The sequence below is a fragment of the Vigna angularis genome, chromosome 5 (assembly GCF_016808095.1).
Source record: "Vigna angularis cultivar LongXiaoDou No.4 chromosome 5, ASM1680809v1, whole genome shotgun sequence".
NCBI lineage: Eukaryota > Viridiplantae > Streptophyta > Magnoliopsida > Fabales > Fabaceae > Vigna > Vigna angularis.
The window spans coordinates 5,661,284-5,805,462 of NC_068974.1; the positions used below are offsets into that span (position 1 = coordinate 5,661,284).

At 34.8% G+C, this 144,179-nt stretch overlaps 9 protein-coding genes and 1 long non-coding RNA gene across 18 annotated transcripts in view; 3 read left to right on the forward strand and 7 right to left on the reverse strand.

Annotated features, from left to right (window-relative positions):
• The window catches only part of LOC108339123 (uncharacterized), a 3,368-nt gene extending 778 nt beyond the window's left edge, over positions 1-2,590 (reverse strand). The window contains exon 1 of the mRNA XM_017576269.2: positions 2,442-2,590. Within this exon, the coding sequence (XP_017431758.2) occupies positions 2,442-2,590 (149 nt within the window). The remainder of the gene's footprint in view (positions 1-2,441) is intronic.
• Positions 2,591-12,115: 9,525 nt separating this feature from the next.
• On the reverse strand, positions 12,116-18,713 carry LOC108318681 (receptor-like protein kinase). The gene is made up of 2 exons (XM_017556305.2): positions 15,450-18,713; positions 12,116-14,995 (listed from the first exon to the last, which is right to left on the reverse strand). The coding sequence occupies exons 1-2, from the start codon at positions 18,397-18,399 to the stop codon at positions 14,640-14,642; spliced, it is 3,306 nt and encodes a 1,101-aa protein (XP_017411794.2). The 5' UTR covers positions 18,400-18,713; the 3' UTR covers positions 12,116-14,639.
• Positions 18,714-32,810: 14,097 nt separating this feature from the next.
• On the reverse strand, positions 32,811-34,335 carry LOC128196754 (uncharacterized). The gene is made up of 5 exons (XM_052878301.1): positions 33,993-34,335; positions 33,611-33,924; positions 33,310-33,530; positions 33,066-33,227; positions 32,811-32,988 (listed from the first exon to the last, which is right to left on the reverse strand). Exons 1-5 carry the CDS (start codon positions 34,072-34,074, stop codon positions 32,880-32,882), a joined length of 888 nt encoding a protein of 295 aa, XP_052734261.1. The 5' UTR covers positions 34,075-34,335; the 3' UTR covers positions 32,811-32,879.
• A 5,413-nt stretch (positions 34,336-39,748) lies between these two features.
• Positions 39,749-52,597, reverse strand: LOC128196823 (uncharacterized). Of its 2 annotated transcripts, none has more exons than XM_052878604.1 (7): positions 52,092-52,597; positions 51,921-51,986; positions 48,396-48,444; positions 41,253-45,061; positions 40,696-40,974; positions 40,500-40,597; positions 39,749-40,414 (listed from the first exon to the last, which is right to left on the reverse strand). In XM_052878604.1, the coding sequence occupies exon 4, from the start codon at positions 44,827-44,829 to the stop codon at positions 43,219-43,221; it is 1,611 nt and encodes a 536-aa protein (XP_052734564.1). In that variant the 5' UTR covers positions 44,830-45,061; positions 48,396-48,444; positions 51,921-51,986; positions 52,092-52,597; the 3' UTR covers positions 39,749-40,414; positions 40,500-40,597; positions 40,696-40,974; positions 41,253-43,218. The 2 variants fall into 2 exon arrangements, with proteins under 2 accessions (XP_052734564.1, XP_052734563.1); XM_052878603.1 differs by having other exon boundaries at positions 40,696-41,180.
• A 6,787-nt stretch (positions 52,598-59,384) lies between these two features.
• On the reverse strand, positions 59,385-62,835 carry LOC108339607 (uncharacterized). Its single transcript, XM_052878368.1, is given in 8 exon segments — positions 59,385-59,565; positions 59,568-60,112; positions 60,495-60,569; positions 61,000-61,209; positions 61,408-61,578; positions 61,979-62,149; positions 62,280-62,348; positions 62,671-62,835. Coding segments are annotated over 8 exon segments (1,440 nt in total). The 5' UTR covers positions 62,756-62,835; the 3' UTR covers positions 59,385-59,451.
• A 9,773-nt stretch (positions 62,836-72,608) lies between these two features.
• Positions 72,609-76,527, forward strand: LOC108340543 (uncharacterized). 2 transcript variants are annotated; one of them, XM_017578002.2, is made up of 7 exons: positions 72,609-72,758; positions 73,688-74,055; positions 74,317-74,544; positions 74,693-75,047; positions 75,131-75,258; positions 75,420-75,555; positions 76,084-76,527. In XM_017578002.2, exons 2-7 carry the CDS (start codon positions 73,712-73,714, stop codon positions 76,321-76,323), a joined length of 1,431 nt encoding a protein of 476 aa, XP_017433491.1. In that variant the 5' UTR covers positions 72,609-72,758; positions 73,688-73,711; the 3' UTR covers positions 76,324-76,527. The 2 variants fall into 2 exon arrangements, with proteins under 2 accessions (XP_017433491.1, XP_017433492.1); XM_017578003.2 differs by having other exon boundaries at positions 72,684-72,849.
• An 871-nt stretch (positions 76,528-77,398) lies between these two features.
• LOC108339885 (cytochrome P450 72A15) lies at positions 77,399-80,606 on the reverse strand. Its single transcript, XM_017577107.1, has 5 exons — positions 80,130-80,606; positions 79,829-80,046; positions 79,414-79,658; positions 78,778-79,165; positions 77,399-77,962 (listed from the first exon to the last, which is right to left on the reverse strand). The coding sequence occupies exons 1-5, from the start codon at positions 80,404-80,406 to the stop codon at positions 77,537-77,539; spliced, it is 1,554 nt and encodes a 517-aa protein (XP_017432596.1). The 5' UTR covers positions 80,407-80,606; the 3' UTR covers positions 77,399-77,536.
• Positions 80,607-80,815: 209 nt separating this feature from the next.
• On the forward strand, positions 80,816-85,334 carry LOC128196813 (uncharacterized). Its single transcript, XR_008249207.1, has 2 exons — positions 80,816-80,939; positions 85,071-85,334. It is a non-coding gene; the product is annotated as an uncharacterized LOC128196813 (long non-coding RNA).
• Positions 85,335-108,638: 23,304 nt separating this feature from the next.
• Positions 108,639-116,967, reverse strand: LOC108340637 (cytochrome P450 72A397). Its single transcript, XM_017578134.2, has 5 exons — positions 116,538-116,967; positions 116,149-116,366; positions 112,103-112,347; positions 110,366-110,753; positions 108,639-109,197 (listed from the first exon to the last, which is right to left on the reverse strand). The coding sequence occupies exons 1-5, from the start codon at positions 116,815-116,817 to the stop codon at positions 108,772-108,774; spliced, it is 1,557 nt and encodes a 518-aa protein (XP_017433623.1). The 5' UTR covers positions 116,818-116,967; the 3' UTR covers positions 108,639-108,771.
• On the forward strand, positions 112,766-127,238 carry LOC108340638 (uncharacterized). Of its 7 annotated transcripts, none has more exons than XR_008248977.1 (3): positions 112,856-113,754; positions 114,388-114,473; positions 115,006-116,180. XR_008248977.1 is itself a non-coding variant. In XM_017578135.2 (3 exons), exons 1-3 carry the CDS (start codon positions 113,618-113,620, stop codon positions 119,528-119,530), a joined length of 303 nt encoding a protein of 100 aa, XP_017433624.1. In that variant the 5' UTR covers positions 112,891-113,617; the 3' UTR covers positions 119,531-119,720. The 7 variants fall into 7 exon arrangements, 2 of the variants coding, with proteins under 2 accessions (XP_017433624.1, XP_017433625.1); XR_008248976.1 differs by lacking the exon at positions 115,006-116,180 and adding an exon at positions 126,955-127,238 and having other exon boundaries at positions 112,857-113,754; XR_008248975.1 differs by lacking the exon at positions 115,006-116,180 and adding an exon at positions 119,443-119,745 and having other exon boundaries at positions 112,857-113,754.
• The last annotated feature ends 16,941 nt before the right edge of the window (positions 127,239-144,179 follow it).

Sequence of the window (144,179 nt, forward strand, 5' to 3'; positions counted from 1 at the left end):
CTGTTCACACAGAGAATTATTGTCATTATGATTCATAATATGAGTTTGTAGGATAAATCCACAACTCTTAGGTCGTCATAAGGACGAACCGCTCTGATACCATTAATGTAACATCTCAATATCTCACACTTGATATTACATAAATAATATGGAAACTGTAACATTTCTACAGTCATTCATTTGGAAATATAAAATATTTCACATTAATTACATATTTTAAACTCAGATTTCAACTTAAAGATAACCCGAGTTTTTCTTTACTATCCTTCCTCCTCCATCTTCACTTGTACTGGATTAGACGACACTCCCTCATCTACTCCCGTATAACGAATTATACGATCATCGTACATACCCAAACACAAACAAGTAGGGTGAGCTAATATGCAACAATTCATTTATAAAACATGCATAATTGCTTTGATACTAACATCATATAATAATTATGTCACACACCCTCATACCATCATACCACAATTCTTATTAGACACTCGTCTCACAATACCCAATAAACACCACAATACCTAATAGACACTCATCCGGATGATACGTTGATGAGCGGTCACAGGAGGTTATGCACTTGTGATGACTTCTACTTTTTCTTACAAATATACTTCCAAACTACTCCATACCATTCACAAGGTAAATCCTCAACACTATGTCCAAAACCGGCACATAGACCAGGACCTCCTGCTCATCTCACCACATAATTCATCCCTCTCTACTTGAGACTGGATGATTATTAGAGTATCAGGATAACCTCCAACTACAGGACCCTCAACATCAACATATACACAATTACCACATCATTACAGAATCTCTCCACGAGACTCATACAATGCTCACATCTCTCCCCATAATACTCATATCATGTTCAGACGCATAAATTCAAATCTATTATAATAAATTACAATCATCACAATTAAAATTCATAATTTTGTATCTACCACAATAACATGAATTCATTCCAACGAGATATATTGCACAATAGTTTAACAGTACATAATCTGTTCAATAAGATTTAAGTTAAAAGCTTGTCGAGTAGACTTCCAGGAAAGAGAGGTGCGTCACAATGGACAACTTAAGTACCAAGTCTTTCCTTAGCCAAAGTGTTCCTCAACTAGTTTTTAACAAATTTCTTATTCACAGATTCAAAATAACAACATAGTTTTATATAACAATATTAATACAAAAATTTAAGCATGAATAAACATACACAATAATTCAATACATAAATAGTCAAACAATAATTAACATAAGGCATAAAAAGATTAGCTCCCCTGATGAATCATTATTTTCTTCACTTCACTTAGTTTATTGTACTAGAATTAATCAGGGAATTACACTTAAAAGTCCAGTATTTTCCCATTTTTACTATTTGTGCTTAATTTGATCGGAAATTCTTATTTTGATTAATTTGAATTGTCTAAAACTAATTATTTACATTACTGAGTGTAGGAAAAATTCTGAATATATTTTAGGACATTTGGAACAATATTTATTTATACACTGTATTAATTGGAAGAAGCTACGATATTTGGTTCATGAAGCTGAGTTTTGGTTTTGTTGCTGGAAGCAATTGGCAAATAAAATGACGGAGGAAGCACATTTTCATTCCTTTCTTCTACAAGTATCACGGCATAATGGCTCAAAGGCCCCTTTATCTTTTGTCTTTTGCATTCAATAAAATTTGCCAATGGAAATCATGGTGAAGAATACGGTTTTGACAAGCATTTGGCTAGGCAACACATGGGGGCCGCCACTAAGAGAAAGGAATATTGTTCTCAAGAAAAGTATGACACATGAATGGAAGGGGGCCACATTAGAAATGAATTCACGGCTTTGAAGGAAGAAGTTACATGGCCCATGCAAGCATTTAGCAAACTATACTGTTAGAATAAAAGTGGGAGCCACCACTTATGGAAAGGCCATCTACAAATTAATTTAATTTAGCAAAGGACAAAAGAAGGAGCCATCACATGAAAATCTGAATTTGTTGAAGAGTTACGGCTCTTTCATTCCTTTTAGCATTTCCAAGAGACAACATAGGAAAAGAGAAGGGGACCACATGGAAGCAAATTCACGGTTTTGAAAGGTTGAGAGCAAGCTTGAATATTATTGAAAAAGAAGCACATAAAAAATTGCAAAGGAGATAACACGTGGCCCACATGCAAAGAAGCTTTTGGATTTTCGGTAAATGAAGTGTTGTAACACATTTCTAGCTCACGGTTTTGTTGGAAAAAAATGCCCATCACTCATTTCACAATTGCCTTTGAAACAATACACATCCACACGGGTTTGACTTCAAGCAAACGGTCCAGCAAGAAGATCTCTCTTGGTTTGCAATCCAGCACTTTGGAATAAAAGAGGGTGTCTCGGCCTTGCTGGAAGAAGCTTCACGGTCCAGTTTGGAGCAGCCACCACATTGAAACAAAGAAGCTCACGGTTTTCTGCATCCATTTGGCTGGAAGATGTTGAGCAAACCAGTAGCTTGGGAGAGAAGGAGGCTGACTTTGAGAAGAATTGAAGGGAGCTCACAGTTGCCCATCACGTTCCTGCTGCAGCAACAAGATCCACAAGCAAGCTCATCCATTTCCATCCAGCTCATCACGGTCCAGCCACCACCTAAAATAGGAAGCATCATGGGGGAGCAGCTCACGTTCAAGGGAAAAGTTTCTATGGAGTGGAAGAGCTTGAAAAGAAAAATGGAGAAGGGAGCCCACGGCTGCAAACCATTTCCGTGAAGATATGCAGAAGCAAGAGGTATCACAGTTGGAGAGAAAGAGTCACAGAGAGCAACATAGAGTTGCGTTTCAGCAGCTACAAATCAAGGGTGGTGTGTAACGTGATTCAGGAAGATAAAAATTGGAGGGCCCCACCTCTTTCCTTGGCACATCTAGGAGTGAAGGAAGTCACGGGAGGAGACTATGCTACGGGAATTGTTCAGATTTTTTTGCTATAAAACCAGAAGCAGCAGAGAATGAAGAGAGTAGAATTTAGCAGATTTTAGGAGTAGATTTTAGTGTGAGATTAGGAGTAGTTTAGGAGAAGCACGGCCTTGGAAGAGGCTTCTGCCTCTTCCTTTTCCAGTTCTATTTTTCAAACAGTGCATGAATTTTATTTCTGAAGCGTGTAGTTCATTTCACAGTTTGCTCATTTCATTTTCATTTTAATTCAAGTGTTGAATTTTAATTTAAGAGTTGAATCTTTGATAAATTTTATTTTCAGTCAAGTGCTTTTATTTTTACTATCTCTTTTATTTTACCATTTATTGTTTTATGCATCGTTAAATTTTACCGTTTCTGAATATTTACCGCTTTCCGTTTTTACCGTCTTTTACTGTTTTGATTTTACTATCTTTAAAATTTACTTCAGTGTTGTTAAATTTTGTTTTGTTTAAATTCAATTTTTTTTAATTTATTTTATTTTTCCGTGTCAAAAACATCCACAACCCCCCACTTCGTGTTAAAAATCTGAGACTGAACCGACACAAATTGGTCCTTGAGAGACGACCTAGGAGTCACTTCCTAGTTATACTGCATAATTTCGTGCAATCAAATTTGACGGGTCGCGACACCTTCAGCAAATTTTGGCGCCGCTGCCGGGGACCAAAAGAGGTTTGGTTTTAGATTTTTGTTGTGTAAATTTTTGTTTTGTTAATATGTGTGTTTTGTGTGTTTTGTCTTGTATATTTTTGTAGGCGACAACGACACCTTCAGCAAATTTTGGCGGCGTTGTCACTTCCGTTCAGGTTTTTATTTTAGATTTTTACTGTGTTAATATATGTTTAGTCTTTTATATTTTTATTGTGTTGTGTTTTGTATTATGTCTCTTAATTAAAAAAATTAATTAAAAAAAAAGTTCAATGTTTTGTCTTGTGTGTGCCTGTAGCATGTATAAATGTGTTGTGTTTTGTTTATCTCGTAATTTTTAGTATTTTATTTTTATTTTTACTTTTATTTTTTGATGTCTACCAATTTTAATTATGCGAATATTGTTTATTCTTCTTGCGCCTATAATTATGATTCTCCCTCTGCGTGGTACTCTGATTATAATTCTGCTAAATTCTATGATAAGAATTATATGGATCATCCTCAATTTCCTAAAAGCGCTCCTCGTGAGCCGGTCCCACCTACAAAGGATGATATTCATTGCGTTCTTAGCACTGGACTGATATATCTGCTCCCTAAGTTTCATGGTTTTGCCGGAGAATGCCCACATAGACATTTGGAGGAGTTCCACAACATGTGCTCTTGAATGAAGCCTCCACATGTCCCTCTTGATCACATTTTCTTGAGGGCATTTCCGCACTCATTACACGGAGCAGCTAAGGATTGGCAAGACTCTCTTCCTCTAGGATCCGTTACCAATTGGGGATATCTTGAGCATCAGTTTCTGAACAAATTCTCCCCTAAGCAGTATGGATACATCAACGATCCTGAGTGGAATGGTTTGGTGCAAAAACTCCATTCCTCTTATCTTTATTTATAGGTAAACAATTTACTATTCATTAATTTTTTAATATTATTTATTATTTTAATATTATTTTAAAAATAATATTCTTATCATCAACTTGATCAAATCTGATCCCAACTCCTTCCATGCTACGTAGGAATTCTTATCCTTTCAATTTTTTTTTACTATTCACTTTTTACTATTCACTATTCACTTTTCTTACAAAAAAATCCTAAATAAGTTATCAAAAATTTTAACCTCTCCTTCTAAAATTACTATAATTTTATATCCAAAAATTTAATTTTTTTCTATCCATTAAAATGCTAAAATTTACTATTATAAATATTTTTCACGAGTCTTACATTGAACGCATTGGTTTTATATGATAACATTTTGTTCGTTATTACTAGTTTGGAAGATGGAATATCTACATCAATCATTGTCTTATTTTTTGGTGTGATACCACTTTTTCCTAAATAAAAATTCTTACAAAAGAAAAATAAAAATTCTTACAAAAGCAAAATGATAGGAATTAGCTTAAACATGAAGCCATGACCTTTATATTTTAATTTATATACCTTTTTTTTCTCATTTATTAATCACATTTATTAAAGAAGATCTATTAAAGATGTCAAAATGAATTCTAATATATGAAACAATTTGGTTCATTATAAGTTTGAATCGGATTAGATTGAAAAAAATAATATTTTTTAAATATGAGTCAAATTGAATCCAACTCACTAAACATAAAGATTAAACAAGTTTGAGTTCAAGTAAGGTTGAAGGTGAGTTAACCCATGTTAGAGCGGTGCAGCAGAATGGTTAACACCTTCAACAAATCAAAATGAGGGTGAATTGGTTTCTTATCGTAAATTGTTCTTATCATCGCAACTTGCAGATAAGAATTTCGAAAATACACCTTTTTGTATGTTTCATATTTTAGAATGAGATTCTCAATCTAATTTATAGAAATCTCAAGATACCTCAAAAAATATGTTGACAACTAATTAACGTGTGATAATCAATTATTCAATTATGGTAATTGATTATGAATTTAACGAATGCACAATGGTAAAAAAACTTACTTAAAAATTATTATAATTACTCGTGATAATCAATTATGGCAAGTCATAATTGATTATTGATAATCAATTATCTTGAGTATAAAATGAGATTTTCTGATTTAAAATAAATTTTTAAGCAACCTAAGGCAAACAATATATAAAATCAAAGGTAAACCACATTCTATACATAAATTTACTAAATTACAAAAGCTTTAATATAAAAACAAGTTTTCATGAAACTTCGTGTAATAAGAGCACTTGAGACTTGACTTTGGGACATCGTCAAAATTTCTGCTCTTCAGTTTTATGTTAATAATCTCCCCCTCTTTGCTCTTCAGTTTTATGTTAACAATATCCCCCTCTTTGATGATGATAAAAAATATTTTAATTTAAAAGCTTTTTGTAGCCTGTACTGATATGTAACTCATACATAACTTAAAAAAGAGGGATTAGTAGACAAGAGATAAATATAATAAAGTCTTTAAACATATTTCTTCCCTTTTTTATCATTATTAAAAAGTGCTATGTATGATTAAAAAATTTCTCCTCCTAAATTTAAGAACTCCCCTTGATATAAGTAAAAAGAAAGACAAATTCTTTATATGTATCAAGTAATACACTTTCACTATATACGCCTGCTTTTTCTTGAAGAACTTCTTTTGGCCTCTTTCTTCACAATCTTTGGGTTTGGACAATCTGCCTTCATATGCCCCTTTTCCCCGCAATCATAACAACGATAATTTGGCAAAGATTCCTTGATTTCCTTCTTTTTACTTTTAAATTTTCTTCTCCCCTTGGACTTCATGAACTTTTTAAATTTCTTAACAAAGAGACTCATATCTTCTTCATAGTCTTCTTGTTCATTAAGATCATGACTAATCTTAGATTTAAATGCGAGCATCTTTTTTTTTCCCTTTCTCTCCATCCTCATTCAGTCTTTTGAGATTCAGTTCATGTTCTCTCAGTTTACCAAATAATGCAGTCATTGACATGATATTAAGATTTTGTGACTCACTGATTGCAATCACCTTTGGTTTCCAAGTCTTGTCCAAAGATTTAAGGATTTTTATATTTAATTCATCATTATCAAAGGACTTACTTAACCCAATGAGATGATTCACTATGTGAGTGAAGTGTTTCTGGACATCTATAATTGTTTCTCCCTGCTTCATTCAGAACATCTCATACTCTTGGACTAAAGTATTTCTTCTAACTCTTCTAACATCATCAATTCCTTCATGGGTGACTCTTAGCATCTTCCACATTTCTTGAGCAGTCTTACAAGTAGAGATCCTATAAAATTCATCAACAGTTAAAGTAGATGATATTATGTTACGAGCCCTTACATCCTGTTGTGATCTTCTTCTATCATCAGCATTTCATTGTTTTCGCGGCTTGGATTCCTACAAATTGTTAATAAATACAATAGGAACAAAAAAACCATTTCTGACAGTTTCTCAAATCTCATTATCAATAGATTCCATGAAAATTTGCATTCTTACTTTCTAAAAGGCATAGTTTTCTCCAATAAACAATGGAGGTCTATTGATAGAGGCACCCTCAGCAAAGGTTTGATGTTGCCCCGTCATTTTTAATTACTATCAAAGCAAGCTCTGATACCAATTGTTAGAGTGGTGCAACAGAATGGTTAACACGTTCAACAAACCAAGAGAGAGTTCAATGCATGTGAGCTTCTCCTTTAAGTTGATCGACCAAGGGAATGTCCTTAACTCAGCCAAAATACAAGGCCCAAAGCAAAAGATTTATGTAAATTTTTACAAAGCTTAAAAGAAAGAAAGAACAAGCTTGAAAAGATCATCTTCCATACGAGTAAAAGTCCTTGGAGTTCTTCTTCAACTTCCAATTTCCTAACTTTGGTTCAAGTTGTAGCTCCTTGGAAGGATCTCCACCAAGCCCCTTGGATGGTTTCCATCAAGTTGTAATATTGGATAAGATTAGTGGAACCTATCAAGAGTTTTTGATTGGAGACTGAACGTAGCTCCCGATTGGGTGAACTAGTATAAAATATTTGTGTTATTGTTTTCTCTGCTTAAATCGTTTTCCTAAACATTTGCTTTAAGACACTAACATCTAATACTTATTATTAACCATTTAACCCCTAAAATAGTTATTAAGTGTTAATTTGCGAAAAGATTTAGAAATACTATTCAAACACCCCTTTCTACTGTTTTCCTATAATTTTATCCCTCACTGGGTATAAGGTATATGGTATCTGATATTCGACATGAGGTGTCTTGTTTATGTTTGGTTAGTTAGTCATCTTAAGGCCATAGTTGATAAAAAAAATTGTCAAAAAAATAATGAGATAAACCTAATAAAAGGTTGTTGTAGGTTGTGGGTTGTTAGCATAAAGCTAAAGAGCAGAAATTTTAATGATGTCTCAAAGTCAAGTCTCAAGTGCTCTTATTGTAGAAGATCTTCATGAATACTTGTATTTAATTAATGCTTTTGTAATTTAGTAGATTTATGTATAGGATATGACTTATCTTTGATTTTATGTATTGTTTGCCTTAGGTTGCGTTAAAATTTATTTTGAATCAGAAAATTTCCTTTTATACTCAAGATAATTGATTATCAATAATCAATTATGATTTTCCACAATTGATTATCACGAGCAAATATGAAAATTTTTAACAATTTTTTTACCGTTGTACATTCATTAAATGCATAATCAATTACCATAATTGGATAATTGATTATCACACGTTAATTAGTTAATAACGGATTTTTGGAGATATCCTTGAGTGAGATCTCTATAAATTAGATTGGGACTCTCATTCTAAAATACGAAAATATGAAACATACAAAAAGGTGTATTTTCGAAATTCTTATCTGCAAGTTGCAGTGATAAGTGTTCTAGTGTTTGTTAAATCCTTGTGCTGTGGGTTTGAGAACTTGGCGTATTGGCATTTCACAAAGAGTGTGACTGAGTGTTGTTGTTGTTGGCATAGAGCGAGAACTTTCACAAAGAGTGTGATTGAGTGCTGTTGTTGTTGGCAGTAGCAGCGACCCAATTAAATTGTATCTACATCAAATACCAAAAAAACCAATACCTAATTAAAGAAAAGAAAAGAAAATCTAACAATTAAAAAGAAAGATTTTTATTGAAAATTTTCTAAAACAAAATATGTTTTCTAATTATTAACAAAGACTAAAAATTACATCTAAAAACCTATTTTTAACTAAAATTCTATAAAACTAAAGAATTAATAAAAACCTAAAACTAATCTAATTCTACAAAATTAAAGACAAAAATATGTTATCTAGACTTCTAAACACAATTAAAAGTGCAAAACTAGAGAGTTATCACTCATAACAGCAAGCATAAGTATCAAGTCTCAACCCATAAACTCATGGACATATTCATGTAGATACCTTTCCATGCATTCTAATTGCATCAGACATAAGATAACAATATGACAACCATGATATACATAATATCTCATTACAAGAATCATTCCCACATTCATTTAACTACACCTATCCAGAAAACAGAAAATACATTTCCATTCATCATACATTAGAAACGTGGTAAGTTTTCCCATACCTTGGCCAATACTAGACTTTCTCTACACACAAGATCACAACAAGTATACACTCTCCTTCAGTCTCATGTCCTTACATCTTCTTTGCCATGCTCTCTCTCCTCTCTCTCTTTCTCTCTCTTTTCCTCTCAATATTTCATGTAGGGTTTCCTATTTCTGCATAATGTCTCTCTCTCTCTCTCCTACTCTCTTTCTTTTATTTTTTCTAGAAACTACTCCTCAAAGTCACGTGAAACCCTCTCTCTCCAATCACTTTCCTTCTATTCTAATGCAACTAGATTTCAAAAAATGCATATGTGGATTTTGTTCTTTCTTTTCTACATTCAAAACTCATAACTTCCCATTAACTCTTTCAACTTATCTACTTATGTGACTTTTAAAATTTTCAATTTATATCCCTTATGCATGTTTCTCCTTCCTATACTCCTACTTATAATTTATGTACCTCAATCATTAAATGGGAGAATACCTTCTTGCGGTTAATCTAAAAATATAGACAAAAATAAAAGGTCACCCTTAAAGCTTATTTCCCTAGGATTTGAACTCACATCCATTCAATCCTAGAAAAACATCTCTACCAACAAGCCAACATATCACATTGGTAATAACACACATCACAAATTTGACAACCATATAACCACATGTGTTTGACTTATAAAACAAAATTAAATAAATAACTAAAAGTTTATGTTCTAGTCAAGACTTGAATCCATGACTACTTAACCCATCAAAAAGGTTTCACTAACTTAGCTATACAACAACTTGTGAAAAACATGCAATTTCCATAGCAACATGATCAAGTCTCATTACAATATTATTTCTAAATTCTACATTTTCTCTAATCTTACAAATTTCAGAAATAGTTATTGGTAACAGTTGTTACTTTAAGATGTGGGAATCATGAGACTTCATGCCAACAAGCTTCAAGTTCTACACTTACATTAAACTCTTAATATTTGAAGAGTATCCTTGTGGTACCTTGACACTCTTTAAACAAAGACAAAAACTTATTCTTTTATCTGAACATAATGTAACATGTGAGGGGCAAATAAGTACGCTTACCAACCTCCCTTAATATCAAGTCTTCTCAGATCTTCATTTCAACCAAATTCAAATGATCATTGACTCCATCTTTTGTCTTTCCCTGAATGTTAAGTAGTGTACCAATCAAACTATCACACACATTCTTCATTACATGCATTTCATTTATGCAATGTCTAACCTCTAGCTTTGACCAATATGGAAAATCAAAGAATATTAATTTTTTCTTCCAAGGGATCGTTGTAGATGACTTATTGGATGTTTTTCCAAATACATGATGTACTTTACTAACTTTTTCATGAATTTGAATGCCAATTAGTGGAATTGGTCCATCATCATTCACTTGATGACCATTGAAAGTTTTTTCCACGTTTGACATGGATGATTATATTTTATAAATCTTCAATGACACATATATATTGTCTTCTTTCCGTGTTTAAATTGAAGGCCAATTAGTGGAATTGGTCCATCATCATTCACTTGATGTACATTGAATGCTTTCTTTCACCTTTGATATGGATAATTATATTGTATATATCTTCGATGATGCATATATATATTGTCTTCCTTCCATGTTTCAATTGATGAGATGTAGTGTTTTCTTCTAATGGCTCATTGTAGATGGCTTCTTGGATGTTTTTCCAAATACATGATGTACTTTACTAACTCTTTCATGAATTTGAAGGCCAATTAGTGGAATTGGTCCATCATCATTCACTTGATGTCCATTGAATCTTTTCTTTCACCTTGGATATGGATGATTATATTGTATAAATCTTTGATGACACATATATATTATCCTCCTTCCGTGTTTCAATTGAAGGCCAATTAGTGGAATTGGTCCATCATCATTCACTTGGTGTCCATTGAATGGTTTCTTTCCCCTTTGATATGGATGATTATATTGTATAAATCTTCGATGACACATATATATTGTCTTCCTTCCATATTTCAATTGATGAGATGTAGTGTTTTCTTCACATATAGGACATGCTTTATGACTCTTGACATTGTACCCTGAAAAATTACTGTAATGGTGCACAATAACATTGCATGCATCACGAAAGTTTAAAAAACAAAGGCATAAAATATTTCAACACTATCAATGGATTGAGATAAACATCTATGTCATTTTCAAGCTGCCTTGGACCATATATCATCATAGAAAACATCATGTAGTTTTTCTTCATGCACAATTCTAGAGATAAGTTGTAAATTATCAGCATAGCGGGTTAGCAATTATGGTTGGTACTTAAACTACCAAATGGATTCATTCCATCAGTAACTAAACCAAGCTGAAGATTTCTACATTCTCGACCAAATTGAGAGAATTCATGATCAATATTTTTCTAGTGCATTGAATAAGTTGGATGACGAACCAGTTCATCAGTTGTTCTCTCATCTTAGAGAAATATTTTATCTTTGGTTAATTTATTATTTTTTCTTATTTGTATTTTGAGTTTAGTCCATATTTCTTTTACTAAAAACATAATATGCTATGTGCATATTCAACATAAAGAAGATTAATATTATACATAGTTTTTTATACTATTAAACAATTATTATTAATACGTAATCAAAATCAGGAATTGTTGGATTCCATGTCCCAAACTCAAAGAGCTACAAAATAACGTAGAGTTTTGAAAAGAGAAAAAAAAATCTTTGACCAGCAAAATGATGACTATGGAGATATCATCACAATTTGAGAGGTTAAATTGTCTTTACGTCTTTAGTTCCAATAATAATAGATTGTAATAAAGGATAGGAAAAATAAAAGAAAATTAGACTCACATCCTATGTGTTTCTAGTTAGAAGTGTATTAACATTTTACGTGTTTCTGTAATTTAATGGCATCTTGACAAAAAGAAAGTAAGAAGAGAATACATATGTCAGACAAAAAACAAGCTTGATAACCTAATTATTACTTCTTCTAGATGAAACTTAAAATCTATAATTTGAACAAACCTGTAACATCCCAAAAATACAACAATAAACTATATAATAGAATAATTACATTTAATAGTAATTCAGTTCAGTCTTACACTAAGGAGAACGTACGGTTCTGGCCGAACGACCTTTACAGAAAGAGTTACACGTTTAAACTGTACAACGTTACAAAACGATCCGACCGGTTTACAAAATAAAATACCGATCGTTCATGCATAACTAAAGAGGGAGGTCATCGAACAACCACCTCACTACCAAACTAAACTACTAACCGAACGTCCTGCTGTTCGGCCTTAACTTCAACTTCGACCAAATTTTCTTCTTCCAGTGTCTCTTCCAGCAGTACGTCTCCTTCTCCTCACATCCACACGGATGATCATTGCAACGACAAGACGAATGTACAATACAAGACATGACAAGAAACACAGGGTAAGCTTATGTAATTTAATTCATGCATCAACATACAATTTAAACAATCCAGCACATAAGATAATTTCCAACATACATATCATTCAAAACCTATTACTAGACTGACTGTTTGGACTGTATGAAATCTGTATAGCTACAGGCGTTCGTGCACCCGGGTGATGTAGTAACTGGGATGCCCTCAACAGCTGCCACCCGAGGTTAGCCCTATCTGTCCAAAGTACCCCTAAAGACTAGGACCTCTTGTCGTTCCCACACATGACCTACCCTCCTCTAAGTGAAGACGAGTACTCACGGAACATCAGGATGAACAACCAGCTTAGCATGCCCACAGTCATACTTTACAAATTCCAATATTCATACATGAGTCGCTCCTCCCCGGAACGCTCGTCCATAATTCACAACATTTCCATATCACATTTTCTTCATCTTTCATTACTAAATATCTCATTTAACCACATCGTACCAAGATTCATGATAATTCCAGATAACGAACGTTCAACCCGAACTAAGAACTAGACCGAAAACGTAGAGCGAGACCGAGAGATTCAAATTTAAGAATAGATTAAGGCCAAGGGGTTGATATCGGGTTGAGAAAGATAATGAGTACAATCATAAATCACCAGAACTAATGGAACGAACGTCAATTACAACATTGAGCCAATTAGATGAACTGACTCTTGATAACTCCAATTGAACATCAAAAAGACCAGACCAAGAACATAGACTCTAGAATGAGACCAATGAATAAGGATAATTCAAGGCATTCACAACTAATACTCAGAATGACTCACATGAAGAAACCGAACACTTGTGAATACTTAGTTTAATTGAGTTTAGTATCAAGAAATCAAAATGTCAGTCAAAGACTGAACACTATAGTGAGCGAACCCTAGAGGGCTTGAACGAACTCTCGTATTAGGAAGTTTATCTTAAGGAGATAGAACGAGTGTCTGGTATAAGACCAAACACTTGCTTAGGACGAACACTTGGTATAAGACCAGGTGCTACTAAACTTATAGAAAAGATGCTTGATAAATATACTGAGATATATAACAGGATATCACGACAGAACTATGCTTGTCCGAACGCTCAAGCACAGTATTTCGAAGTGACTACGCTCGTCCTCGAATAGGATTCTTCCCAAATGAAAGAATCCACTACTAACCAAATTCACTAGAAAACCGAACGGTCAAAGACCGTTCAGCAACCAACGTGCACATTCTTAGGGGAATTCATATGAGGATCATTTATATTCCAACTCATTTATTAACCTATAGTTCAGAACTTTATACATTCATATCATAATCACTTTCATATTTCATACCATCTGTCAGAACCATTAAAAACGCACCCAAAAACCCCTCTGAACAGATGCCAGGTGTTAAGTCACGAGGATTTGGAAATCAGATAGTGGAAGGCAGGCGTCGGCAGATGAGCGGACGCTCGTTTTGATGTGGGAAGCAAAACTGATTTTTCTGAAAATTCCTGTCACTTTCTTCTACATGCACCTTCTTCCCAGACTCTGAAATTCTCATTTTTCTCCTCCTTCTCTCTAAAAGCCCTCCCTTCTCTCTACCAATTCTCACCTCTTCTCTTCTCCGATTCTCACATTTTCGTCCTAAGCAAGTGTTTGGTCTTATACCAAGCACTCGTTCTATCTCCTTAAGATAAACTTCCTAATACGAGAGTTCGTTCAAGCCCTCTAGGGAGGTGAGAATTGGTAGAGAGAAGTGAGGACTTTTAGAGAGAAGGAGGAGAAAAATGAGAATTTCAGAGTTTGGGAAGAAGGTGCATGCAGAAGAGAGTGACGGGAATTTTCAGAAAAATCAATTTTGCTTCCCACGTCAAAACGAGCGTCCGTTCATCTACCGACATCTGCCTTCCATTATCTGATTTCCAAATCCTCGTGGCTTGACACCTGGCGTCCGTTCAGAGGGGTTTTTGAGTGCGTTTTTAATGGTTCTGACAAAACCAAATTATTTCTATAAGTTTTTTGTTAAAAACTAAATTTTGTTGTACAGAATTTTAATTCTCTAAGGAAATTCATTTATACAATTTTATCTATACATTACAAATCATTATTTATATACTCATGCATGAAAAGTAATTTTCCTTTTTTTTACACAGTGAATGTCCTAGGTCAACATTTACTCTTCATGTCAATATCTTTGCATCTAACTATCAGCTCCTTGACCACTTCTCTCATTGTTGGTCTCTCACCTGGATTCTTATCAGTACATCTCAATGCCATCAAGAGCACTTGTTCAACTTGTTCCCTCAAATTTGAATCCAAAAGTTCCTCTTCAAGCCCTGAGTCAACAATTCCATCAATGCCTTTTGTTTTTTCCCATATACATCTAACCCACCCCACAAGATCTTTTCCTTCTACAAATGAAGGATCATCTAGCACCTTCTTTCTGCATATCAGCTCTAGCAAAAGCACTCCATAACTATACACATCACTCTTCCTACTCATCACTGTTGAATAAGCATTCTCTGGTTCATACCAAGATAAACATGTGTTATTCCATTAAAGAATTCATATTTAGTTTAAATATGTTTCTAGACTATGAAGTTTGATGCAAAATTGGAATTCTTTTTTGTATGAAACTTTGATATTAAATTTTAAAAATGATAAATTTAATCATCTTAACTTAATTATATTAAATTTCTTTTTATGTTTAAAACATGTTTTAGGCTAACGTTTGAATTGTTTAAACTATTTAATATTTTTCGTTTTAATGTTAGTTAAAAAATGTGTTTGACACAAAACTTTTAACATAATTAAGTTAAAAATATTATATCCATTTATTTTTAAAATTTAAAGATCAAAAATATATCAAAGTTTCATACATAAGTGTCAAAATTTAGAAACTATAAACATATTTAACTCTATATTTAAAAAAATAATAATAAAGTTATCATGATGAACAAAGACTAGAAGAATTACCTGGTGCAATGTACCCTACTGTACCAGGAACAGATAAAGATTGCAATGAATAAGAGGAATGATCTAGAAGTCTTGCAATGCCAAAATCAGCAATACGAGGCACCATATCAGAATTCAAGAGTATATTCTTTGGTTTGATGTCTCTGTGCACTATGAAAGGGTCACAATCATGATGGAGGTATTCAAGTCCATGTGCAATTCCAACTGCAATTGTATAGCGAACATTCCACTCTAAAGTTGGTGGTGGAAACTTCTCATGCAGAAGATCATGAAGACTTCCATTTTCCATGTACTTGTACATGATTAGACCAAAGTCCTTTCTTAACCAGAAGTTTTTTATTCTCACTAGATTTCTATGCCTTATCTTCCCAGTGGTTTCAATCTCTGCGTTCATGCTAGTAATCAGTTTTTTGTTATCTTTAAAGGGAAATTTCTTTATGACAAAAACCTTGTCCAGACTGAATTCAACTTTGTAAATAACTCCATGAGCTCCTCTCCCAATAATATGCCTATCATTTAGGTTCTCTGTGACCTTCATCACCTTCTTGAGCAATGTTGATGATCGCTGTTCGGGAAAAATCTTCACATCTTGCTTGTAGTATATCAGGTAAACAAGACCAAGTAACAGAATTGATATCAGTAGTGCAGATCCAACTGCTATCAACATAACTTTAATTTTACTCAGCCCTTTTCGATGTGTAGTGTTGTTCTCATCACATGGCTTCAAGCTGCTACTTTTGGAACAATTTGATGGAAAACATCTAACACATAAGCCAGGAACTCCCAAGAATGATGAGGAAGAAGAATGGAGCAAGTTCACCAGTGTTTCTGGAAGAGGACCAGAAAAAGAATTGTATGAAATATTGAGTTCAATCAATGAAGTGAGATCTTCAAGAACTTCAATTTTTCCAGTCAGATTGTTGAGAGAAATATCCAGGCTTTGCAGCAATGTCAGTTTTCCAATCTCAGGAGGAATTTCACCAGTCAGCCCATTAGCACTTAGATTCAACTCATAAAAAAGATTTTTCAACCCACCAATTGATCTAGGAATTTGGCCTCCAAAAACATTTCCCCCAAGATGTAGATCATAAAGGCCTTCAAATTCTGATAAGAAAGTTGGGATACCCCCAGTGAAATGATTGTCCCTTAAATTCAATGTTGCCAACCCTGTCCAAGTTCTCAAACTAGACGGGAATGAACCATTTAGAGAATTGAATCCAGCATCAAAGTACTGCATTTTCTTACAGTTTGACAGCTCAAGTGGTAAAGGACCTTCTAATTTGTTTTGAGAAAGGTTCAACCTTTGAAGGTTCACAAGGTTTCCTAGCCCAAAGGGTATGATCCCAGAAAGATTGTTGTGAGATAAAATAACAGTAGTAAGATTTTTGCAGTTTCCCAAACTTGATGGAATTGTTCCATTGATATTGTTCCCACTGAAGTCCATGTAGGTGAGACTACAATTGCTTGCAAAATCAGGTAAGGGTCCACTTAAGTTGTTTCCATCAAGCCTTAACCTAGTAAGTGTTGTGCATCTTCCCATGTCAGGAGGAATACCACCTTGCAATTGATTTGAAGCCAGGACTAGCCTAAGTAATTGTTGTCCAAAGCAGAGATTAGCTGGGATGTTTCCAGTGAAAAGATTATATGAGAGATCCATCTCCACTAAACTGCTATTGATTCCTAAGTTTTGAGGAATGACTCCAGAGAACTGATTGTGGTACAAGCAAAGTTTTCTCAGTTGTTTGAGTTCTGCCAATTCTAAAGGCACCTCACCAGAAAGGTTATTGAAATAAACATGCAGTTGCTGAAGGCTGGAAATTTTCCAAATGCTCACTGGAATTCCACCTGTCAAATTGTTGAAATGAAGTCTAAGATCTTGCAACTGACTTAGCTTTCCTAATTCACTTGGAATTTCTCCCTCAAGTTCATTGTTATTCAACATCAAGTATTTTAATGACCTACAATTACCAATTTCTGAAGGTATTTGACCAGACAAATGATTGGTTTCAAGGCGAAGAACAGAAAGTTGTGTTAATTGGCCTAAGGAGGATGGAATGCTTCCTCCTAAACTTGTGTTTAAAGCATAAATTTCTGTCAATCCACTGCAATTCCCCAAGGTTGAAGGTATGCCTCCACTAAATTTGTTCACTGACAGGTCCAAATATTGTAAAGTTTTACATGTGCTAGATCCCAATAAGGGAATGGTTCCCTCAAGTCTATTATTACTGAAACTCAACTTAACAACACTTTGAAGATTGTTAATACTATCAGGTAGAACTCCATGCAACTGGTTATAGTCCAAATATAGTTCCACTAATTTACTGCAGTTTCCAATGGACGGTGGAATCATTCCTGACAACTGATTACGATCCAGATACAGTGTCACAATTTCTGTACCGTTCCCAACATTCATTGGAATGGAACCAGACAAAGAGTTTTGGTTCAGGAGAAGATCTTCCAAGTGTTCAAGTTGAAACAAGAACTCAGGAATTTGACCAGTTATCCCATTGTACATACTACTGAAAGAGACTAAATTCTGCAAGTTTCTCAAACTATCAGGTATGTTTCCTGTGATACTGTTATAAGAAAGGTCCAGGTTCTGAAGCAGACTACAATTTCCTAACTCAGGAGGTATGTTCCCTGAGAAGTTGTTTGAGGACAAGTCAAGTGTTTGCAAGTGACTCAAGTGTCCTATTTCAGGTCCCAAAAGACCTGAAATTGAGTTTCCAGAGAGGTTAAGATAGATTGTACTGTGGTTATTGTCACACTGGACTCCTAACCAAGAGCATGGAGTGGAATCAGAAGCATTCCAACTCAAGTTTATGGAAGGAGGAACAAATGTCCAATGCTTCTGGAGTGACAGAAGAGTCACCCCATCAGTGTTCAATGCAGTAACAGCATATAACATGGCAGAAAAGCAAATCATGACCAAGTTGAACCTCACCATCATGTGTAGTTAGCACACACACACAAGCAAGCTAATAGGAAATTGAAAATTCAAAAGTGATGGAAATCGCTTTATCCATTTGGAATCTCTAACTCATTCCTTATACACATATACATATTGAGAATACTTGCTAATAAAAAAATATAACAGTGTTTAAAAGAGAAAAAGTACCTATTTTCAAGATTTATGATTAAAGTTTGAAGGAGGTTATTGAAGGAATTGATGACTAGAATCTGAATAAAGGAAGATTGAGAGAGAAGGGAAATGAGAAAGATAGTAACATAATGAAAGAGTGTTGGGTGTCAAGGAACAATGCCGTTAACTCCCTATATATATATAACTGTGGCACCCTTGCTGTAATGGATATATAGATTCATTCTGCTAAGTACCTGATTTTGTATTTCCTTGTAATTTTTTAAGGCACTTTCATTTTGCGTGTGGAGAATAAAGTAAAGAAAATAAATGACTAAAAGCTTGTCCTGAAGTAGGTTGGAGATAGCCAAGAACTTAACTAACCAGTTAAGGACAAGGTGGTGTCTGCTGACTGATATGGTCCATTTGAGTGACTTTATCTTCCAATTTATTAGAATCCAATGAAAAGTTATTCAAGGACTTCATTAAGAGTAATTGGTTTTCATTTTTGCTACGTGAGCACATATTTCAAGTTTACGAGCTTCAAACTTCCTGGTCATTCATGGCCAAACACCTAAAGAAAAACAGAAAAATTACCAACCAGAAAACAAGACAATAACATACTTCCAGGGACAAGGTTGGTGTCTGTAGTAGTTAATCTGTTCAATCTATTTGATTAAGGATTAATGAGTCAATGTTTAACTTGGATAAATAATTCGGTAATTAGCTTATCCGTATTCAATGTTCTAGAATAGGAAGAAAACAAGACAACAATTTCATATCAAATCAATCAGAGTTAACTTTCATTTTGATCTTGGTTTTCATATCACCTTCCTTTACCAACCCCAATCAGAAAATAGTGGGGTTAATGAAAATCACTTGCGGTAAGGCTAAAATCACAAAATAAGAATCTCCAACTGTCCTCTGGTGACATGTCAACGATCAAACCAAAGACTAATACTAATCAAAGTATATAGCAATAGAGAAACTGTTAGGAAGTTGCATAATAAGGAATAAAAAGGGAGGGAAGTCAATAGCGGGAAAGGTTGTTAGTTTGTTAGGGGAGAGAGAAAGTATAAAATAAAAGCTGAGTTATTGAGGAGGGTATCAGATATTATTTTGGGTTTAGATTGGACCTCTTGGCCAATGGAGGAAGGGAGGTTTCCTTGGGAGAGATCTATACTTGTATTTTTCTTTCTACACATTACAGAGGAAATAAATATACACATACATACAGTTTCTTTTCTACTATTGAGTGAGTGAGTGAGTGAGAATAAAAGTTGTTGTTCGGTTCTTTGAATAAAGGAACCTAACAGATTTGGTCTAACCTGCCAGATCTGTTTCGGAGGGAAGAGGAGCGAGCAAGGAGGAACAGTAGCAAAGAAGAATGGAGGGGAAACTAAACGCACTAGAAGGAAGGATAGAACCGTTTATGAGAAATTGGTCGCCGTGTGACAAAGGGGTTCCGTTTATGAGAAATTGGTCGCCGTGTGACAAAGGGGAAATGTTGACGAATATATGCAGGAGTTCGAATTCCTGGCGGCACAAGCAGCTGGAGTAAATGAGGAACAATTATTGGGATATTTTTTTGCTGGGTTGTAGGAAGGATTGAGAAATCTAGTGAGGCCGCACGATCCACGCGATCTGTTGACAGCGATGGAGCAAGCTCGGGATGTCGAGCAGGCGGGATCTATATCGCAAGGTAATAGCGGAACGGGAAGAAAAGGAGGGACGACTTGGGGAAGATATGCCTCGAGTTTAGGTACTTTCGCGAGGACGGAAACTTATCGTGGGTTGACGAAGGGGTCAGTGAACGCCGGTGGCGGATCAGGAATGAAGAAAGAAGGTGTTTCCAGCAATTTAGTCTCTCGAGCAGGTAGTAGCGGAGGAGGGAATGCTCAAGGAAGAGGAGTAAGGACCTTGCCTTATCCTGAATACATTAAGAGGCGCGAAGAAGGACGTTGCTTCCACTACGGCGGACCTTATAGTCTTGGCCATCGTTGTGCGGAGAGAAGCATGCATGTCATGATATTGGCGGAGGAGGATGGAGAAGACGAAACAGAGGAGAATGCCGAGATGGAACAAACGGCGATAGAACTATCGGGGTTGTGTGCCGGAGGACTTACGCAATCTAATACAATGAAGCTGCAAGGCTGGATGCAGGGGAGGAGAATTCTAGTGTTAATTGACAGCGGAGCTAGTCATGGTTTTATATCCACCAAATTGGTGAAAGAATTGGGTTTGGAAAGCACCGACACACGTCCTTATAAAGTGTGTTTGGAAGATGGGCAACAGAAAGTGACCAGTGGGTATTGTACAGGAATCCCCGTGAAATTAGACGGTTTGGAAGTCAAAGATAAATTGTATCTCTTTGAGTTACGCGGTGTGGATGTAATATTGGGAGTGACTTGGTTAACTTCCCTAGGAGAGATTAAAGTGGATTGGGGATAGCTCATTATGAAGGTGGAGCAGGAAGGGAAAGAAGTGGAGATAAAAGGAGATCCCACTTTAACACGTAGAATGGTGACACCCGAAGTTCTCTTAAAAGAAGAAGAGATAGAAGTCATGACTCTCGTGTGGAGCTTAAGTCAAGTAGAAGCGGTGGAGGCAGAAGCGGTGGATGCAGATGGGGAAGCCGAGAGATGGGCACCGACGCAAGAGGCAGGGCTGAAACAAATTATGTCAGACTTTGAGGGGGTGTTTTGAGAACCTGAGGGGCTGCCACCTGAGAGGAAAGTAGACCACCGAATACCTTTGAAGGAAGGCACCAAACCCATAAGCGTCAGGCCATACCGCTACCCACATCTTATGAAAACAGAGATAAAAAAACAAGTTGAGGAAATGCTGAATCTGGGCATTATTCGCCCTAGCAATGGGTTGACAAACGCCCCTGCCACGTTCCAAGATATGATGAATTTTTTCCTAAGGCCGTTTTTAAGGAGGTGTGTGTTAGTTTTTTTTTATGATATATTAGTATATAGTAAGTCTTGGGATGAACATATGCAACATTTACACCAAGTTTTGAAGGTGTTAGTACAACATAAATTATTTGCTAATAAAAACAAATGTGAATTCGGAAGAGAGCAAATTCGTTATTTGGGGCATAAAATTTCAAAGGCAGGAGTTGAATGGATGAGGAGAAGGTTTCTACGGTGACAGCATGGCCCGAGACCAAAAGTATTAGAGAGCTGAGAGGATTCTTGGGGTTTACTAGATACTACAGGAGATTCATCAGAGATTATGGGAAGATTGCTTAACCTCTCACCAACCTTCCTAAAAAAGGGAAGTTTGATTGGTCTCCTGCAGGGGTAGAGGCAATGCAGAGACTTAAAACAACAGTAACCACAGCTTCGGTATTAGCATTACCTGATTTTGTCCAAACCTTCTAGGTAGAATGCGATGCTTCAAGTACCGGTTTAGGAGCAGTTCTGTCTCATAATAGAAAACCGATTGCTTATTTTAGCAAGGCTCTGTCAGAAGTGTCACTCACCAAATCGGTCTATGAGAAGGAATTGATGGCTTTGGTGTTAGCCATCCAACACTGGCGACCCTACCTTTTGGGCCAAAGGTTCGTTGTTTATACTGACTAGAGGAGTTTGAGATATTTGTTGGAGCAACATATTACTACCCAAAACCAGCAGAATTGGCTGGCTAAATTGTTGGGATATGAATTTGATATTATATATAGGACGGGGGCATCCAATAAGGGGGCGGATGGGCTCTCAAGGAAAGGGGGGAATTGGAGGAGGGAGAAAAAGTGCTGCAAATGATATCCAGACTGATTTGGCCAGAGTTTCAAGATTTAATGGAGGAGGTGGAGAGGGATGCTAGTCTGAAAAAAATTATGGAGGAATTAAAAGCTTATCCAAATTCTCATTCGGCTTACACAATGGAGAATGGGAGATTACATTATAAAGGGAAGCTAGTCCTCTCTGCCCAATCAAAGTGGATACTTAAACTGTTAGCAGAATTTCACAACACGTTGACGGGAGGGTACTCGGGAGTTTATATAACATACAAGAGGATGGCACAGTCGCTCCATTGGGTGGGCATGAAGAAGACTGTAATAGATTATGTGGTTGCTTGCTTAGTTTGTCAACAACATAAGTATTTAGCATCTTCTCCCCAACGACTTCTTTAGTCACTTCCTATTCCTAAGGCGATATGGGAGGGAATTAGCATGAATTTTGTGGTGAAACTCCCAAAATCCCAAGGATATGACGCAATATTGGTAGTAGTGGATAGGCTGAGTAAATATGGTCATTTTATTCCCATCAAACACCCTTACATGGCCAAATCTATAGCAGAAATTTTCGTGAAGGAGATAATCAGACTTCACGGGATTCCGCTATTATAAACGGATGGGCAAACCGAGGTCTTAAACCGGGTGTTGGAGACATATTTACGTTGTTTCAGCTCTGAACAGCCCAAGGTTTGGAGTAGTGTCCTGCCATGGGCAAAATATTGGTACAACACCACTTACCAAGGAGCCTCTAAATGCACACCTTTTGAGTCCGTTTATGGGAGACCAACACCAACCATCACAAGATACATACCAGGCAAGACAGTAGTGGAAGTAGTCGCTCAGGATCTACAAAACTGTGACGATGCACTGAAACAGTTGTAGTATCATCTCGCAAGGGCCTAGGATCAGATGACCTCTTATGCTAATAAGAAAAGAAAGGAAACCATGATAAAGGAAGGAGATTGGGTCTTCCTTAAAATCAGACCCTATAGGCAAGTTTCTATGCCTACAAAATTACATCCCAAATTGTCAGCACGTTATTATGGACCATTTTTGGTGGAAAAACGAGTAGGACCAGTGGCTTTCAAGCTGCAGCTACCTGAAACAGCGAGAATACACCCAGTATTCCATGTTTCACAGTTGAAATTTCTATTGGTGCACATCATGTTGAAGGCGCACTACCAGTAGAACTGCAGGTTGATCCACATGTGTATAAACCAATGAAAGTCCTCCAAAAACGAACCATACAACACCAAGGAAAGGAACTAGCCCAAGTGTTAATACAATGGCATGAAGGTCGATTGGAGGGTGCTACTTGGGAAGAAGTGCAGTATATCAAACAACAGTTTCCAGATTTCAACCTTGAGGACAAGGTTGATGTTGAGGAAACAGGTAATGTTAGGAAGTTGCAAGTTTATGTAAGAAGGAATAAAAGGCAAGGGAAGTAAATAGCGGGAAAGGTTGTAAGTTTGTTAGGGTGAGAGAGAGTATAAAATAAAAGCTGAGTTGTTGAGGAGGGTATCAGATATTATTTTAGGTTTAGACTGGACCTCTTGGCCAGTAGAGGAAGGGAGGCTTTCTTGGGGGAGATCTATACCTATATTTTTCTTTCTACACGTTACAGAGGAAATAAAAATACACATACATACAATTTCTTTTCTACTATTGAGTGTGTGAGTGATAATAGAAGCTCTTGTTCGGTTCTTTGAATAAAGGAACCTAACAGAAACATTGGCTCACAAATTTATGGCATTTTCTTGAATGTTTCCATTTACAATCTTCCTAATAACATCATTAAAAAAATCGGAATTCTGCACTTGCTTTAAATAAGTTCGTGATTAGAAAGCAAACACATTCCAGAGAGAAACTGTATAATATTAGGATGTGCAAGCAGACACAAACTTGGTGGTCAGCTGCCATAAAATCTAGCTACCTAAAGATAAAACAGGTTTGAATATTAAACAAGTACTTTGGATGGTTTATAAAAATCAATCCCCACTAATATTTTTTGAGATATTAAGTCATTTTCAAACTCTTGACTTTCCCATAACCAAATATTGATCACAAAATATACAAAAATCTCAAGTCGTGAAATGACATAGTTATTTTACATTGTGAACTAAATCTGTGTGGAAAATTAGTTCAGAGAAATAGGGTGTGGTTTTACATATCAATATGTTCAAGATGCGTTGTTCAACGCAGCAGAACAAGGTTAGGCATCATGGCACTTGGAAGATTCAAAATTCTTTAGATATAATTATCCAGCCATGACTACGTGCATTCTATTCAAAAGTTTCAAAGAAGTAAGGCCACATATCTGATTCAACATAGTAGAGAATGAAAGATTTTGTTTAACCTGTAGCAATAGCAGATGGACTGAAAAATGAAACTGTGACTTGAATATTTGTTGCCAACAAGTTGGACTAGAATGTGTCCAATTCAAGCTTCCACCCATATAGTGGTTCTTAATGCTAAGAAATAAATTTAAGTCTAATTAAACTTTAGGTTTAATGTCTCAGTATGTCCCTATTTTCGTCCATAATCTCAAATAGGTCTCCTTTCTTTCGGTGTTTTGCATCAATTAGACCCTTGTCCTTAAAATGGACCTAACGACGTTAATGTATACTTGACGTGACTGAATGATGTGGATTTGGATTATTTTAAAATTAAAAAATTGAGAGCCTCACAGTTACGGTTGCCACCCACCGTAGAGCTTCTTCTTTCACAGGTTTGGTTTCTCCCCTAAAGTTCCACCGGAGATTTCTCCCTCTTCTCTGATTTTGTCATTCAGATAAAGAACATTCCTTAAATTTAATAGTAGAAATATAGAACAAAAATATTATCTTGAGCTGAAACGGGTACTTATGCATCTTTTCAAATTTTTGACCTGTTTCGCTCTTTATTCCTTTTTTTTTAATTCAAAAATTAAAAAAATACACTTCACATACGTTTTAAATGCCACATCATTTAAAAAGACATTATCAGCATGTCACATAACACCGTCCTTAACGGCATCTTCTCAATTTGATGAAAAGTCTCTATTTGATTGAATTTTACAAAAATAAGGACTTAATTGAGACGTCAAAAAAGGAGGGGACCTCTTTGAGATTCTGGACGAAAATAGGAACCTACCAAGACATTAAACCTAAACTTTATGAAATCAGTTTGTAAAATGAAGTTTATGAGATGATATATGTTAAGTGAATTTTAAACTTAACTCAACCCTATAAAACTGACTTATAAAGTGATATTTCTTTGCTATGATGTTAAAAAGTGAACTTTAAGTCTAATTTAACCTTATAAATAATGTTTGCATCCATTTATATATTATGAAATTATGTTGAACACGCGGTCTTCACCACTTAATGATAACCAAAATATTTTATCTCATTGTTTTATTTTTGGTCTTTCCCCATGGTGGTGGTAGCTGAACAACACATCCACAATGGGAACAAACCTTGCAGTTCATGTCATGTTATCATTGCAATGCAAAACCTTTCTCCAATTCGAAGCACAATTCACATCAATTTGGTATTTTGTTAGTATAGTGTTGGAGTTAGGTTCAGCCCACAATTTTGTATCCACAATCCATTCATATAGGAAACATTTGTCCAAGACTGTCTTCTCAATCTATTATTATATAATTTAACAGGAGTATCAGTTTCAATATTCTTGTGTAATTTCATATATATATATATATATATATATATATATATATATATATATATATATATATATATATATATATATATGGGTTTGCTAATTTATGCAAAGTCTCTTTTTAGTTAATACATTTTAGCAAAGTGTATCAAGTTTTAATGGACAAAAAAATCTCTATTAAAAAAAAACATACTTTAAACGTATTTTAATAATTTTAATATTTAATTTAAAATAAAAAAAAGTTAATTATTTACAATCCATTACTTAATAACTATTTTTTATTTTTTTATTTAAAAAAAACTAATAACTAATACACGTGGCAGCAATCATAGATGATAAATAATTACGTGGCAGCAATCATAGATGATAAATAATTACGTGACAGCAATCATAGATGATAAATAATTACGTGACAACAATCATAGATGATAAATAATTATGTGACAGCAATCAGGGATGATATATCAGGTTTGTATGCCCGTAACTGTCAACTTAAATAAATAAGATTTAAATTTTTATATCTATTTTAATCATTAAAATTTTATAAAATTGTGTAACTATTAGAGTTTTATAAAATTTATCTAGTTTTATAAATTAAGATAGTCTAATTTTTTTTATTTTTTTTGTATTTTTAACTATTAGAGTAACTTCATCTGCACCGATTTCGATTAATTATTAGATTTTGAGCCAATCCTTAGACCAATTCAATCGCTGGTCAGATTTAAAAATCACTCTCAAATTTTCTGGGAAAGCTTCAGGAAAGTATACAATGATACTGTTTGAAGTCCAAGTCTACTTAGAAATAGTTTGTTATAGTATATAAATCGTGGAAAAAAAAACGTCTTTATCAATGATCTCATTTGCGATAATACAAAAGTAACATTATGTAACCAGACAAGTTGTTTATGTAACCAGACAAGTTGTTATAGAAACATAATATTAGTTAATCTAAGTAGTTAAACCTAAATTAAACTGACGATCAAATCATGAATACAAGTCTAACTCTTTAAACATTAACTTGTACATCTGCTATGTAAACACGCTGAAATAAATTAATAATGATGTAGGTCGAGAGCTATTCAATATTAGAAAATTTTAAGAATATTCATTTTTTCTGATGCTGAAAATTAAATAAATAATGCATAGTTTGGTTATAAATTATGCAAGTATGATTTAAATATAAACAAAACTCTCCCACATTTTTCAGTCTTTATATATTCAAACCTTAAGTATGGTATGATATCAATGGACTAGACAAACAAACAATTAACAACCCTTAACCAATCGGTTAAAATAGTTGTTGAGGTACTTACAACTGATTGATAGTTAATAAAAATATTAACCATTTATTGATACTCATCAGACCTAAGGATAAGCTCATTTTAATACTTATAAATATATGTTTGACAGGGAAGTCAGGTCACTAATTCTGAGTACTCAGTTTCTATATATTAAATATTATCACGCAAAGTCATTGACTTAAGCGACGAAGTACCTCTTTTACAGAAGGAAGAGTGAGTGAGCGACATAATTTGGATAATAGAGGATCATAAAAAAGTCATATCTAATCTTCAGAACAACTTTAAATGATTTAAGTAAGGGATCTCAACCCTAACTCGAAACCTCTTTTATTTTGTTGAGTAAGGGATCTTCATCATAATAATTAGTCAACTTGTGAATGACTAATTATTATTTTTTTTTTCAAACAAAGGGCATTTTGAACTGAATAAACTTAGAAGGTTGGTTTCCTTTCACATTTAGTCTTTGTCTTGTATTCCTCTTGGAATATGTCTTTAGTATATTTGTCCAATTCTAGTGAGCGAATCTTTTTATGTTCATCTTGTTAAGTGATAGATAAAATCTAAATAAAGTGTATCAACATATTTAATATTTATATTTTACTGTTGGTTCACAACAATAAAAAAATAGAAAATGCATAAAAGTATTAAAATAAAATATTTTATTTTTTATAGGAAGGTTCTATACATGGATATCCTTACAATATATTCAGTCATGGATACGTGCATAAAGCTCTCTATATATAGAGTTTAAGAAACAAACAATAAAAGAAAAACGTCAAGACAATTAGGTTTAAATGTTCAATACATGTGTTAGACAATAACAGCGCACCAGACATTATCTAATCCTAAAAATTTTAATAATTAAAAAATATATATATACATATATAAATATGATGAAATATTTTAAATAAAAGATGCAACTGTTTATTAATTATAATTTAAATGATTTATTATATTTTAAAATATTTTTTTAAGAAATAAGATTTAATAAATAATTAACCAATTAGAAAAGGTATAAGTAGATATTAATTGATATTTTTTAATTTAGTTATATTGCTACATATTAAAAGGTATTATGATATATTCTTATATATTGTTATATATTATTGTTAGATAATAATAAGTGATAATAAAATATTATATTTTTTTTAGAGATATTAGGCTTATAAACTTAGGCGAGAATAATGTTTAAGAGAAAATTTTAATAGAAAGTTGAAAGTCAAGAAAAAGAGGAAGAACATTTTAAAGGTTGAATTTTGAAAGGGAAAAAGAAAGAAGTGGAGAATAAGAGGTACGAGAACTTACATTCTCGTTTTCTTTGCCTGCCTTCTTGTTTGTATGTGATATATTATGTATTATTTTATGAGTCTAAATATTGGAGTAGATGTTATTTAGTATGATTGTGATGACATGTAAATGAAAGTTGTAATGGTGACTTAGTGAAAGACAAACACTTTATTAGTTTCTAATTGATAAGCATTATTATTGATCTTCCTAAGGACTTGAAAGGGACCATACCCTTGGGAGATAAGTTTGGACTTCCACTGTTTATGAAATCTATCTTTACGTAAATGAAGTCAAACCGAATCCCCTTCACTAAAGATCATCTCTCTTCCCCTTATTGTTGTATTTAGCATACCTCTTTGTTTGTTGTTGTATCTTATTCCTAACCCTTTCTGTAATTCTTTGAATAAATTGGATTTGGTTACCCCTTTTTAATGCACAAAATCAAAAGATATAGGAAGAGGTATTAAATCCATACACAACTTCAAAGGGAAAGATTTTAGTAGTCCTATGAACTACTATATTATAGGCAAATTCATTATAGGGAAGATACTCATCTCAAGGTTTATTATTAGCCTTCAAAATTGACCTCAACATAGTAGATAATGATTTATTAACAACTTTTGTCTGCCCATCAATTTATGGGTGACAAGAAACAGATAAATCTAACTTAGTACCTAATCTAGACCATAAAGTTCTCCAAAAGTGACTAAGAAATTTAGGATCCCTATAAGAGGCTATGGTACAAGGTAGTTAAGACAAAATCATCTATAAGACTTATATGTCTAAACACTCTCATGTTTTGAAGTTTAATCAAATAACATTAAACGAGACAAGAATCTGGAAATATTTAACCAGAAGAATAGGATAGGCAGAAATACAAGTGCTAGGAACAAAATCCTCAATCATCCATCAACATAGAAAAGCCTTAGGAAAAAACTTAAGATTACATGGAACAAAAAAAAGGTTAAAGCTTCCAGACGCTACACAAAACGACTTACAAGTCAAAGCGTCTAAGAAAGTTATGCTAAATGTGTAAGCTATACTATACTCAATGATAATCACTTGAACACTTAAAAAGTGAAAAGATGTCAAGACAATATCTTTGACTAAACCCTTTAAAAACCTTAAATACAGATCCAAACTTTGTAGAAAACAAAACGTGTTAAACGCTCTAGCTCTAAAAAGGCAATATCCCAAAAAGCATTTACAACAAACTAGACGATACCATGAGCTAAAATCTTTACTTCGTCCAACGATGAAGTTCTTACTTAACATTTGGTATCTTAAAGAAAAGTTTAAATGATAAACATTACCTCAATGGTAGAAGATGTAAAAATCACTTTGTTGTTTTGAACAAGTATTAAATACCATTAAATGTTCAACGTTCAAAGTCTACTGCATGCACAATCTACATTATTTTATGCAGATAACTTACTACATGCATCCACATGCTTTATTTGAAATATATCAGAACTGAACGTTAGAGACAAAGACATTCAGAAAATGTGCTCTTCATAAGAAGACGTGTCTAAAAGATAGTACAACTTACTTTGAGCAAAGTACTGAAAAAGCAAGCTTGCTCTGAACAAGTTGACTTTAACTAACGGCTGCTTCACACGCAAGACATGGAAGACACAAGATTCAAGGCTAAGAGTTTAGTCTAACAGATATCTTTTAGAAAAGCCTTTAAATAGAAAAACGTTCAAAGGAAGAATCAAGAGATAGCTTACAACAAAAATATCAATCCTACAAAAAGCGTTTAGAAGAAAAGCACAGAAAAGCTCAAGCTTAAAGAGAATATCTGATAAGAGAAAAAGAAAAGTCAAGCAATACTCTTAAGCTTCATCGTAATATTTGGTTACTATTGTAAGAAGAGAGAAAAGAGAAAAGAGAGAAACCCAGTGCGTGTATAGATTGTATTGTATTAAACACATATGCTTTTTGCGAGAGTAATCGTCTAAACGACTTGTAAGCAATCGGTTGATTGCAATTATGAAGAGAATTAAAACACTTGTTGTAAAACTCAGACGAGTTAAGGAAATCTAGGCAAAGTATTAGAGGATACCAGGATTGTCTAGTAGCAGGAGTGGTAAAACTCAACCAGTCTAGGGTAATAGGAGATATTCGTTGATTAGGGATGCTAAAAGTGATGAAGAATACTACACAACCAGGAGTGGGTAAAACTCAACTAGGCAGCGTATCGAGGGATACCAAGAGTGCCTAGGGATATGAGGAGGGGTGAAAGTGCTCAGCTGTAATCTTGTTGAAAATTATAGTGGAACCCTCTAAGGATAGAGGAGATTGGACGTAGCTCAGTTGGAGTGAACCAGTATAAAAATATTTGTGCATTTATTTTTTACTTATGTCTCAACGTTTATCTTATAAACCCTACAGTTGAATTTTAGTTTTGAATACAAGAGCTTCACATACCAAACGATTGTTCATTAAACAAGAAGTTCTTACCAACACTATAGTAAATAACTTGAATACCACGTGAAAAGAATTTGTTTAAAATCAATTACAAGATTGAACGTTTAATGGAACATTTAATAGAACATTTAAAATCTTCCCATACTAAATGGATATTCTTTAACTAAAGAAGTTCTTACAAATTCTACCATCCATATATATATATATATATATATATATATATATATATATATATATATATATATATATATATATATATATATATATATATATATATATATATATATTCTGAACAACACGTAAAAAGAAGTTGTCGTTTACAATCATTCGAAGTCGAGGTTCATGTTATATCAGAAGGGTTGAGATAAAAAAATTTCATTAACACTATTCAACTCTTCTTTTAGTGTTTTTGAGATGGAAAAAAAAAATATCCTTTCATTTAGGATAATACAAAAGTAACATTATGTAACAAAACAAGTTGTTATAGAAACCTAATATTAGTTAATCTAAGTAGTTAAACCTAAATGATACTAACCATCAAATCATGAATACAAGTCTAACTCTTTAAACATTAACTTGTACATCTGCAATGTCAACACGCTGAAACAAGTTAATAATGATATATGTCGAGAGCTATTCAATATTAGAAAATTTCAAGAATATTAATTTTTGCTGATGCTGGAAATTAAAAAAAATAATGCAGAGTTTGGTTATAAATTATGCAAGTATGACTTAAATATAAACAAAAGTCTCACATTTTTCAGTCTTATCTATTCAAACCTTTTATTTTGTTGACATTGCAATTCAACTTGTCAATGTCTATTTTTTTTTCCAATGAATAACAAAGGGCATTTTGAACTGAATAAACGTAGAAGGTTGTTTTCCTTTCACACACTAGTGCAGCGAGGGGCTTTTACCGCGGTTCATTTTCACTATACGTCGCGGTTTAAGAACCGCGGCATATTCAGCCGCGGTAGTAAGTCAGACACTTTAGGCCGCGGTTATAACCGCGGTATATCGGTTGCGGAATATGCCGCGGTTGTCGAGGGAACCGCTGCCTAAATCCATTTTTTTAAAAAAAAAAAAAAAACAATCCCCTATATGCCGCGGTTCAACCGCGGCAAAAGAGGGAACACGATATGCCGCGGTTGGTGTTAAAACCGCGGCCATATGTCTCGTTTTAAAAAAAAACAAAACACTATATGCCGCGGTTGTGGTTAGAACCGCGGCATATTCCCCTGTAGTTTTTTAAAATTGCAGGTCTGTTTTTGTGATATCCACTACCACAAAAACAGACCTGCATATAAAAACATGTACACAAATTCAATTTGAACATAACAAACACATGTTCAAATGTATTTCAACATCAAATAAAGTACAAAGTCTAAGAAAATTCTATCTAATCAAATGCATTGTTTAAATCTAAGAGCTATTGTATAATCTAACTATATACTTCGCAGCAGCGTTCCTAATGAATAATAGTGACTTCTCAGGAACTGGTGTAGTAGTCTTGAATCTCTGCAAAATACAATTCATTTTATTTAGTGTATATGAATTCAACATTTTTTAAAAAATCTAAATTTGTTAAAGTTAAATATTATCGTTTCCCAGCGACTTGTGATGTGAGAACGAACAATATGGGTCATCCAATACATTACATAGTATCCACACTCATATGACCCATTTTGTCTGTTACACTACAATATATCATCACAGTTGATAATAGTTAGTTAATAACATTTGTTATAAAACAATTATAACAAAGTATGACTTTAGCATATGTCAAACCTTGAGAGAAATCCAAGCAATCTTTCTACTGTTAACAATTGATCTCCTACCCATCATCATACTTGCTGGAATAGAACTGTATATAAAAAAAGGTTTTAGCATTCAGTTATATAACAAAGAAAGTCCAAACATTGAGGTTCTTACCAATCAATTGCTTGTTTGAGTTGTGTGGGAGGAGGCCTGTGCAATGAGCAGAACCACAAAGCATAGTTGTCTTGCATAGACATAACAAGAAGTTGCCAATGGCGCCTGAAATTCATAATAACGTAACTATTAAATATTAAAATCACATATGGAACATTATTATGTTAACAAAGTTGACTTACCCGGATATATAAGGCAAAAAGTATATTTTCTTGCCCCTTCCAAAACTTCTTATCAGACTCATGTTGATATGCTCAAAATCATTTGATTCATGAATTGATTGGGGATCAATGAATCCATAATCATCAGAACGCCCCAACTTATTAGTGACCCCAGACATATACCTGAAATCAAAAATTAACTTTGATATAAGGATACTTGATATACAAATGAATTTTATATATAAATAATTGGTCATAGACTTACATCGTCCATAGTTGAATAATTGAAATATTCAACTCTTGTGTTCCCGACACAAGCTCACGGACATCTTGGCTATTAAGGTATATTGGGACCTCAGAGCCTGCCCCAAATACATTAGCATCATACTCAACCTCCAAAGGCTTATCATCAAGGATGTCAGCAAGTAGATGCAATGAAGAAAGAGGGTCATCCTCAGATAGAGGAATCTTCTCTTGTGCCTGCGTCTGTTGTTACATGAAAAGATAAGATAAGTTTTGACATCAAAAACCTTTAAAATTGAGAAGTGTAAAGAGGAATTTCATACCGAGGGGTCAGAAACTGGTTTAACCAAAAATTTAGGCCAACTGATAAACGACTTATATGCTTGTTCCACAGTGAAAATCTCTTCCGTGGACAGAGGAACCGAGGCATCTGGTATGATCATTTCATCCACTGAGACCTTCACCTCATCCTCTAATAGTTGCATACCATGACATACAGTCGCTGACCTAAACTCTGTTCCACGAGCTACCAGCACCATCTCAGTATCCTCTAAAATGTATAGCAGACATGGACTACCATCGTCCATGTCATCCTCTGGGATGGCTGATGCGGAACAACTTCCTTTCGCGCTTCTCCCTGTCAGAGTAAATGTTAGATTATACAAAAGATAGAAATAATTGCACATAAATGTTTTTTAAGTTTACCTGTGGGAGGGGGAGGGATAACATGTTCCTCTATAGGAGACGGCACCGGGCGCATGCTCTGAAACTGCTGCTGGTATAGCATCTGGAATTCAGCCCTCACCTCGGCCCTGATCTCCTCTCTAAGGTCTTGTCGGACCTTTTTTGTGATCTCTTATGTCATCCTTTGTGTATCGCTGTATGAATATGAAGGCTGACGAGAAGAGCTCCCAAAATAATCTGTAATTCCTACTCCAGGACCTGCAACACGTACACGTCCAGGGTGCTTAGGTCGTCCAATCGCAGCAGCAAGAATATCCTGGCGACCCTCTAGAGTGAATTGGCCTTGGGAGCTATGCTCAACCAAGGTGTCCTGTAACATTACAAAACACCACTATTCTTTAAATAGTTTAATGTAGTATGTATAATGACAATACTTATTATTTTAGGAACAATGATAACTTACAATTCTTTCAGAAATCTCTCGTGCAGTGTCGGAAGAGTAGGTGCCCGATGGTCGCATACGGGCCAACTTCCATTTCTCATGTCTAGACGGTGGAGAAGGAGGCTGAGGAGGGCTACCACCCTGAGATGGTGGTGTAGCATCTGTCTTTTGCTTGAGGATTTTCTCCTCAAGCTTCTTATACCCACCACGAGATAATAGGTGGGGGTTTTTGTTGTGAGCACTTGTTCCTTGTGCTTTGCTTCTAATTGCCTGTCACATACACATTAATTAATTAGTTCATATGATATATATTTGTTAATGAGGAATTGAATAATATGAACTACACAAACCTGCCATTCCTCTGACATCCGACTCTCTTTAAAAAGCCGCCAAGTCTCCTCATCAATGAACTTATATGCACTACATGGACTTTTATGTTTAAGGTGTCCAAAGATGTATCTTGATGTCAACTTGCTTTTAAAGTTTCTGAAATTTTCTGCAACAGTTGACAAACACTTATTTCTAAGTGATGTGACATTTGGAATGTCAAATGTCATCTGAAAAAAACATAATAAAGTTGTATTAGTACAAAATTATCAATATAAACAAATTTTAATTCAAATGCTATTAACTAACTTACCAATATATCTTTCCAAATAATGTTCCGATCAACCTCGGACACATGATCAAAAGATGGAATGAGAATGCTAATCTTATCACGTGCCACTACTCCAAGGTATGATCGGAAGTCATCTGCATAGGGGCCAGTTGCCACACCCGTGGTGACATTCACATTCACCGGAGTTCTTTCACCACTATTTTTCCTGATCAATAGTTGTTTCATCCTAGTGGGTCCTCTAGTGATTTTGGTTGGGGGAGCCTCATCCCCTGAAGAATGTGGATGATCAGCCATATATCTGTCAAAATAAATAACAACATTAAATTTTATTTCAAGACTTATGTAATATCATATAAATTAACAAAACATGTAATAGTAATCATAGGAAATGTATAAAAGGAAAACTTATGTTATATTAATAAAATACTTATACAGAAATTGAAAATTCATACATAAAGATATGGATTCATCATATGTATATTCCCTCATCATGATCTGACCGAATTGCATGTAAATCATCGTCAACTAGAGATTGGTCATCCAAATTTGTTGTAGTTTGAAATGAATGGTTGTCAGCAATATAAATATTAATCAGATTGTCATCTAACTTTGTAGGATCGATGGCTTTACTACATATTGACGAGAACCATGAACACAACCTGTTTATGGTGTGCCTAACATTTTTGGGCAAATTGTATAAATTCCTCTACACCTCTCTCGTACTCAGCACTAATACGTGGTAAATTAATCCAATTTCGATCCATATTCCTAAATATTACATAAAAAGATAAGCTACTAAAAATCAAACTTGCAATTTCATACAAGAACTACAACACACATTACCAAAACTATAGCAAAAACCATACCATACATTACCAAAACTATAACAATTTCATGCATTATCAAAATTAAAGCAAAAATTATACCATACATTACCAAAATTATAGAAACTTCATACATTACCAAAACTATAGCATTATGCAAAAGCTAATGAAGAAATCACGTTAAGAATGCAAAAGGGCATAAATACCTGGAAGAGGAACGGCGAAAACGCTTGGTGCAAAGAAAACAAAATCGTAGTGGAGAGGGAATGACGAGTTTCAAACGATTTTGATTGGCTAAAACTGCTTCAAACGCGTCACAAATGAGAAAGGACCGAATAATTTCAAGTTTAAACGGTGCAGAAACGCGTACCTGAGATGATGGCTGTCGAAGGAGAAGAAAACGCGAACAGAGCAGCGCGAAGAAGACGATCACTGTTCCAAGTTTTGTTTTTTAACTCTGAACGGGGGAATCTACCGCGGTTCCCTACTTAACCGCGGTATAAAAGGGCTATATGCCGCGGTTTCACAAGCAACCGCGGCATATACTGATTAAATAAATAATCCTAAATGGCATTTTTGAAATTATTTTCAAACTATATGTCGCGGTTCAGCGGGCAACCGCGGCATATACCTCGAAATATTTCAAATACATATTAAATTAATTTCAGATAGGCGAATATGTCGCGGTTGCTCCTAGAACCGCGGCATATACCCCTGTAACGTGCTGAACACAACTGTCTGCCCAACTGCCTTATGGGAAATTTCAGTATATACCCCTGTAACTTCTGAAATTCTCTGACTGGCAGAGAAGTTGAGAAGTTACAGGGGTATATGCCGCGGTTCTCTGGACAACCGCGGCATATACCTCAGTAACGTTTGAAATTCTCTGACCCAGTCAGCACCTGCAATTAATTGGCAATTGTATATGCCGCGGTTCTCTGGACAACCGCGGCATATACCGCTGTTATTTAATTTTTTATTCACACGTGGCGTCAAAGGTAATGGTTGACTGGAGTATATGCTGCGGTTCTGATCCGAATCGCGGCATATGTGTTCAATTTATTTACAAAACTGCCACCGCGCACCATTATGCTGCGGTTTCCTTATAACCGTGGCATAATGTGCGCTGTAAAAACCCAATTTTTTACTAGTGACATTTCGTTTTTGTTCTTGTATTCCTCTATGAATATGTCTTTAGTATATTTGTCCAATTCTAGTGAGCGATTCTGTTTAGGTGAGAGCTTTGTCATTGATAGATAAAATCTAAATAAAAGTGTATCAACATATTTAATATTTATATTTTACTGTTAAGGTTCATAACAATAAAAAAATAGAAAACGCAATAAAAAAACTAAAATAAAACATTTTATTATTTACAGGAAGGTTCTATACATAGATATTCTTACAATTGGATATATGCATAAAGTTCTCTCTATATATATAGAATTTAAGAAACATAACAATTAAAAAAAACGTCAAGACAACTAGGTGTAAATGTTCAATACAAGTGTTAGACAATAACAGCGCACCAGATGATTTATCCAGGATCCTAAAAGTTTTAATAATTAAAAAATTATATAAATATGATGAAATATTTTGAATAAAAGAAGTAACGGTTTATTAGTTATAATTTAAATGATTTATTTTATTTTAAAATATTTTTAAAAAAAGATTTAATGAATAATTAATCAATTAGAAAAAGTATTACTAAATATTAATTGATATTTTTTAATATTATTATATTATTACAAATTAAAATATGAGATATTTTTATAAATCGTTATATATTATTGTTAGATAATAATAAGTGATAATAAAAAATTGTATTTTTCTTTTAGAGATGTTAGGCTTAAAAACATTCGGGAGAACAATGTTTAAGAAGAATTTTAATAGAAAGTGTGGCAAGTTAAGGTAAAAGGGAGAAAATTTTAAAGGTTGAGTTTTAAAAGAGAAAAAGGAAGAAGTGAAGAGTAAGAGGTAAGGGAGCTTACATTTTTGTTTTTTTTTGTTTTCTTTCTTGCCATCTTGTTTGTATGTGATGTATTATGTATTATTTTATAAGTCTAAATTGTGGAGTAGATTTTATTTAGTATGATTGTGATGACATGTAAATGAAAGTTTTGATGGTGACTTAGTAAAAGATAGACACTCTATCAGTCTCTAGTGGTTAGTGGGAGTACTCTATCAGTCTCTAGTGGTTAATGGGAGTACTCACTCCGCTCATAAGACTCCTAAAGAGTAATAGGGAGTGGTCTTCGCCCGTAAGACTCCTAGAGAGCAGTAGGAAGGGTAACTTTGCATAGTTGTATCGAAGGTGAACTTCGTCAAGGCTCGGGAGAAGAGTAATGGAAAGTAATACTTGTGATCTTCGCACCGGTTATTGGTAAGCTACATGCGAGAGTTACAAATATGCATCCTAATACTGAGGTTGTATTATTTGCAGTGATGCCATGATTTGTGTGGTTTTGTGAAACAATCATTGTAATTGTATGGCTTTATTAGACACGTGACTATGTAAGATCTAAGTGGGTTGTTATATTATGATTGATGTGTATGTTATTTATGATGTTTTAATGTGTTTATGTTTTAATGTCTTTATATAGGAGTAAATGATTGTATAAGTATTGAGGAAGATTCGCAACAATAGGGAGAGGGGTCAATATCGAGAGATGTTTGGAATAACTTTTTTAGTTTTATGTTTTCCTTTTCAATAAAGTTTTTTGTAAAATAAAAATAAATTATTTAGATTTTCAATAAAAAAGAAATGAAGTTTTATTTTAGTAAGCAAAAGATTAGGGTGTTACAAATACTACTAGACGTTTCTACTAGACAATCTCTTGTGGTCTTCATAAAATTATCATGATTTACAGTCAATTATCACAGTTCTTCACCTTAAACTCCGAATTATGAAAAATCTTTTGCATCACCTTCCTTTATCTTCAAACATAAACTTAATCCCTCTAGACACTGCTTGAATCTCAATTATGACAAAGACTTTGTACACACATTTGTGCAATTGAATCTTGATATTGGCAAGGTCATCTTCTTGTGAAAATAGGGAAAACACGTAAAAGGATGGTTGAATTGTGTTTTTAATTTCATTTAAGAGCTTGGATGATAGTTTTACTTCGCAAGTGATCAAGTAATGAAATTTTTGTCTTATGGAATGCAACACATGCAACTTTCGAAATTGACTTATTTACTTATTTAAAGCATATTGAATATGTATTCTCACAATAACTCTTCCTCCCAAATTAATGCAAATTATAATAAAGTGTAGTGCAAAGATATAGGAAAAGAAAGAAATACAAAGGGTATATTTCAAGCTTGAGCTAGCTAGTTCAATCAATGTGGAAGAAATTTCAAGGAATGTATTTCTTGAGATAACACTACAGAAAAGAAGGGCATTACCGAAGGCCAGAAGCCCTCGGAAACAGACCAAAACCGTCGGTAAAAGGTAATTACAGACGGCTTATCGACGGCCAAAGAGCCCTCGGTAAATCTCTTGTCGCTAACATTTACCGAGGGCTTCCGCCCTTCGGTAATTATCGAGGGCCAAAAGCCTTTGGTAATTACCGAGGGCCACAAGCCTTCGGTAATTTCCGAAGGGCAAAAGTCTTCGGTAATTTCCGAAGGGCAAAAGCCTTCGGTAATTACCGAAGGGTGGAAGCCTTCGGTAATAACCTAACGTGGGTAGTTACCGAAGGCCAAAAGCCTTCGGTAAGTTGGAGGCAGATCTAATGCACAATTGTATTTCTTATGAAACCAAACTGTTGACAACACAAACAGACCTGCATAACAGTTTTCAAGCACATACAAACTTGCATAATGTGCATCTCAATAATGCAATCATTAATCAAAATCCATAGAACATCCATTAATCCATAGAACATGTATTTATATTTAAAACATAAAACAATGTAACATAATGATGTTCTAACATCCAAATCATCCAATTGATCTAACATCCAAATGATGTAAACTCCAAATGTTGTAATATCCAAATGTTTCTATAACAACTAATAACAAAATGAAACTAATAATGTATATAGTTATCATCAGAATGATCTTCATCATCCTGCTCCTCTATAGATGGCTGGACTGGTGTGGGTTGGACTGATGAGGGTTGGACTGATGTGGGCTGCTGAGGCACAGCGGGTGACGAGGAGGGTCGTGGCTGGGTCAAAGGGATATTGAATTCATCCTGTGAAGTACCAGGAAACACTCTCATGACCAGGGCCTTAAAGTTTGTAAACTCTGCTCTCAAATCAATGATTTCCTGGTCACGTTGCTCCAGTGCCTGCGTGAGGCGGAGAACGACCTCATTAGGAGTAGTGGTGGAAGAAGAAGGTTGGTGCTTCAGAGTACCTCCTCTCGATGTTGTATAGTTTGCAGCAAGTTGTCCTGCACCGTACACTCGTCCCTTTTTCTTCCCACCAACGATGTCGATCCAGCACTGTGTCCGACGGATGTCATCTTCTGCATTACTGCCATCATCCGGTGTAGGAGCTGACTCATGTTCAGATCTAACCTGTGAAAGTCTCGTAGAAAACTCTTCCTGTTGAAACATTAAAAGCAATGTTAGGGAATGATAGAATAAAATAAATGAAAAATTAGTAATAGTCATAGTGTTATTTGCTTACATGAGTCTTCCGAGATCTTTCATCAACGAATTGATTAGTGCCCTTCCTTACATGAGTCTATGCAAAGACCTCATCAACATGGACCGCCCGTCCTAGAGCTTGTGCATGTAACATAATTTAGAATTAGAAGTGTACATATGAAATAGAAAATACATAACTTATATATGAAAGAAAAAGTTATGTAATGAAATTATACCATACGAATGGCATGCTCATGAATGGTTATCGACCCACCAGTATCCAGGGTGCCACCCTTTTCAGATGCTCTGTTCCTCTAGGCTTTGGCACACTTATTGCGAAACTCTACTGTATTCCAATGAGCCAGTAAAGAGTTCCAAATTTGTTCACCCAGCCAGTAAGGGCGCTCTCCTGCATTGCGGGCATCCCTAAACATCTCTGACAGCCGATGAGATGCTTTCATGTGGAAATTTCTGTGTATCTGTGTTTCATGTTCAGGTTTCCACTGCACCTTCATCTGTAACATTAAACAGAACAAACATTGATTAACGAACATACTAAAATAAGAGGGACAATTAGTTTAATGGATTGTTCATCTGAAAGCGCTCCCAGAATGGCTTTTTGTCGTCATCAGGTATTGCTCCCCAAGTAGGCCATGGACTTAAAAAGTGTTGCTTAATTGAACGTGTGATGGCCTGGGAAGCAACCCTAGATGGAATAAACCTGCATAATAAAAGTCATTTGAATTACAATAGGGTTTAAACATCATATGATATCAAGAGATTAAAATCTTACCCTTTACCATACGGCTCAATCCATGGTCGATCATGGAGGGGTGGGTCAAGACCTTCACCATCACCACTTGAATCTGGATCAGCAGATGGTGTGACAGTCTCAGAAGGCAGTATACAAGATGATGAAGGTATAGAAGTAGGGTCAGGGAGAGGAGTGGGGGTAATAACCATAGGGGGAGGAGTAGGGGTTATAGTCACAAGAGGAGGAAGAGGGTCTGCTGCAGGGGTAGTAGAAGGGTGTACTGCAGGGGTAGGATAAGGGTGTATTGCAGAGGTAGGAGTAGGGTCTACTGCAGGGGTAGGAGGCTGTATTGTAGGGGTAAGCAGTGGTAGGTAGTTTAGCAGGCACCCTAAGTACATACTTTGGTGCCTGTCGTTGCCTCTTTCTAGGCCTTGCTACCCCCTTTCCTTTATCAGGACGTTCTGAACCTTGTCCTGTCATTGCTACATTGAAATGGTTACAAATAAAGCGAAAAAATAGAAATGAATAAGGAAGGATCAATGGTTTTTAAAGTCAATGTATAAATAATTGAATACAACTTTTAAGATAGTATTTTAGATAACTCTATTCAAATGATAGTTCAATTTGCTACAATAGATGTCCAACATTCAATCGTCGTCATCATGATCTTCATCTTCATCTTCTTCTTCATCATCGTCATTATCATGATCATCATCTTCTTCTTCTTCTTCTTCCTCTTCTTCTTGTTCTTCATCACCTTGTATTGTTTCTTCTAATTCATCTCCATCACCATCAGGGTCGACCAATGCAGTTATACGTTCAACTTCAATAATTTCTTGTGGTTGTGACATTTGGTCAAGTTGGTAGGCAACATCTTCCTCAACCTCATTTGAGTCAATGCGACCTCTAGGCTTGGTTTGTATTGCTACGGCCCAACCACGCTTGTCAATATTACGGAATGGTGGATATGGCACATAATAAACCTGTCTGACATTAGTTGGTAGAATGAAAGGATCAAACGGTCCATATCTTAATCTCTGGTTAAGTTCGACAATATTAAAGCGTGGATCCACTCTAGTACCAGCTCTAGAAGGATCAAACCATTCACAATAAAAATGTACTACTCTATTTCGAGAAGTAGTGTTGTTGTACTCTAGCTCATATATTTTATGAATGATGCCGTAGAAACCATCATAACAACCCTCTGTTTGGCCCTTGACATACACACCACAATTTGATGTTTTCTTTCCTTTAGACCATTCATGTGTATGGAATTTGTAACCATTGGTGAAGTAAGTGTGTCATTCTTGGACACATCTCATTGGCCAATTCGAGAGATGTCTTAACTCTTGAACTGTGGGAGTTAATGCCTGATTAAAAACCTACAAAGGTACTAACAAAATTATAAAAGCAAGAGTCAAATTAACCTTGCTCTAAATGTAGGAAAAAGTACGGACTTGATTTCTAAACCAATGGGGAAACTCTGAGTGTATTCTAGCGGAAGTATTTCCTTCTACGACTTGCTCAGCCACAACAAATGAGCTGGTACAAATGAAATTCATTAGTGTATAACAATTGTACCGTTGGAAAGATAAGAGATAGATGATGACATACTCAAGGTACGGCTTTACTTCACTGCAATTGATTAAGACATGGACATGAGCAGAGTTGAATTCAGCATCAGTTAACCAATGAGTGAATTCTTTCCCTGCGTGACGGCCTGATTGTCGGAAAACTGATAATGCACATTCACGTAGTTCAACTTGCCATTGCATTTCATTTCTGACATGAGTGGGGGACAACATGAAGTTTTTGAAATAATGTGAACAAAAATACGTTGTCTCTTTGTGCAAGTAAGCTGCACAAATTGAACATTGGCACATCTGGACAAGTTAGAAGCATATCCATCTGGCATTCTAAGCTCCTTGATCCATCCACACACTATTCTTGCCTCGTCTTTTGACATGGTGTAATTTGCTTTTGGTTTAAATAACCGGCCATTACCTTACGCCTTCAACTCTAAGTCTTTTCGTCCACAATACAAAGGTAAATATTTTCTTGCTTTCTCATTATCTTTTGTCTTACCTATAACATTCATAACTGTGTTGAAGACATTGTCAAAGAAATTTTTTTCTGTGTGCATGACATCGAGGTTTTGTCTTAGCAAGTTGTCTTTCCAATAGGGAAGTTCCCAGAATATGCTTCTTTTAGTCCAATTATGCCATTCTCCAAACCCTTCTATCCTATTCTGACCAGATTCAGTGACTTTTGGATAGTCTTTCACTCTTCTCCAAACGTGTGATCCAGTCAACTTCGGCGAGGGCATATCCGTTTCAACTTGCCCTTTTCGAAATGCCTTTTTGTTTCTTCTAAAGGGGTGATCAATGGGCAAGAACCATCGATGGCTGTCAAACCAACTACTTTTCCGACCATAACTCAATTGGAATGACTTTGTATGTTCCATGCAATGTGGACAAGCTAATCGACCATGCGTGCTCCAACCAGATAACATGCCATACGCTGGGAAGTCATTAATAGTCCACATCAAGGCTGCCCTCATAAGGAAATTTTGCTTCCTTGAAACGTCATACGTCCAAACACCATTCCATAACTTCTTCAAATCATCAATCAACGGCTCCAAATAAACATCAATCAATGATTTGGGATTAGATGGACCTGGTATTATACACGATAAAAACATGTAAGGCTTTGTCATACACATCTCAGGTGGTAGATTGTATGGGGTAACTATCACGGGCCAGCATGAATATGGTGATGCAAACGCCTGAATGTACGGGGTAAACCCATCAGAGCATAGACCAAGTCTGACGTTACGTGGTTCACTAGCAAAGGATGGATGTTTACGATTGAAGTGCTTCCAAGCTTCACCATCAGAAGGATGACGCAAAAATCCTTCAGTTTTGTTACCATCATGCCATGTCATGTGTTCTGATGTTTGCATTGAAGTAAACATTCTTTGTGGAATTATAGGCAAGTAGAACATGGACTTTAAGGGAATTGGTTTTTTTTGCCTCCGTCCAGCATGCATCGTATGATATCGAGGTGAGCCACAAAACTTGCATTCAACCAACAATGCATCATTTTTTCCACTGTCATTGTCATAGAATAACATACATCCATTAACACAACAATCAATCTTCTTGACTTCCAATCCCAACTTTGAAACACATTTTTTGGCTTGGTAATAATTCTTCGGCATCAAATTGTTTGGTAGTGTCAAATCTAACATTAATTTTGTATAGAAGTCCACTGCTTGAATGGGAACGTTCCAATTAGATTTGCCAGCCATGAGTCTAATGCACACTGACAATTTTGACTCAGATGAACCTTCAAATACAGGTAGATTTGCCTCTGTAAGTAAATTGTAAAACCTCTGAGTCGTTTCATTTGGAGGCTCTTCATCATGACTATCGTCTGCTTCTTGTTCAGCATGGTGACGAAGAGCATTGTCGACCATCTCTTGCATATAGGCAAATTGATCTATCTCAGATGTATGTACAATAGTATTCGAACCTGATGCAAGCCGCTTTTCAGTTGCAGTGGAGGTCGAAGGAATTTCTTCACCATGAAATGTCCAAACCGTGTAATTAGGCATGAACCCTTTTTGGTATAGGTGAAGTTTGACGACTTCATCTTTCAAAATCCTTGTACATTCGCACTTGATGCATGGACATCGAATCCCTCCATCAAGAGCATAATATTGATATCGTCGGGCCGTCTCCACAAACTCTTCAACTCCAATAAAAAAAAGATTCCTTCAAACCTCTCCTTCCACTATAACAACGGTCGTACATCCATCCACGATGGTTGGGAAAATGGGCCATGTTCTGTGACAAGCCAAACAAATAAAAACTTAGCCAAACAGCAACACTCCATGTGACATAAGTAATAAACCTATTACTACTCAAGTCAAACATGGAGGGCAATTTGAACACTACTGTCACAGGCATACAATAAGGGCATGCAAAGACAAGTCCTCAGTATTGAAATGCCTTAGACATCCTAAGGGGCTATGTATTAAATTTGGGGGAGACAACTTATTATTACAAAAGTTCTCTAAGAACTTCCACATATTTTGTAGGTTCTAATTGTTTATACTACTTTTACCCTTCTCTTTCTATTGAGAATGTGTGTAGTACCATAGGATTTTAAATGACTACTTAACTTAAAAATAAAGTTGTAGCCTAATAAATGAACATACCATATATAGGAACATAGAATATATACATCAACATACAATATATACACTTTTGAGAACCTAAATACTCAAACTTTGAGTTTTGGGTTATTCTTTGCATTTCACTACTTTCCTAACTTGATTTCAATACTTTAGACTTGTTAGGATGTTTACATTACTTAAAAGTAGTGTAGTTTAGGTAAATTGGTCTTGTTGTCACCTTTTATGTACACTTTTTAGAACCTAAATACTCAAACTTTGAGTTTTGGGTTATTCTTTGCATTTCACTACTTTCCTAACTTGATTTCAATACTTTAGACTTGTTAGGATGTTTACATTACTTAAAAGTAGTGTAGTTTAGGTAAATTGATCTTGTTGTCACCTATTTAGTACACTTATTATGTTTTAAGTAGTGTACTTTTAGGTTCTCAATAGTGAAATCTTGTATTTCTTTGTATTTTCGAATTGTGCCCTCATTTTTATCTTTCTTTTATGTTTTAAAACTTGTGTAGATAGTTTATTAACTATTTTGGTAAGTACTTTAATACGCTATGCATTATGACCACTTTTAGCCTATTCTAGTAACTAGTTTTAGGTTCTAGGATGTCATATTTTGAGTTCTAGGTTGTTTTTGTAGTGTGAGTTTCTAATTAGCTAGGTTTTACCATTCTAAACTTGTTAGAACAATTTCTTTGAAGTTTCTTAGGCTAGTTTAGTGCAGTTTGCAAATTTTGACCATTCTAGTACATTTTTAGTACTTATTTTGAGGTTTTAGTAGTGGTTTACTCAAACAAGTTTAATTATCATAACTAACCACTTCAGCAACTTAGTTTGATGAATGGAAACATGTTCAAATGGAATTTTTGCTCAATTTTAAACTTAGTGCAGTTTTTTATGGTTTACTCTTACTACTTTAAGTGCTTTAATTTTAACGTCCATAGTCAGATTTTGTTTTCTTAGTCATTTGTAGTGGTTAGTTAAGTTTTTATTAGTATTTTAGCATTGTGAACTTGTCTACATACTTACATTCCAGTTTTTACTTGGTTCAGATAGCATTTTTTGGGTTTGTTTGGGTGAATTTCGCAAGTCTGGTTGTTTGTACTGGTTATATTAGTTTTGACATTCTTTTACCATTTACAAGTTGTTTACATTCTTTTAATTGTGTAACATTTGTATTCATCTACAACCAACATATTCAGCCCACTAAAACATCCACCAAAACATGCTTAAACAATACAAAATAAAGTGTATACACCTTCCATTCATCACGCATCATGATCAAACTTAAAATGAAACATATGGTCAACCAAGGTTCACAAAAACTAGCAATCATATTCAATCAAGTGCATTTAAAGTATACAAATATCAGAAGGGGGTATGTTAAAGTGAACCTTGGGTGATAGATTTTCCAAGCAGTGACAGTGGTTGAAATCAGATTTCAAGCAACTCAAATAGTCAATTTTCAATTTTGTAATTATTAGGAGTTGCTATCACTTCTAAAATATGTAAAATCATCAAACAAACTTGTCTTAAGAAATGTGCTCTGAAATTGAAGCTTGATATTGCACCAGCATTGAATAAGCATTCAGATTTCAGATTCCAGCTTTGCACTGTGCTGTTTGAGTTGTGTGTGACTCTAATTCGAGTTTAACTCCACCTAGTTGTTGTTTTCCAGCTTGGTCTTGTGTAGTTACACATTCTACAGTAACTTTTAACATTGCCTAGTCCATTCAATCTTTTAAACTCAGTTTTGGTGGTGTGATGGAGTGATTTTACCACATTTTTTTGCCATAACAAAGTCATATTTCGAATGCTAGAAGTTTCTATGTTGTGTGACAGTTTGAGCAAGTCTAAAATGATGTTTAAAAGTTGCTAGCAGAGTTCAATTAGTGATATAATGGTCTGAGTGCATAATAGTATACTAAACCATCAATTTTGAGTCAAAATTGGGAAGTGGCAAGGTGTTTTTGAGTAACAGTTTGGATTTTAGCCAATTCAAAGTTATAACAAGTTTAACATCACTAAATCAAGTTGCTGGAGTGATTAGTTTTGACCTACAGCCACTGCTATGACATTTCCTGTCTTAAACCACCAAATTTTGACTCATTTTTTTTGGAAAAAATGAACCAGACAGCACTTGTGTAGATAGTGGTAGCATCTTGAGGGGTGGAAACTTGTATAGCTCTTGATCTAAGTGCCTATACAACAACGAAAATTAGCTTCCTGAAACACCATTCTGCAGTGAGAAAAAGAGTGAAAATTTGGCAACTCCACTAGCCAAATTTTGAGACACAAGCCAAATAGCTGTGGGATTGTAAGATTGAGTGTCTATCCTCTAAAAGAAACTTGGTAGAGCACCCTAAGAAAGTTTAGAAGTGAGATTTGAATAACCTTGGCCGAGAGAAACAAGCAATCACTACATGACACATCTAAATTGTAGTTTTAAAATAAAAAAGTGAGAGATTTTGATGTTATAGAAAGATAGAGAGTTTGTAAACTCTTGCATAGATATCGGATGAACAAGTGGTTGAAATGTGTGAGACCCTAGGTGCATGTTGGAGGGACATGGTCCTGGCCTATGATTTTTGGGTGGAAGTTAAATGAGAAAGGAAGGAGCATGGTGGGGGGGGGCATGGTCCTGGCAGGAGCAGAATGAAGAAAGAAATAAAAGGGAAAGATGAGAAGAAGTGTACAATACACATTCTTATTGTTGTTGGCAACCCTAAAGCATGTACTTTATCTCCTTTTTCATTAGGTTTGTTATCAATTGTTATAGTTTTTGAAATTAGAGAACACAAAAGTGTCTTCAATTTAGGCTTTTACACAGATCAATCAGCAACAAACTAAAATAAAGCATGTACATAAGTTTCCATGCTCAATTTGCAGAATTTAATTCTCATGAAGGCTATAATAAGCAAACAGACAATTCATACATGCTCAAATTGCTCAAACTGTGAAATTTATAAAACAAATTCAATACTCACCTCTTTAGTAGACTTTTCTAGGTGGGCTATAGGTTTGATAACTTTGTATCTGCAAGGAAATAAAATTGCAAGATGTTCAGCCATGGTTCATCATGCCAAACAGAAGAAATGTCAAAATTACACAATAACAACTCTAGATCAAAACTAACTACTTTAGCAACTTTGTTTGATGAATTGAAACATGTTAAAACTCAAATTTAACTCAAAACCAAACTGCTACTCAAAATCACCTTTCTGCTTCCCAAAATTGACTCATAATTAGTGGTTTTGGAAGTGATTTTGTGCCTAAGCTATTCTGACACTTTGGTAATCATTTCAACAATTTTAATTCATCAAAATACACTCGTTTGAACTCTAATTAGGCACAAAATAGATCAACAACTCAGATTCAATTTCCAAGTTCCAAAAATGCCTTAAATAGGATGGTTTGACATATTCAATTGCATACAGGTGATTCTAACTTTATATGAATGGTTCTAACAGCTTTAATACATCAATTTGGACTTGTTTAAACTTCCAAACACCAGAGAATCACAACAGAACGAAAAATGAAAAGTAATCACCCTTTTAGTACACTTTTTTAGGTTCTAGGTACTCAAACTATGAGTTTTAGGTAGTTGTTTGCTTTTTAGTAGTTTCCTAGCTTCATTTGACTATTTTAGACTTGTTAGGATAGTAACATTAGTTATTGTTAGTCTACTTTAGGTGAATTGCCACTTTCTCAGCCTTTTACTTGACTTTTTAAGGTTTCAAGTACCCAAACTGTGAGATTTAGCTACTTCATATAATTTGACATGTTTCTTAACTTCATTTAACAACTTTAAACTTGTTAGGATTAGTAGAACACACAGTGTTATGCTAATTTAGGTGATTTCCCAATTTCTCACCTATTTAGTACACTTTTGTAGGTTTTAAGTAGTCCAATTTTGAGTTTTAGGTACACTACCAATTTCACTTCTTTCTTACCTTCATTTAACTAGTTTAAACTTGTTAGAATATGAAGATTACACATTCTAAGGTTACTTTAGGTGAATTTCTAATTTATCACCTATTTAGTACACTTTTTTTATGTTTTAAGTGCCAAATTTAGAGATGTGAGTAGTGATTTTTAGAAGTTGTCTTAGGAATCAAAACTTCACTCAATTTTTTGTCATTTCTAGTCCATTAGAACTGGTGTAGATAATTTTAGGTCTCTAAAACAGAATGCACATTTGCATCCTAATCTATTTCACCCTATTCTAGTGTAACTTTAGGTGCTCAATAGTCAAATTTGATTTTCATCTTATTTTCGATTTGTGACTTCATTTTTATCTATTTTTTTATGTTTTAAAAGTTTTCTAGATAGTTATTTGACAGTTTCAATTAGTACTTTAATAAAATTTTCATTCTTAGCACTTTTACCCTATTATACTTACTACTTTAGGTTCTAGGTTGTCATAATTTTAGTTTTAGGTACTTTTTGTAGTGTGAGTTTTTTATTACCTAAGTGTTACCCTTCTAAACTTTTTAGGATATTTTCTTTCTAGTTTAGGCTACTTTAGTGCACTTTGCAAATTTTTAGCATTCTAGTTACAATTTTAGAGGTTTAAGTAGTGATTTTTAAAACTTGTCTTAGGAATAACTTCTTCACTCAATTATTTTTCATTTCTATTCCATTACAACTTTTGTAGATAGTTTTACGTCTCTACAACAGAATGAACATTTTCAGTGTTAGAATTTCACCCTATTCTAGTATAATTTTAGGTGCTCAATAGTTAAATTTTTATTTTGTTCTTATTTTCGAATTGTGACTTCATTTTAATCTCTTTTATGTTTTAAAAGTTGTCTACATAGTTATTTTACAGTTTCAATTGGTACTTTAATACAGTTTTCATTCTTACCACTTTTACCCTATTATTGTTACTAGTTTAGCTTCTGGGTTGTCTTATTTATTGTACATTATCCAGAGACATGCTTTTATTTTGACATTATTTAGAGACATGCTTTTATTTTGACTCTATCTTCTTAGAAATGCATCTCTATATCACTTCTTCCTCACTTCTCATTACAATCATCTCCTAAATATAGCTAACTTATGAGCATATTCTATGCTTCTATCACCCAAGTACAAAACCCAATGAGAAAATAAATGCTTCTCCATACACAGATGTCAAGACAACAATTGGTTTGGACAAGAAGTAACATGTGTAGTGTTTGGAGAATATAACGAACAAAAAATTTAAGGCAAAAGTGTATAGAGAAGCATGCAAGAGAGAGTGAAAGCAACCTCTAATGCCAGAGGTAGAAATAGATAAAATGCAACAATTACTCCAAAATAAGGCCATAAGGGCCCATGCATAAAGTAAGATGTAGCCAATGTACACAGAAACCACTTTCAGCACCTAATTCAAATGCACCAAATTCTTACACAAGTTCAAATGCACCAAATTCTTACACAAGTTCAAATGCACCAAATTCAGAAATTAAAAAATGCAGCACTGAAACAACAACTTGTCTATGAAAAATGCCACCCCTTTGGTGGTTTAAAGAGTGAAAAAGCATAGGCAGCTAAAACTCGTAGTTTCTTTGCATCATTAGGTTGAAATCACTAAAACTAACTTGTTTGCAGAACAAATGGATGCAGAAATGTAATATTCCAGAATTTGACTTAGCCAACCCCTATATTTCTCAAATTAAGCAACTCCACCATCCAAAATTTTACTCAAAGATTCAAATAGCTTCTGAAGAGCTAACTGGACTCAGGAACAACAATTAAAACATCAACAAGACACTAGAAGATTAATGTAAGATGTTCAACAATGATCTATATGCCAAACCAGATTTAAAACAATAGTTTCAAATGTTGTTCTAGCTATTTGAGATCAAACACAACAACTATTTTGATGTGCTAGGATCATAGTGGACCATTCAAGATCAAAGGAAAGTGGTATTGGACAATCAAGGCAATGTGCAAAACATCAATCAACCATCTAATTGCACTCTAATTGACCATTCTAGCCTCATGAAGAACAAAACACCACAGAATAAGTGTTGTCGTATTACAATTCTAGTCTACCAGCTCCCATAACCTAATTAAACCTTTAAGTTCACTTTAGACCCAACCAATCATTATAACCCAACAGAGCATACTCTAATTTTTCAGTATGTTAAAGAGTACGAAAGGGTTATAGGGCATAAGCTATGGTGTGTAGGACTTATGTCCTTGGCAGGCTAAACCATCCAGATCTTGACCAATTAATAGAATTAGTGTGAGGATTGGAATGAATGAAAGGGGCATTCATTTTGGTAATTAGATGTCCATATGGAACAGAGCAATTGGAGAAGTGGTTGTTGAAAGATGGGTTTCAAGAGATGGTGAAAGGGACAGGGATTCTAATAAAGAGTTGGGGGCCACAAGTGTTGATATATGCACAAGTTTAGGAACTCAAATCTATTGTGCACTTAGGACAACAACATCACACTCAACCAAATACAGTGGCAAGAGTTCATACAATAAAGACATCTCCTTAAACATAAATGATGTACCTGGAAATGATGAAATCTTGGACACTTCACTTCAACTGCAGCCCTTCAACAACTGTGCCTCAGCCCCTAATCGAAACCACAAAACCAGAATACACATTACCACTGAACAACAACTTCAATGCAATGCAATGATATTCAAAACAAAAATGTGTCAACACAGTTTGAACCTACCTCCTCACGCAACGACAACGGTCTCGTCACGCACCCCTTCGATTGGTGTCGTCGCGATAGTCCAAACCCTACTCAGGCCGCCATAGCACCCCCCTCAAGCTGCCACACCACCATCACGAAACTCCTTCCAGCGACAATGTAAACCCTCACCTCACCAACCAACTTCCTTAGGGTCAATTTCCTTCCACGATACACGAATGAGCACACCACGATTGAGGAGTGGATGAAATCACAAAAGGGAGAATGTCGTAATGGCTAGGGGGAAGTGCAAAAAAATGGCCACCGTTGACCGAGAGAGGGAGATTAGGGTCGAGAGAGGTTTTTGGGGGAAGATGGTTTCACAGAGACTGAATTTGCGAGTGGGAGAGCGAAATCTCAAATTCTAATTTCACTAAAATGCGGGAATGGGAGAATGGCGTATTCCTTCGGTACTGTCACTGCCCCATTGCCGAAGGGCAAAAGCCTTCGGTAATCAACCACTTAAATGACCGTCGATAAATCCTTCGGTAAACGAAATTTATCAAAGGACAAAGGTCGTCGGTATTATTCCTTCGGAAATAAACATATTTCTTGTAGTGTAAGTTCATCCAACTCTTAAGGAAATGTCTAGAAGAAATTAACTATCCTAGGGAAGTCAAGAATAAGTTTGGGATGAAAAATTGGCATCAATTCAATATTCATCCGAAGTTGAAAATTTTCTTTTTGTAGTAATGGTGCAGGGAAAGGAATATGAGGGAAATTCAAAGTTGATTCCTTAGTAAAGTGTTATGAAATTGGTAGAATTAATGAACCTTGTTTCTCAACACCAAGAGAGGGGTGAATTGGTGTTTTATAAAAACGTGCACTTTATAAATCTTTTTCGCAAATATGAATGAACTTGAAATCTTTCTTGTGTAGTAAGCAAATATGTATCCAATGAAACTGGAAATGTAAAGAGATAAGGAGAGACAATCAAACACAATTTTTATCCTAGTTCGACCTCAATGCCTACATCCAGTCACTGATAACACTCTAGATTTACATATTTTTCTTTGTTAAAAATCATTTCTTAGATTTCTTTAGTTTTTAATTTCTTTGAATTAGGCTAGTTTTATGTTTTTCTCTTAATTCTTTAGTTTTATAAAATTTTAGTTAAAAATAGGTTTTTAGATGTAATTTTTAGTTTTTGTTAATTAGTAGGAAAATAATAATTTTTTAGAAAATCTTTAATAAAAATCTTTCTTTTTAATTGTTAGATTTTCTTTTATTTTCTTTAATTTGGTATTAATTTTTTTTCTTTGATGCAAATATGAAAAAGAGTGGGCTGCTGCCACTACATTGGGCTGTTGAAATTGGACAGATTTAATTAGGCTGATGTCAACATTGGACCTCTGATTGCAACTCTGGTGGGCCGCTGTTTTGGGCCACTGTTTTAACATTAAGCTGCTGCAAGTGAAATTGAAGGCAACGCTGGCCTGCTACAATGGTGCTGCAATTGGAAGACTGCTGCTGATTGGATAATTGGGCTGCCAATGCTGGTATGGGCTTAAGTGAAACGGTGAGTTTCAATGGAGGCAGCTTTTGGGGGTCATTGCAGAGCAGCTCATTTGAGAAAATAACATTCTCTCAAGCACATTCAGTTAGAAGAGAGTAGAACCTTCGAGCTAGGGCAGAAGAAGAAGCTTGCGACTCTGACCGGACCTGACCGAAGAAGGTGATCGGAGGGCTGTGGAGCGAAATGAAGGCTAGCCGTCTGATCAGAGAGCTTGAAGCGTCACAGCAAGGTTCCCCTCTCCTATTTTCTTTTTCCCCTTTCTCTTTTCGTTCTCCAACCCTATATAAAGGGGTTTTTCTGCATGTAAATAGACCTCTGGGAACACTATATACACTTTACACTTCCAGACTCTGCAATTTTACATTTCGTCTTTAGTTTAGGGCTTTTACGCTTTCGTAGGAGTAGAGTTCTTGGTTGTTGGATTTCGCCGATAAGCTTGCGAGAGTGACAGACCGTGAGTGCATTGTTGAATCCGGTAGTGTGTAATTTTCTTTCTCATGTTAATAAAATGCAATTTCGTGCTTCTTTCTCATTTCTTGTTTGCGTTTTGATTTTGTTCACTGCTTTTGATTTCTGTGCTTATTATGTTTGAGAAATTGAATTGGACTCTGATTCTCTGCATCTTTGCCATTCCTTTTGGAATCAAATGACTCCGTAGTGAGCATTCTTTATCGAGATGTCGTCTCGAGCCAGAGATGAGTCCAATGCATAAAAATTGATTCAAATTGTGTTTCTTGAATTTGTTTGTGAATTTTAGATTGATGAATAGGCTAATGAACCTTGATTGGAAAAATGAGTGGAAAGAGTCAATTTAAAGTTCTGAAATATGAACTAGAATACCCTGGATTGGGATTCACATTATCATGATGTCTTCTTGAGAACTCTAAGCACTCTTTTATTCATATCAATGTACATTCACCTATGAAATCAATTCTGTCTTTGCTTTTGATAGTGATAGTTGAAGTTCAGTTTGAGTTTTGATGTTCTAGTTGTTTACTTTGAGTATTTTAGAATTTATGATCTGCTTTACTTCTGTTTCAGCCTTTACATTCTTGTTGATATGATGCTTTTCAATCTTGAGTTTTAAGTTCTTTTCAGTTTGGTTTTATTTCTGATTTTGTTCCAGTTTTAGTATATAGGTTTTGTTTTGGATATAAATAGGTTTAATCTCTTCATTACTTTATCTTAGGTTTTATTTCTTTATTTTCTTCCTTCTTTTATTTTAAAACAGATTATAGTTTCGCTTTTCTTAATTTTTTTTTAATTTCTTTTCCCCACCTTGCATTAGTAGTTAATAATTAGGTAGTAAATATACAAGACTAAACTCTACATTCTGAAGCTTAATCATAGTTGAGTCATTGGATTGATCCTTGGTTATCCCTCTACTACATTAGTGGGGAAACTGAGTTTGTTGGCTTTGATGCGACTAAAAGCGAGTTTAACAGTCACCCTCCCAATCAACCTTAGATTGGAGAGTATTTCACTATAATGATCAGAGTATTACAGCCAAGGCTTTATAGAGAACACTCAAATGTAAACATCTTACAAACTCTCAATCAAATATAGAACATAATACACCTGCAAACACAGAACCCCTTGTCCCTGTTGCAGAAACCCTTTGAGAATCCCCTCTCAAAGTCAAGAGCTTCTCACTCTTCTTCCTGACGCACACGTCTAGGGAAACAACAAATCAAAGATTGCAAAATCTTCTCGTGATCAAAACAGATAAACTTGTAGTCGTGCTAAAATGATCAGCCAATACAGTCCAGTCAATTTGCCTCTCAAGAATTCCTCAAGATTCTTCAAATTCTTCGTGTTCTTGAGTCGTGGAGCATTTGTTCAACCTGTAACACTTTTCTCACAAAGAATATTAGATATTACAATTTACAATTGATCAACAATTGTTACAGAAATTCAAGCAATGCGTCAATATATAGTTTTTATCAGTTCTGACGCAAAATAATATATTACTATACTTATGTAATCGGTTACATTAAACAGATGTAACAGGATTACAACAAACTCAGCTCTTAATTAAATGCTCACTAATGTAATCGATTTGCATTAAATGTTAGTCAAACATATTTAAAAATGTGACCGTTAAAGTATTTTGACTAAGCTGAAAAACAGTTTTCAAAACTTAACAGACTTAATTGAATACACAATACATGTAATCGATTAATTTAACACTTAAAAGAATTTTGAAAACTTTTTCTTCTCAAAAACTTATCACAGCACATTTGAAAATGATATATGCAAACACACTAGTTTTAATCGATTCAAAAACTAATGTAATTGATTCAAACTAATTGTTTTGCCATAGTTCAAAACATAAGTTGTCTGATGACCTTAATTGATTACTACAACACTGTAATCGATTATGTCATGCAGATATGCTTTTGTGCATGTGGTTTTCTTTATACAGAAACATATAGTGTGCATACACAAATATAATCACATCATAATCACCATAGTATACACAGTATGTCCAACATATGCATTTATCACAATATATGCATTTATCACAGTAAGCATGTACATATTCACATATGTATAACACAACACAGAAACACTTTTCTGTTGTGACATGAAAACATTCATGTGTTGTTGCTATTAATGTGTTGTCATCATCAAAAACAACATAACAGGGATTGGGTTCAGATATCACATTGCGCCCCCTATCAACAGAAATGAATCAAGTGACACTTGTCCACTTATATTTTACTCACTTATGCACTTGTGCAAAATGTGGAAGTTATGTGTCTCTCTCCCATGTTTGACTAACCTAGGGTTTCTATAAGGCTTGATGGTGCCCATTTGAAATCCTAGATAGGTAGCCTTACCCTAATATACTATTTGCTCAAATACAAACCCAAATATCCCAGTTTACTTGGTCCAAATACAAATTCAAACATAATAGACTACTTAGCCCATTTACAAGCCTATTTATTATTACTTTGTACAAATGATTACGCACTAGGGTTGGCTCATGTTGAGAGTAGCTTAAGCCTACTGAGATCAATGAAAACCAAATGTATTCTTCGAGTAATTCCTTAATTGTTGGTCCCTTGGTCTAGGGTCTTCCATCATGCCCTCCGTCTTTATAATGACTTGTCTTAAAATCTATAAGGTCTACTGTTGAGTTCAGATACAATCAATTTACCAACAAGCATACTAGGTAAATGTAGTACAATAAGTATTGTATCCATACAGATTTGGAAGAATACACAATGTTTAGAACGTGTTTGATTTTGAATAAAATAGTGTTTGATTTTGAATAAAATAATGTTTGATTTGGAATAAAATAGTGTTTGATTTTGAATAAAACAGTGTTTGGTTGGAGTAAAATGAAGTAAAGCATATTTAAAATGAAAATGTTGATTTCAATATAATAAAGACGTGTTGAGATCAAATTTCACTCAAATTACACATTTATAATCAACTTCATCATTTATTCCACCTACAAAAGTTAAAAGACCATAAATATTAATGGTGGGTTTCACTCCATAATCATCATGCAGATCTAACCTATATACATTGTCTTTGAATCTTTTGAAGACTTTGATAGGGTCGTCATCCATGGGTTGAGTTTGGGCTTCCTTTGAGTGGGAAATTTGTCTTTACGCAAGTGAAGCAAACTCAATCCTCTTCCTTAAAGATAATTGACTTTTTTCCCATGGTTGTTTTGCTTTTCTCTCATTTTGTTATTGTATTTGAATTTTTACCATTTCATACAACTTTCTCAAAAAATCAACCTTGGATACCTCTCTTTATCAAAACTATATATAGCTTCAAAAGGAAAAGATCCTAATAGTCTTGTTAACTACCTATTACAAACAAACTTAATGTAGGGAGGACATTCATCCTAAGATTTTCAATCACCTCCTAACATGTTCTTCTTCTCCAACTCCACCAACCTTATCACTATTGTATCCTAACCTCAAATGCCACAAGTTCACCAAATCCTAAGTCATCCCAATAGCCATAGACATATGCACAATCACTATTGTATCGTCTAAGATATAAAGATCGTTGTTTTCTTCACCTTAGCAATTGTAGAGTCTCCTCTAAGAATCTTTATCATTCCTTATTGAATCTTGGTTTTTGAACCAATATGAACAAACATATTGATTGATAAAATATTCACATTTAGCTCTAGAATATGTTAAGACAAGATCTTCTAAAGAGAATAGACTGTCTAGCATCTCGAGTTTTAAAGTTTAATACAAAGAATATTTAGTGAAATATCATTTAGAAGAGTATAACGTTTACACAATATGGACATCAAAACATTCTATTAAACGCTTATAAGACAAATCATGGCGTGTCAAGTATAAAAGAGTAAACAACATTTGACAAAAGCGCGTTTAGAACGATATATATCTTATCAATTGTCACTAGTTGAATTATTATATGAAACATGCTTCAACCCTCTATCAACGAATATATCATTAAATGCATGTACATATTGTACCTTGTCTACTCTGTTTTTTCTCCCTTTATCTATGCAGATATTGACAATACCAAAATATACTCAAAAGCACTGCATAAAGATAAAAAAGACATTGTGAGATAAGAAGACATTCTTGGAATATTTCCTAAATCTTTATGTCCTACCATAGTTGTACAAGCTCTTGTTGCAAATAAATGTTGTTCTTCCCAAGGTGTAGAAAAGTATATATCTTCGTACAAGAAGCTACATACTCTCAACAAAGTCAACAATCTCTGAGTAACCGTCATCTTTTGCAGAAAATTATAAAAGGATGACTAGCACAAGAGAATAGAGAAACTTCTCTTGATATATTATCACCTTTTCTTTGAGTAATAATTTTCTCCTTAGCGACTTCCCTTGGTACCTTAGCACATTGAGACAAAATTATGATGCTCCTAGTAAAATGTTCGCTTCACCCTTCTTGATTCTTCACAATCCGAAGTCATTTTGTCTGAAAAACTTCTAGATGTCAAACTTGACATCCATGTCTTCAATTTCTTAAGTTTTTTTCTTGTTATGTGTCAATTGTTGGGTTCCAAAACACACAATAACAAGTTTGAAGGAAAACATTAAGATTCTATACGTAGAGAGTCTATCATAATACAATATATCGTCTAAGTCCATAACAATCTCTCTGTGTATATAACCTAATCTAAGAGAATAACATAAAAATCATTCAAGAAAAAATTGTTAAGATAATTGCAACAATGTATATATAACCTAAGCTAAGTGAATAACATAAAAATCATTCAGGAAAAAATTGTTAAGACAATTACAACAAACACGCACAGTCTAAATAGTCTTAACACTACTAGCCAGTCTCCAGTAGATTGTCTTTTGTTTCCTTCCATCAAATAGTCTACTCGTCTCATTGAAATTTTTAGTAAATAGTTTGTTCTACATTATTTATAATCAATCATCACAAAAGAAATAATTGTATAAATTTAATTAACATTTTAGTGTTTTATAAATAAAAATGACATGCTTAAAACTAAAAATCTTTAAGATTACTAGTATAAAAGGAAAACACTACATTCATAAGTATTTATTTTCTTTTACATAAAGCATTAATTGACAAGAAAATCTTCATCGAAACAATAATATATTTATATTCGAAGAATTGTTTACTAAGACTATAAATAGAAACATTCATTTATATTTCAGCTTAATTGCTTATGGGATCAATGTATTAATGTTGGTATGATCGCATGTTCAATATGCATGCTTGGCTAAGTTCACAAACTTTAGTTAGAAGTTAAAATATATCTTTCTTGCTTCAATTTCATCATATATTCTTGTAAAAGAGGTGAACCAAGAAAAAGGTGTAAACCCAGTTAATGGGAATTGAAACGGAAGGAATCCTCGGGTACATATTTAGTCCTCATATTGTAATGCTCAAACTTTGGATTACCATAATCAACACCCCTCATCTTAACTGGTTTTTTCTCTTCTTAACTGGTTTTTTCTCTGCTCCAACACCCTCCAAAAGAAGATGTCCAACCTTTTCTCGTTGCCGATGTTTAGACCTTTGCTTCAGGCTCTTAGATGTGGCATAAGATGGCACCTCAGTTGATCCATAGAACTCAGCATACTCCTGTGTTTTCGATTAATGGTGTTTTCTTAAGAAAGAGGGATCCTTGGAAGAGCTTGATGTTATCTTTGCAGGCGTCATTTCTGAATATTTATCAGCTGTGCTTGGAGCATGAACATGCTTAGTTTCAGTAAGAAGTGAATCAAAAGCCCTTTGCCTATCTGCCATGGTGGCCTCTACCTCATCTTCTGGCATCTTAAGCTGATCTTTTAACGGTGTCAGGCCTCTCTTGGTGCTATCAGACTTGGAATGCCATGGTATGAATTGAAAGAAAGAACTAAATGTTTTGAGGAAGAGATTAGAAAGATACAAAAGAAGCTGTCTAAAAGATGGCCATTTTGTCTCCTCCTTGTGGTCTTAGCCTTTGAATTCACCTTTTGATGGTGGCTGCATTATGCATGAAGTGTAATTAGTCAACCGACAAGAACATGTTTTCTTAAAAATGAACAGCATGACATCACTATTATTACAACATGACAATGAATGCTAAGCTCAGAAAAACAAGAGTTATGCACAAAAGGATGAAGGAAAAAAAGGGTAAAGGGGAAATCCTACTATGAACCCTAAAAAAATGACAATATAGAAGGAATGAAAGAAAAACTATTTCACTTTTGAAAATGAACAAGCTTTGTAATTCAAAAGAATGACCACAGTTTCAATTAACAGTACATTTACAAAATTGTGAGTTTTCTGCTGCCAAATCGTCATATACCTCTTAATTTTATTCTATTATTAAAAAATTGTTATGGAAAATAGGCATAAATAGGCATACTGTTTTGGGGATGAAAGATGATCCAAATCCTTGCTGAAACCTGTATGTAGCGTATACTACTAAAACAGCACCAACAACTGTGAGGACATCTGCAGAAAATCAAAGAATGGAACTATAAATATTGAAGAACGCTGTAATAGAGAGCATTTATGGATGGCAGACTCAATGTTCCTTTTCAAATTTACATAATGCCCATTTTCTTTCTTCAGTTTACTGCACAGCACTGCAGAAAATTCACATTTGCCAGTGGCAAACACCGGGATAGATTTACAGAACAACTTTTTGACAAAATATTAAACAACCCTACCAAGGGCAACAAAATGTAGCTTAAATTCATTTGTTTATAGAAATTTTCAATTTCTTTCATTGACCTCACAAGGGAGTTAATAGTAAGGATGTGCAGATTTCTCAATTGCAAAATCTAAATTCTGGTAGAAATAAATATAACATCTAAGATACACTATGACCAGTAACAGAAACCATGCTGCTTATGTCAAACAAAAGGTTAAGAATTTAAACCTGTAATAGATATTGAACTAGATTGATAATTGCAATCCTCCTGATTGAGAATGATTTGGCGAAGAGCAGCATTTCCTCTATCTATGACCAACAAGGAACAGATTGGGCGAACATACACCACATCAAAATCATTTGAGAACTTAGCATCCTCACTGGGACCATCTCTGTAGCCTGCAACATTTGACTTTCCTCCAGCAATGGTTGTCACACCTAAAATTATTTGCAAAACTTAGTATCTGATACCTTTTCACAATTCTCATGACTACTAATGCAACCCTTCTATATCCATGTTTACTGGTAATTTTATATTAAAACTCAGTGCTGATATTGTTATTCTTTACCAATGGACTGCACTAGTCCAGAATCTTCTAAACTCACGTATCCTTTTAACTTTAGTTTAACATATACCAGCATCTCCAATCTTTCTGATAGCTAGATTTTGAGTATCAGCAACATAGACATTCCCTTTATCATCCACAGTTATGCCTTTGGGATGATTGAAACGAGAATCACTTGGTTTTCCATCTACATGACCAGTGCAGCCTTGAAACGACCCTGCCACCAATCTTCCTCTACTATCTGTGCCAACAAGAAGACAAAACAGAGTTAAATATTAAGTCCGAAAACTAAAAACAAATCACTGTAATCACTCAATAACTCTAAAATTCTACTCCATTAACTAGAAAATTCTCTTGCTGATGTTGGCATGCTATGATAAACACATAAACCCGTAAACCAAGTACAATAAAGCTTTTCAAGTTTTTCATTTTCTTGTTTCCTTAATTTTTTGCCTCTGCACATATTCAAAAGACTGAAACAAACATTAGTTTTAATCACCATTCTTATTATGTTTCTCCAGAAAAATACAGAACCAAATTTGAAGAAAATACGAAATACCAATTTTGTATGCCAAAACTGACATGTACTCAGCAATCATATTTGATAGTTATAAAAGGAAAGAGGATATAAGCAACCATACATTGGGATAAGGGCGGGGTGATTTGAACAATGTTGCTATTAATTGCATCAACAGCAAAGAGTTCACCATATTCGGCAGAAACACGGATCCTATGAGGAACGACCCCTATATCATTTCCTTCAACAACAGTCTCCACTACATAACCATTCTCAAATTGAAGAACATTTCCATCTGAAAAGCAACAACGAAATCACGTGTTATAAACCACACCGTGAGACACATAAACATGTTAAACCACACAAGATGAATTCAACTAATTGATTATCAAAAAGGTGAGAACATTTAAGAGAAAGCATCCAACCTGACTGAGGGGTCTTGGAGTTAGACCTTCTCCATTTGAGAAGTGAAGACAGATGCTCGATCAATGATCCTGATATTACAGGAACAAAAAAATCAACTTTGTGAACAAATTATATAACACATAAGGGATTTTCTTAAAGAGAAAGAAAGCCAAAAGGGTTAAATTTCACTGAAATTCAGCAGAATAAAAAAAATGGAAAAAAAAAGGATATAGAAGGAAAACAATCCCCAAATGCTCATTCAAAGTGTCCAATTTGTGAAATCACAGATAGGATCAAACTTTAGGATACCCTTTTGAAAAAAAATAAAACAAATAAGGAAAAACCAAAATTTTAATACATGGGTACTTAAATGAGGAACTTGATTTTTTTTTTAAACAAAAACAGTTTTACCTGAAGGAGAAGCATGGGCTTGAAACTGAAGACAGCAAGTGAGAGCAAGCACAGTAAAAGCACAAAAAACAAGGTGATTAGTCATAGTCGTGAGTATGAATGTGTTGGGTCTATGGATGTTCTAGTGGGTTACACCAACAGCGCATACGCATAGATTTCACAGTGATAAAATATTCTTCACTTTAAATCAAATTCTCACGGATTTCTTTTTTATATCATTTTAGAAAGTTTCTATATCATTTTAAAAAGCCTCTTACGAGATATTTTATTGGAATATAAATTCAGGTTTATTTCTTATTTTATCCGATATCTTATTGATATATAAACTCATGTTTATTTTTTATTTTATCCGATGTGAATTTTGTTTGTATCCAACGTATTCATCCAACATAAGCTTATTTCTTCTCAGTAAATATGCAAGATGATAAAGGGACATGAAATGTAGCTTGAATGTGATCAAGTAGAAGCCATGAAATGCGTTCTGCGTCTTCTGCAACTCGTACACACACTACTGTTATTTTTTTATGTTATCTTCGCCACCGCCCTAGTGTCTTAGTGTCTCTTCTTCATGTTTAACATTTAATAAAAGAACATGGTAGTTAATTAATGATGTTTTGAATAAAAAACAATTACATTTAATTATAAAAGGGTTTATAAAAGGGATAATAATTTAAAAAAGAATAATTTATAAATAAAAATGAACATTAAAAGTTTATAGTTTTTTAATCACTTTAGAAGTCCTAATTTTTTTTAAAGTATTACATTGATCTTCAAGAAATCAGAACGCTTTCCAATTAAAACTCAACAATCAAGTTATGAAATATTAGAATCATCAAAATCATTGAGAGTACAGAGCAATGTGTCTATATATAAATTTTTCAACTCTAACGCAATTTAATTTATTAGACATTTAATGTAATCTGTTAAGTTTTTCCTTCTACTTTTAACACTTTTACATATGCATAAGATTTAATAGATTAAAAATGCATGCAATCGGTTAAACAAAATATACAAGCCACAATATTCAAAATATGACCGTTATTGACAGTTATGACTCTTCAAGAAAAAGGTTTTCACTTAAATCGCATTTTAACCGATTAGAAAAATAATATAATCGGTTAAGTTCCATACTTAAGCAATTTTGAAAACTTTTTCCATTTAAAACACTTCAATGCACTCAGTAATCATGTAATGACATAGCAATGTGTTTTAATTGATTATACAATTAATGTAATCGGTTAAAACATAGTTGGTTTGCCTCTGATAAGCATATACTAATATTTGATGAAGTTTAACAGATTATGCGTACAGTTAATCGATTATTTCATGCAGATATGCAATGTGCAAAGTGTTTCAACCAATGATTCATTTTCGATTAATGAATACATATATCAAACAGTTCAAGCACAAACACAGATATAATCACACAATTGTTTTGTCATTTTGTTGTGCAAGAAACTATAAAACTTTTCTTTTTCATCATCAAAAACTCATATGTGAGATATGGGTTCAATTGTACATAGCTCCCCCTATCAACATTCGTAAATGATGGGATGTTAAAGTATGAAATGGAAACTTCTAAGTTATCATTTGACACTGATATGTGGAGTTATTTTATGGTTGTAAGTGTAGTAAAAGGGTTGGGGTATCTTGGATTCAAAGAGTTGTGATACTGTGTAGGAGGGGGTTTAGTGTTGAAAGATAGGTTGAAGCTTTTGACTCATGCAATGCATATGGTTAACTTAGTGAGGCTAAATGGTCAAGTTCAAGTATTTGTGGTACACACAGTGTTTGAACCCCAGGTTATACAAATATTGGAATATTTTCATGATAAGTTAGTGTGCATGAGATAGCTGAGGATGGTTGTGATGGTAATTGTGACGGTGAGTGTGAAGGTAGGGTTGAGATACAAGAGGAAGGTTAGTGTGAAGTTGAACCTCTATTACAAGAGAGAAGTTAGTGTGAAGGTCAAGGTGAAGGTGAAAGTGAAGGTCCGATTCAGATATAAGTCGAGGTGCGTTAGTGTGAAGAAGGTGTAGGTTGCCTTATAGGTTGTGGAGGTTGTCATGCACTCTGCAGAGGTCGCCCTACACTCTATAGAGGTCGGCCTGTACGGAGGTTGGCATGTAGGCTGCGGAGGTCAGCTGCACCTTGCGAAGCTCGACTTGAAATCTGTGGAGCTCGACCTGTAGGCTGCAGAGGTCGACCTGTATATCACAACACAATCATTAACAATACTATATTGAATTCAAACCACAGGACGTAGTACCGGCTATACAAGAACTACTTCTTAAAGTTGATCAAAGATTTTGTGTAAGGCACTTCTATGCCAACTTTAGTAAGAAATACTAAATTTCAAATAACTAAAATTATTGGATATAAATTTAATTATTTATTGACAAAAACTTATTTGTTTAATTTTAATTAAAATTTAAAAAATATATTAATAAATTTTAATAATTAAATATAGTAAAATTTAAATTAATGATTTAACTAAAATAATAATAGACTATTTTGGAATGTTAAAAATGTAACAATTCAGTTTTTTTAATACACCAAATAATATAAATAATTTTGTTTCATTTAAATACTAAAACATATAAGGCAAGAAATAGAGATTTATATGTAACGTAGTTTTTCAAAATTATCAATTTGTTTTTCAAAATATAAAAGAGAACTTAAGTGATACGAAATATTTATTTAATATTCAACCTGATATTATATCGGTCCTCTAGTCCTTTCGTAGTTTTAGTGTTACTTTGTATTAACACATGCATCTACTTATGCTTACCTGAGTAACACAATCATAGTACAAAAGTAAAATCACACAACAAAAACTCAAAACACAAACACAAAAACAAAACTTAGGTAGAGTTATTAAAAATTAAATTACAATTCTATATTATGGTCATAATAAAATATTTATCATATAATTATATTCATACTTCATTTCATAAAATAAGTAATAATGATACTTCATTTCATAAAATAAGTAATAACTCAAACCATCATATATTCTCATATGACACATTCACAATCTTTCATATTCATCATACATTAGATAAAACTTCTAGAGGATACAGTGTATTGATTATGATCTAAGATCATGCACATGTTATATTCAGTCTCATCTTTCTAAAGCCCTTGCCTTGCCATCCAGTGGCCATATCCCATACTAACTTATATAACATGATAAATCATCAAATGACTATATTATCCTTTTCGACTAACTGTCTGTTTAGGGATAATAAGCAAAATTCATCCTTAAACTATATCCTAGAGCACCTTAGAGTTTGTCAAAACCTTGATGGTACCTCAAGCAGTCTAACCATTTCAACTAATATAAAGTTATGTCAATTTTGTCATAAACAACCTCAAACTACTAGGTAAAAAGTGTGTAATCTTCGTCTACCGATCCATTATTACCTAGGTGACATCATGTCCCTTCATTATTCGTGGCAAATGAGAAATAGTTCATGATTATTCTATCCCACTCTTATTCAGGTATCTCCAATTGTTGCAACATGTCTCTAGTATTTTGTGTTCTACTTTGGTCTTTTGACAATTTAAACATGACGTTACATATTGGGCTACATCCCACTTTATGCTTAGCCACCAAAACGATTGATTCAGATATTTATCCATCTTAGCCATGTTAGGTGCATGCTAAGAGGACTTTTATGCCCTTCATCCAAAATCATCTTCTTTATCCTTAGGTCATCTAGGACATAAATTCTCCCTTTAAACCTCAAAACTTCATCAAACCTTACAATAAACTCCTTAGCTTAATCTGTCTCAATCAACTCCAATATGTGTTTCAAACTAGGATTTGCTAAGTGTTGCTCTTTTATCATCCTAAGTGTAGAAAAAGTTAGGCCAATAAACTCAACCAAGAGGGGGCTGAATTAGTTTTCCCCTTTAAAAAATTGTTTTTTAAAAGGCTTTTTAAAAATCTATGAAGTTTTCTTGGAATGCAATCAAACAAGAATATGAACAATATCAAAGAAGAAGGGATAGAGAGATTCACACAATTGTTTATACTGGTTCGGCCCACTGCCTACGTCCAGTCTTCCTTCAATCAACCTTAGATGAAGGGATCCACTATATTGATAGAGTTCTTACAAGAAAGACATACATAAAACAATCCTCTAAAATGTACTCTCATTTCTAACTCAATATCAACTATAGTACAAACCCAGAAAGATTACCCACTTTTTGTCAAGCTTAGAGCAATCCCAACTCTAAGTAATAGAACTTCACAAAGCTCTCTTCCTGGTCGCAGCAACAGGGACACAATTAACCTTGATTGTAGATGGACACTAATCACAATAGAGTACACCTGGTGAGCAGATTTGGATCACCAATGTGCAAGCACAATGTTCTTGCAAGAATCTTTATGGATTTCTTTCCAATGCAGCAATCTTTGATTCTTCAAGAAATCAGGATGTTCCTGCAATTAAAACTCATCAATCAAGTTAGTTATGAAAGATTAAAATCATAAAATTGTTGAATGACAGAGAGCAATGCGTCTATTTATAGATTTTTCAACTCTAACGCATTTTAATCGATTAAGCAAATAATGTAATCTGTTAAGTTTTTTCTTCTACTGTAACAATTTTACATTTGCACAAAATTTAACAGATTAAATGTGCATGCAATCGATTAAACATATCATACAAGCCACAATATTCAAAATATGACCATTATTGACAGTTATGGCTTTTCAAGAAAAAGGTTTTCACATAAAACGCAATTTAACAGATTAGGAAATTAATGTAATCGGTTAAGTTCTATACTTAAGCAATTTTGAAAACTTATTTCATTCAGAACACCTCAATGCATTCAACAAACATGTACTGGCATAGCAACATGTTTTAATTGATTATACAATTAATGTAATCGGTTAAAACATTATTGTTTTGCCTCTATTAAGCATATAGTGATACCTGATGATTTTTAACATATTATACATATAGTGTAATCGATTAATTCATGCAGATATGCAATATGCAAAGTGTTTGAATCTATGATTCATTTTTTATCAATGAATACACATACCAAATAGTTCAAGCATAATCACAAATATAATCAAGCAACAGTTTTGTCATTTTGTTGTGCAAGAAACTATAAAACATTTCTTTTGTCATCATCAGAAACACATATGTGAGATATGGGTTCAGCTGTACATAGCTCCCCCTATCAACACTGAGAAAATAATTAGTAATAGTCAATTTACTACAACTAATGTTGTTGGAATTCACCAACACACCTAAATTCATGTCTATGCACATCTCTACTAACTTTAATTCTTTCATCATTATAACTAACAGATGTATAATTTTGTTGATCAATGCATTTTCCACTACATTAGCTTTTCCAGAGTGATATTGCAATTGAAAGTCATAAACTTTCAAAACCTCAATCCATTTATCAATTGAAAGTCATAAACTTTCAAAACCTCAATCCATTTCCTTTGCCTTATTTTCAACAAACACCACCGTGACTAACTCAAGGTCATGAATAGAGTAGTTTTTCTAATGAATCTTTAATTGTTGTAAAGCATAGGCTACCACTCTCTTTTCATGCATCAACACTCCACCTAGACCATGATAAGAAACATCCCAATAAATGTTTACTTGTTTCAAGAATCACCACCACAGGTGCATTGGTTAGTCTCTTCTTAAGTTCTAAAAAGCTCTACTCACTTATCCATCCATAGGAAAGGTTGATCTTTACAGGTTAAAAGCGTCAAAGGAGATACTAATTTAGAAAACCCCTATATAAACCTCCTACAATAGCCTGCCAAACTAACAAAGCTCCATATTTTTGTTATAGTTGCAAAACATTTCCATTTTAACACTATATCCACCTTTGTAAGATCCACATAGATACCCTTTGTCGGTATGAGATTGTCACAACCTAAATTGTTACCGACAAACAACAAAAGCATTAATAGTTGAAAAACAAAGTTTGGAGTCATCATCATAATTTATTTTAGAAACCATAAAGTAAGACATAATATGCAAAAATCATATTTTGGATCTGAGTGTCGTTACACATAAGAATGTATTAGCATCCTACAACGGTATCTTTAATTAAATACGCAAAAAATAAATATGAATTTTTCTAATGTTTATTTTTCCTAAAATAATAAAAAAATACATAAAATAAACAAAAATGTATCTTTTAATTTTTGTACTCAACAAAAATTAACTTTTTTACTAAGTATTTTCTTTCATAATGAAAAATTAGAAACAGCATAATTCTTTGACTTCTGAATAGAAAATTTGTAATATCATTTTTAATTTTAATATAATATTTTGTAACACCAAAATTATGAATAAAAAAAAGGATGTAATTCTAAAATAACCAAGTAAAAAATGCATAAAAGTGGTTTAAAATACTTAAATAAACAAATTAGAAATACATCAAAAGTAGTTTAAAATACTTAAATAATCAAATTAAAAGTGATTTTAAAATATTGAAATGACCAAATTAGAAGTGCATCCATAAGTTGATTTTAAAAAGAAAATAACCATATTAGAAGTAAATCCAAAGTGATTTTCTATTTTGTTTTTAAGATTAAATTGAAAAGGATGCATAAAACAATTTTAAAACGGTTTTTTATTTTGTAATTTTAGTTTAAAAAAAACATTTATGATTGTTACGTTAAAACTTTATTTAAAAACACATCTTTCTATTTCTACTATTACGGTTAGAGATAGGAAATGCAAAGATGGAGGTGCATGAGATGAAAATGCAGGTGAAGAGTAAGGAGCACAACCCAAAAAACGTAAAAAAAATATGATTAGGAGGTGTGTGTGGTGAAGTCCAATAACAAATATACGAGGTGCAAAATATTAAAACGTGGGTGCATGTAGTAAAAATCTTGTCCAAACCCAAATTTTCTTCTGCTTTCAAAACCCTAAAACGTGGGGGCTCTATCCAAGGAGCCGTGCAGCGTAATTGAAGGGATTTTGGCGATGATGAAAATATTAAATGGTGTAGGTAGGTGTCAAAAGAAATTGGATTGGGGAGTGTGTGAGTGAATGGAAGTGTTTTTTCTAGTTTTTCTTTGTCTTTCTTAAATAAATTACACAATTTTTTCATTAAGTTTATAGAAATAAAATGTATTTACTTTGTACAAAATTAAGTGTTGATAAAGATGTTCTAAGAATTATACTTCTTTCGTTCTAAATTCATATTTATATAATTTGCATACAATTGTTTTTCCTCAAAATACCAATGATTATTCTTGATTTATATTTATATAACTTTGCATACATATTCATAAAGATGTTCTTATATGTTTTTAATGTTATTCTTGATTTCTTAAATAGATAAGAATATTATATATAAAAACAACGACAAACTTATCTAGAAAAGACACAACTAGATATTGGAAAACCTTAGTTACAGACTCTAGAAGCTTTTAATTGCTAAATGGTAATAAAATGTTACAATTTAAGATTATATTCAAGACTACTTTGTTTAATGTTGTTTGTTTAAATTTCAAAATCAAAGATGTTGTAGATGAGCTTGTCTTGTCTCAACAAATTAGAGTATCAAATTAAGAAAATAGAACAAGCAAAAAACTAAACACTAGCTGAATACAACGTAAGAAAAATAATATTAGACCAGCTGAAGAAAACAGTCAGGAAACAATAAGAAAACACAAACAAAACATTAAAGTCAAACAAGGTACACACTTAGGATTTTAGGAAACAGAAAAACAACTAAGAAAAAACAACCAGGCACAATGCTAAAATGATTATCAAGTCAAAAACGTCTAAGAGAGTTGAAGTTAAATGCATAAAGCTCATCATACCTAAAGAGTACTCAGTTTAGATCTTGGGAAAACAAAACATGTCAAGACAGTGTTATTAAGAAAACACACTAAAATACTAAAACTTAAAACATGAAGAGAAAAATTAAACTAAGTTAAACGCTATCTGTCTGAAAAAGCAAAATCACAAGAAACATTTACTTTATCTAAACAATACCATGAGCCAAAATACTACTTCAAAAAAAACACCTTGTTCTTCTAAGCAAGCATTAAATGACATTAAATGTTAAACATTCAAAAACAACAAAAGTGACATTTGATGAGTAGTCTACACAATCAAATCAGTAGTAGGTGTCAATAACAAGAAAGACATTCACAAAATGTTCATATCTTAGGAAATCGTGATACAATACCTACAACAAAACATGACCAAGAAAAAGTCTCTCATAGACCAAATGATATCATTCAAACACACAAACAAAACTTTAGAAAATAATAGAATCCTTTACGAGTGGTGAAAGCTTTTAAAACACCAAAACAAACAGGAAATAGGATATATTTGCTATACAAACTTCTATTTTATTTTGTGTAGGACATTTTTGCTATAAATGATCAGTTACCTCTTCATGTAAGTATCAAAATAGACATTGAAGATAAAGGAAGAACTAATCAGTCTATCAAAAGCTGCACCAAATGAGAAGTCAAATATGTTTTTTATAAAAGCTCTGAAAAACACGTCTACTTTGACAAAAGACTCCATCTTTTGACAAACATCCACACCAACAGTAAAAAAATAACAAATCTCAAGATAAGCTTCGTCAAACGGTCATATTATCAAATCTCAAGAAAATTTTTGCCATAACAACATATTATCAAGATATATAAATAGAAGATAAGAAGAAGAAAAAAATGACAACCAGGAAAATGAGATGAGTATGAAGATATGTTATGTACACCATAAACATTATAAAAGTATACAAATTATAAAATCAATTAGTTATTAGCATTAAAATTATATAATTATAAAATATATATTATATAAGTAATAAAAACTTATAAAATTATACAACTTATATGCTAAAATTATATTAAATTTTATAAAGTACATAAATTATATAAATTTATGTGTATTAAACAAAATTATAAATTTATATAGAATAAAAATTGATTATATAAAGTTATATAAATTTTAATAAAATTATATAATTATAAAAAACTACACATTATTTAATTTATAAAATAAAAGTTATATAAATTACAGAAAATATAAATTTATATAAAATTATACAAATGTTTTAAATTATATAAAAGTATATAAATTATGTAAATTATACAATATTAAATTTACATAAAATTATCAATTTTAAATAATTATAAAGTTATATAAACTAAAAAATTATATTATGAAATTTTAAAAAATTATATGAATTTATAAGTTATATAATTATAAAGTTATAAACTATATAATATAAAATTACAAATTATATATTATAAAATTATAAACTATATACTTATAAAATTCATCATATATTATATAATGAATTTTATAATTTTCTATAGATTATTTGTAATAAATTTTATAAAATTGATTTAAAAAATTATATACATTAATAAAATATAAGTTACATGATAAATTTGTATTACTCTAAAATAATAAACTTAAAAGAAAAAGCTTTAAAAAATAATAATTATGTGATTGTAAGAAGAAATAAAAAACATACATTTAAATTTGTGGTGACTATTTAAAAAAAGAGATTATATGATTACTTGAGTAAACCAATCATGCAATTACTAATTTATATTTTTAGACAGTTACCTATTTAAATTTGTTCCAATTAATAAAATTATTTTTATTTAATAAAAAATAACATAATATAATTAAAATATCACATCTAATTTTATTTTATAAAAGAGTTTATCTATTTAGTTGTGAACAATTTTGAATTGAAACCACTTTGAAAAAAGGAAAAGAAATCACCCCATAGATTTTTGTTTTTTATTTTATTGAACAGCCCAAAATTCCAAAAAATGGCTGGGTTTGAAAAACTTGACCCAGTTAAAGTTAGGAAACTAGTCAAAAATGACAACTCTTGCCATGTCACCAAGTTAATCTACGTGTCAAAATATGATTAGTTAATCCACGTAAACTCTCTCTTACCTGCGCAAAACGTGCAACCCTGCTGCTCCTATTATTAGATAATTCACAAAGCTTCATTCTTCCTACTTCATAGAGTTCAATTTTTTTCTTTTATTTTAAATTTTCTTTAAACTTCTCAATCAAATCCATATCTGTAATAAACTGGTAAATCTTCTCTCTATATTTTCTCTTCGATTTGTTTCCGAGAATTCTCAGATTAGCAGATCTGTGCCATATTCTGGCTTTGTTCGATCAGGTTAATCTGATTCTGTGAATGTTTGTTCATGATGTGTGGAATTTTCGTGTGCTTTGTACGAGAATGAAATTGTTATTGTTCTGATTGCTGTCATTTTAGGGTTTATTGTTGAATACTTTTGACTCAACATATTGCTTGAAGGAGAGTGACGATGCCCCCATGATTTGATTGGTGTCTCGTCATGAATTTTTCTTCAATTTTTTGCTTGTGATGATTACTTGTGTTATATGATTTTTGCTGGTTGTCTAATTGGTTTGTCTCCTTTCTTTTAGTCAATGCATGTGCTAATTTTTTTGAATTTTGTCAATATTCATTGACATTTAAGCAATTAATTTAATTAATAATATATAATTTTTTTTCATACTTATTCTAGGGACACAAGACTTGTTTCTAGATATGATAATCTTCCATTATCTGAGATTTGTGAGTTGAAGTTGATTTGTTTTCCTTTTCTTTTTTCCTTTTTTATATAATTTTATTGTCACTGTTTCTTTCATGGATGACTTGAATGTTCATAATCAAAATAATAAAGCCTATGTTTGCAGTGTTTTAATATTTTTTCTCATCGGCTTAACCTGTGTAGGACTCTTGTACATATAGGAACTACTCCATGCATCATAGGTTTTGATGATCAGATTTCATGTGAAATTGTTGCAATCTTGCAGTTCATGTTCCATCCAAACTCCATCCAGTGATAAAAATGGAATAACTTCATTAATTAATTGTTGCATTACTTTGTTTTTGTCATTTTATATTAGTTGTCATTTGGATGCAGAAGTGTTGGTTTAAAATACAATTTCTGGTTTTCTCCCTTATGTTCTATGACTTTGTGGTGCAGGTTAGACTTGTGTAGTCTGACAAGATGGGAGGTGGATTTAGAGTGCTTCACCTAGTTAGACCGTTTCTCTCATTTCTTCCGGAAGTTCAGACTGCTGACAGGAAAGTGCCATTTAGAGAGAAGGTCATATATACTGTGATTGCTCTGTTCATCTTCCTTGTTTGCAGTCAGCTCCCTCTGTATGGAATTCACTCTACAACTGGAGCAGATCCATTCTATTGGATGCGTGTTATCCTTGCTTCAAACCGTGGAACTGTTATGGAGCTAGGAATAACCCCCATTGTGACTTCTGGGTTAGTAATGCAACTCTTGGCTGGGTCCAAGATAATAGAAGTCGACAACAATGTGCGGGAGGATCGTGCTCTCTTGTTAGTATCTTTTTGTGTAACTTTTTACTTTCTTGGCACATGTAGTTTACATTTTTTCTCTTACAATACCTATGATCTAGTTGGTTGTTTCGGTTGGTGTCAATTTTTCATGCAACCATTCATTTAATGACATATAGTTTATTATCTTCTGCACTGGGTTATGTCTTATGGCTGTCAGTTTTTATGAGCTTTTGCATATTTTGTGAGGTTTCGCCCTGTCATATATGTTTCCTATTGACATAATTTCTTTTCATATTCCAGAAATGGTGCACAGAAGCTACTTGGCATCTTGATAGCTGTTGGTGAGGCAGTTGCATATGTTCTTTCTGGAATGTATGGTAGTGTGGGCCAACTTGGAGTGGGAAATGCAATCCTCATTATCCTCCAGCTCTGTTTTGCCGGTATTATTGTGATATGTTTAGATGAGCTCCTTCAGAAAGGGTATGGTCTGGGATCTGGAATTTCTCTATTCATTGCCACGAACATATGGTAAGTTTTATTATCTTTGATTATTAGTAATAATTTAAATAGTTTATAATCTGTGTCCAGCATTGATCGTGGGTCTCATAATAACAACTATTAGAAGTGTGTGGTCTTTTATCAGAAAATTTATAAAGATTATCTCATTATGTTGCAGTGAAAACATCATATGGAAAGCATTTAGTCCCACCACCATTAATAGTGGACGGGGAGCTGAATTTGAGGGTGCTGTCATAGCTCTATTCCATTTGTTGATAACTAGAACGGATAAGGTTCGAGCCCTTCGAGAAGCATTTTACCGGCAAAACCTTCCCAATGTGACAAATCTGCTTGCTACTGTCTTGATATTCCTAATTGTGATATACTTCCAAGGTTTCCGTGTGGTTTTGCCTGTGAGATCAAAGAATGCCCGTGGGCAGCAGGGTTCTTATCCAATCAAGCTATTTTATACCTCCAATATGCCCATTATTCTTCAGTCTGCCCTTGTGTCCAATCTCTACTTCATTTCTCAGGTAGAGAAGTTTAAGGATGCTAAATTGCTATCTGGAGTTAATTTTCGATACAGTTTTAATCAGATTTTATTGTATTTGTGCAGCTTCTACACAGAAAGTACAGTGGAAACTTCTTTGTTGATCTATTGGGCAAATGGAAGGAGACTGAATATGGAGGTGGTCAATCTGTTCCTGTTGGGGGTATTGCATACTACATCACTGCACCTTCCAGGTAAGAGAAGTGCTGCTCACTTTATGGTTTATGGTTTATTATAATATAAAATTTCTGCTACTTTGGTATGCCGACATGATCTAAAATTTCAATTCAATCAACTAAATTTTACCACTGCTATTATTTGTTGCTCAATTTCCATTTTGGTACGTTTTTTGCAGCTTAGCTGACATGGCAGCAAATCCTTTCCATGCATTGTTCTACCTTGTGTTTATGTTGTCAGCATGTGCCTTGTTCTCTAAAACTTGGATTGAAGTCTCTGGTTCATCTGCTAAAGATGTTGCAAAGCAGCTGAAGGTACGAACTGATTAGCATGCATTTTGTTTTGTATTTGTATCTTCAGTTCTTCAATATAATAATGAGCCTGTTTTCTCATCATTATTTTGTTTTGTATCTGCATGTTTGAATTTTTGTTTCCCTATTGAATTAGTACTGGAAATATACACTTAAAATACTTGAAGCAAAATAGATGTGAATCATAGGATCAGATCAGCCAACACATTGTCTAATGTAGTATTTAGCCCCAACTTTTCTTTGGGCTTCTCTTTCTAAATGGAGAAATGTTCATGTAGTATTCCTATTTTAATAACAATGGGCAAAAAAGTTGAGCTTCTATAAAAGCTAGTTAGAGAATCCTCTAATTCAAGAAGGGAAGCCCAAAGTACTTAGGCCAAACACTACCTAAAATATGCAATTTTGCTAGCTTCATTGCAACTTTATTAGTAATGTGTTTTTAAGCTGGTAAGTCTGGTCTTCAAGCACTCTATTTTGATGCTTGTTAAAATTTCTGTTATCTCATATAGTATCATGGTTTTGAATTTACAGGAGCAACAAATGGTAATGCCTGGACATCGGGAGTCAAACCTGCAGAAAGAACTGAACCGATACATTCCCACTGCTGCAGCATTTGGAGGCATATGTATTGGTGCCCTGACTGTGTTGGCAGATTTCATGGGGGCAATTGGTTCAGGGACTGGAATATTGCTTGCAGTGACAATCATCTATCAGTACTTCGAGACATTTGAGAAGGAGAAAGCTAGTGAGCTTGGCTTCTTTGGTTTCTAATTTCTGCTTAGCATTTACTGTTGGTGATGCAATTCTCCTTCTCCACCTGCAGTTTTGCTGTGTATTGAGTACTGCTTGTAGGTTGTTTAACACAGTAAGGAAGAACTTTAGATTAGTTTTTATCTTTTCTCTACCGAGGAAGCCCGTAGTATATCACTGGAAACGATTTTGGATTTTCTCTGAATACAACTTGCTTTAATTTAATTTGCCATAGTCTGATACCATGGGCTAGAAGTGGATCTTAATTTATTTATAGCTTAGTTCTAGAAATTACCTGTTATATCGTATTATTTTACCTGACGTCTGATGCATTAATTTTTTACAAGAATCTTTCTTTGGAAGTGCTAAGGTCGTGCTTTTTTTTAAGATTATTACAACGTGGGCAGGTTGTAATGAATGGCATTGTTTTGTTAAACTAAACATTCAAGCCATCATTTCATAGACCATGAGGCAATAGTATTTCTAGTATTTTTTTTTCTCTTAAAATAAAAAATTATACCTTGACTACCACCCCTTTTCTTTCTCTTCCTTTCTAAAATAAAGACTAAACAAAATTAAAGTTTTGAATAGAAATCAGTTTCAATTTTATCTTCTACTTAAGTGAAAAAACGTATTTAATCTTATTATATTTTTATTTCTGAAAAAAATTCAATCTTATTTTGTATGTGAATTCCATGATAAAATAGAGATATCTTTACATGCACATGTTAATATTAATAAGTAGTTAATGTTATAATATATTTTTCTATCTTTATTATTAAATATCATGAAAAAAATTATAATTTTTTAAATATTAAATAAGAACCTTTATTTTCTTTATGAGACTATATTATAGAGGAAAGTTTTCTAAATTGATCAAAGAACCTCATTTTCCTTTCCTCTTTGTCAAAGTCTTATCTGTATAACTATAACAAGTAAAAGGAGCTTATATTATTGATGCTTTTAAATTATTATATATATTGTACATGCACAAAGTTTTACTCAAATAATTATTTATAAATATTTGACATTTAATATAACTATGGAAAAACCATTCTATATAATTTGTTATATAAAAACATATAAAAAAGACAAATATACGAACAAATGTTTTATTGAATCTTGCAATAAGATTTTGTTTTCTGCAAGTCACATGTCCCAGATAAAATTCTAGCAAGAAACCATACAACATAAGATAGAAAAGCATTAAAAAACCTTTTCATAGGATAACAAACTATAATTTTTGTAATATAAGGTGTGTGCCGAATTGAGGTTGAGCAGTTATTACTGTAATTGGAGCATGAACATAGGAGGAAGATAGCTCAAACTTGAAGTTTTGCAGAATGAGAGACAACGCCATTTTGGCTTCAAGCAAAGCAAAGTTTTGGCCAATGCATATTCGAGGACCCCATCCAAATGGGATAAATGAAACTTTACCATTTGTTGCTTTTGAGATTCCTTCTGAAAATCTTTCTGGTTTGAACTCTTTTGCATCACTTCCCCATAATTCAAAATCACGATGTACCAACACAACTGGAATAGTAGCTAGTGCTCCTGCTGGTAAAGTCATGTTTCCAACTTTAGCTTTCTTCCTTAGGATTCTTGTAATAGCAGTAACTGGTGGATATAATCTTAAAACCTCATACAAAATCATTGTGACCTATGACAATGCCACAAGAAACCATATTAACATTAATAACATTCTTTCAAAAGCTAAGAGATTTATTTTGAAAATAGATAGAAGTTTAACACAAAAGTATCAATTTCTCAACACTTTTTCTATGTATAATAAATTTAACAAAAAATTGCATGTGTGGTAGCAGGTAAACTTGATTTAGTTGAATTGAAATTAAAAAAGAGAAAAAAAAAACAATAAGATGAAAATTAAGGCTTATGTTAATGAAGTCACCATTTTTCTATTGATGAAGATTAAGGTTTGTAAGTCACTCTAAGTATTAACTGATAAAGACGAATAAGAGCAGAAAGGCCATTAAATTACTTGAACATAAACCTTTTTATCAATTCTTACATTTAGCAAGTTTATCGACACAGATTCCTTTCACTAAAATCAATATGTGAACACATTATGAAGACTAATAGTAGCGGAAAAATTAATTTAGGTACTAAAAATATTTATCATTTTTTATAAGGACTATTGTGATTAAAACGTTATTTAATTTATGATTTCCTTAGTTTATAAAAGTTTAACATGTTATCGGTGTAAAATATCTCTATTAATCAATAAATAATCCATCTCGAATATTAATCCACCATTTTTAATAGAAATTCTCTCCATCATGTTTTCCATCTACAAGGTTCAAAGATGTAGTTTCAAAATTAAGAGCATATGTCTAGTTTTAGACATTTATGAATGCTGTATTCAAGTTAAGTTCTGTCGTTTCAACATAAATTATATTTTCAATCCAGTGATACTTTATAATGATTTAATCAAGTAAGATAAAAACTGATACTTACAACTTTAAGACGATTTAATCCATCATAGTCTGGTTCTTTTGTGCCAAATATTTCAATGACTTCTTCTCTTGCCAGTGTTTGCCATTTGGGAAATCTACTCAATAACACCATTGTCCAATTTAGTAGCACCGATGTTGTTTCTTGTCCAGCAAAGTAAAACAACTTACATTCGTTAATTACATCGTTGGTGTTCATTCCAAAATCTTTCTTAAGTCCTTGATCTTCAATCTCTTTTTGATTGGATTCCAATAGTAACCCTAATAGGTTATCATTGGAAGCTTCACATGTTTTCATAATATCCTCTTGCTTTTGGATAATTCCACGAAGTACATTTCCAATTTCGTAGTCAATCTTCTTCATCCTCTTCTTTAATGTAGTTGGTAGAAACCTAATAATTTGAAAAAAAGAAATATAGTGATTTAACTTAAATCTTATCAAATATCGTTAGGATAGACTCTAACTTGATTCTAATACTGTGTTTAGAGGTGGATTTTAAGTTCAATTCAATCTCACAAAACTCATTCGTAAGGTGAGGTTTACACTCAGCTATATACTATAAATTAACCTTATATATGTACTTCCAACCGAATGTATTTCTTTTTGTTGAATAAAAAGTTGACAAATTTAATAATATACCTCCACCCTGGAATGTAAATAGATCGAAAGACCTTAGATGTAAGTTGAGCTTGTTCTTTTAGGAGTTGAAATACTATTTTTCCTTCCTCATAGTTACTTCCGAAAGCTGTACGAGAAATGACATCAGCTGTCAAGTTGTTTAAGAATGGCCAGACATCTACCACACATGATCCTGTTTCGCACACTAACATCTTCCATTCCTTCATCATCTGGTTGCAACTATCATACATGGCAGGCAACACAAGCTGCAAAACATTTCAGACATTATAAAAAGATGAAGATATCGAGTGAAAAATATTCTATGAAACATTACTCCATGAAAATTAATATCATAGATTTCACAGATCATGTTAAAACAAGAAGAAATTTGTAGTAAGAAAACTAAAGAATATATGATGAGAAAGAAAAGAAAAACCTTGAGCTTGACGAGATTAAATGCAGGGTTGATGATCTTTCTGTGCTTTGACCATTTCTCTCCCTCAAGATCTACAAGTCCTGTTATCAGGTACTTGCCAAGTGGATTAAGGTTTGGCTTTGGAAAGTCATTTATCATGTTCAGAACCTCTTTTATTGCTTCAGGATCCATAATATTCACTGTAATCTTAGGACCATACCAGAAAAACGAATTCCTACCTGCAAAAATCATAAGTTATTTTCTAATTAACTTATTTAACCCTTAAAGTTATATATACTCAAGGTATTATTAGAAGGCATACCAGAAACTTTAACCAATTGATCTTGAAATGGGACTAGGCGAGTTGCAACATCATCATCGATGTGTATGGGTTTAGAATGTGCTTGATGAAACATCATGGTTAATTCTTTTGTGTCTCCAAATAAAAGCTTGTATGAGTTTCCCTTTATGCCTTGTCTTCTGAGGAATCTCTCTGCCCTTTTCGGTTCCAACCACACCCAACTCAGTGCTTTTGTTAAGAATATGATAACAAATGCAACCAGAAATCCAACAGACATCATTGCTGCATCAACTTCCATTTCCAATGTAAAAAATGTCTATAGTTGGAAGTTAAGTGTACTCATGTTTATATGAAACAGAGAAGAGTCTCTCGACAAGGTTATGCATATGTACGGACAAGAACAACCTCCAACCAGCCTATAAGATGCTTAACCTCCAAAGACACGTATCGTTGAAATTTACGAGAGAACGACCTCTGCTTTCTGTAAACTTTGTTTCTTTTGTTTTATAAACATTGGACGGCTCCTGGTGTCGAAAAGACACGATGAAAATCTATTAACTATTTAAAGAATTTTACTACTAGGTAAACTACCAATCTACTTGATAATGTTACTGGGCCTACAGCCTTGCAGCCCAGCCCATCCTTTTTCCTTCTTTTTATTTTCTCTCTCAGACTCTTTGATTCATTCTTTCACTTTTCAATAACACTTCATCATTTCTGGATTCTTCTTTCACACACGTCTTTTCTTTCTCTTCTCTGTCTACTCTTTCTCTTCTCTGTGTTTTTCGTTCCACTGTATCTAGGGTTGATTTGCAGGGTATTCTCCTTAAGGTATGGTTTTCACGCTTCCTTCGTCAATTATTTGCATTGTAAATATCTTATAATGTTTTTTGTCCTCTACTTTTCGTCTACTTATCACATATTGATAAGGTATCAGAGCTCTTCAAAGAACTCTCCTCTTCTCCCTTTTTTGCGGGTTTCTCTCTCTTTCCTATTCTTGCTTCAGTCGAAGACAGTTTCGTCTACAATTATTTTTACCTTCATTTTGGCAAGAATCTAGTCGTTGCTCTTGTTTCACCGGTTCTCGATGATATAAATTATCATTCTTGAAGTTACTCCATGTTAATTGCTCTTAGTGCCAAAAACATGATCAAATTTATACTTGGCAATGTTAGTCCACCTAAAAAAGACAAGTCGGAGCATGCCATCAGGAATCGTGAAAATAACATAGTCGTTTCATGGATCGTCCACTATGTTTCCTTGTTCATCAGACAAAGCATCATATGGATGAACAAAGCCTCAAAGATCTAAAGAACACATTTTCTCAAGGAAGTTTCTCTCACATTTCTAGCCTTCAACTTCACATTGCAACCCTTCATCAAGGTGACCTTACCATTTATGAGTATTTCACTAAACTTCGCATTCTTTGGAATGAGATCAAAAATTTCCGTCCATAACCTCTTTGTACCTGTAATTCCGATTGTGGTTGTCAAGTCCTAATTGTCGTGAAACAAAGAAAGCAAGAAAATCAAGTTAAGCAATTTTTACGGGGATTAAATGATCAATTTAGTAATGTTACCTCGCATGTGCTTCTCTTGGACCTTATTCCGGCATCACCAAGGTTTTCTCTTTGGTGGCACAACAAGAAAGATAGTTGTTAAGTGGAAATCTGATTGTTGCGGTTAAAACTCAAGACACTGGTATTGCCACCGCTTGCACCGCTTCAACCTCTTCCATTGTTTGTAACTATTGTGGGAAGTATGAGCATAATGAAGTTGTCTACTACCGCAAGAATGACTTCCCTAATCAAGACAAAGGTTTCAAAAACACATCGACTGACAGAAAACATTGCACTCATTGCAACAAAAGCGGTTATACAATGGAGGTTTCCTATAAAAAGCACGGTTATCCTCTAGGACATAAGTTCAATAATAAGCATACCAAAATTCACCATACCTCTGTCCAAGAAGACAATGGAAACGTCAAAGACAGCAATTCTAATAGTACTGATCACATACGCCTCACACCTCAACAATTCCAAGTTCTTGTAAAGCTCTCACTAGTACAATAAAGTGAAAAGACAGCGGTTATTTTCGTCTATATGCATCGGTTCTACAACCGAGGTGTATACAGGCGAGGAAAAAAGTAGTTACTTTTTTGCCTCGGTTCAGGACCGAGACAAAAAAATGTATGTTTTAGTTTCGGTTCAAACGCAAGCGAGACAGTAAAATGTGTTCCTTTTTTTACTATTTTTTTTCGTCTGACTTTTGGCCTCGGTTGTTGATGAACCGAGGCAGTAGAGAGGGATTATGCCTCGGTTTGAAGTTGAACCGAGGCAATAACTCTTCCCAACAAATCCACCATACAACCATAATGCTCAATCTGAGGCACAATTGAGTAATTACCAACCATCGATTGGAAATGCAGAAACCCATCTCTCATTAACCCCATATGCGTACAACCAGACAAAATCCCAACAAATGTAACACCATCAAGAGCAACATTCACCAATACAATAAAGAAAATGTAATTGTCAATTAAATTATACTAAATTCGATTCCACAGTGAAGTGAATTTGTATAGTTGAAATGAAAGCAACATATTATTATGAAAGTAAAACAGAGCTCGACAATTATCTGGACTTCAAGCTTTCTCTGTTGAGCTACGACATTACTTCAACCTGAAATGATAAATGAAAAAAAGCCATTACCACTTTGATTGCAGTTTTCTTATCCAGTCAGGGAAAGAAAAGAAAACAAACCCAAGAATAAGGACTAACAGTATGCAAAAGTTAAGACTTATACATTCTAAATAGAGTTTAAACACCAGAAAGATGAACAACAAAGTTAACCAAATTATCAGAAGTGATTATGACATTTGTGGTAGTGAAAGAACTTAGCAAAACATACCTTCTCTTGAACAAGCTTATACTCTGATAGCTCATTGTAGGTGTGTTTCAACTTCTCATTATTTGCATTAATCTCAAGGAGGTCAGCTTCAAGTTCTTCAAGATTAACCTAAACATGGACAAAAAATTATTACTTGATACTGTATTCATGAGAAGAAGAACGAGTGACAAAAGTTTCATAGAATGTAAGACCTCCAAAATTTCCAGGGAAATAAGCAAGTATCATATTACTCTATTTCCACACATGTAATTGCAAAACCAATGACACAAACAGAATGTACAAAATAATAAATTTTGTTCTTCAACAAAGTTTGAAATGAAATTAATTTACAGTGATGCTTTCTCCTAATTTACAGTGAGCAAACAGAATGACACAAACAGAATTTAATTCACCAGAGTTCTTCACCAGAGTTTGAAATTAATTGCAAAACCAATGACACTTTTTGTTTCCACTAATCAAAGCAAAAGGAAGTTGACAAGGTCAAACTTACAGTGATGCTTTCTCCTACGAAAAAGGCCAAGCCACTTGAGTCTAACATCAATATCATCCTTAATGTGCTTGGAGCTCTCAATTTCCTCAAGGGACATCTTAGCTAGATCCTCAATCCCACCTTCCATGAACATCTTCATGGGATCTCTCTCAAGCTTCAACTTTTCTTGAGGGCCGATGCCCCCTTGTACTCTTCCTTCAAAACCAGTACCCATCTCCCTTCTCCACTTCAGGCTCCAACCTCGACGCCTCCACCGCATCTAGAGCAGCTGAAGCCACCGTCGGTGTGGCATAGAGCAATGTCTTGGAGTGAGAGCTGGGGCAACATGGAGGGGTCAGAAAATTGGGGATGGGCACAGAGCAATGTCTTGCAGAAAATTGGCCAAAAATCCCCAAACGAAACCCTCCACTACGGCGGAGACAGGGAGGCAAGCGAAGAGCAGGCGCTCGAGGGCAAGGGCGATGGAAGGGTTTTCGAGCAGGAGCCACTTGAACTGGAGAGAGGACCAGACGCCAAGGAGAAAGGTGAAAGAGGCGATGGCAGCCACGACGACGGAGGAGTTGAAGGCGGCGAAGAGGGAGGACGAGGTGGAGAGGAAGAAGGCGACCTGGGCGAAGATAAGGGAGAACCACACGGCAAAGAAGGCGGCGGGCTTGAGGCTGAGGGCGTCGAGGATGGCGACGACCGGGGTGCCACCGAGGATGACGAGGAATCTGGAGGGGGTTTTGAGGGATCTGGAGGAGGCGGAGGAAGCAGAGGTGGAGGAGACGCCGTTGTCGCGGACTTGACGCGACGGCCAAGGGTGTGAGTGTTAGGGTTTATGGAGGAGGAGAAGGGTGGGGGCGTTGTTGGATGAGGGTTATGCGAGGGTGAAATGCGTGAGGGGTAATGGAAAGATAGGTATATTGCCTCGGGTCCCAATGGACCGAGGCATTATTAGGGTGTTAGGCATCGGGTGAGAATTGGACCGAGGCATTATCAAGGTGTTAGGCATCGGGTGAGAATTGAACCGAGGCCATATTATTTATATGTCTCGATTTTCTTTAAACCGGGTCAGAAAAGTTAATTTAAACTACGAAAATGCCACTGTCTTTTCATAGATTTCGGTTATGTCTTAACCGAAGCCTATTGTGCGATTTCAAATCTAGTTTTTTTACTAGTGTCTTCAAAGGACACAATCTGAATGATGCTTCCACTTGTGCTCAAATTCACCACATTGGATCTGCTTCGGCAAACCAACCTCCTTTAGGTAACATCTACCCTCCTCTTACTTCCAATTATCATAAGACCAATTGGATTCTTGATTATGGAGCCACTGACCACATAAGTATTTCTCTACGAAACTTTTCATCCTATAAAAGAATCAAACCTATTCAAATTGCTTTACCTAATGGTACTATTGTTTACTCTAAGTATTCTGGCATTGTTATTCTTAATAATAAGATCCATCTTTTTAATGTCCTTTATGTTCCGCAATTCTCTTTTAATATTATCTCTATATCTCAGTTGATTTCTTTTAATAACTATGAACTAACTTTTTCTTTTCATGGGTGCACTATATAGGACATTCAAACCAAAGAGAAGATTTCTATAGCTAAACTCATTGGTGGCTTGTACATCTTAGATTCATCTTTGAACATACTTACTGCAACTTTTTCCAACAATGTTGTAAACAATACTAGCCTATGGCATCTTAGATTAGGACATCCTTATGATATTAGATTGAATAGTTTGAAACTCAAATACTCATTCATTGTGCATAATCCCACATACATATGTGATGCTTGCCATCTGCTAAACAAAGAAAATTGTCTTTCTCTAGTACTACTTCTAAAACCATGCAAATATTTGATCTTATTCACATTGATATATGGGGTCCCTATAGTATTCTTTCCATGTGTGGTTTCAAATATTTTCTCACCATTGTTGATGATTTTTCTCGTTATACTTTGCTTATACCTATGACTGACAAATCTGTTGCTAGAAAAATTATCATTGATTTTATAACAAACATAGAAAACCAGTTTTCTACTACTATCAAAACCATCCATACTGACAATGGCATTGAATTTGTTATGCATAATTTTTTTCTCTCTTAAAGGTATTAACCATCAAATCACATGCAATGAAACCCCTCAACAAAATGGCCTAGTTGAGCGTAAACACCAACATTTGTTAAATGTCACTTGCTCCCTCTTGTTTCAAGCTAATTTGGCCCACTATTTTTTGGTGCTTTGCTGCTGAACATGCTACTTTACTGAACAATTGCATGCCTACACCTTTACTTAATAATGCTACTCCATATGAAAAATTACATGGGAAATTGTATGATATTTCTGCTTTGCGTGTTTTTGGCTGCTTACGCTATATTAGCACTTTGACTGCTCATAGAAGAAAATTTGATGCAAGGGCTGCTCTTGTCATTTTCCTTGGTTTCCAATAGCACACCAAAGGTTAATAGTTCCTAAACTTATAGAATCATAAGATTGACATATCTCGTCATGTGCTGTTTCATGAAAATTGTTTTCCATATATTTCTCATTCACACAATAACTTTGATTCTAATTCTCTTTCTTTGCCTACTTCTCAAAATTATAGTCATAATTATGATGATATTGATTTTCCTAGTAATAATGTTTTTGTGCCTGTCGCAACCGGGAAATCGTGACGGGACGACGATCCGAAAAAGAAAAAAGAATTTTGAAAAAAGAGATTGGAGTCGCCACCATAGTTTATTCTGGAAAATTACGGAAAAACCATAAAATGATAAGGCATGGTCTGCGAAAATGAGATTCTAAGTTCGAGAGTCGGTTACGTGTAGGGAAGGTATTAGCACCCTACAACGCCTGCCTTAAGGCAGTACCTTTAATTAAACATGCGAATATGATGTGGTTTTCAAAATGTTTAACTTTCCCTTAAAATAAAACTCTAAAGAAACAATCAATATTTTTTTTGTTTTTTGGGCCCGACAAGGATTGACCTTGCTCCTACGTATTCTCATTCAGAATGAGAAATCAGGGTTCCGTAGTTCATTATGAAATTGTTTGAGAAATTTGCTTGAAGAAATTGATTTTGGATTTTTGGGGAAATGAACCTGACAAGGACTGGCCTTGCTCCTGCGTATCTCCACTTTTGATGGAGAATCAAGGATCACGTAGTTCTGGCAAGGCGATTGTTTGTTGTTTGAAAATGTTGATGTTTTTAGTTTTTGAAGATTTTATATTTTTTTTTATATTTTTTTATTTAGGAGAATGAAAAGGTTTTTAGCACAAGGACGATGCGTGCGATCACACATGTGCCTAAACCTTTAAAACATATTTTTGTAATTTTATTTAAAAGAGAGAAAAAGGTTTTTAGCACAAGGACGATGCGTGCGATCACACATGTACTTAAACCTTTGAAACGTATTTTTGATATTTTTTGAAGGAAAAGAAAAGGTTTTTGGCACAAGGACGATGCGTGCGATCACACATGTGCCTAAACCTTTAAAACATATTTTTGGGATTTTGAAGAAAGAGAAAAGGTTTTTGGCACAAGGACGATGCGTGCGATCACACATGTGCCTAAACCTTTAAAACATATTTTTATTATTTTTATTTTTTGTATTTTGTATTTTTCTTTTTATCTTTAATTTTTATATTTTAGTTTTCTTTTTATTTTTTATGAACAAATTTGACAAAACATAAGATACAAATACATAACCACATATGAAAATAAAACAATCAAGTAAAAGAAAAAATATTAAAGAGCATAAAACAAAATAACCAATAAGCATAAAGGTGTAGAGATAAAAACCAGAGGTGTGCGGAGTAAAATTGAAGTTCCTTTGCTTGGGCCAAAGCTGTCAGGGGTGTGAAGATGAAAACAAAAGTACATCCTGAAACGTGTGTCAGATCCAATTCCCCTTTCCTTTTTTTTTTATTTTGTTTGCACATAATGGGCTTAAGTCCAAACGAAAACGGGGTGTGAAACATGAAACCGTGGGTGCAGATAAAGCTCCTTCTCTTTTTTTATTTTTTTTTTGTTTAAGGGTTTGGATGGGTCTGAGTCCAGTGGATGCGGGGTGCGCGGGTGAGAAAACAGGGGGTGCGTGAAGGAGGAAAACATTATTATTATTTTTATTTGTTTTTTTTAGAGTGACTTAGGTCAGAAAAATAAAATAGTCTCAAAGCTTTTTTCCTTGGTTCAGCAAACCTTCGCGCCAGACCAAAGAGAGACCCAGGGTCTCTTTCCTCTTCCAACAGCTCGCCGGCGTCCCAACCGGAAATGGCCACCTCACTCCAGCCAGCGTCGTCGCCACTTCCGATGCCCATGGACGAGACCACCACCGGTCGCCGCTCCAAGCTCCCTTTCTCTTCTTCTCACGCGGGAGGTTTGCACCGGATTGATACTGGCTGCCGCCGTCTCCGAGACTGTCACTGCCGAGCCCCGATGACTGACCACTGCTGCCACTGCCAAGCCCCGATCCAGCCGCCACGACGAAATGACCTCCACAGGGGGTCCTCTCTCCGGTCCACGACTCCGCCGACAACGCCACCCGGGCCGCCACGGTCTCGGATCCCCCTGGTACAAACGGCGACCCTGGTCTTTGGGATTCTTAGTGGTTAATGGATGGATATAGGCCATGGGCGTTGACAGAATGGAGGAATCAGCTGAAGCATATTTGGTTTTCTGTTTGTTGGGGTGAATTGGTTTTGGAGGGTATGGTTTTGTTGAGTGAGTGGGTTTTTCTTGTGAGAGTTGAAGATGATTGAATTTGAATTTGAAGGTGGATGATGAGAATGGAGGAGATGAAGGGGCTGACCGTGAGTTGTTGGCTGTGATAGTGGGTGCTCGAGGGTGGCTGTGACAGTGGGTGAATATGGGTGAAGATGATGACTGGGTGAGGATAGGTGGTGGCCGTGAGGTGTTGGTAGTGGCCGAGTATAAGGTGGTTTTAGATGAAAATGGTGAAGTTGGTCGTGGGGTGGTATGGATGATGATGTTAGGTTGATGGAGGGGAAGGAAGAAAGGTGTTGGCCGTGGGGGTAAGGTGAAGATGATGATATGGGAAACAGTATATGGATGAAGATGGGAGTGAGTTCACGGGTGTTGGAGCTGATGGAGAGTGGTCAGAGGTGAATGATGAATGAAGATGATAATCTTGGGGTTTAGTGTTGGAGGTAATGGATGTTGGAAGTGAAATGGAATGGTTGTTGGGATGGTTATGGGTGAAGGTCGTGAGAGGCAAAGGCCCTGGTCAGAGGTTGAGAGAGTCAGATGAAGATGATGGCTTCCCAGTAGCCGTGGGTATCCCCCTTGCAGTGAAGTTGATGGGCTCCTTAAATTGGCAGAAGGAGCAAACTTTGTCGGCAGCTTTCATTGGCTCATAGGTGTCGGCAGACTGTTGATAATGGAATCATTAGTTGGAGGGTTGGTGAAGTGGGAAACAAAGATAGTGGGAATAATTAAGGGTAGGGTCCCTTTAAAACAAAGCCAGCACCGAACGACCAAAACTCAAATTGGACGAACGCGTTTTTAAAACAAAATACCATCCGGATGAGCGAGTGGTTGAGAAGGGGAGCGACCTGGACGAACGGTAAATAAAGAGGAGTGATCTGCAGGAGCGAGCTGTAGATGAGCGAGCGTTTTAAAAAAAACATTACTGTTTGGACGAGCGCCTGAATAAGCTATTTGCCGAACGTTGTTTTCTGCTGGGCCGAACGCACACACCGAACGTTGAGGCTAGGAAACACCGAACGTCCTAAATGAACGAATTGCCGAACGGGCGAATAGTGAACGCTTAAGCATGACCGAACGGTTGAGGTCGAGGACGAACGTACAATGAACCGAGACGAACGTCCGTGATATTATTTAATAAAGAACGAACGTTCGCATGCAGGGGAAGGAACCGATCGTAAAAAAGAAGCGAACGAACAGTAGCTTAGTGTAGAGAAGCCGAACGGTTGGGGATGAGAATTGCCGAACGATTGTGGTCAAGGATGAACGTCCTAAAGGACTGAGACGAACGTCTGTGATATTGGTCATGAAGAACGAACGGTAAAGGACGAATGGTCTGCTTAGGATAGAGGACGAACGATCAGCGAAAGGGTGAGGACGAACGGTCGCGCAAAGCAGTGGACGAACGGTAAGGCAAGGGCGAGGACGAACGGCAGAGGACGAACGGTCGCGCAAGGGCGAGGACGAACGTCCTAAAGAACCGAATGGCCGAACGGTCGAATAGTGGACTCTTGAGAACGACCGAACGGTTGAAGCTGAAAATTGTCGAACGTCCTAAAGGTAAGTATGGACGACCGTTCGAATAAGGCAAAGTAGGAATGGTGGAGGACGAACGTTCGTGAAAGTTAAAGGACGAACGGTTGCATGCACAGTTGATGGCGAACGGTCGCGTAGGATACAGTAAGGACATTTGAAAGGGGAGAAAACGAACGCGTACGGTGCAGGACGAACGCTTATGGTCACGCATGGGAGAGGACGGAGCCGAACGTGAGAGGACGAACGCTCTTTTATTTTTTATTTTCATTTTTATTTTTTATTATTTGTTTTTTTTACTTTTTATTTTTATTTTTATTTGACACTCATGATGAAAATAAAATAAATCTAGTGGTCAATCCGGACGAAATTGGGTGTTGACACCTGCCCCTCTTTACTTAGATATTGCTCAATAATATGAAAATTTTGAATTTTCGTATTATTGGAGTAAAAGCTAAGTGAAGAAAGAAACACTAATTTCGTCTGGATTTCAAAATGGACAATGAACAATAGGAGAATTTAAAACAAAAATGAACAAGGCTAAAAGAATTGAGGTGTGTAGACATTGCGGAGGGTGTAACAACCCTATGGATGAAGTGGATGAGGTGTACAAACCTCGTGGAGGGTGTCGTAACCCTATGGATGAATGAATGAGGTGTACAAACCTCGTGGAGGGTGTCGTAACTCTATGGATGAATGAATGAGGTGTCCAAACCTCGTGGAGGGTGTCGTAACCCTATGGATGAATGAATGAGGTGTGCAAACCTCGTGGAGGGTGTCGTAACCCTATGGATGAAGTGAATGACGTGTCCAAACCTCGTGGAGGGTGTCGTAACCCTATGGATGAAGTGAATGAGGTGTCCAAACCTCGTGGAGGGTGTCGTAACCCTATGGATGAAGTGAATGAGGTGTCCAAACCTCGTGGAGGGTGTCGTAACCCTATGGATGAAGTGAATGAGGTGTCCCAACCTCGTGGAGGGTGTCGCAACCCTATGGATGAAGTGAATGAGGTGTCCAAACCTCGTGGAGGGTGTCGTAACCCTATGGATGAAGTGAATGAGGTGTCCAAACCTCGTGGAGGGTGTCGCAACCCTATGGATGAAGTGAATGAGGTGTCCAAACCTCGTGGAGGGTGTCGTAACCCTATGGATGAAGTGAATGAGGTGTCCAAACCTCGTGGAGGGTGTCGTAACCCTATGGATGAAGTGAATGAGGTGTCCAAACCTCATGGAGGGTGTCGTAATCCTATGGATGAAGTGAATGAGGTGTCCAAACCTCGTGGAGGGTGTCGTAACCCTATGGATGAAGTGAATGAGGTGTCCAAACCTCGTGGAGGGTGTCGCAACCCTATGGATGAAGTGAATGAGGTGTCCAAACCTCGTGGAGGGTGTCGTAACCCTATGGATAAAGTGAATGAGGTGTCCAAACCTCGTGGAGGGTGTCGTAACCCTATGGATGAAGTGAATGAGGTGTCCAAACCTCATGGAGGGTGTCGTAACCCTATGGATGAAGTGAATGAGGTGTCAAAACCTCGTGGAGGGTGTCGTAACCCTATGGATGAAGTGAATGAGGTGTCCAAACCTCGTGGAAGGTGTCGTAACCCTATGGATGAAGTGAATGAGGTGTTCAAACCTCGTGTAGGGTGTCGTAACCCTATGGATGAAGTGAACGAGGTGTCCAAACCTCGTGGAGGGTGTCGCAACCCTATGGATGGGTGAATGAATGAGGTGTACAAACCTCGTGGAGGGTGTCGTAACCCTATGGATGAAGTGAATGAGGTGTCCAAACCTCGTGGAGGGTGTCGTAACCATATGGATGAATGATTTGAGTTTGATTGTTGGGCTCGACCATTGCCTTGTAGAGGGCCGAGATACCAATGACAGAAAGTAAAATGTTTGATTGTTTTGAATTTGAAATTTTTGAATTTGTTGAAATATTGAGATGTTGAAATTTTTTTTTTTTGATTTTTTTTTTGATAGAAATGAGTGTCCATTTTTATTTTTTTGAAATGAGAAACATGGTTGATGTAAATTTGGAAATTACAGGAGAAAGCTTCGATGCATGTTGATTTTTTTTGTCTTTTTGAAAGAAGAAGATTTGATGAATATTCACGAAAACAAATTCAAAGTTGATGAAAATTTGTACATGATGTTGACTTGTGATTTTTTTGTTTTTTGTTTTACTGGATGATTATGAAACTATGACACTTTTTTTTTATTGAGTCAATTTGTTTTCTTTGAAATCATCAAATTTATGAAGATTTAGACCTTCATTTTATTTTTACGATGGATGTTAAATTCTAAAAGTCAAATGTTCAAACTTGTGCGCTCAACATTTTGTTTTGAAACATCAGTGTATGCATGCCTGATATCAAGGGTTGGGACAAATGTGTGGAGGATGATTGGAAGGATTTGGGGAGTACCGGGTTGGCTACTTGGGCCTCTTACTCCTTAAAACAGTTACACATGCCAATGTAAGGTAGTAGATACTCAGAAGCTGCTCCAGTTTGGAGCATGGTAAAAAGATAGGTATGGACAAATGTATTTGAGAATATCATGTGAGATTTACAAATTGCCCCATTTTTTGTTGTGATGGATTTTTGAAGTTCGGGGTGAACCAAGATCATGCGAGGCCCGAGAAGGGATGCCCCGGTCTTTGTATGAGCTTTGAATATTTAGATGAAAGATTAACAAAGACGCCCAATATTTTGAATGGGTCAAAACACATGAAATTCACAGAGTTGTCCCTAGTTTTGGGTATGAGTCAATTAAGCGAGGTTCAAAAAGAGGTTGCCCCCCACTTTGGGTTTACGAATGATAAGATGGACTCGAAATCATACAAAGCCCCAAAGTGTCTGCCCCTATTTTGAGGGTGGATCTATGAATTTCAGTGCGGAAAAATCTGAGAGGCCTAACAAGGGATACCCCGGTCTTGGTACGAACTTTGAAACTCACATAGTTTCCCTGGTTTTGAAGAATAGGCGAAAAGGTTATGAAAAACTTACAAAGTTGCCTCAAGTTTGGGACTCGGGGGGAAAGAATTTGAACGGGATATGAATTTGTGATGGATATGGAAAGGATTGGCTTGAAAGGATTGCCCCAATTGGCTTGATTTTCCTTCATATAATTTTGATCAATAGGGAGTTCCCTTCATCCGAGGACATTTATTTATTTTTTTTTGACTGCATTGTTAGTCATTTTGTCTTGTCTCGAAAATTGAACTTTATGAAAATTTAAGCAACCATTATTCAATCTGCGTGGACTTTTATTGGGCTTGTAATGTGGCTTGGGCTAAAGGGTATTGAAAGAAAAGATATAAAGGCTCAAATACATGTTTGTGGGTTATTTGAAACAAGAGTTACCATCTGCACCTTGTATCAGTCATTCGTCAAAATTGTTTTGACTATTTTGCCCTTTCTTAAATTTCATTCTTTGTTTGCCATTACTTTGTGATTCTTTCCATTTTTGCTTCACTTTTGAGGAATTCTCTTCATTTGATCATTAAGTGTGTTTTTTCATGCAATTTGAGTCGACTTCTACTGTGATGGTAACCCTTTTTTGGGTAAAATTTGAAAAGAAATTTCTTATTGGCTCAAATTTGGTATCAAATGATATATTTTTGTTTTTTTTTTTTGGATGAAGAAAGATGGTCACACATCATTTCAAATTTTGATTGCTTTATTTTCACAAGATTAATTAGGAGACAAGATTAAATGATCTCAACAAGAGTCATTTTTTTTTGTCATAACGGATTCCAGGATCTCCCAAATGAAAGCTAGTGGAGGTAATGGAAAATCTGCCCCAGTGTAAAACTTTGTGTTTATTATTTGGGCTCAAGAACATGATTTGGTCAATCTCCGGTTTAGTGGAGGTTGAAGGATGATGTTTTCAAGCAATGCGCACACAGATATCTCTTAAGAAAATGTGACTTGATCATTTGACTCTAGGAGATTATGACATCTCTTACACAATTTTTTTGAAATCTCATAAAATGGATGATTTGCATTGAAAATAATTGAATCAAATTTTGCGTATTTTTTGGTTTTATGCATGAAGAAAAGTAATATGAAATGAAAATGATGATATTAGTTGAAAAACAGATTTTTTTTTTGTTTTAGAGAAAATTAAGTTTGGTGGCCAGTATGAAAACTGGGCTTTGTGGGCTAGTGTGAGCTGGGCTTAGGGAGCCAATGTGAGCTGGGCTTAGGGAGCCAGTGTGAAAACTGGGCTTGGGAGCCAGTGTGAAAACTAGGCTTGGTGGCCAGTGTGAAAACTGGGCTTGGGAGCAAGTGTGAGCTGGGCTTAGGTGGCCAGTGTGGGAACTGGGCTTTTATGGGCCAGTGTAGGAACTGGGCTTTTGTGGGCCAGTGTAGGAACTGGGCTTTTGTGGGCCAGTGTAGGAACTGGGCTTTTATGGGCCAGTGTAGGAACTGGGCTTTTATGGGCCAGTGTAGGAACTGGGCTTTTATGAGCTAGTGTAGGAACTGGGCTTTTGTGGGCCAGTGTAGGAACTGGGCTTTTATGAGCCAGTGTAGGAACTGGGCTTTTGTGGGCCAATGTAGGAACTGGGCTTTTGTGGGCCAGTGTAGGAACTGGGCTTTTATGGGCCAGTGTAGGAACTGGGCTTTTGTGGGCCAATGTAGGAACTGGGCTTTTGTGGGCCAGTGTAGGAACTGGGCTTTTATGGGCCAGTGTAGGAACTGGGCTTTTATGGGCCAGTGTAGTAACTGGGCTTTTGTGGGCCAGTGTAGGAACTGGGCTTTTGTGGGCCAGTGTAGGAACTGGGCTTTTATGGGCCAGTGTAGGAACTGGGCTTTCTTGGAATGATTCCGAGACAAAATTAATTATGAATTCAAACTTTATTTATTTATTTATCAATTTTTTTTCTTCTTTTCTTTTTTTTTATCAAAAGAAACATGACACATTTATAGAAAGAAAAAGACTGACAGACAAACTTGAACAATTAATCTCCCTTTTGTGCCTTATCGAGGGTTGAGTGACTAAAGTTCTAAAGCCAAATATATGCACTCACAAGGATAGCTTCCTAATCCTTAAATCAAGGCCACTAGAGCTATGGCTCTTTTCACTGTTTCTCCACAACAGTCAAAGTAATCAACTAGATGTGGAGACACAAATGAAGAGAACAGACTCTAGCTGGAGTTCTCACGATAGCCAGACAGGAAGTACATCCTAGAGTGACACCGCTACACAACCCCTATATTTCTAAGTTGCGCTCAGACCCGGGTATAAGGCCTCACTCATGATATGCATATGTGTAGAGGGAAATTATAATGTAAAACAACAATTGCAAAAATAAACACAAATAAGTAGACATGTCAAACATAGATAAGGAAAAAGGGAATAAAAACATAATGAAAAACCACATCGAATTCGCTTATCTAATTAAATGGCCTGACTCTCTGACATCCCCAGTGGAGTCGCCATCTGTCGCAACCAGGAAATCGCGACGGGACGACGATCCGAAAAAGAAAAAAGAATTTTGAAAAAAGAGATTGGAGTCGCCACCATAGTTTATTCTGGAAAACTACGGAAAAACCATAAAATGATAAGGCATGGTCTGCGAAAAATGAGATTCTAAGTTCGGGAGTCGGTTACGTGTAGGGAAGGTATTAGCACCCTACAACGCCTGCCTTAAGGCAGTACCTTTAATTAAACATGCAAATATGATGTGGTTTTCAAAATGTTTAACTTTCCCTTAAAATAAAACTCTAAAGAAACAATCAATATTTTTTTTGTTTTTTGGGCCCGACAAGGATTGACCTTGCTCCTACATATTCTCATTCAGAATGAGAAATCAGGGTTCCGTAGTTCATTATGAAATTGTTTGAGAAATTTGCTTGAAGAAATTGATTTTGGATTTTTGGGGAAATGAACCTGACAAGGACTGGCCTTGCTCCTACGTATCTCCACTTTTGATGGAAAATCAAGGATCACGTAGTTCTGGCAAGGCGATTGTTTGTTGTTTGAAAATGTTGATGTTTTTAGTTTTTGAAGATTTTATATTTTTTTTTATATTTTTTTATTTAGGAGAATGAAAAGGTTTTTAGCACAAGGACGATGCGTGCGATCACACATGTGCCTAAACCTTTAAAACATATTTTTGTAATTTTATTTAAAAGAGAGAAAAGGTTTTTGGCACAAGGACGATGCGTGCGATCACACATGTGCCTAAACCTTTAAAACATATTTTTGGGATTTTGAAGAAAGAGAAAAGGTTTTTGGCACAAGGACGATGCGTGCGATCACACATGTGCCTAAACCTTTAAAACATATTTTTATTATTTTTATTTTTTGTATTTTGTATTTTTCTTTTTATCTTTAATTTTTATATTTTAGTTTTCTTTTTATTTTTTATGAACAAATTTGACAAAACATAAGATACAAATACATAACCACATATGAAAATAAAACAATCAAGTAAAAGAAAAAATATTAAAGAGCATAAAACAAAATAACCAATAAGCATAAAGGTGTAGAGATAAAAACCAGAGGTGTGCGGAGTAAAATTGAAGTTCCTTTGCTTGGGCCAAAGCTGTCAGGGGTGTGAAGATGAAAACAGAAGTACATCCTGAAACGTGTGTCAGATCCAATTCCCCTTTCCTTTTTTTTTTATTTTGTTTGCACATAATGGGCTTAAGTCCAAACGAAAACGGGGTGTGAAACATGAAACCGTGGGTGCAGATAAAGCTCCTTCTCTTTTTTTATTTTTTTTTTGTTTAAGGGTTTGGATGGGTCTGAGTCCAGTGGATGCGGGGTGCGCGGGTGAGAAAACAGGGGGTGCGTGAAGGAGGAAAACATTATTATTATTTTTATTTGTTTTTTTTAGAGTGACTTAGGTCAGAAAAATAAAATAGTCTCAAAGCTTTTTTCCTTGGTTCAGCAAACCTCCGCGCCAGACCAAAGAGAGACCCAGGGTCTCTTTCCTCTTCCAACAGCTCGCCGGCGTCCCAACCGGAAATGGCCACCTCACTCCAGCCAGCGTCGTCGCCACTTCCGATGCCCATGGACGAGACCACCACCGGTCGCCGCTCCAAGCTCCCTTTCTCTTCTTCTCACGCGGGAGGTTTGCACCGGATTGATACTGGCTGCCGCCGTCTCCGAGACTGTCACTGCCGAGCCCCGATGACTGACCACTGCTGCCACTGCCAAGCCCCGATCCAGCCGCCACGACGAAACGACCTCCACAGGGGGTCCTCTCTCCGGTCCACGACTCCGCCGACAACGCCACCCGGGCCGCCACGGTCTCGGATCCCCCTGGTACAAACGACGACCCTGGTCTTTGGGATTCTTAGTGGTTAATGGATGGATATAGGCCATGGGCGTTGACAGAATGGAGGAATCAGCTGAAGCATATTTGGTTTTCTGTTTGTTGGGGTGAATTGGTTTTGGAGGGTATGGTTTTGTTGAGTGAGTGGGTTTTTCTTGTGAGAGTTGAAGATGATTGAATTTGAATTTGAAGGTGGATGATGAGAATGGAGGAGATGAAGGGGCTGACCGTGAGTTGTTGGCTGTGATAGTGGGTGCTCGAGGGTGGCTGTGACAGTGGGTGAATATGGGTGAAGATGATGACTGGGTGAGGATAGGTGGTGGCCGTGAGGTGTTGGTAGTGGCCGAGTATAAGGTGGTTTTAGATGAAAATGGTGAAGTTGGTCGTGGGGTGGTATGGATGATGATGTTAGGTTGATGGAGGGGAAGGAAGAAAGGTGTTGGCCGTGGGGGTAAGGTGAAGATGATGATATGGGAAACAGTATATGGATGAAGATGGGAGTGAGTTCACGGGTGTTGGAGCTGATGGAGAGTGGTCAGAGGTGAATGATGAATGAAGATGATAATCTTGGGGTTTAGTGTTGGAGGTAATGGATGTTGGAAGTGAAATGGAATGGTTGTTGGGATGGTTATGGGTGAAGGTCGTGAGAGGCAAAGGCCCTGGTCAGAGGTTGAGAGAGTCAGATGAAGATGATGGCTTCCCAGTAGCCGTGGGTATCCCCCTTGCAGTGAAGTTGATGGGCTCCTTAAATTGGCAGAAGGAGCAAACTTTGTCGGCAGCTTTCATTGGCTCATAGGTGTCGGCAGACTGTTGATAATGGAATCATTAGTTGGAGGGTTGGTGAAGTGGGAAACAAAGATAGTGGGAATAATTAAGGGTAGGGTCCCTTTAAAACAAAGCCAGCACCGAACGACCAAAACTCAAATTGGACGAACGCGTTTTTAAAACAAAATACCATCCGGATGAGCGAGTGGTTGAGAAGGGGAGCGACCTGGACGAACGGTAAATAAAGAGGAGTGATCTGCAGGAGCGAGCTGTAGATGAGCGAGCGTTTTAAAAAAAACATTACTGTTTGGACAAGCGCCTGAATAAGCTATTTGCCGAACGTTGTTTTCTGCTGGGCCGAACGCACACACCGAACGTTGAGGCTAGGAAACACCGAACGTCCTAAATGAACGAATTGCCGAACAGGCGAATAGTGAACGCTTAAGCATGACCGAACGGTTGAGGTCGAGGACGAACGTACAATGAACCGAGACGAACGTCCGTGATATTATTTAATAAAGAACGAACGTTCGCATGCAGGGGAAGGAACCGATCGTAAAAAAGAAGCGAACGAACAGTAGCTTAGTGTAGAGAAGCCGAACGGTTGGGGATGAGAATTGTCGAACGATTGTGGTCAAGGATGAACGTCCTAAAGGACTGAGACGAACGTCTGTGATATTGGTCATGAAGAACGAACGGTAAAGGACGAATGGTCTGCTTAGGATAGAGGACGAACGATCAGCGAAAGGGTGAGGACGAACGGTCGCGCAAAGCAGTGGACGAACGGTAAGGCAAGGGCGAGGACGAACGGCAGAGGACGAACGGTCGCGCAAGGGCGAGGACGAACGTCCTAAAGAACCGAATGGTCGAACGGTCGAATAGTGGACTCTTGAGAACGACCGAACGGTTGAAGCTGAAAATTGTCGAACGTCCTAAAGGTAAGTATGGACGACCGTTCGAATAAGGAAAAGTAGGAATGGTGGAGGACGAACGTTCGTGAAAGTTAAAGGACGAACAGTTGCATGCACAGTTGATGGCGAACGGTCGCGTAGGATACAGTAAGGACATTTGAAAGGGGAGAAAACGAACGCGTACGGTGCAGGACGAACGCTTATGGTCACGCATGGGAGAGGACGGAGCCGAACGTGAGAGGACGAACGCTCTTTTATTTTTTATTTTCATTTTTATTTTTTATTATTTGTTTTTTTTACTTTTTATTTTTATTTTTATTTGACACTCATGATGAAAATAAAATAAATCTAGTGGTCAATCCGGACGAAATTGGGTGTTGACAGTGCCTACTGTCATTGATACTGTTGTTGATAGTGATACTGTCAAATGACAACATTAGCATCGTAAACACTAATGATGTCCCCAATATAACTGAGCATGCTGACACCATAAGGCATTCTACTCGGCCCAAACGTCCTCCCACATATCTTACAGATTTCCAAACTAATAACATTACTAGATATCCTATTACTAATTTTCTTTCTTATGATAGACTATCCTCTAATTTCAAGCACACCATCCTATCCATTTCATCTACCACTGAACCTCACACCTACAAGGAAGCAGCTAAAATACCTCAGTGAACTCAAGCTATGCAGGATGAACTCCACGCCTTAGCTAACAATTACACTTAGACCATCACTGACCTTGCCCCGAGAAAAATTGCTATTGGATGTCGTTAGATATACAAAATCAAACACAAGTCTGACAGATCTATTGATTGTTTTAAAGCTTGCCTTGTAGCTAAGGGCTACACCCAACTTGAAGGATTAGACTACTTGGAGACTTTTGCCCTTGTTGCCAAATTAACTACTCTACGTCTTCTCCTCCCCATTGCTGCCTCTAACCACTGGATGCTAAAACAACTTGATGTCAACAATGTTTTTCTTCATGGTGACTTACATGAAGAAGTTTATATGCAACTTCCTCCTGGCTTCACCCACCACAACCCAAATCAAGTGTGCAAGCTTCAAAGATCTCTATATGGGCTCAAGCAAGCCGGACGATAATGGTATTATGATAAACTTTCCACTTTTCTTTTTTCTAATAATTTACTCGTTCTAATTCTGATCATTCCCTTTTCCTGAAATATGATGCTTGCCACACCATTGCCATCTTAATCTACGTTGATGACATTGTTCTTGTGGACAACAACACCACTGAGATACAACATATCACTACTTCCTTTGACAGCCTATTCCACATCAAAAACTTGGGTGATCTCACCTACTTTCTTGGCTTGGAAGTTGCTCAGAACAATTCTGGAATCCACCTCAGTCAACATAAATACACTCTTGACCTCCTCAAAGAAGCTGGAATGCTCAATTGCGCCCCTATGCCCACTCTTATGACACATTGTTCTCGTCTAACTAGTCAAGGTGACCTCCTCAATGATGAAGATGCATCCTCCTATTGAAGACTCATTGGCCGCCTCATATATCTCACAAATACCAGACCCGACATCATATTCCCTGTTAATAATCCCAGTCAATTTGTTTCCTCTCCTACCACCCTACATCAACAAGCTGCTCACCGCATCCTTAGATATCTCAAGGAAAGTCTTGTCAATGGCATCCTTCTCCAAAGCAACAACACCAATCAGCTCATGATTGGGCCACTTGTCCCAAATTTAGAAAATCTATCACTGGTTACTCCATCTACTTTGGCAATTCAATCATTTTTTGGAAATCTAAAAAGCAGCAGACCGTTTCCAAAAGCTCTTAAGAAGCTGAGTATCGGGCTTTAGCCACTGTCACCTGTGAATTACAATGGTTGACCTACGTTCTTGACGAGCTTCGTATTCTCCACATTCAACCTGCTATAGTCTACTATGACAATCGCTCCACTATCTAGATTGCCTCTAATAAAGTCTTCCATGAATGCACCAAACACATTGAAATAGATTACCACATTGTAAGGGACAAGCTCAACACCGGCCACTTCAAACTGCTTCCCATTTCCACCACTGAACAAGCAGCTGACCTCCTCACTAAACCCCTTGCTCCTGTTGTTTTTAAGTATCTTCGTTCCAAGCTGGAAATGACTAACATCTACTCCCACCGTGAGGGGATGATAATGTTATTGGGCCTACAGCCTTGTGGCCCAACCCATCCTTTTTCCTCCTTTTTATTTCCCCTCTTTTAGTCTGACTCTGTAATTCATTGTTTCACTTTTCAATAACACTAAATCATTTTTGGATTCTTCTTTCACACGCATCTTCTCTTTCTCTTCTCTGTCTACTCTTTCTCTTCTTTGTATTTTTCGTTCCACTGTGCCTAGGGTTGGTTTATAGGGCTTTCTCCTTAAGGTATGGTTTTAACTTCTTTCATCAATGATTTGCATTGTAAATATCTTGAATGTTCTTTGTCTTGTACATTTGGTCTACTATCTTGATACTACTCATATCTAAAACTTAAATAGTTGTCCTGTTTTATTTTGTCATTTCCCAGTTTTTTTTTAATGTTTTTTTGTCATTAGTGAAAAGGGTTGGTTTTTATGTTCTCTTACCTTTGACTTGATCACTTTAGGTTTAATAGCCTATTTTGTCCCTAGTTTTGCTGTATAATATCAATTCAGTCCCTCGTTTTAAAAGTGTTTAAAATTGGTCCTCACTTAGTAAATTTTGCATCAACGTCGTCCCTTCCATTAAATACGAACAAACGGTGTTAACCTTTTTTCTCTCTCCTCTGCTCCTCTGTAACAGCAGACTTTTCACTTGCAGTGCGTCAAATTATTTGCCAACTTTTTAATGTCACATCACGTCACTTTTCCTACTTAGTACTACCTAACCAAACATTTTTCTTCTTCTTCTTATATACAAAGCGAGACCCACACTTTTAATTTCACCCAAATAAGAACCACGTATGTATGAACCTTCCTTCATGCAACCTTCATTCTTCTTTTCTTATTTACCAATCATTCTACTCTTCTTTTATTTTCTTCCCTTTATTTTCCTTTTATTCTTCTTAAATTCTCTCTCCCCATATCTATTAATTACATAACAAAAGAACACTCCCATGCAGTAACAAATTTTCACCCAATTCCAATTTAAAACCCAACGACATCTCACACCACCCTCCACTCCACTAATGTAACCATTTCAGTACTCTCAAACTCTCTCTTTCTCCAACATACTCAACCACTCTCTTCTCATTCTCACTCATTTTCTCTGCTCCAGCTAAAACCACGAGACAACTTCTTCCATGCAAACCACATTCTTTCATTGCCACCAATCCTTTCTTTCACCTTCTCCTCTCGCACTCACAGATGCACATCCCAAGCCAAACCGAGGAGAACTTACATCTCTATGCATGCAAGGATTCATCATGCCACACCAACAAAAGTCACTACTCCCCCTAACCATTCCCATAGTAACTTACCAAGCCTTCTTTCTTTCCACTTGAACACCAAACCTCTCCACCTATCCATGTGATCGCGCAGGAAGGACACCCCCAACATCTACATATTCCCTGTATATTACTCACTAAAGTTTCAACCCTGACAGTCCATATATTTGAAGAAAAAGAAAAAAAATAATGTTGAAAGTAAAAATTTGTTTGTCAGACTCTCATTTTCCATCATGATTACTACCCCAACTCTCACATTCTACACTTTCTTCTTTTATCTTCCAACTAAAAACTCAACTACCCATCCAACACAGTGAAACCTACCCCTTCCAACTCATGTACTCACACTTCCAACCCTATTGCCCACGGTACACTACTCTCACCTCACAAGACCACTGAAACTCTCACGTGTAACATACCTATTCTTCAACTTCCCAACGTGCCCAACCTCTAGTCTTTATTCTCATATCCTGGACGTGAATCCAAGCATTCGAAATCACCATCCCTTTCCTCTTTCACTCATGGCTTCCAACCCCCAACCCTAACTTTCTTATTCTCATACAAAAACTTTTATGTATTGTTGACTACATTATTTTCAATTAATGAGAAAGAAGAAGAAAGTTTCTTCGTTTTTACTTAGTCTAACACTTTAATTTTCTTTTTATTCACAATTTCTCTACCTGCCACAGTATATCAAAAATATCTAATGGTCAGATCTTAATTTAATGCAAATTGGGCTCCAGAACAAGGTGTTAATTGAGATTAAAAAAATGTTGAATTGGTAACAGTTAACACACCTCAAATATTCCATGGAGTTGGTGAGTGAGATAGTTGTAAAGGAAAAGGGGCAACTCTTGTAACTGAACATCTCAGAAAATAACCACTACTATTCATTGACTGATATGTCAGGTCTTTCCTCTTCTTCTGCGCTAGTCAACTCTTGTAACTTTGACCATATCAGCATACATACACACACACACACACACACACACACACACATATATATATATATATATATATATATATATATATATATATATATATATATATAGATATATGTATTCACATATATATGGTCAACAACCCTATCATCCCAGCTGAACTTCTTTGCTTGAATTGTTAAATACTTCGAAACGATCTCAATCCATGGATCAAAGAAAATGATTTTACAGTACTAAAGAATGTGCCACCCCACGTTGGCTTTAGCCCAAGTAGATGAATTTATTCAAATTTCATGCTGGAGCTAGCACTTTATTTTCCTATCTTGCAGACTTTACACAAGTTTTTTATTTTATAGATTTGTGAAACATTCTTAATGCAAAGCAGTGGCATGCATATACATCCCATGTTGCATGCTAGTGTTTGTGATACGAATGTTTTTCATGCATCTTGGAATGGACATATAGCGATAGCTTACACAAGATAATTGAAGGTAAAAAGACCTAAGGTTTTGACACTATATAGAGATGATTTATCGTAAGTAACTCTTTCCTACTTACTCATTCTTTTTCTCTTTAGTCAATGAGAGTGTGAGTACTTTAGCAAATCTTTGACAGTGCGTGGAAGCTGGAGTTAAGTTCTACTCACCCCCACTCCTTCTACAGTGTCAAATTCTTGGAAACTTGAGTGCAATAGTTTTTTAATGTTCCCAGACCAAGCCTTCCTTTTCCTTAATCGTGGTAAATTTTTCTTCCGACAAAGCGCTTTGTGTCATACTTTTAGCATAATAGAATTGGGTAAAAAAGTTCACTAAGATCCTTTGCATGCAAGAGACAACCCATCCTCTCAGTTAGGCTTGGAAGGCAAAGATGCAAGTGGCTGCGAGATTTCGGAAGAGAAAGAAATAAAGATTATTCATGGTGAAGAACTTTCTGAATGCAACATATACAGGTGAGGAAGGAGTGAAAATTTTCATTGAAACTTTGATTGAGTATGGGACCCACAATGTAAGGAATAATGAGGTTTAATAAAAAGACTGACATAAAGTTGTACTGCACAGAACAATAAAGGAGAGAGAAAGAAAAAGTTAACGCCGTTTGTGTGTATTTAACGGAAGGGACAACGTTGACGCAAAATTTAATAAGTAAAGACCAATTTGACACAGTTTTAAAAGGAGAGACCTAATTGAGAAAAATAAACAAATATGAGGACAAAAAAGGCTATTAAACCATCAATTTATTATTATATCCTTCGATGTTTTTTAAATGTAAGGATGAAATAAGTTTTTTTTTGTATTTTTACCAATGTATGGATGAAATCAGGTTTTATAGCCAAAGGTCACTACACCGAAGGAATGAACTCATCAACTCCGTCATCAACGTAATCATACTTAATTCGACGGAATTGTTTGATCTTAAAAGGGACCTTTTATAATTTCGCACGTGAGGAGTTATTTCTTGGTTTCGTCTAGTCCTTATGGTTAATTTGGACAGATAGGACTAACCTCGGGTGACAGCTGTTGAGGGTATCCCAGTTACTACATCACTCGGGTGCACGAACATCGTAGCTACATAGAATTCATACAGTCCGGACAGTCAGAGTCTAGTATTAGGCTTTGCATGTAAAAGTGAATGAACTATCTCGTTTATTTGAATTGTGTGAAATCTATGTTGATACTTGAATTGAATTACATAAGCTTACTCCACTTCCTGTCTGGTCCGTTTTGTACGTTCGATGGTTGTCCTTCTGTCGCAATGATCATCCGTGTGGATGTGAGCAGATGGAGAAGCGTTGTTGGAAGAGGCGCTGAAAGAAGAAAATTTGGTAGAGGTAGATATTAAGGTCGAACAGTAGAACCGTTCGATCATCTGCTGTTTTATTATTTTAGAGGACCGTTGGGTATAAGTATTTTGTAAATCGTTTGGTCTAGGATTGTATATTTGTACAGTTTTAAACCCTTGCTATTTTGTAAGGTCGTTCGGCCATAACCGTACGTTCTATCTTTTCTTAAGAACTGATCTGTAATATTATGAATGTGATGTTCCTATTATAGGGCTTTACTCTATATTTTGGGATGTTACAAATATAATTATATAAACATATTACTTATTTAAATATAATATAACTATATTAATTTTTTTAATACAAGTTAAAAAAAACAACCATAGATATGCAAGTCTCTAACTATAGTTATATATTGTATAACAAAATTCAAATTAGATATATTGAAAATTATATATACTTCAAATTTGAATAGATTATAAATCACTATATTATTGAAATAAATCTCTAAGAATACGATTTTGTTTGTATTGTAACTAATTCAGCACACTTGTTGAAAATTTAAACCAAACAATTGGGACCAAACATGTATGGTTGCAGTATTTTAATATATAAAGAGGGTTGCTATCCAAAAGTCACACATATGTCATATATGTTTGTGTCCATATTACAATTAAAAATTAGATGGCTTATCAATTCATCATGAAAACCACATGACAGGCGTTGTACTTGTCACCTCAATTTTCCTATTATATAGATTGTTAAAAATGACCACTTTATTGATTATTATGCACCATGAAAAATGTTGAGTTAAGGATAAAGCTTTAGTTTTCCAAAAAAAAAAATCACTAAAGCCTTCCTAATTTAATTTTCAATATGTTGATTCACATTATAAACTTGTGTTTCTCATCCTTTCATATACATTCATCTCCTTCTCTCTATATAAAATACACAAATCTATCTCTTTAGTTTTTTCATAATCTAATCTCTTGTATCAAGGTATTATTAATCGCGAGGTTCAAGAAAGAAGAGTTCTAGGTCTAGTTCAATCTTGAGTCTTTCTTAGAAGAAAAAGTATTTTTAAAAAGCGACAATTAATTTATTAAGTTTTATTTAGAAATGAGAGAGATATATATAGAGCTGTCAAATGAGCCCCTTTAATAAGATTTGGCCCTAGCCCATGTGGGTTGGGGCCAAAAAAGTCCACAGGGCCAAAATAACTCTTTATTTAAAAAGCCCATAGGGCTAAAAACCCCTAAAGCCCTATAGGCCAGGGTTAGCCCATGGGCTTTCCTTTTTACAAAATTTAACATCCAGAAACATAATATCATCATACAAGTAATCACAAATTATGTGTATTTTTTTATCCAGCTTTCATTTTGTCTTTGTTAGTAATAACTTATAACCATAATTGATTCATGTATAATTATATTTTTTTACCAATAAAATTAATTTTCTACTTCATAACTGTTTCTATATTAATTAGTTTAATAATAATGCTTTTATACAATTATTCCTTAATTTCCAAATTTTGTTTTGATAATTTTCTCATCTTAATTTTGGTTTCTTAATTTTGGTTTGTAAATTTGACGGTTTAGAGATATCCACATAAAATAGGTTTAAAAGTTAAAAAATTTAATTTAATTTGTAAAATTTTGATGGACTAACGAATTTATTTATAGATGGTAATCTATTTTGTCACTAGTTTAAATCAATATCATTCCATTAAGATTTGTGATCAAAATTACATTATTTTTAATTGGTGTGAACATGTTAAAATTTTGACTTAATAACTTTTTAACTTTTTTAATTTTTCAAATTTAATAAAATTAATATTTATTATTTACAAAGTTTTATAATTCTTTTAAAAAAAATTTATGAAACGTATAATTTAGTCATTTACATCAATTTATATATTTTTATGTCTTTTTCATATATTTTATATTATATTCATTTGTCTTTTTTATTAGTTTCTTATTAAGAGACATTGATGTAATTTATTTATTATTATAATTATTATAATTTTTATTTATTTTATATGTCAATAATTAAATACAATAATAATTTTAATTTTAGTATTATAAATTATAATATTATATTTATTTAAAAATATTGTATCTATTATTTAATTATTTTTTATTACAATCGGCTCAATTATGATAAATAATTCAATAAAAACGATCTTTGTTGGATAAAGATAAGTATGATTTTAAAATATTAATTTAATCTAAAAGGTTAGAAAAAAAATATGATTTTATAACCACTAGGATTACATCTAGATCTTGTATACTAACATATATGATATTTATAAGAATTTTGCTTAACAAGGATTTTCACTAAAAAGTTAGTTATTTTATTACGTGAAATTAATTTTAAACTTTACAAAGTTTGTGGTTTAATTTTTTAATGTATATATATCTATACAAAACATTCAACAAAAGAATTTTATATGACAAACTATAAAACATAAAAATTTTACACCGATATTAAAAATTCATCCAATCAGTAGATCTGAATTTAAAATCTATCCATAATTAATATTTCAAATATTTATATAGATATCAGAATTCGATTATTGAAAAATCAAATTTTCAACTGTGTTACTTTTATAATTTCTTTTTTGAAATTTTTTTCATTTTCTTTTAAATAAAAATAATAATAAAAATTTTCTTTTTTAACTTTCCAAAATAATAAAATTATATATTTAAAATATACTTATAATTAAAAAATTATTTTAAATAAGTTTTTATAAAATCAATATTTATACATTTATATTTAATTAAAAAGGTATTAAATATCATGTAAATTTTGAAAATTATTGAACTTGTAAAGTAAATAAAAAAAATAACTAAAAAAACATTAAAAGTGAATTAATTTAGTTTGGGGGCTAGCCCCATCCTAACCCTACCCCAACCCACTTTATGTGGGGCTTTAGGGGTTGGGGCTTTTAAAAAACCCCCTATTAAGGGGGCTAGAAAATTGGGGCTTGATTTTAGAAGGGGTTAGGGTCAACCCATGGGCCAGGGGCTCAAATGACACCTCTAGATATATAGAATCAATATTTGATAGCTTTAATAATTAAAACTACTTTAATAAATTGGAAGAGATCTTTGAAAGAAAGCTCTTAGGATTTTATATTATATTAAAATGGCATTTTAATGTCAAAACTATTGTCTATTAGTCTAATTGACTAATTCATTGTTATAATCAATTAAAACAACTGAGACTTAAAGTTATTTTAATCAATTAATAGCCTGTTTTACTAGACTAAAAAAGAGTGACAAGTTTAATTTTGAGTTTTAAGTGATTTTAATTGATTAATTTGGTACTTTAATTGACTAAAAATGTTTCTTAAATATTTTCCATTAAATTACGAGTATTTTAATCGATCAAAGCACGATTTAATTTATTAAAGCACATCCTTAAAGCAGAAAGGACTCTGTATCACATCAAGAAGCTTTCTAGCATAACAATTGATCCAACAATGCAAATCAAGTTTACATAAAAAAAAAATCTTTACTTTACAAAGGTTTTTCTTCACTAATCTTTGACTACATCACCACCTTTTTTTCCTTCCTTCGTCATGAACAATCCATATATCCAAAGTCTTCTATGTACAAATGTATAATACATGTATATGGAACGGGTTTTATCCCAAAATCTAAATTATAAATATTTGAAGTTTAATATAATTAAGGAAAAACCATCCTATATAATTTGTTATATAAAAACATAAAAAAGACAAATATACAAACAAATGTTTTATTGAATCTTGCAATAAGATTTTTGTTTTCTGCAAGTCACATGTCCCAGATATTCTAGCAAGAAACCATACAAGATAAGATAGAAAAGCATTAAAAACATTTTCTTAGGCTAACAAACTATAACTTTTGTAACATAAGGTGCGTGCCGAATTGAGGTTGAGCAGTTATGACTGTAATTGGAGCATGAACATAGGAGGAAGATAGCTCAAATTTGAAGTTTTGCAGAATGAGAGACAAAGCCATTTTGGCTTCAAGCAAAGCAAAGTTTTGGCCAATGCATATTCGAGGACCCCATCCAAATGGGATAAATGAAACTTTACCATTTGTTGCTTTTGAGATTCCTTCTGAGAATCTTTCTGGTTTGAACTCTTTTGCATCACTTCCCCATAATTCAAAATCATGATGTACCAACACAATTGGAATAGAAGCCAGTGCTCCTGTTGGTAAAGTCATATCTCCAACTGTAGTTTCTTTCCTTATGACTCTTGTAATAACAGTAGCTGGTGGGTATAATCTTAAAACCTCATACAAAATCATTGTGACCTATGATAATGTCAAAAGAAACTATTATGACTTAACATTAATAACATTCTTTCAAAAGCAAGACATTAATTAGTTTTAAAAGTTTAAAAACATAGTATCAGTGTCTCAACTTTTTTAGTGAATAATAAATTAAACAAAAAGTTGAGTGAGGTGTGGTAATAGTAGGTAATGAATCTTTCAAGAGAGGATCACTGATGAGATACTACACCAATGAAACATAAGTTCAACTTACACATAAAATATTGATATTACCTTTAACATAAAATCTTAAGGAAATGAGTTTTGGGTTTTCATCTTTGTATGGTACTTAACTTTCTCACTTTCACTCAATGTTAGATTTAGACTCACAGTTGTATTTCTCAACAATCTCTTTGTTAAGTGTAAGTCCCTTCACATTGGCACTTCTCGTTCGAACTTAACCGCAACTATCCTTACTTGTACTATCGTTATCATAACGGGACAAGTTTGCTTGATTTTCCGTCATGAAGACTTTCGTTACAGGAGCTCGTTTGAGCTGACCATCCAAACAAACTTTCGTCTCTAATATCACTAATAGGTTTTTTGAGGAATGATCATCTGGGAGATATAACACCAATAAGATAGAAACTCAATCTATACATAAAAGATTAATAACACTTTCAACCTAAAATTTTAAGACATTGAGTTTTTGAGTCTTCATCCTTATAATACTCAACTTTCTCACGTTTACTCAATATGAGATTTAGACTTATTTAAATTTCTCAAGCAAAAACATCAATTAATTGAATTAAAATGAAAATAATAAAAAATCTTAAAATATTAAAACTTTTATTAATAAGATGAAGTTTCATCAATAAATAATCCATCGAGAATTTTAATTGACTATTTTTGGTGGGAAATTCTCTCAACTATGTTTTTCAGATCTATAAGTTCAAATTGAAAACATGTATACTCTTAAAAATAAGAACAAAGATCTAGTTTTAGACATATGAATGTTGTATGCAGGCATATCAATTAGGTTTTGATGACAAAACTCTATGTAGTATAGATTGGTGCAAGAATAATATGCACTAAAGAAACCAAATACTAGCATTTTTATTGGTACAAAAAATATAAATGGATTAGAATACTCCAAATATTCTTTTAACTCAGTCCTAAAAATGATTTGAACATAAAAACTGATACTTACAACTTTAAGACGATTTAATCCATCATAGTCTGGTTCTTTTGTGCCAAAAATTTCAATGATTTCTTCTCTTGCCAGTGTTTGCCATTTGGGAAATCTACTCAATAACACCATCGTCCAATTTAGTAGCACCGATGTTGTTTCTTGTCCAGCAAAGTAAAACAACTTACATTCGTTAATTACATCGTTGGTGTTCATTCCAAAATCTTTCTTAAGTCCTTGATCTTCAATCTCTTTTTGATTGGATTCCAATAATAGCCCTAATAGGTTATCATTGGAAGCTTCGCATGTTTTCATAATACCCTCTTGCTTTTGGATAATTCCACGAAGTACGTTTCCAATTTCGTAGTCAATCTTCTTCATCCTCTTGTTCAATTTCGTTGGTACAAACCTAACAATGGAAAAGGGAATGATGTTAACTTCGAATCTTCTTTTGATTTAGCTTACACTTTGACATTAGTGTCATGCTTATATATTCAAACACAACAACCATTTGTCTTCACATACAAAAATTTATTAATAAGTAAAAAAATATTAATAAACAAAATAAGTAAGATAAAAAAATATATGGAGGAATAAAACAAATTCATGTACTAAAAAATTAAAAAATTTTAAACATAGATAATTGGAACCATGTTAAATGATTTTTACAAATTGAAACAAACACAAAAAAACATAAATTTAGTTTCTAGATATTACTGTCATCCAAATTGTGATATAGGTAATATCAACTTAACTGACTTAATACGATATAAAAGATTAATTAAAAAAAACTAAAAAGTGTAAAATTAATTTTAACTTCTTTAACAAATAAAAATTTATGTTAGTATCGTACTAGCATCAGCTTTAACAACGTTAAGTTATTTTTTTAAAATAAAAAATTTTAAAAATGTATCATTATTTAATTTCTTTTATTAAATACATATTTGTGTTACACCATCTTAACAATCACTAATTAAATTAAATATTAAAAATAAATAAAATAAGTGCTAATTTAATATATATTAACTTTATTTAATTTTAAAATTTAATTTATTTTTAAAATTTTATTTATTTAAGTTATAACATCGACCAATTAAATACTGACCATAAAAAAAACAAAGAAATAAAGTTAATGTTGGTATAATGGATAAAAGTTATATATTTTGATTTCGTGTATGTTATTTATGGTGAATAATAATATATTTTTAATCTAAAGGTTAAACATTCATAAATCTTCTAAGAAACTTTTATTTCATTCATAATTATCTTTTTCATCTAGACACAACTTCTTTATCTAATTTTTTCTTCATTCACATTCTTCCCATTTCTTTCATTATTCATCTTCTTAGTCTATATTCATTCATTTCATTCACATTTATTCTCCTCATTTACACTCATTTCCTTGAATTATTGTAATTATTTATTAAGCAAATATTAAGAAACAATAACTGAAAACAAAATTAAAAAATAAATCCAAAACCGAGAACAAAATTGGACACTAAATGCTGTAATTTGAAAACCTAAAACCATATCATATCAAGATATTTTTAATTTGAAGAGTAAATTGAGTTCAATGAAATAGGAATGATCATGTTACTTCTCAAATCCTCTTTTGCAAAGAGAGGTTTATAGTTTAGAAAGTCGAAATGAATTTTCAAACAGTTTTCATTTTGCATGAAACCTTAATTATTATCGATAGGGTTGAAATATTTGTTGGATAAAAAGTTGATAATACGAAAGTGTAATTTAATAATATACCTCCACCCTGGAATATAAATAGATTGAAAGACCTTGGATGTAAGTTGAGCTTGTTCTTTTAGGAGTTGAAATACTATTTTTCCTTCTTCATAGTTACTTCCGAAAGCTGTACGAGAAATCACATCAGCTGTCAAGTTGTTTAAGAATGGCCAGACATCTACCATGCATGATCCTGTTTCACACACTAACATCTTCCATTCCTTCATCATCTGGTTGCAACTACCATACATGGCAGGCAACACAAGCTGCAAAACATTTCAGACATTATAAAAAGATGAAGATATCGAGTAAAAGATATTCTATGGATTTGTGTTCGGATTAAAAAGATGAAAATATCGACTAAGGTTAAAACATAATGATTTATTTTTGTGCTCCGGATTTGTATTATTTTTTTTCTTTATTCATGTGGACAAATTTCATCCATAAATTACAAAAATAGGTAAATATTAAAATAATTATGTAAATATGCAACTTTCATAAGACTTCTATCCTTACATATTTGAAAAGTGAAAGTTGTCCATTCTTCAAACAACTTGAATGTCATTTAATCAATTACTATACATATGTGATCGATTATATTAAGTTGGCTTTTAATTTTGAATTAAAAGTCATTTTGGTATAAAACGACTTTCAATTGGATAATATGCAGTGTAATTGATTACATGATATTTATAATCGATTACCAAAGAAGAGAAATCAGAATTGAAATAAACAGTAACAAAAAAAACTCATAAAACACGATTATGAGTTTAAAAGATGAGCTCAACCAGATTTTAAGAGTTCGGCTACAGTGATGTTAAGTTCAACCAATTGATTTTAAGCTCGATCAAGTTGATGTTAATCTCAATAGAAAAGAGGTTGAACTTGACTGAACTACACTAAGTTCGATCAAATTTTATAGAAGTATAGACAAAATGATACGAGTTTGTTCGACCTCCATAAAGTCTGAACAAGCTTAGTGGAATCCAACCAAGTTCTGTCGAACTTAATATCAACCTAACCGAACTTAAAATCACCCGACTGAGTTTAACACGTCTCGACTAAGTTTTTAAAATTTAGTTGAGTTTGTGTTTTTTAGCCTGAAATTGTGCTGTCTGAACTCTCTCTATTAGTGTTTATTTCAATTCTAGTTTTGACACTTGACATTAATATACTATTGTTTTATACTTAAATTGGAAGTTGTCTTTCGCAAAAATGAATTTTAATTCAAATTAGGTTAAAGTAATCGATTATATATGCAATAAATTATAAAAATTATGAAAAACCTTCACAAACTATCCTGATTTAAGATGAATTTAGTGAATGATCTAAGATTAACGAGAGGTGTATATCTACATAAAAACTTATAATCTTTTTTTTCTTCGGTCCATCCTGGAATCCCCCGCCAATGTCACCCTTCTAATCCTTTTCCCCTTCCCCGCACATCCGGATTCTTCGAACTCCTCACCGATGACAGAGTTTAGGTTTCCTAGGTCATCCACTCATGAACCACGATTGTCCTCCTTGTCGTAGTGAATGCATCGCAAAGACGATAACAGTGATAGCGAGGAATCGAAGCTAATCGAGAATGCAGAGAAGGAGGGCATGTATTGCAATTTTTCGTCAATGGGATCAAAATGGGTCGTCGGGACACGGCAACGCTGTTCTTTCTGGTGAGTTTCCTCTCTGTCGCTTATGGATTTGTGGGTGTTGTCTTCATTTCGTTGTGAATTATTGTTGGAAAAGTTTAACTCTGTTATTGGGATGGTTCGAGCTTAGGTCTGAAGATTCTTTCTTTAGTATTATTAGTATATATTATCTGCTTAAGAGAGTATTAGTTCTACCTTGTAATTTGGTGTTCGTTTTTTCGAGTGGGTTGTCGTTGGAGTTCAATGTGGGAACGGTGAATTGTCTGCATTTTGGTTTGTGTTTTTTTTTGTGTTTCGAGTTTGCATTTGGTGTGTCGTTGGTGTTTGGATTTGGGAAGTGGGGGCAATTGGTTTTCTGTTGTAGGATTGATGGTGCCCTTAACCTTTATAACTTGTTACAACATTTTGACTATGTGTCTTTCTTTTGTGGAATCTATGGGAAAGGAATGCACTGTTGTTCATGCTTATGTGTTTGATTTCCCTTTGTAATCAAAATTGTTAAATTTTTAAAGCACACACTTTAGAAGCTTAATCAATTATATAAGAATTAGTTGCTTACATGTGATTGTAGGTGGAATTGGTCGGTAAGTGGGTTGCATTATTGTGGCATTGCTATGGTACTGATATGATATTGTCATAAATTTTTGTTGTATGGAGAATCTCAGTTTTGCAGGTTCGGAAATGGATGATGAATCCACTACTCATCTTGTTTATCATGCCTACAATCTCAGAAAACTTCATATGTATGTGTACATAATACATACCTTTCTTTTCAACCATTCAATGGAAATTATTTGTGCTATTTTAGTTTCCATAGGAAACTGGTAATTATTTGTACTATCTTCTCTATCTTTGTTGTTACTGTTGCTTGAGAAATGTGAATATAGTTAATCAGGTACAATGGTTCAGAGAAAATATAGTTTAAGAATACATTAATGATGTCAGCCTGTAATTAATTTAAGCAAGACATTCAGTGGTATAGCAGTTATACTTTTCACTGCCTCATGTATAAAGAGAAGAGAGGTTCTTAGCAGTACCACTCTTTCTAGTCATCTATTGATAGAATTATTGACTTCGGCTTTGTTAGTCTAAGAGCATCTAATTCACATAGAAAAATAAATGGTGGTTTAAGAATGTGATACACACCAGTGTGCAGGCATTCTATTTCAAAATGGTTTAAGAAGAGTGGTCTAGGGGTTTTCCTGCAGCTTTTAATACTGTCCTAGTTAACATTAGGATAGTCTAACGTGGTGCAATTCTTGCTTGTTTCTACAGCTTGCAACCTTGTCTAGATTAGCACTAAAGATGGTCCAATGTAATTAGTCTTCCATAGTGATTTCTGCAGCGCTGAATTATCAAGTTTAGCATTAGTATGATCCATCTGAAGTGATTATTTTTAGTGGCTATCTCCTGTATTTTGGCATACTTAGAAAATGGTGCATACCTAGAATTCCATGAGGATCTCCATTCCAAACATTCTCCAGATTTGGCTATATATCCATGAGGATGGTTACGTAGATTCTTAGATTCCAAAGACTATAGAACTGAAATAAGAACATCACGTATGGGAATCATCAACCAAAGATTAAAAGCAATGGAAGCAGGGGAGTCTACGAACAATGACTTGTTGGGCATATTGTTGGAATCAAATTACAGGGAATTTTAAACAAGTAGTAGTGGAGGAATGAGTTTAAGGGAAGTAGTTGATGAAGTGAAGCTGTTTTACTTGGCAGGACAGAAAGCAAATGCAGAGCTATTGGTCTGATGTTAAAATTTTATCTCTCTTAAGAATTTTGTTTAGGTCATCAACATTTGCTTATATGTTTTTAACTGGTTTGGTAGTTTTCGATCATGCTAGATCTTTTTAGATTGTTTTGGTTAATCTTCCAATGTTATTTAATTTGCGGAGGATAAAAACCTCCGCAAAATGGAAAATAAACCCCTACTAAATAATAGTGTTTTGTAGTATGGTATCGGAGTCATAGTTTAGAGTTTATCCTAAAATATTTTGTTGTATGTTGGGTGTATTGTTTCATTCATTATCGAATCATTCATTAATGTCTAGTTTCATATAATAGGTGTATATGAGAGTATGTTAAAAGTCTCATATGACTAGATATAAGATCAAATCATAATATAATGTATACCGTATAAGTTGATTTTGTAAGATTGAGTTAAAGTTAAAGTATATCTCATAACAAGTATTTTAATGAGTTGTGAATAGTATTGAATGCACTTGAACCTTTTAATTTAGGGTTTATCAATCTTTATTAGAATTGTATTCTGCCCGCAAATCTTAAACTGCAGAGAATAGATTACGCCAGGAAGATTAATAACACAGACTTCACAGATCATGAAACAATGAGAAATTTTTAGCAACAAAGTTCGAGAATCGATGTTGAGAAAGAAAAGAAAAACCTTGAGCTTAACGAGATTAAATGCAGGGTTGATGATCTTTCTGTGCTTTGACCATTTGTCTCCCTCAAGATCTACAAGTCCTGTTATCAGTAACTTGGCAAGTGGATTAAGGGTTGGCTTTGGAAAGTCATTTATCATGTTCAGAATCTCCTTTATTGCTTCAGGCTCCATAATATTCACTGCAATCTTAGGCCCATACCAGAAAAACGAATTCTTACCTGCAAAAATTATCAAGTTATTTTCTAAATAAACATCGCAACAAATATATATTCAAGTTTAGGTAGAAAACACTGAAAAAGTGAGATTTACTAATTACAATATAATTTAGGAGGTGAAAATTTGTCTAACCCTTAAAATTATATACCCAAAGGTATTATTAGAAGGCATACCACATTCTTTGACCAATTGATTTTGAAATGGAACCAGGCGACTTGCAACATCATCGTCGATTTGTATGGGTTTAGATTGTGCTTGATGCAGCATCATGCCCATTGCTTTCATGTCTCCGAAGAAAAACTTATATGGGTTTCCCTTTATGCCTTGTCTTCTGAGGAATCTCTCTGCCCTTTTCGGTTCCAACCAAACCCATCTCAGTGCTTTTGTTAAGAATATGATAACAAATGAAATCAAAATTCCAACACACATCATCGTTGCTGCATCAACTTCCATTTCCGATGTAAAGAGTGTCTAGTGTTGAAAATTCAATGTATGCATATTTTATATAAACTGAAACAGAGAAGAGTCCCTCGACAAGGTAAAAATGGCGTGTCATGTTTACGCACATGTAAGGACAAGAACAACCTCCAAATACTTCGAAAACGACATACAAATATGCTTAAACACCAAAGACAAGTATCGTTGAAATTTATGGGACAACGACCTCTGCTTTCTTTAAACTTTGTTTCTTTTTCTTTCATAAATAGTTTAGAGAAATGTTTGATGGACAGTTCTTGGTGTAGATAAGACACGATGAAAATTATATATTTTATAACAGAAATCAAATTATATTGTATAATTTTTACTCATATGGAGTAAGATGGAAACTCGTGTAATAGGATCATTTATGTATACAAGCCAAGTCGCTTTTAGATAAAAAAAAAGTTATAAGCAATCGCGAACTTTTAGGGGCTAGTGTGTCATGTTGTCAGACCTTATTAAAATGCACCCAAAACCCCTCCTGTCAGAGTCATTTAAAACGCACCAAAAATCCTCTGCGCGGACGCCAGGTGTCAAGCAACTAGGATTCTGAAATCAGATAGTGGAAGATAGGTGTTGGCAGTAGAGCGGACGCTCGCTTGGACGTGAGAAGAAAATGATTGTTTCTGAAACTTCCGTCCCACTCTCCTCTGCATTCACCCTCCTTCCCAAACTCTGAACTTTTCATTTTTCTTCTCATTCTCACTAGAAACTCTATCTTCTCTCTAAGAAAACTCACATTTTCTCTTCTCCGATCATCATTCAGAGACCGTAGAAGTGTTCCCGGCGCCATAAGCTTCATTCTGAACCGAACATTTCCGAGTTCTGAACCTGGTAAGTCTTTTGTCCTTAGTCGTTCGTTCTATAGTACATGCAAACCAAGCCTCGGTTGCATGTTGATATCTTGTCTGATCCACTCTTGGTTTTTGACTGTTGGTTAGTTTAAGAATTGTGGAACGTAAGGGTAGAAGAGATTTTAGTCAGACAAACCATACTTCTGCCTCTAGGACGATCGTTCACACTAGAGGTAAGGGAAGTTTATTTAATTTAATTTACATGTTTATTTGGTTGTATGAACGATCGCTTATTGACTGAAATAAATACAATACATGATGGTTGATATGTTTGGAGTGTATGAATGCGAATATGAGTATTTGTTTGGAGTATGATTCATTAACATGATGTAGAATTATGAAGTACGTAAATTGACGTTTTATGTGAAGTTATAAGGTTATGAAATGATGTATTGAAAAATGAGTTGAAGATAAATGAAAATCTGAATATGAATTTCTCACTATGATAATGTGCGTTCGTCATTGAACAGTCTTTGACCGTTCGGTGTTTCTAGTAAACTCCTTTGAAATTGAATTCTTTCATTTGGGAAGAATTCTAGTTGAGGACGAGCGCGTTCTTGTAATAGTGCTATGTTTGAGTGTTCGGCCAAACATAAATGTACCCGAGTGTTACGTGAGGAACTGAAAATCTTGTAAACATGTATTTGTATATTTAGTTATTCTTCAACATTGTCTCCAACGTGTCTTATCATAATTATTATTATTAATGTTTCTATTATAAGTTTAAATTAGTGATAGGTCTCAACCCAAGCTCTCGTAATGAGTGGCGCTCGGTCTTATACCGAACGCTCGCACTTGTTTTTAATTTATCAATCTTGATGAAACAACGTTCGTCCAATTTCAGTAGAATCTCCTTTACCGTGCTCAGTCATTGACCGACACTTGGTCTATATATATATATGAATTATTCTACGTATGGTTCTTTAAAGTCTTGGCACATCTACCTTCATTGTCTCCGACCTAGAGTCCCCGTACCTGATGTATTCTTTGAGTGTTGGTTGTAGTTCACGAGAGTCAGTTCATTTAACTGATTCATGTTGTAAGTAACGTTCGTCATATATTGTATAATTGTACTCGATTTATTCTTAAATCTAAAAGTAACCCTTTCGGTCTTATTCTATTATGGAATATGAGATTTCTCGGTCTCGTTCGTCCTCGTTCTGAAGAGGGATGAACGTTCGGTATTTGATGTTCTTAGAATTTGTGATAAAGATGACACTAAAGTGAAGAATTATAAAAGATGAAGAGTATATGAAATGAATGAAAGGTTGTGGATTTTGAACGAGCGTTCCGGGGAGGAACGACTCATGAGTGAATATTTGAAAGTTGTAAAGTATGACTGTGGTAATGCTAAGCTGTCGATTCATCCTGATGTTCCGTGAATACTCGTCCTCACGTAGAGGAGAGTAGGTCATGTGTGGGAACGGCAGGAGGTCCTAGTCCTTAGGGATACTTTGGACAGATAGGACTAACCTCGGGTGGCAATTGATGAGAGTATTCCAGTTACTACATCACCCGGTGCACGAACGTCGTAGCTACACAGATTTCATACAGTTCGGACGGTCGGTCTAGTAGTAGGCCTTGCTTGAAACGTATTGTTAACTTTATCTGTGTGTTGATGGTATGAATTGTATGATTTGTAACTGAATTAAATTACATAAGCTTACCCTGTGTTTTCCTTGTGTTGTCTCGTCTTGTACGTTCGTCTTGTCGTTGCAATGATCATCCGTGTGGATGTGAGCAGAAGGAGACGCGCTATTGGAAGAGGCACTGGAAGAAGAAAATTTGTTAGAGGTGGAAGTGAAGACCGAGCTGTAGGAACGTTTGATTAGTAGATGGTAGTTTTATTGTGAGGTGATCGTTCGGTCATCTCCTCTTTTGTTTTATCTGACCGTTCGGTAGGATCTTTTGTAAACCGTTCGGTCATGTTTTCCTTTATCGTGTGTGGTTCAAATGAAAACCTTTATGTAAGGCCGTTCGACCATGAACTTACGTTGTTTAGTGTAAGACTGAACTGATATTTTACTAATTGTAATTATTTCTATCATATGGTTTACTACTGCATTTTTGGGATGTTACATTAGTGGTATCAGAGCAGTTTTGTTCTCTTAAGGACACTGTAGGTTATGAGTGCACTATGTTTTTGCTGTGTGCTTAATATTCGTTTGATGAGTTATTTTAAACTCTTTGAACATAACTAACAATCGTTTTCTCTGCTTCTCAGAGAACTAATGGCACCAAGACCTCTTCCTCAACCTCAACCCACCGAACGTGATGCATCCGACAACACCAGGTTGTTGGAATCAGTAATAGAAGCCCTACAGCAGCAGCGAACGCTGCCCTGGTACAACAGAACGTTACCGCCTTGCAGAGTCTGGAAGCCGCTCGTACTAACTCTGAAGCGACTCAGAGACAACTGATGGATATTATCGCAACTACGAGGAATACATCTGGAGCATCCACTTCCAATGCCATCCATCAGAGAGTTTTCTACAACATCACCCAGCCAAATTCAATGGGAAGTGCCTTCCTGATGAGGCTGATCAGTGGCTGCGTGATATGGAAAGAATCTACAATGCCAAGAGGTGTCCGGACGACAATCGCTTGGCATTCACTGAGTATCTGCTGACTGGAGAGGCCAGTCATTGGTGGGCGAGCATGAAGATGATATTGACGGACGCTCAAAGTTCCATCTCGTGGGAAGTCTTTAGGAGCAAGTTTTATGAGGTGTACTTTCCAGATAGCGTGCGTTTCGCTAAGGAGGTGGAGTTTCTCCAGTTGGTACAAGGTGACATATCGGTTTCTGAGTACACCAACAAGTTCAAGCACCTGGTTCGTTTCAACACCATGACTACGAGCGAGGAGTGGCAATGCCGAAAGTTTGAGAATGGGCTGGGAAGCGAATTGAAGTTGTTGATCTCCAGCTTGTGCATCAAGTCTTTTCCCGCCAAAGTATTAGAGAAGAACGTGGCAGAGGTGGAACAACAGAAGAAGCAACAACAGGTGGTGAGGGGACCGGTATTGTCTAGAAACAATGTTAATCTGAGAAGGACGCCTTACGCTTGGCCAGCACAAACGACAAATTCTGGTGGGTCTCAAGCAGTGATTGCTGTCGGACGGTCTGGACAGCAAGGGTCAGTGAAGTGCTTTCAGTGTGGGGGACCCCATTACCGATCGTCATGTCCTCAGATGGTGGGAGAAAAATATTGCACTCGCTGTAGAAGAAATGGTCACCTGGAGAGCGAGTGTAATATGGGAGGACGAGCGGTCATGAGACCACCAAACGCTGGAAGAATTCAGCAAGGAAGGGGAGGCCGAGCGTAGGCAGTGGGGAGAGTATATGCTATAACGGGCGCTGAAGCAGCAAGTTCAGGTACCCTTATCACCAACACTTGCTTATTATATGGACTGCCTTGCTGTGTATTATATGATTCGGGGGCGACACTCTCCTTCATCTCGAAGGCGTGCGTTGAGAAACTTGGGTTAGTTGAGAGCGAGATACAGTTTGACTTGGTGGTGTCAACCCCAGCGGCTGGTGAGGTTAGGACATCTACTATGTGCATTAGATGTCCTATTGAGGTGGAAGGGCGTAGATATAAGGTAAACCTCATTTGTTTACCTCTAAAGGAGTTAGAGGTGATTTTAGGAATGGATTGGTTGGTTGCCAATCACATTCTCATAGACTGTGGTGCGAAGCAGTTAATATTTCCGGACCGGATGAAGAAGAAGAAGAGTTATCTGTGACGCTCGGTTAGCTAAAGGAGGACATCATGGAAGGTGCGAGCTGTTATCTAATAATGACGCACGCGGATGAGTAGTGTGGAGAATTAGGTTATGAACGATCGTCCGGTAGCAAGATGATTGGAGGACGATCGGTGGTAGATGAATTTTCGGACGTTTTTCCAGACGAAGTGCCTAGATTACCTTCTCCTCGCGAGGTAGAGTTTACAATCGACTTGGTGTCGACGACAGGACCTATCTCTGTGACACCTTATCAGATGTCACCAGCTGAGTTGGTCGAACTCAAGAAACAAATTGAAGATCTAATGGACAAGAAATTAATCAGGCCGAGCGCATCGCCTTGGGGAGCGCCTGTTCTCTTAGTGAAGAAGAAGGATGGCAGCTCCCAGCTTTGCATTGATTACCGACAGTTAAACAAGCTGACCATCAAGTACAAGTATCCCCTACCTCGGATTGACGATCTGCTGGACCAACTACATGGTGCGACCATATTCTCGAAGATTGACTTATGATCGGGATATCATCAAATTCGGGTTAAGGAAGGGGACATCCAAAAGACTGCTTTCAGGTCTCGTTACGGACACTACGAGTATGTAGTGATGCCGTTCGGTGTCACTAACGCACCAGCGATCTTCATGGATTACATGAATCACATCTTCAGGCCGTATCTGGACAAATTCGTGGTTGTCTTCATTAATGATATCCTCATCTACTCCAAGAGATGTGAAGAGCATGAAGAACACTTGAGGATAGTGTTGGGCGTCTTGAGAGAAAAGGAGTTGTACGCCAAGTTATCCAAGTGTGAATTTTGGATGAGGGAAATGCAATTCTTGGGGCACGTAGTCTCGGCTGGAGGCATCTCATTGGATCCGGCCAAGGTACGAGCGGTTTTGGAATGGGAGAGTCCACGTTCGGTTATTGAGGTTCGAAGCTTCGTAGGACTTGCGGGCTACTATAGACGGTTCATTGAAGGATTTTCTAAGATAGTAGCTCCGCTAACACAGCTGACTCGGAAGGATCACCCGTTCGCCTGGACCGATCGGTGTGAGTCGAGTTTCCAAGAACTGAAGCAGAAGTTGACGAGCGCTCCAGTTTTGGTCATTCCTGACACGGCCAAACCATTCGAAGTCTATTGCGATGCATCTCATCAAGGTTTGGGCTGTGTGCTTATGCAAGAAAGAAGAGCGGTCGTGTATGCTTCTCGGCAGCTGAAGATCCACGAGAAGAACTACCCGACGCACGACTTGGAATTGGCAGCGGTCGTCTTCGCGTTGAAGATTTGGAGACACTATTTGTACGGATCTACATTCCAAGTCTTCAGCGATCACAAGAGCCTCAAGTACCTCTTTGATCAGAAGGAGTTGAATATGAGGCAGAGGAGGTGGCTTGAGTTCTTGAAGGACTATGACTTCGAACTACTTTACCATCCAGGAAAAGCAAACGTTGTAGCGGACGCTTTAAGCAGAAAGGTGGTTCATGTCTCGTCCATGATGGTCCGAGAATTAAGTTTGGTGGAGAGCTTTAGAGATCTAAGGTTACAGTTTGACTTGGAACCGAGCAGTATCAGATGCTGTAACCTTAGAATATCCAATAACGTCTTTGACAAAATCAGAGAGAAGTAGTCAGCGAATGAAGACTTGGTGAAGATTTTGGGCGCGCTCGGTTCAGACAAAGCAAAGTACTTCAATACTGGAACGAACGGTGTTCTTCGATACAGAGACAGGACGTGCGTTCCAAACGATGGCGAGCTGAAGAGGATTATCCTGGAGGAAGGGCACCAGAGTCGTCTTACCATGCATCCTGGCATGACTAAGATGTATCAAGATCTCAGGAAATCCTTCTGGTGGCCAGGAATGAAGAGTGATGTCGCTTGTTTCGTGTCGTCATGTTTAACTTGTCAACGAGCCAAGGCAGAGAATCAAAGACCGGGCGGTCTACTACAGCAGTTGGAGATTCCGGAATGGAAGTGGGACAACATTTCGATGGACTTTGTGACCCACTTACCTCGAACGGTCAAGAACCACGACTCCATCTGGGTGATAGTGGATCGACTGATGAAGAGCGCTCATTTCTTGGCTGTGAACCTGAAGATGTCTATGACGAACCTGGCTAAACTCTACATCAAAGAAATCGTTCGGTTGCATGGAGTGCCTTCTAGCATCATCTCTGACCGAGACACAAGGTTTACGTCTCAGTTTTGGCAATCCCTGCAAAGCGAGCTGGGTAGCAAACTCCAAATGAGTTCGGCCTATCATCCTCAAACGGACGGTCAATCCGAGAGGACCATCCAGACACTTGAAGATCTGCTACGAACGTGCGTGCTGGACCACATGAGCGTTTGGGATGAAGTCTTGCCTTTGGTTGAATTCACCTACAACAATAGCTTCCAGTCTAGCATCAAAATGGCTCCGTTTGAAGCTCTCTACGGGAGGAAGTGTCGAACGCCACTGTGTTGGTTCCAGGAAGGAGAGAAGGTGTTGACTGGACCTGAGCTCATTCAACAAACGACCGAGAAGGTGAAGTTGATCCAAGAAAGTTTGAAGACGTCACGGAGCAGGCAGAAGTCTTACGTGGATAAGAGGAGAAGACCTTTGGAGTTCGCTGCAGGAGATCATGTTTTCCTTAGACTAAATCCAACCACTGGAGTGGGCAGAGTCGTTCGTCCAAAGAAGCTATCCCCCAAGTTCGTCGGACCTTATCAAATCCTAGGGAAGATCGGACTAGTGGCGTACGAGTTATCCTTGCCTCCTCAAGTATCCAATCTTCATCCAGTCTTCCACGTTTCTCAACTCCGGAAGTACATAGCCGACCCTTCTCACATACTGGAGTTAGAGGACGTTCGTCTTAGACAAGACCGCACGCTGGAGATGCAACCAGTCCGTGTTGAAGATAGCCGCACCAAGTACTAGAAGAGGAAAGCCATCCGATTGGTGAAGGTGGTATGGGATGAGAAGACGGGCGACTCTACGTGAGAAGTGGAGGATGCCATGAGGGATCTGTATCCTCATCTGTTTACGGGTAAGTTTTAATTTTCGAGGACGAAAATTTTTGTAGTTAGGGGGAATGTCAGACCTCATTAAAACGAACCCAAAACCCCTCCTGTCAGAGTCATTTAAAACGCACCCAAAACCCTCTGCGCGGACGCTAGGTGTCAAGCAACTAGGATTCTGAAATCAGATAGTGGAAGGCAGGTGTCGGCAGTAAAGCGAACGCTCGCTTGGACGTGGGAAGAAAATGATTATTTCTCAAACTTCCGTCCCACTCTCCTCTGCATGCACCCTCCTTTCCAAACTCTGAACTTTTCATTTTTCTCCTCCTTCTCACTAGAAACTCTATCTTCTCTCTAAGAAAACTCACCTTTTCTCTTCTCCGATCATCATTCAGAGACCGTAGAAGCGTTCCCGGGGTCATAAGCTTCATTCTGAACCGAACATTTCCGAGTTCTGAACCTGGTAAGTCTTTTGTCCTTAGTCGTTCGTTCTATAGTACATGCAAACCAAGCCTCGGTTGCATGCTGATATCTTGTCTGATCCACTCTTGGTTTTTGACTGTTGGTTAGTTTAAGAATTGTGGAACGTAAGGGTAGAAGAGATTTTAGTCAGACAAACCATACTTCTGCCTCTAGGACGATCGTTCACACTAGAGCTAAGGGAAGCTTATTTAATTTAATTTACATGTTTATTTGGTTGTATGAACGATCGCTTATTGACTGAAATAAATACAATGCATGATGGTTGATATGTTTGGAGTGTATGAATGCGAATATGAGTATTTGTTTGGAGTATGATTCATTAACATGATGTAGAATTATGAAGTACGTAAATTGACGTTTTATGTGAAGTTATAAGGTTATGAAATGATGTATTGAAAAGAGAGTTGAAGATAAATGAAAATCTGAATATGAATTTCTCACTATGATAATGTGCGTTCGTCATTGAACAGTCTTTGACCGTTCGGTGTTTCTAGTAAACTCCTTTGAAATTGAATTCTTTCATTTGGGAAGAATTCTAGTTGAGGACGAGCGCGTTCTTGTAATAGTGCTATGTTTGAGCGTTCGGCCAAACATAAATGTACCCGAGTGTTACGTGAGGAACTGAAAATCTTGTAAACATGTATTTGTATATTTAGTTATTCTTCAACACTGTCTCCAACGTGTCTTATCATAATTATTATTATTAATGTTTCTATTATAAGTTTAAATTAGTGATAGGTCTCAACCCAAGCTCTCGTAATGAGTGGCGCTCGGTCTTATACCGAACGCTCGTACTCGTTTTTAATTTATCAATCTTGATGAAACAACGTTCGTCCAATTTCAGTAGAATCTCCTTTACCGTGCTCAGTCATTGACCGACACTTGGTCTATATATATATATATATATGAATTATTCTACGTATGGTTCTTTAAAGTCTTGGCACATCTACCTTCATTGTCTCCGACCTAGAGTCCCCGTACCTGATGTACTCTTTGAGTGTTGGTTGTAGTTCACGAGAGTCAGTTCATTTAACTGATTCATGTTGTAAGTAACGTTCGTCATATATTGTATAATTGTACTCGATTTATTCTTAAATCTAAAATTAACCCTTTCGGTCTTTTTCTATTCTGGAATATGAGATTTCTCGGTCTCGTTCGTCCTCGTTCTGAAGAGGGATGAACGTTCGGTATTTGATGTTCTTAGAATTTGTGATAAAGATGACACTAAAGTGAAGAATTATAAAAGATGAAGAGTATATGAGATGAATGAAAGGTTGTGGATTTTGAACGAGCGTTCCGGGGAGGAATGACTCATGGTCTATATATATATGAATTATTCTACGTATGGTTCTTTAAAGTCTTGGCACATCTACCTTCATTGTCTCCGACCTAGAGTCCCCGTACCTGATGTATTCTTTGAGTGTTGGTTGTAGTTCACCAGAGTCAGTTCATTTAACTGATTCATGTTGTAAGTAACGTTCGTCATATATTGTATAATTGTACTCGATTTATTCTTAAATCTAAAAGTAACCCTTTCGGTCTTATTCTATTATGGAATATGAGATTTCTCGGTCTCGTTCGTCCTCGTTCTGAAGAGGGATGAACGTTGAGTGAATATTTGAAAGTTGTAAAGTATGATTGTGGTAATGCTAAGCTGTCGATTCATCCTGATGTTCTGTGAATACTCGTCCTCATGTAGAGGAGAGTAGGTCATGTGTGGGAACGACAGGAGGTCCTAGTCCTTAGGGGTACTTTGGACAGATAGGACTAACCTCGGGTGGCAGTTGATGAGAGTATTCCAGTTACTACATCACCCGGGTGCACGAATGTCGTAGCTACACAGATTTCATACAGTCCGGATGGTCGGTCTAGTAGTAGGCTTGCTTGAAACGTATTGTTAACTTTATCTTTGTGTTGATGGTATGAATTGTATGATTTGTAACTGAATTAAATTACATAAGCTTACCCTGTGTTTTCCTTGTGTTGTCTCGTCTTGTACGTTCGTCTTGTCGTTGCAATGATCATCCGTGTGGATGTGAGCAGAAGGAGACGCGCTACTGGAAGAGGCACTGGAAGAAGAAAATTTGTTAGAGGTGGAAGTGAAGACCGAGCTGTAGGAACGTTTGATTAGTAGATGGTAGTTTTATTGTGAGGTGATCGTTCGGTCATCTCTTTTGTTTTATCTGACCGCTCGGTAGGATCTTTTGTAAACTGTTCGGTCATGTTTTCCTTTATCGTGTGTGGTTCAAATGAAAACCTTTATGTAAGGTCGTTCGACCATGAACTTACGTTGTTTAGTGTAAGACTGAACTGATATATTACTAATTGTAATTATTTCTATCATATGGTTTACTACTGTATTTTTGAGATGTTACACATGTCCTCAAATTTTTTTGAAATATTTAAAATTTATATTTTGAAAGTTTTGAAAGTTTTTGAAAATTTTAAATTATACTTAATATATATTAAAAATTAGTTAAAATTAAATTTAATATGTTTTTATTTCTTTTATAAGGCATTACAATATTACTAAATATTACTAAAATATAATAAAAACCAAATATAATAAAAAAAATATTACTAAAATATTTTTTATTAAGATATTAAGATATATAATAACAATCATAAACAATGTTGTTGTTGTTATATAACAAGTTTATGAGAATCCTATAGTTTTAAAAATATCTCATACTCTTTAGTCTAAAGTGACTATGTATGGATGTTTGGGGGTGTTTAAAGCATCAAAATCCTCTCTAGTATAAAATAGGCTTTTTAAGTATGTTATTTTGAACTTTTCAAGTTTTAGAATTGACTTAGATTAGATAGATTTGAATTTTAAATGTTATTAAGCAACATGTTTAAATTTTAATTTTGTTGTGAACAAACAAATGTAGAATTTTCACCCATAAATGAAAATCCAACCATATATTTTATTGGCATCGCTCTAAAAAATTAACTAGTTACCATAATGAACCACCACACGATTTATCTTTCTTATATTCAAGTTCCATACACAATAAAGATAAAATCGTAATATAATACAACATAAATAAATCTTCACAATCAATAATTCTTCAATAATTCTTCCAATTCAATTCATCTTCATAACCAAAAAAATACAACAACCCAAAAATTCAATGATATTTTTTACACAACATAATACAAATAAAAAATAGGGGTAGAGAAATTAAAGTAATTAGTAATTACTCACAAGAAACCCTAAAACCCTAAAAATCACTAATAGACAACGACGACAACAACAACAATGACAACAACAGTAACACGAGAGGCGACGACGGCTACGACATGCGTGCCCTTGAACGCAAAGGCAGGGAGATCTCGTGTGAAGATGAAGGTGGACAACACTTTGCATCAAACTTGAATGCAAAGGCGAGAATATCTCTCCACTCGAAAACAAAGATGAATGGCGCGAGCAAGTATGGGAGACACATGATTAACAACATGGACATGAGTTCGTTGGGGGTTGGACATAAGCAAGAATGGAGAGAGGAAGAAATTTCAAAAGTAAGAAGAAAATGAAGAAAGAAATGTTGTGTTTTGAGTAGAAGAAGAAAGAGAACCACACTGTTAAGAAAAAGTTTTCATTTAGGTTAAACATAGATTTAGGTCTGATAACAAAAAATTAAAGTCTCATTGTATTAGAAGAGACTTAAAATATTAATTTAAGTCTGTTAAGAAACTCAATTGATACAAAATTTAAGTTTCTTTGTATTCCAATAGACTTAAAACCAAAATTTAAGTATGTTTGTATTCCAACAAACTTAAAACCAAAATTTAAGTATGTTATGTTATTAAGAGATTTAAAGCATGAACTTTTATTTACCAAAATGTCACCATACATTTATTAAGTCTATTATTTTGAAAACAAATTTAAATTGAGAGACTTAAAAGTCTATTTTGTACTAGTGCAACTAAATTAAAGATAATGTTAATGTTGAATGATAGACAAATGGAAAGGCACAACGTACAACAATTTATATTTCACTTGTGCAGATGAAGTAAAGAAAGGATAAATAATCAATGATTGACAAGAAAATAATATTTGGGAACTTTTGTTAAACTAATACAACATATATAGTTGTCAATCATAGTTGGAATATGCAAATCTCATATGATAATTGAACTAATAGCAAGCAATATCATAAAAAAACGAAATATGATTAAAGTTGTTTTTGTGTTGTTAATATTTTTTTTGTAAAGTCTTTTAAATTGATAGGATGTAATGCAAAATACTGAGCTTTTGTATTACATTATAAAACAAAGAGGTATTAATGACGACTAAAATTTGTTGAAAATGTTAAAAATATATTGGTAATGATTTTTTTTTACACATCAAAATATGTCAAAAATAGTACAATCGATAATATTTATCGACGCAATTTTATATCTGTCAATAATCATTGAAAAAGAATTGTCGGTAACTATCGAAAGAAAAATTTGTTGTTAACTGCCACAAAAAAATCTATCAATAATTATTGAAAAAAAATTGTCGATAATTATCAAAGGAAAAATCTGTCGATAATTACTAAAAGAAAAATTTGTCGATAAATATAACGATCTGATTCATCTTCTGTCCTTCTTCTTTCTTTTAGTCCAGAAAAATTTTCTTCCACTTTCATCTATCACAACAGAAAACCAACGAGAAAAATAAAAAACCTAAATTTCACAATTAGAGTCTTTGATAAAATTTTGGGGAAAAAGATATTAGCATTCATGCCAGTCTATTCACTAGCGATAAGAATGAATGCTTCTTCTTTTTAGGCAACATGCATGTGCTAGTAGAGCTTTTATAACAGTAATGCCCTTGTCGCAGTGGTTGGCCAATCCAGAGCTCATAATAGCCTCTATGCATGCGATATGGTTTTTCATTTATATTGGAGGCGGGACAACTCTTTGTCGCAGTGGGTTGCCTCTTCCGGAATCGTAATGTGTTTAACTCTTGATGTATCTCTGACAGTTTTGGTTTTGAGAATCACAATGGCTTTTGCTGCTTTTGTTCATGGTGAGTGTAGTAGTGGTTTATGTCGCTATGTTGGCTCGTAGGAGAGGGAGAAGGGGAAAGGAGAGAGGGGGCGGGGGGTGGGTTTGGTTTGAGATTTCCAATAGTGGTGGTTCGCGGTTTCGCAGGAGACTCAATTAGTAGTTTGCGACACACCTGTGGTTCCTCATATGTGGTTGCCCATGGGAGAGAGAGAGATAATAGGTGGCTCTTAAAGAGATATAGTAGGTAGGAAATTTAACACTTTTTTTATCGTTGAATTTTATTGATAGATTTAGAAAAATCTATCGGTGAGACAAATTTTATTCATTGACAGATTTTATCAATAAATGAAAATGTATTCCTTCTTCTCTGACTCTCACTGCATACTTCACTCCAATTGCACCTGGACCTGCATATTCTACAATCTCAAATTCTTGGAATTTATTCTTATAATGTCTCTCATATATGTCACACAATTTCATTCAAGTCTTGGGAAAGGGTGTTGTATGACATTTTTCAGTTTACGAGTGATAAGATACTTTAGTAGTAAAGTTTTAAAGACTATATATTAACTTATTTTCAAAAAGAGAGCATTCAATGAAATAACATTAAAAAAATTATCATAATATTATGACCAAATATTTTAAGTATATGTTTATTTAATATACTCGTAAGTTTAACATAGATTTTGATTATATATTTTACCGGTCAATATAAGTTATATTTAAACATTATTATTATTGTATTTTTTAAAAAGAAATTTGTTAACATATACTTACAAGTTTTGGTCATATTTATCATTGATCATATTTATCATAATACATAAACTATTTTTTTTCATTCATTATTCATTTTTTCTTTATATTTATTATTTTTGTTTTGGGTGTGATATCGAGAATCACGATCAAGGCTCTCTTTCACACTTTCTTTTTTAATTTTCTAACGTTGTTGTAAGTCTTTGTTACAAAGTTATCTCAGTTCTTTGTCTTTAAACTCCTAGTTGAGTGGGTGCATACTTGTCAAAGACATTCTGATGCTCAAATCAGTTATATGTGTCCGATCGATTATCATAGTAAAGTCTTAAATTCACAATAAATGTAATCATCTATCTCCTTACTTTACCTCTATATTTATAGGTTTCAAAATGAGCTTTTAATTAGGGTTGACCTAATCATGGTCCAACAGGCCCAAAAGTCGATAAGTGTGTTTTACCTGTTAACATGTTTGATTTGTAATGCTTGTGCTTAATATTTCCATAATTGATCGACTTATTCAGAATCCTTCAGGTTTGCATAATCTTTATATTAGAAACGACCTTCCTCCAATGTTCTTTTGGAAGCGTTGACTGTCTAGTCAATGAGACATTGAGAGACCGATCGGTCATACGGTAGATAGCCCTTCAATCTCGAGCTAAGAATAACTGGCAAAGGGGTTTGCAAAGCTTGTAGGTCCCGAATGCTTAACTCAACGATTTCTAGTGGCTGTCTAATCCTTTATTGAAAAATGACAATTGGTTGGATGGCGCGAAGCGTCTTGTTTCCTACACTTGCAAAAAGGCGCAAGGTCGCCTTGTTTGGACTGTCAAATCCTTCTAGAACCAACGAACGTGGAACGTGCCAGGGGCCACGACTTGATGGCTATAAAGAGGGTGGGCTTCTCAAGTCATTTCACCATCACTATGTTATTTTCTTTGTCTACCGAACAATTTCCTTCTTCTCTAGGTAATAATGTCGACCATTAACTTGTCTTATTCTGAGGAGTCCTTTGGGAGGGGCGGACGGAGTTACGAAGATGGTGCTTCATCTTCAATAACACTAAGTTCTACATTCTCCTCCATCTTTGGATCAACCGAGCAGGATGAGGGTTCAGTTGACAACGAAAATATCATCCTACAAAGAGAAGAAAAAGCGTTTAGAGAAAAGTAAATTAAAGCTCAAGCTCAAAGAGAATATTTAAGAAGAGAAGAAGCAAAGTCAAGAAACACTCACAAGTGTCATTGTAATATTAGCTTATAATTTGTAAGTAGAGAGAAGAGAAAAAGAGAGAAACACCCACCGAGTTTGTAGACTGAATTGTATTAAACATATATCCTCTTTGTGAGAGTAAACATCTAACGACTTGTAAGTAATCAATTGATTGAAATTCTGAAGAGAATTAAAATACTTGTTTTTTAACTCAGACGAGGTAAGGATTACTAGGCAGCGTGTGAGGTTGATACCAAGATTGTCTGGTGGAAACCAAGAGTGGGTGAAACTCAACTAGTCTATGGTAAGAGGAGTTATTCGCTAACTAAGGATACCAAGAGTGGTGAAGAATACTGCACAACCAGGAGTGTGTGAAACTTAACTAGGTAGCGTATCAGAGTGATACCAGGATTGACGAGGGATACTAGGAGTGGTGATAATACTCAATTGTAATCTTGTTGAAGATTAAAATGGAACCCTCCAAGGTTAGAGGAGACTGGACATAGCTCAATTGGAGTGAACCAGTTTAAATAATTCTGTGCATTTATTGTTCAATTCTATCTCGACGCTTCTCTTATAAAATCTACAGTTGCATTTTCATTTTAATATAATACCTTCCTATACTAAACGATTATTCATTAAAGAGGAAGTCTTTAGAAACATTGCAATGTGTATTCTAAATAACAATTGAAAAAAATTTACTATTAGAAATTATTCCTAAGGTCGAGCTTTTAACAACTCACTTGAAAAATCTTATACCTTGACTAAAGTGCTATATTAGAAAGGTTGTGAAAAAGTTTTCCATTAACACTATAAACATTTATAAAGATTACAATTGTTAATGTAAAATCTATTTAAACACAAACAACATATGATATGATGGAAATATAGTACTTATGAACTTTAAGCTAAAGGTTGATGTTTAAGTATCAATAAACGAATGCGGTGAGACATAATGCGTCTAACAAGACAAACTATCTAAGATATTTATGTAACATGCTAATTGTTCTTAAAAGATATATAATTATCTGATATCTCATACGTGTCCAAGGCATAAGACATAAAAAATACCAAACGTTATATAACTTCTAACAGAGTGTCTAATTACTATAGCGCTTGAAAAAAATGATAAAGCGTCTGATCGTCAAGCTTTTCTAAGCATAACTAGACGATGTATTAAAGCTTAAACAACCCTATGCTATGAGCGTTTAAAAGATCATATCATGAAAGCATAACACATCAAATGATTTGCTTTCAAATAATGCTTTTATCAAACAATGCTGATATGTGCCAAAATGTTTTAAACCTGCAACGTGTGAAATGACCATTAACGTTTAAAGCATTTAATGTTGTGTGAAAATTTGCTACACCGGTTGCATGTTTTGCTCTCGTTGTATATGTATGTAATGCCAAAAAATACCTTTATTCAAAAGCATTGCACAAAGGAAGAAAGAAGTTAAGAGATAAGAATGCATTCCTATAATATTTTCACAAAGCCTTTAGATCAGAAAAACCATACAAGCTACCATTGAATGAAAGCATTGATAAGGCGCTAACACCTTACAACATACAACTTTGTCTGACCAAGCTACCTAAAAAGGTTACAATGTCTATCTAAAGTCAAATTTATGTCCATTGATCATTTCACAAGAGGGCTATATAAAGAAGATTCACATATGAGAAGATATTGCTAATGTTGTTAAAAATTGTTGAGAAGTGAAAAGATAAGAGAAGAGAATAGAAGATACAAGAGAGAGAATATACAAGAAAGATTGTTAAATATTTATTCTTTTGCTCTTAAGGCTTATATCATCCAAAGCTCTTCAAACTAAGAGAAAGAACTTCACAAGTTCACAGAGTTTATTGTATTGTACTTATCCTCTCTTTGAGAGTGACTTAAATATATACTTGTAATTAAACATTGATTGTGTTTATATATTCTGAAGAGAATCAAAACACTTGTACTATTTAGCTCAGTTGAGTTAAGCTTTCTAATCAATTGTCTAGGTAAACCAGGAGAGGTTAATAATACTTGGAACCATGGGTGGTTTATAATACTTGAAAACTAGGAGTGGTTTATAATACTTGGGAACCAGGCTTGGCTTATAATAGTCAGGAACCAGAAGTGGTTTATAATACTCGAGAACTAGGAGTGGTTTATAATACTCTAGAACCAGGAATGGTTGATAATACTCGGTGTATACCAAGAGTGGTTGATAATACTTGGTGTATACCAAAATTGGTTGATACTCCTTTGTAATCTTGGATAAGATTAGTGGAACCCTTTAAGGGTTCTTGAGGGAGACTGGACGTAGCTTAGGTTGAGTAAACGAAGACAAATATACATGTGTTATTCCTTCCCTTATTTAAACCCAAACTTCTAACAACTATTGCATACTATCCGGCCCATGCAATAGTTATTAAGTGTTGATTTTTGAACGAATTTAAAAACACTATTCAACCTCCCTCCCTTTCTAGTGTTTTTCTTGTATTTCAGTCAGTATAAGAGTTAAATATAGGGCTTAGTTCTTAACAGGACTTGAGGAAATGATCCTGATGACAATGGAAAACGAGGGATAGACTATCAATCGTTCTTTCGTATTTAAGCTAGAAAAGTTTAATCACTTGAAACAAAGAATGATTACCTTCTTTGAATCATGTCCCATTGACATGTTTGATATTGTTGAAAGTGCAAACTTTATACCTTTGGATAGAAAGGGAGAGCCCCTGGTCAGAAGCTCGTATGAAGATGAAGAAGAAAACGACATAGCCAACAATCATCGAAGCAAGCTAAAGAAGAATGAAAGTAGAAACTAGGAAGATAAGTATAAACATTATCCCATAAATTGATAACATTTATTATTTCAAGGCCCAAACATGATTTGCTAAAAAATAGTCAATATGACAACAGATAAATAATCATGTTTAATAAAGGCCTTACATGGTAAACTAACATGTACAAGTCTATCACATGAAATGTTAGAGCTAGATGATTTTCTTTGCAGATATGAGACAAGAATCTAGATAAGATGGTGAAACACTAGAAGGAAAAAAGAGAAAAAGCTCCACAACTCATAACATTTGTTGAAGAAAATATGTCCACTGAATAAAAGAAACTTGTAACATAAAATAATATGTCAAGACCAAGCTCTTACACAGACAATAGTTGCCTGCTTTTGTCTCCCAAAGAAGGAATCAATTCAAAGGTCACTATGTCTACGAAAGTAATATACTTACATTTAGTAGTAGTAACATGTTGGACTTGCAAGAAGTTCCATTCTACACTAAAATGATAAATCATGTGTCTAGTGTTAAAGTCTAAAACATATAGTCTTATGACTCATACTATAACATTGTCTAAGACAGATTGTTTATTCACATTGCATACATGCATGCTACTGTCTAGTGCTAAGCCCAAACTTATTGGCCCAACAAAATTCCTTTAGATTAAAGAAAAATTCAAAAATGTCAGATAAACGAAACTATACTCATGGCATTAAATATGACATGATTGCTATAAGTATAAACATTATCCCATAAATTGATAACATTTATTATTTCAAGGCCCAAACATGATTTGCTAAAAAATAGTCAATATGACAACAGATAAATAATCATGTTCAATAAAGGCCTTACATGGTAAACTAACATGTACAAGTCTGTCACATGAAATGTTAGAGCTAGATGATTTTCTTTGCAGATATGAGACAAGAATCTAGATAAGATGGTGAAACACCATAAGGAAAAAAGAGAAAAAGCTCAACAACTCATAACATTTGTTGAAGAAAATATGTCCACTGAATAAAAGAAACTTGTAACATAATGTCAAGACCAAGCTCTTACACAGACAATAGTTGCCTGCTTTTGTCTCCCAAAGAAGGAATCAATTCAAAGGTCACTATGTCTACGAAAGTAATATACTTACATTTAGTAGTAGTAACATGTTGGACTTGCAAGAAGTTCCATTCTACACTAAAATGATAAATCATGTGTCTAGTGTTAAAGTCTAAAACATATAGTCTTATGACTCATACTATAACATTGTCTAAGACAAATTGTTTATTCACATTGCATACATGCATGCTACTGTCTAGTGCTAAGCCCAAACTTATTGGCTCAACAAAATTCCTTTAGATTAAAGAAAAATTCAAAAATGTCAGATAAACGAAACTATACTCATGGCATTAAATATGACATGATTGCTCTTAAATGTTTGACGGTTACCATTTCAAGAAAGCATTATTATCCTTCACACTTACGATTATGAAAAACCTCAAACATTTTCGGGCACTCGTCTCTCCAAACACTTAAATCACCAAAACCTTTCTCCAAAGAAAACCTTCAACCACTACCATGGTTGTTGCATAAGAAACTTTTATCTCCATCGATGAAGTATATGAGGTTGCAAAATGTGTCAAAACTATTCACGCGAAGAAAAACCCATAAGGCTTTATCTTGAGCACTAGGTGGATCTCAATGATCTTTGAGGATATGGCTACGACATTCTCTATGATGCTCATAAATGTGGCATAACAAATTTCTTCAAATGGGACACTCTCATTCTACTTAAACTAGTGAAGCGGTTTTGGACAAACGCATAAATATGAACCAATGACCTAATATCTAAGGTCATTGTAAAGGAAGTGGTCGTCAACATTGAGACCATCGCTGCTGCAATTAGATGTCCTAGGTTCGATAATTGCTACTTCAAAGGTTGAGATAAGATTTATGCTGCCAAAGGAATAGTTGGGTGTAAGACCTAGAAAAATTAGATATCTAGAAAATGTGGTAATGATGGGAGTCGTTATATAAAAAAAATAAAAAAGATCATTATTATAGAATTGAAGGGTGGCATAGTTGGTTAGAACTCCTTGTTATAGATTCATGGTCATGTGTTTTATTCTTATTGTGTGCATAATATATGTTTATTTATTTTATTATTTATTTTACGTGCAAGTGGGTGTGTATTGATATTTATAATACTTGTTGTGCATGGCATGTCTCTGTTAAAATATGAATGTGTTATTGTGTTTGCTTAACTATAATTTTAAGTATTTCTCAGAGATTTTATCATAGTAAAACATAAGAAGAAGATATTGTAAGTACATTTTCCTTGATGAAAATTATTTTTGGTGGGGAATGTGAGATTCAAGGAATTTTAATAATAAAAAAAATATACAAAATGTGGTTAGCTATTTTAAATAAAGAATAAAATAATTTGTTATTTTTATTTAAAGGGTTTATTATATTATTCTTGAATATTGTTATATACTAGAAACATTTACAAATTAAAAGATATCTTGAGACATTGTTACAAATTAAAAGATATATTGAGATATTGTTAGATATAATTAGATATTATTGTTAGATAATAATAATAAAATAAAATGTATTATTTAAGGACTTATCATAATCAATTAAAATAAAAATATTAAGATAAAATATATTATATAGGGACTTATCAAAATTAAATAAGTTAAAGATAATTTTATTTTATGAAAATAAGGGGCTTTTATAAATATTTTGAAAAATAAACTCAATTGAGTTATGATACCTTCTACTAGATAGATTATTATTAGATATCTTTTATTTTTAGTTAGTTTATAATAACTCCTTATTAGTATTTTGGGCTTAACCCATATTTCTTCTATTATAAATAGAGTACCATATGTGTATATTCAACTGAAAATTAATCTCATATGTAGTTGTTACTATATTAAACACCTCTTATTTATATTATGTTGAGATAAAAACTATGGCCATTAGGAAAAAAGACTAAAACTTTGAGGGTGAGACTGAGAGTTTGATCTAGTGAAGGTCTATGAGAGCTTTGGGATGTTGTTGAAGGGCATTGTTTATTCTATGAAAAAGTCTTAATGGTAAACCCATGTAAGGAGAGCTTACATTATTGATTCCTTTATTTCTTGAGTTCTGAATTTTTGTTTTCTTGTTTTCCTTTCTTGCCTTGTTGCTTTTATATGTACATGATAAATTGAGTTAAATTTTTGTTTGTTATGGTTATTGAGCTATGTGTGTGTTTGGTCAAGATGTTTGTGATGATTGTTCCATTTTGTTGCTGAATTGTGTGGTTGGTTGTTATGATGTTTGAACATGAATGTGATGTTTTTTATTGATTGAATGCTTGTAAGGATAGGACATGTTGTTGTTGGTCGTCTCATCGTACCTAGTGAATCTATATATGTCTCTTTCGGACGTGCAATGCAAGAAAGGGATACTCTTCAGTCGTGCGATGCGGGAATAGGATGCCTCAATCTAATCCATTCTAATGAACAAGTGGTATGGTAGGGTACAAGGAATAGACCATGGGTGTTTGTGGTAAAGTGTTTTTGTGTGGTGCGAATATGTGGTTGACTTTATGGATTGGGGGTGAATATTTGAATAGTGTGGATATGTGCGATTATTGTGTACTATATCTTGTATTATTTTCTATTAACTCACTCTTGCATTTTATAGCCGTGGTTTCCACTTGCGATGATTGTTTTTATACGGGAGTAGATGATGTTGTGTTGTGTAGAGTGAGGATATGTGTGGGAAAATAATGAGTTGAAATGTTTTAAGAAAGTAAAAGAGTTTATGTTTAAATTATTTTTTAACATTATAGGCTGTAATTTAATTAATTGTTATTTTCTGCATGATTTTAATTATTTTCAGGATAATGAAATAAAGTTCTTAATTTTTCATTATTTCAACAAGGTATCAGAAGTCACATTTTTTTAACTTAATTAATTACACGTGGCATTCTAAAATGAGGGGTTACATTGAGCGCACCCTCTACGGTGTGAACTTTGAAAAGAAGTATATAGGCAAGGAGATCATCTACAAAGATCAGTGTGCATATGCAAAGATTCTTCAACATGTATGCTCTAAGACGTTTTTGCAGAAGAACGATGCCAAAGACCACGTTACTGAGTTGAGTAGATTTGTTATCCACCACATAATGACTTGGCTGCTATTCAACTTGCCACATCCCATCTTTGTCCATTTTATCCAATCAATCAAGAACTTAGATGACAAAATGATCAATTTTTATTACTCTTCCATGGTTTACAGGCTGCTTGTTAAGCAAGGGGTTGTTGAGCATCTGCTATCACCAAATGTTCTTGCTTTAGTAAGGAGTGACATATTGGTGAGTGGTGTTTCATGAGGCCAAATGGACATAAAGGGTAGAAAGACATTGAGAGAAAAGAAAACATTCCTAGAATGTTTCCTTAAATCCTTTATAATGCACTGACACCCTATAACGTAGACCTGAGTTTGACCAAGCTACCCAAAAAGGCTATAAAGTCTATCTAAAGTCAACTTTGTGTCCAACGATCATTTTTCAAGAGGGGTTATATAAAGAAGATTCACAATGTAAAGTTGTTGTTGAATTTTTGAAAATGGTTGAGAAGTGAAAAGAGAAGAGAAGAGATAGAGCATATACAAGAAAGATCATTAAATATTTACTCTATTGCTCTTTAAGCTCGTCGTTCAAAGCTCTTCAAACCAAGAGAAAGATGTTCACAAGTTCACAGACTTCATTGTATTGTATTTATTCTCTTTCTGAGAGTTACTTAAATATGTACTTGTAATCAAACACCAATTATGTTTATATATTGTGAAGAGAATCAAAACACTTGTATTGTTTAGCTCAATTGAGTTAAATGTTTTAGACAATTTTTTAGGTAAACTAAGAATGGTTGATAATACTTGGAACCAAGAGTGGTTTATAATACTCAGGAACCATGAGTGGTTTATAATATCCGGGAACTAATAGTGGTTTATAAAACTTTGGAACTAGGAGTGGTTTATAATACACTAAAATCAGGAGTGATTTATAATACATGTGAACCAGGAGTGGTTGATACTTGGTGTATACCAAGAGTGGTTGATACTCGTTTGTAATCTTGGATAAGATCAATGAAACCCCTTAAGAATTCTTGAGGGAGACTGGACGTAGTTCAAGTTGAGTGAAGCAGTATAAAAATACTTGTTATTTCTTCTCTTGCTTAAAACATTTTCCTAAAACACTTTATTGAAAACCCAAATGTTTAACAACTATTGTAGACCGTCTAACCCCTACAATAGTTATTTAGCGTTAATTTACGAAATAATTTAAAAACATTATTCAAACCCTCCCCTCCCCTCCCTTTCTAGTGTTTTTCCTATATTTTAGATAAAAACAACTTGAGTGATAATAGATTTTCTTGAGTTAAAATAGATTTATTTGAGAAAAATTTGGTCAAATTACCATTAGGATTGCAATGTTATCTTCTCTTTAAAAAAAACTCCTTTAACTTGAGTGCAAATAAAGTCGAGAGTCAAATTTGAATATCAATTGAGCTAAAATCATTTGCTTAAGAAAAATATCATAAAATCAAATTCATGTAACAAAACAAAAACAAAATCATTGTTAGAAGTTTTATTCAAGCCCACTTTAACAAATATAATGTTTGAAAGTTCAAAAATTAACAAAATCAAGCATCATCCTTCACTCATTTCAATTAAACCTTGACCATTCAAATTCATTCAACTCAAAATAATGTAATGGAAACTTAAAAGAATTAAGTGTTCTGATCAAAAACATATTTGAAACTCACTTTAACGACAATATATCTTGACGTACATAATACAACCTACCAAATCAAATCCTCAATAGGAATATTTATTTAAAAATATTCTAAACAACAACCTATTAACCTAAAACAACAATTCATTTCAAAGGAAAATCATCCTTGCATAGAAACTGAAATCTTATAACTAATTTACCTTTATATTCAAATCATTTATCTTAGATTCTATGAAAACCATAAATATATTTCTTATAATTTCTTATTAAAAACATATTCTAGCGCAAATGCAAACTTATTCAGAATATAGAAACCTAAAGTAAATATCCAAACATTATTAAATTTCAACGTAAATTTAAGTAAGTTAAGATAATAACTTGATTGACAAATTCTTAAAAAGAAAAAGAGTGTCAGACCTCATTAAAAACGCACCCAAAACCCCTCTGCACGGACGCTAGGTGTCAAGCAACAAGGATCAGAAATCAGATAGTGGGATGCAGGTGTCAGCAGAAGAGCGGACGCTCGTTTTGACGTGGGAAGAGAACTGATTTTTCTGAAAACTTCCGTCCCACTCTCTTCTGCATGCAACCTTCTTCCCATACTCCGATATTCTCATTTTCTCCTCCTTCTCTCTAGAAGTCCTCCCTTCTCTCTACCGAAACTCACCCTTCCTTTTTTCCGGTCACCGTTCAGGTCCCGTAGGAGCACTCCCGGCGTCCCAAGTTTCAATTTAAACCGAACAATTTCGGGTTCTGAAACCGGTAAGTTTCTTGTCCCTAGCTGTTCGTTTTTGGAACATGCAAACAAAGTTCTGGTTGCATGATGTTCCGAGTGTTGTTCTGAACGATTTTGGTCTGTTGTTTGATTTTGGTTCGAAGAGTCGTTGAGCGTTGAGGGTAGAAGGAATCGTATTTCGGTGAACTGAGTTTCAGTCTGTAGAACGTTCGTTCACACTCCAAGGTAAGGAAAGCTTATTTAATTTAGTTTGTCTGTTTTCTGTGCTGCATGAATGTTCGTTGAGTTGCAGTGAAGCATGATGGTTGTGATATTTGTCTATATGATATAGGATGATTATTATGTTTCTGATGTATGAGGAATATGAAATGTGCTATGATATGAATGTATGCGATTATGAAGTTATATGTTGAGAAATGAGTTTGAATATAAATGAATTCGGAATATGAAATTTTCTATGATAATGTACGTTCGTCATTGAACGGTCCTTGACCGTTCGGTTCTTCTAGTAAACTTGTTTGAAATTGAATTCTTTCATTTGGAAAGAATCCTAGTTGAGGACGAGCGTCTTCTTGTGATAATACTGTGCTTGAGCGTTCGGACAAGCGTAGTTGCATCTGAGTATTCGGTGATAAACCAAATGTTGTAAACATATATATATATATTTGTATATATTAGTTATTCTTAAACACTATTCCAATAATATCTTATTTATATTTATCGAGCTTTCTATTATCAATTAGTAGTGCTCGGTCTTACACCAAGCGCTCGTAATGAGTAGTGCTCGGTCTTATACCAAGCGCTCGTACTCGTATATAGTATGATCTATTCTGATGAAAATGACGTTCGTCCAACCTCAGTAGAATTTCCCTATATCATGTTCGGTCATTGACTGGCATTTGATTTTTGTATGTGACTTATTCTAAGTATGGTTCTGTAAACGTCTTGACGTGTCTACCTTCTTTTGGCTCCTGCCTAAAGCCTTAGTACTTGACCTCTTCTTTGAAGTGTTGATTTGAGCTCAAGAGAGTCAGTTCATTTAACTGATTTATGTTGTAAGTAACGTTCGTTCTTGGAATATGTTTAATGGTAATCGGTCTCTTTCTCAACCTGACAGTAACCCTTTCGGCTTTATTCTATTCGGGAACGGAAGACTTCTCTGTTTCTTTCCTAGTGTTCATCCTCGTTCTGAGTGAGGACTGAACGTTCGGTATTTAACGTTCTTAGAATTGGTGGCAAAGATGAAATTAAAATGATGGATAATGAAAGGTGAAGAGGATATGATGTGAGTGAAATGTTGTGAATTGTGAACGAGCATTCCGGGGAGGAACGACTCATGGATGATCTTGAAATTTGTAAAGTATGAATGTGGTAATGCTTAGCTGGCGATTCATCCTGATGTTCCGTGAGTACTCGTCCTCACATAGAGGAGGGTAGGTCATGTGTGGGAACGGCAGGAGGTCCTAGTCCTTAGGGGTACTTTGGACAGATAGGACTAACCTCGGGTGGCAGCTGATGAGAGTATTCCAATTACTACATCACCCGGGTGCACGAACGTCGTAGCTACACAGATTTCATACAGTCCGGACAGTTAGTCTAGTAATAGGACTTGATTGAAACATATCTTGAAATGTATTTTATGTGTTTGAATGTGAAAAATGTATGTTTATACTTGAATTAAATTACATAAGCTTACCCTGTATTTTCCTGTGTTGTCTTGTTTTGTACGTCCGTCCTTGTCATTGCAATGATCATCCTTGTGGATGTGAGCAGAAGGAGACGAGTTGCTGGAAGAAGAAAATTTGATAGAGGTAGAAGTGAAGGCCGAACAATAAGACGTTCGGTCAGTAGTTTAGTTTTGGTATAGTAAGGTGGTCGTTCGATCACCTTCCCTTTTGATCACTTTGACCGTTCGGTATAAGTTTTGTAAACCGTTCGGTTAAAATTTCCTTAAGCTGTGTAGTATTGTGTAACTCTTTTATGTAAGGTCGTTCGGCCATAAGCGTACGTTCTTAGTGTAAAGACTGATCTGAATTATTAGTTAATGTGATTATTCTAGTATATAGTTATGGACTGTATTTTTGAGATGTTACAAAAAGATAATAGAATCTTTAAATAAATAGAAACTCCCTCTCTTTAAAAAAAGTAATCAATTATATGAAAAAAAAGAAAGAGAAAAAGTATATTTAAATAAGTGAAAAATAAGTAGGAGAAGAAAAATAGAAATCAGAATAGAAATTGAGGTATGCCAAATAACAACTCTCATACTTTCATTATATTAATTTATAAAATGGTTAAATTATATAAAATTTATCTTTTTCAATAGGATAATTTTTTTTAATAAATATTAGAAAAGTAAAAGGTTATGAAAAAAAGAGTTAAAAACAACCATTTTCAAAAGAGAATTACTTAAAGTAGTGTCTAAAAAACTTTACTTTAAATTGTTACTTATAAGAGATGTCATAAACTTAATAAAAAAATGTGTTTATCAAACACCAATTATAATTGAAAGATTTCTTTTCAATTAGTAAAGAATTAAAAACCTAAATATCTTACTAAATAATACAAACTAATTATAAAACGCTACACTTGGTTTAATTTTAAAAAATTTAATACCTTTCTAAATTTATTTCAAGGTGGGCCAAGTGATAAGACTGGTAACAGAGCCCTAGTAATTTAGGAACACGAACGTTGAAGAACAGTCATCCTTGCTTAAACTTCCAAAATTGGTCTCAACATACATTTTTTATGCAAATTTTGGTTCTTTTTTTCTTAAATCTACACTTCTATTCCACCAATCATGCAAGAAAAATAAAGAAAAATGGTGGAATAATTTCATAATGTAATAAAAGAGAAAAATTTTTCTAATTTTCGATACTGACAGAATAATTATTTGGATTACAAGACTTTAAAAAAAAATAGTGATAATTTGGACAAAGTAAGAAGAAACTGAAATATCATCAGAATCATGCTGAAATATATGATTAAAATCTTTCC

What these genes read in the sequence shown, in the direction of transcription:
- LOC108318681 (XM_017556305.2), bottom strand. Translation starts at nt 18,399, where the DNA reads ATGATGGTGAGGTTCAACTTGGTCATGATTTGCTTTTCTGCCATGTTA. An exon ending in AGTAGGGTACATTGCACCAG is followed by an intron (nt 14,996 to 15,449) that starts GTAATTCTTCTA and finishes GGTATGAACCAG; the next exon opens with AGAATGCTTATTCAACAGTG.
- LOC128196754 (XM_052878301.1), bottom strand. Translation starts at nt 34,074, where the DNA reads ATGCTATACCAGCAGCAGTTTCAGAGCATGCGCCCGGTGCCGTCTCCT. An exon ending in ATTATTCAACTATGGACGAT is followed by an intron (nt 33,228 to 33,309) that starts GTAAGTCTATGA and finishes TTTTGATTTCAG; the next exon opens with GTATATGTCTGGGGTCACTA. An exon ending in TTTTTGCCTTATATATCCGG is followed by an intron (nt 32,989 to 33,065) that starts GTAAGTCAACTT and finishes TATGAATTTCAG; the next exon opens with GCGCCATTGGCAACTTCTTG.
- LOC128196823 (XM_052878604.1), bottom strand. Translation starts at nt 44,829, where the DNA reads ATGCCTAATTACACGGTTTGGACATTTCATGGTGAAGAAATTCCTTCG.
- LOC108340543 (XM_017578002.2), top strand. Translation starts at nt 73,712, where the DNA reads ATGGGAGGTGGATTTAGAGTGCTTCACCTAGTTAGACCGTTTCTCTCA. An exon ending in ATCTCTACTTCATTTCTCAG is followed by an intron (nt 75,048 to 75,130) that starts GTAGAGAAGTTT and finishes GTATTTGTGCAG; the next exon opens with CTTCTACACAGAAAGTACAG. An exon ending in TACATCACTGCACCTTCCAG is followed by an intron (nt 75,259 to 75,419) that starts GTAAGAGAAGTG and finishes CGTTTTTTGCAG; the next exon opens with CTTAGCTGACATGGCAGCAA.
- LOC108339885 (XM_017577107.1), bottom strand. Translation starts at nt 80,406, where the DNA reads ATGGAAGTTGATGCAGCAATGATGTCTGTTGGATTTCTGGTTGCATTT. An exon ending in TTAATCTCGTCAAGCTCAAG is followed by an intron (nt 79,659 to 79,828) that starts GTTTTTCTTTTC and finishes AATGTTTTGCAG; the next exon opens with CTTGTGTTGCCTGCCATGTA. An exon ending in ATTTACATTCCAGGGTGGAG is followed by an intron (nt 79,166 to 79,413) that starts GTATATTATTAA and finishes TCAAATTATTAG; the next exon opens with GTTTCTACCAACTACATTAA.
- LOC108340638 (XM_017578135.2), top strand. Translation starts at nt 113,618, where the DNA reads ATGCATCGCAAAGACGATAACAGTGATAGCGAGGAATCGAAGCTAATC. An exon ending in CGGCAACGCTGTTCTTTCTG is followed by an intron (nt 113,755 to 114,395) that starts GTGAGTTTCCTC and finishes GGAGAATCTCAG; the next exon opens with TTTTGCAGGTTCGGAAATGG. An exon ending in AATCTCAGAAAACTTCATAT is followed by an intron (nt 114,474 to 119,442) that starts GTATGTGTACAT and finishes GGATGTGAGCAG; the next exon opens with AAGGAGACGCGCTATTGGAA.
- LOC108340637 (XM_017578134.2), bottom strand. Translation starts at nt 116,817, where the DNA reads ATGGAAGTTGATGCAGCAACGATGATGTGTGTTGGAATTTTGATTTCA. An exon ending in TCAATTGGTCAAAGAATGTG is followed by an intron (nt 116,367 to 116,537) that starts GTATGCCTTCTA and finishes TAATTTTTGCAG; the next exon opens with GTAAGAATTCGTTTTTCTGG. An exon ending in TTAATCTCGTTAAGCTCAAG is followed by an intron (nt 112,348 to 116,148) that starts GTTTTTCTTTTC and finishes AATGTTTTGCAG; the next exon opens with CTTGTGTTGCCTGCCATGTA.